The 144179-nt window shown below is 41.6% G+C and overlaps 3 protein-coding genes across 7 annotated transcripts in view; all 3 read right to left on the bottom strand.

The window, feature by feature from the left end:
• Positions 1-52001, bottom strand: part of PCP4 (Purkinje cell protein 4) — a 53339-nt gene extending 1338 nt beyond the window's left edge. The window contains exons 1-3 of one of the 2 annotated variants that reach the window (XM_061359181.1): positions 51776-52001; positions 31804-31855; positions 25057-25279 (exon numbers count right to left, since the gene is read on the bottom strand). In XM_061359181.1, coding sequence (XP_061215165.1) covers positions 25215-25279; positions 31804-31855; positions 51776-51973 — 315 coding nt within the window. In that variant the 5' untranslated portion in view covers positions 51974-52001 and the 3' untranslated portion in view covers positions 25057-25214. Of the gene's footprint in view, positions 1-25056; positions 25280-31803; positions 31856-51775 lie in introns of those variants that run through there. The other variant, XM_061359180.1, reaches the window with a different exon arrangement.
• An 18860-nt stretch (positions 52002-70861) lies between these two features.
• On the bottom strand, positions 70862-115582 carry IGSF5 (immunoglobulin superfamily member 5). Of its 4 annotated transcripts, none has more exons than XM_061359248.1 (9): positions 115455-115582; positions 99749-99927; positions 91711-92031; positions 90095-90403; positions 85708-85839; positions 84783-84807; positions 81850-81962; positions 79772-79848; positions 70862-71417 (listed from the first exon to the last, which is right to left on the bottom strand). In XM_061359248.1, exons 2-9 carry the CDS (start codon positions 99804-99806, stop codon positions 71349-71351), a joined length of 1104 nt encoding a protein of 367 aa, XP_061215232.1. In that variant the 5' UTR covers positions 99807-99927; positions 115455-115582; the 3' UTR covers positions 70862-71348. The 4 variants fall into 4 exon arrangements, with proteins under 4 accessions (XP_061215232.1, XP_061215230.1, XP_061215231.1 ...); XM_061359246.1 differs by lacking the exon at positions 115455-115582 and adding an exon at positions 102680-102961; XM_061359247.1 differs by lacking the exon at positions 115455-115582 and adding an exon at positions 102665-102829.
• A 150-nt stretch (positions 115583-115732) lies between these two features.
• On the bottom strand, positions 115733-127735 carry B3GALT5 (beta-1,3-galactosyltransferase 5). Its single transcript, XM_061359250.1, has 4 exons — positions 127616-127735; positions 119295-119378; positions 118991-119180; positions 115733-117402 (listed from the first exon to the last, which is right to left on the bottom strand). The coding sequence occupies exons 3-4, from the start codon at positions 119081-119083 to the stop codon at positions 116458-116460; spliced, it is 1038 nt and encodes a 345-aa protein (XP_061215234.1). The 5' UTR covers positions 119084-119180; positions 119295-119378; positions 127616-127735; the 3' UTR covers positions 115733-116457.
• Between the last annotated feature and the right edge of the window lie 16444 nt (positions 127736-144179).

The raw sequence follows: 144179 nt of genomic DNA, 5'->3' as shown, positions 1-144179 counted from the left end.
TGTTAATGTAAATCAAGGGAAATGCATTCAATGTATTTTAAAGTGCAAAGAAACTTTGTCCCCACTCACCCTTTCCTTTCCACTAGAAAACACAGATACTATTACATGAGCTTATAATGAATCTTGCAGTATTTATTGCCTTTACTTGTTCTTATTCAGAACTTGATTTTTGTGTCCATTTTCCATGAACAGAATCCATTTTAAACTGGGAAAATATTTAAAGGGAAGGTTTTGGCATATTTCATACTGATTTTATTTTAAATACAATAATGAAATAGATGCAGCTATGTTAACATAAATAAAAAGCTCACTGAATATTTTACTTAGAAGAATATTTAAGAAGAAAGATGAAAATGTAAGAAGAAAGAAAGTCTGGAGGGGAAGAACAGCATGGAAGCTTACTAGAACTTTGATTATGCAGTGTAAAGAAAAGGTAGGTTATCAAAGCAAAGATTTTATGGAAGAAAATGAATTGTACCAACATTACATCACACTTCCACAGCCATTAAGTTCTAGAATCTGCACAGTTTGTGTTAACTATTCAAGCAACACAACCACTTTAAGTACAGTAATAAAATTACTGCTTTATTTTTTATAGGGAAAGGGAGGTGAAGGTTGACAATTACTTCCTTATGCTCACAAGTTGTTGACACAGACAAGCAGAAAACTGAATTTCTGAATTTCTGAAAATCTCCCATTAAAGCCTTTGTTATCTACTGAAACTCTGAGTGGCTTGTTAAAGAAACCGAAATTTCTGTACCAGTTCCTAAATAATAGCTATAACACAAGTCTTTATGAAAATTTTCCTGTGGCCAGATACCATCTTCTCCACATTGCTGTGCACACAGCAAAGAAACTGAGATTTTTTTTCTCTAATCAAATTTCAAAAGGAATTATCATTTTCAAAATCACTTAGTACCATTTGGTTGGTACTTTGTGGGGCTGATTTTGATTTGGTATTTATGGGTTAAAGGGAACAAATAATTCTGTAAAAAAATAATTTTTTTCAGTCAGAAAATTCTATGTAAATATAGACTTTTGATTTGAAATATCTGAAGGAAAAAAAAAAAAATCAACAGCTTGATCAGCCAGCTTTAATAGCAACCACTTTGTGGTATCAGTAATGAGAAAATAAAACCTGTTTCCCTTGTCCATATGTCAGGATCTCTCCTTTATTAATAGGGTCCTATTAATTTATTCTAGAGAAGAGCATCACTTATGGAGAAACACCCTTATTTCTTATGGAGAAATATTTTATTAAAATATCTATATTAATAATAAGCATTTAATCAGCTTTGAAACTGATGAGGCAAATATCTTCTCATTGTTTGATGATTTTCATTTTTGTTGTAACATTCTAAATTTTAGGTTCCTCCCTACCCACTCACTAGACACAGCTGTCAGTCTTAACAGTAGAAAACTGCACATCCATACTAGCTTTTCAGTGTATAAGTTACTGTCCCTTGGAAATGTCAATAAGGAAAACCTGATGAATGAATGAGTAGACACAATTGGTTTCATACCTCCTGAAATCTGGCTTGTACAACTCATTTCCTATTGCAGCCAAGTCTTAGCAATATGTTAACTTGCAGTAGTGACTCAGCAATCTTACGTTAAGATTTTAGAGACTTAAGAAAACACAGTATTTAGCATAATTTTTCTCTAAAATTTCCAGGTCAATTAATCTTTGGTTGATTTGAATAATCATCACTGCCTTAAAATCAATTCTACTACAATAATTTACAGTATCTTAAGATCCGACTTCATTTTCAATGCTTTTTTTTTTTTTAATCAAAACTAAAATTCCTTATGAACTCTTTCTGTATCTCTCTTTTTCCCGTCACTAAGGAGAAATGATAGGATGAGAAGTTTTCAGCCATGACTCAGACTTGTAGATTAAGAAATCAGAAGTGCTCAGATAGGCCATAACATTTACATGGGCAATAAAGAAATTCATTATTGGCTTGTAGATGGTATACAAATATCTATATAATTACATATATATGCATAATGTGCATTATAAAACAATATGTATATCATCTATATATAATGTATATGACATACCTGTGTTTTCTTTCTCTTTTGATATACATGTACGAAATATCCAAATTGGAACATATAGAGAATATATAGAGAGAATATTTATAAATAAATATATAGAAATACACAGACATATTTGCTTAAAGATTTTAAGTAAGTACTGTGTTTAACTGCAAATACTTGGATGGGCTATTTCCTAAATTTTGGGAGTGGATTTTCTAAGAGTTCTCCCCAAAACATTTTCTATTGATGTCATAACACAAATACTTTAAAAGATGGATTGTCAATCTGGAGAAAGAATTAAGTTGTGTGCCTTCTTTGGCTTTGTCTGTGCAAAGGGATAAAGACTTCAGCTTTTACCTTGAGTTGCTTTACTAAAAATAGCCTAATGATCTAAAATAGATTACAGCCTGCTGACTACACTGTTTTGTTTCACTGGTTAGTTAGAATGAAGAGCACAAGTTCCTATCCCCCGTGGAAGGGGTGTTGGAACTAAGTGATCTTTAATGTCCCTTTCAAACCAATCCATTCTATGATTCTATAATTCTATAAACTAAGAATTGACCCAGTTAATTACAGTGAAAACCCAACCAATGTTCAGGACGTGCACAGACTAGATACGATCTCACTACACTGACATTGAAAGTCTTTTGCACCCTTCCTATTTTATATTCACCTGTGCCACACAAGCTTTTACCTGTCAGTAGTCGTTTGTATATCTCAAACATGCAGGCTTCAAGTTTGAATGCTCAAACAATGGAAGTTACACAGAGGACTGAAAGCAAACCCATAGAAATGTCCTTCTTTCATTCACTCTCTCATTTCCAGCTCTCTTTTTGCAAGGGATCACTAGCTTGGAAGCAATCGGAAAACCCAGGAAATTTTCACTCAGCAGGCCAGAGCATAGACAAACACTCACACAGGCCTTACTCTTGGACTTGCTATTTTTCATTCCTACTGATAGAGGCCAACCATTATGTCTGATAATAAGCTACCTTCTTCTAAGCTACCTTTATATAGCAATAAAAGTAGATCTGGATTCTTTCCCCATGCTCAGCCACACACACACGCTTTTGTTGGTATGTGTGCTTTCTAATGTGCAGACTTCTTCCATATGAGTATCTCAGGATCCCTTGAGTACCACAGGCCTGCATGAGGAAACTAGTAGGAAGAAGAATGTTGGCAGTAAACTTCAATTCATAAGCTACTTGTGATATAGAGGATTCAAAAATCAAAAAGGGTTGATAAGCACTGGCCTCTACTCTCCACTTTCTGTGAGGATTTGGTTTCATTAGCACCATAAAATATAAACCCCTTAACCTTTTTCACTACACTTAGCTGTTTCAAGGCTTTCCCTGAAAGATTCCTTCATACTTAATCCAAATTCCCTCTCTTATAAAGTGACTCCCACTCTTCCAAACATGCCATGAGAAGCCAGGGGATTCAACACCTGTCCTTGCTGGGTTCTGACCACCACTAGCAGGAGAGGTGACTAGAACAATTCAACACCAACAGTCATGGGCTGGCCACAAGAAGTCTTAAGACCTGATTAGTTTACAGGCTGACCAGGAGGGTGATGGAGTCTCCCTTTTTGGAGATACTCAGAACCCTCCTGCACACATTCCTGTGTAACCTGCTCTAGGTGGCCCTGCCTTGGCAGGGGGGTTGGACCAGATGATCTCCAGAGGTCCCTTCCAACCCTATAACGATTCTGTCTTTCTGTGTTTTTCAAAATCACGTGTTTAATGTGGACTGACCCTGGTCACGTGTCAATTCAGGCAAATCTGAGTTGTGGTGGAACAAACTCCTTGGACCACAATATCAACTGCTTGATGAGTCCCACCACCATAAGGAGCACCCCATGACCCAGCACCAGTCTTGATGCTACAGACTACTTTGCAGGACTAAAGGCTGAGACAGCTTGCAGGTTGCAGATTTTACTTCAGTATATGCAATAGCCTTCCTAGCAGGAGAGCCTGAACAGCATCTAATTAGCTGTTTTCCACATCTAATATCCTGAAAGCTCATTTCACATCCTTGAAATTGAAAAAGATCTATTTATTCCATTTCCAGAAGAAACGTTAGAATGCTGTCTCCATAACCTGCTACATTGCCTCATAATCCATTGCAAACACTGGATGGATAACTAAGCTGCTTGTAACAAGGAAAACAATCAAATCTTACACACCAATCTACCCAGCAAACTCTCAAGACATGTGGTGCAAATGTAATTATCCACAAATATGCCTTCAGCTATTTCTTTCATTTACTTTTCAACTATAAAGTAAAATGAATTGTGACAGCACTGAAAAAAAGAAAACACTGCTTATTCCAATGGGCCAAAAGCCTCAAGCTTTTTTTGTGACCTTCAAACACAGGCTAAACAGACTAGTCTTTCCTAAACGTGTCCAAGGAAGGGCAAAAGCTGGTGGGATGGACATGGGGGAAAGAGTACTCATGCTTTATCCTCAGAATGTCTCCATCCTCTAGATGATACAGAGACTGCTTGTCACCTTCTGGAAAAACATTCAGCATGAATGGAGCCTCTAACTGGCATTTCACACTTCTTAAGTGCTATCTTCTGTCCCTGCTGACTTGGCCCACATCCAACAGGAATTACAGGACTGTACTGAAGAAGGAATATACTTGTAAAAATACTGCAGTTTTCAGGGGCTAAACTGCAGCATTTGGAAAATGACTAAAGTAAGTTTGAGACAGAATCACAGTGCCCCATAACGTGCTAGAAGCAGTACTTTGCCTCGGGCAGGATCATTACCTCCCACTGTTCAAATGATTATTCAAGCTGTGACAATCTTCATGCTACTCTGATCCTAAGCTATTACACCAGTCTGTCCAATGAGGCAGAACGGTCCCTAATTAAAGAGGACCAAAATGGGCAGGAGTTTCATGGAGGTTGACATTCATGTGGAGCATTATCTTAATCTTTATGTGACAGGAAGAGTCATTTAGTCTGACTAGACTCCACAAAGCAGCCAGCCAGCTAGACAAAACATATGGGTGCTTAGATGTATGGAGGCCAGATTTAACTGCTTACAAGTACCAATTTTGAAAGCCAAGACTTGAAGTGGCCATTCTTCCCCCTCTGTATTTAAGTGAGGGCTGAGCAAGTAAAAGACAGGGTCTCATCTTCCTCTAGGAAAGTCAACTGAGACTTCTGCTGTGCAAGGTGAGAGAAAATAGCACCATAACTGACCTTATGGCTGAAGAAAGGGGGCAGTCTGCTTCTCAATAAAAACTCTTCAGTCACTGCCAAGGCCACATTACTCAGGAGTGTGGCTCTGAGCTTTTCTTTTGGTCACTCTGCTGCTCCCCAGCAGATTCTCACTTCACAAGGCAGCTGAAAAGGTGGCAATACTGGGAGAGTGGGCATTGCCCAAACCCAGGAGAAGAAAAGAAGGTAGTATTGGCATGTAGAAGATAGCCTTAACCTGACCTTGCCTCCTTTTATTTATTTCTTAGACTTTTTCTGCTGAATAAAATCTCAAGTAGAGGCTTCTCTGAGATCATCAACTCAGCAGCTACAGTTTGTTGCTTTCTGTGGTACCAGGACCAAGCACCTCCCAGAGCCCTGAGCATTGCCCTGGTTTTGCAACCTTATTATCTTAGTATATACCAGTTTGCAGCTGTGGTCTGGGGAGACAGGCTGCTGTGAGGACTTTGCTTCTGCACCCTCCAGGGATGGAATGATCCAAAGAGAATTAGTTGTTTGAGGAGCCTGTTATAGCACAGTGGACTGATGAAAACTTCTTGGTACATATCCATGTTGAGGGACAGACCTTTGTGATACTGCTGGTGTGATGCAATATTCCCACTGCCTAGAATGACTTTACTGCATCAGGATATTATTGGCCTTTCTGTTAGTTCTGTCTGTCTCCTGAGTTAGTGTCTAGGCACAAATGTCCTGGACATTGCTTTTCTCATATGAATGTTTCTGATGTCACAACACATAACTCCATGAAATTTTGGTCTAACTTTCCTAGAGTAATTTAAAACCACTGGTTCTTGTGATATTACTGGCTAATCTCAGTTTGATGGCCATCTGCAAAAGACCTGAATTCTTGAGAGTCTTGTAATTACTTGGTTTACCAACATGTTAGCATAATGCTAATGCAGTACCAGGCCTTTGTGGAATTACCTCAGTGTGACAGTCTTATGGCTGCATCATCTCCTCAGACGCAAGAGGCACAATCCCTTCAGTTCTCTTAGCAGTAACCAAGGGACTGTGCAAGACAGAAATACTGTGTTTTAGTCTTTCCTATCCATACCTGCACAACGGGGTATTACTATGTGACTGTTTTATCCAACTGAAATGTTCAGCTACTTTATTTTTAAGAACAGATTATTTCTCTAATTAGTTTATGAACAGCAAAATAGTTTCTCATTCAAAATGCTGCAGGGTGAGATGATACTTATTTTGTAACAAGAACTACATCAGTACATTTGTTCTTGCTTCTTCACTCCATAATGAACTCAAACATTAAAGGGCCACCTTCCAAAGTCAAAGGCTGACTGCTGCGTTTGAGTGTTAGTAGGTAGGCACCCAGCACTGGGGGAGGTTATGGGTTTATACAAGGGTGCTCATTTTCCATGGTCAGTTATTTGAAGGTGGTAGGCACTGGAGAAGCGCTAACATCCACAGAGCAACCATCTCTGAAACTGAAGAGCAAACCCTGGAGCTCAGCAGTCTCCTGTGACTTCAAAAGCACAGTGTGAAGGGAAATAAAGGTTATCATTAGTGATCAGATTAAATGTAACAGCTATTTTTATCTGAACCGCACCAACTGGCTCCTTAATATCACCCAAAGCAAGCCAGAAAAGAATTAGCATCTTTCAATCCAACTGTAAATTGCAATTTGGTATAAAGAAGAAGACTTCATTAGCCAACAAGAATCCTTTCTTCTTCAAATTGACCTTTACCTTTGCAATGCAGTGGTTTTATCTCGAATTTAAAACACTAGTTTTGCTGTAGAAAATAGTGGTTGTTCTTGCATTATTTTAAAAATGTTATTTCAGCCTGAGGCATTTGAAGTGACAGATTAATCATTTTTTTCCTGATTGTAATAATGCTGCAGAGCAGCAATACTATTTCTGATATTAGATATACAAAGTAGCACAAAATAATGTATGGGGCAACATAATGAAACTGAAAGGAACAGTAACAAAATTCACTTTATAAAAATCGTATTTTCAAAGAATTTGAATCTAATTACAAATGGATTGATTTTGTTCAACAATTAATACAGAGACAAATACTGCTTTTTCTTAAAATGCTAATATTATTTAAGCAATCATTCTCCATCTTCAAAATAATTAATATATCACAGACTTCTAAATGGTTCACAAGTGCATAACTGATGCATAGGTAGGTACAGATTTGCTTATTAGGATCTATGAGGTGTTTTGGGCATGAAACTAGGGGCTTCTTTTGATAATTCACATCCCCAAGTGGAGATCAAAGTTTGTGAAAGTTTAACTGGGAACACAAGAAATTCAAACGACCATCTTAGCTTTACCATCTCATCTCATAATAGCTAAAGCTGCATCTGTAGAATGATAGGCTGACTAGCAAATGCAATGGAAGCTTCTGGGAGCTAAAAGAAAACTGTTTGGGATCAAGTGCTGGCACATCAGGTCCCTCCCTCAGTTACTGCAGAACCATACCACACCAGTAGGGCTAACACACAGCCTTAAGTCCTCTGCTCCAAGTCAGAGTGCCATGATCCTCCTCATAAATTCATTCCAAAGTTATGGGAGTCATTCTGAAGCTGCAAGCCTACGAACCCCAATGTCCCAGCCAAGTTTTAAATGAGAATTCTTATGATGTGTTTTTAATTTCCTGTACAATTTCCAGTTCTCACTTCCTCGGTAAATACTGTGCCTTTAAACAGCTTTGCTGTTCCACCGTGGAAAGAACTGCATTTCAGCAGTGCACGAAGCAAGCCGCCCTCTTGACTCGCTAGTCAACTGCTTGATTAATATAGATCAGTTACTTCCCTATTATGGTAGCATTCAGGCGCTCCAAGTCATAGCTGGGAACCCTAATGCGGTTACAAATGCAGAACAATAAACTCTCCCCCTCCACTGCCCCTCAGTACTATGACCTTTGCAAAACTGACTTCAGCAATACAGTTTAAAATAACTACAGAAGAACTTCCTCAAGGCTACCTCCTAGGCTATGGCTACACCAGCACACTACCCAAGGCCACGGTATACCTCAGGCACCATCCACAGCTTCTCTGGAGCATGTAACAGTCAGCACAGCCACTGGCATGGCTGGGACTGCTCCGGCTAGCCCTCTGCCAGATACTGTCTGGCTATTGCGGTTGCATAGCTTGGCCAGGACTCTACCTTGATGAGAAAACCCTAGTTTTTTGTGTGAAAGAGCTTTTAGTCTTATTGATTCAAGCCACTTGTAATAGAGATGTAGCCTCTATCACTTCAAAACTCTTCATAGCCCTAGATTGCTAGGGAACTGACTGAAAATGAGTTGGCATTTGCTCTAATTGTGTGACAACCAACAGTACCTGAGAGCCCTTGTAAGGAAAATGCAAAAGAGACATGCTCATCTTCCATTGTGGTATTGCCTCCCTTTTCTGCTGCATAACAGCCTTGCTTTCCAGGAATGCTCCCCCCACCCCACCCTTTGCAATTTATAAGAGTAGCTAGGGAATAAGCCCAGATAAATGGCAGTGATCACAATATGCCACACAGAAGTAGCAGAAAAGTGGGCTCAAATCCACGCACTGCCAAAGTGAGATGCATTGGAGAAGGTGGCATAGGTTACAGAGGAAAACCTGTCAATCAAAAAAAGGAGAGAAGTCAATCAAAATAATTGTGGTATGGAGTCAGAAGGTGTTTCGTTTCACACACAAAATGAAGAAAATGAAGAGTGAGATACTGCCCTGCTCATCTTCAAAGTGGAAAATAAGTGCAGCTTCTAGACGTCATTGTGTACCAGCAGAGTTCTGTTAGCAACTAATGAGAACGCTATTTTAAGTTTTCACAGTAACTTTAATAAAAACTGCTATATGAGAGCTTGGAAAGCTTCACAGTGAGGAGAGAGTCTCCTCTTGCAAAATCCACCACCAGCTTCTAATTACAAAGTATTTAACCACACTCACAGTAGTGGACAGTATAAGGTACATGCACTGAGCTTTGCCATTCAACATTACGCTCCAAAGCAAAGCACTTGTATTTTCAGTATCTTCTATGCCTTATCCCATGGCATCCAAGAAAGTTCCCTGTAAGAAGCATTCACTGCATAAATGCAAGAAACAAACAGCTTCTTATATTCAAACACTGCAACCTTTATTTGCATGAAAACAAGCACTGTTCTGTGCTGGTAATAGGTTAATTACTTTGGCAGAATACCTCCATGAAAAAGCCAGTGCTTTAATACAGGTATATATCATGTTTTTTTAATATCTTGCAATACATGCCAATTTGGGTGTGCTTGTGGAGACGATTCTCAAAGCCTTACGGACAGAAGCGGAGCTTGTAACGTTAAAAATGCTCAAGGAAGCATCTGGAGTCCTTTGGAGACACAGGGTACCTGATCCAGCCCACAGGCTGAAATGAACAATCGTGTACTAAGAAATTCTTCTGGGAGTGTATTTGGCAAAAGGAAGTTTGCTACCCCTTCACAAAACCAAACAAATCCCATCAACTGAGCTCCAGAGATGTGATGGATATAAAACCTAGGGTTCTAGAGCAGTTCCAAGGTAGTTCAGTCACAGTCTGAGCAGAGACCAGCATAATCTGATGGACATCACATACTGAGACTCAGCCCTGCAGAAGATCTTCCGTGCTCCTGCATCAATTTGCTTTATAACTTGTGCATCAGCATCCACAATTGCAACCAGACGTGGTGCTGGACTGGTGCAGTCTGGCCAGTAGTCTCACTGTATGTTCTTTATAGAGAAATTCTCTCACAAAAGCTACAAAATTTTCATGTCTCTGACTCCGAAAAGCAGATGCAGATTTCCATCATAAAGCAAAGAAATTCTATTGCAGGAGGGTTCTAGGAAATTTCCACTGTTTCATTTTGCTTGGGTTATTATCCGAACATGCTTGGGCTATTATCTTAACAGAATCATTAATTTGAGTTTACCATGCCACATGATACTTTTATTTCCCCTGCAGGCTGGTTTGCCTGACTTTCGTAGGAAGAGAGGAGCACCGCAGGAGAATGTATGTTAGCACTGAAATAGCAGTAAGGGGGGAGACAAATTAAGATCCTGTGGCAATATGGCTCTGAAAGAGGATGAGAAGGAATAACGTGCTTGAGGGTGTTAGTGTATTCCAGGCTCTCTTGCCCAACAGGCATTTGGAAAGCCATCTTACATGTTGTGCAGATGCTCATTAGGCTGAACATCTAAAAACTGGATTCTAGATAAAACAGTAATTCCTGAGACAAATTCATTTAACCTGAGAAACACAGAATCATAGAATCACTTAGGTTGAAAAAGATCTTTGAGATCATCAAGTCCAACAGCAAAAAGAAAACTACTAGCATGTTTTTGCATCAGAGCTCATCAGCAGCTCACTTTAGAAAGAAATCAATGGAGAAAAATAGACACCCTGAGGAGATGCAATTCATCCGACCTACTTTAGGCAGACATTTTAAGATAGCATGAATCTCACCCTAGAATCCCTTTCCTATACAAGCTAGTTCTCTATTAGCTATAAAGGGAGCTCAGGGTGACTACTTCAGCTGTAGATCAGAGAATCAGAGAATCATAGAATGGTTTGTGTTGGAAGGGATCTTAAAGCTCATCTAGTTCCAACCCCCCGCCATGGGCCATGACACCTTCCACTTCCATCCAGCCTGGCCTTGGAAACTTCCATGGATGGGGCAATCACCCTCTATCTGTGCTTGGGATTGCCCTGACCCATGTGCAGGACGTTGCACTTGGCCTTGTTGAACTTCATGAGGTTTGCACTGGCACATCTCTCAAGGCATCTGTCAAAGACTGCCTGTATGGTATCTATTCCTTCCAGCATGTCAACCACACCACAAAGCTTGGTGTCCACAAAATTGCTGAAGATGCATTCTATTCCACTGTCAATGATATTGCTACATATTCAGATGAATAACATTCCCTGAGCCTGAGTGGTGCCTAAAGTACACATTGTAGAATTTCATATGAACACACCTGCTATTTCATGTTAAATTCTTTTTCACCAAATAAATTATTTAGCCCTTATGAAAGGTACTATATTGACATGGTAGCAGCTAGAATACCTTATCAGCTTCAGGAAGGAAGAAAATAAAAGAGACGTACCTTCTTACACTATTCCATCTGTGTGCTTCCATCCCATTGCTAGCAAGGAGAGAACACCGTCAACAGAGGGTCAAAATGAACATTCGCTCCCTCTGCTGAGATTGCCAGTGAAGCTGCCAGTTGTGCAGCTGATCTGGATCCTCTCATGCTCCCTCAGGAGCTGACTGAACAGCCTGCATACATTTCTCTTTTTATAGATATATGGCTTAACAGACAAAAAGTCTGTATCAGCACCTCTTACCATCCTTTCAATTTATTTCAAGGATAGTGAATTTTTGTGCATGTATGTGTGTCTTTATGCTACAGAGAGACTATTTCATGCTCAAAAGCCTACTTTTGATCAGAAATATTTCTTATATTTCCCTAATAAGAGGCTACAGTTAACACCACAGAAACCATTATCAATATATGAACCAGCAGCCAAATGACAGTTGCTGAGAAAACTATAACTGAATTTGTAAACTACTGTAAACACCAAATATCTGCTCTGCTATTTAGCTATAAGGAGGGAGGTGATGGCTGCTGCCATTCTGCTAAAGAGTGGAGATGCTCAAAAGAACCTTGCTGTACCTAGCATGTGTCAAAGGCAGCCATTACTTGATGGTAGAACTGAGACTTCATGAAGGAGAAGAAATAATATGGGTGAGTCAGATGTACTGCCTGTGCTAAACAAGGCAAGTACCTTTTAAAAGGTACTGCTAGCCATGCTTCTCACTGCTGATCCAAAGCAGGAATCATTGACATGAGATTACAGTCTGCACGAATGGCACAGAAAAACATTTTTTCTCCTAGTACAGTTCCCAGCATGAGTCCCCTCTTCTTCCTTCCTGGGTCCTGTGCAGCACTTGTGGGTAAGGAGGAGACATGGCTTCTGCACTGAAATCTTAGTTGATGTGCACTCAATAGAAAATTCTGATTTTGCAGGACAAGTGTACACACGTGTTCTTTAAATGCCAAAGCACACAAGTTACTGCTTCATCATTCGTTAATGGGAGAAATACAACACCCTCCCCCATCCATCCCTGTCTTCTTTTTTTCTTTTCCCTCTCCTACTGTAGAAACTGAAGCTAAGATTAATATGAGTATTGGCTCTGAGACAGCACGTGAATATAGCTTTGCTCTTCCACAAATTCCCTCTCATGGAGTAATAGGAAAGAGCTTATTGGCATATAGGACAATTTATTGTTAGCATAAGAGAGTAAAAAACAGCAATGAATAGATTCTCTTTAAAAGAGTGGGGAATGAATCCAGAAGGGCAAAGTGTCCTTCTCAGCAGTTTGTTCATTACTTATAGACAGTTACTGTAGTGTGAAGCTAAAGCCTGGAATTCTAACAAGTCAATACCAAGGCTCTGTGGGATTTCTTGTCCCTGACTTCAGTGTCTGTATTTATTGAGTGAGGACTGATGGTATAGGTTAATGTAATTTTCCAAGTCTTTTCAAAGTAGCAGAGATTAATGAGCAAGGTCAGGCACCAAAGGCACTAGACAGCACTTCAAATCCTGCTTCTACTGTTTTTTTTCCTTCTCTCCATCTCATAAAAAAATAAAATTCCAAATCTTCTAGGTTCCAGGCACTGACTCAGCAACATCCTCGTTTGAACTTGATGCTATTTCACATAAACGATGGAGATGCTGTTCTCCCATAAGAATGCAGTTATATGTTCTGACAAGCATCTGATTAAAGTGTAGAGATCATTAAGGCTGGGCTGTATTGGGTTTATTCTCAAGTGTGCTGCAAGGAGAAGAAGCATCTACCTTGTTATATGTATTGATTAATCACACCTACACATCCTTTTTTTTTTTGTTTTTCAGATGTTGACAAAACCAAGCATGGTTTTCCAAAAAAGTCCTAGTGAAAGGAGGAAAAAGCAGGCCCATATTCCTAGCTTTTTATCAGGAGGTTATGGAGCAGAGAAGGGAAAATGGTCTCATTACCCTGACAGATGGTGCACTTAACAGACCCACGCAGTAGTACACTGAGGACACAAAGAAAGGTTGCTCATGCTTGAAGTGTGATGCATTTCTGAGCTGCTAATGGAAGTGGTGGCTATGAAGTATTGCACCAGCCCACCACTCAAGCTGCCTTCCAGCCCTCAGAGCTGTAACGAATTACCTTTGCCACCTGGAGCATTCCTGACCTCCTCCTTCTCTGGAAGAGACTGTCCTCTTTTTTCTTACCCTCCATCTGGTCCAGCATCACTTCCTTGGCTTAGTAACCCTACCTAATAGCATTCATGCATGACCACCCCTACTGAAGCATTCTTAGTGCAGCCCCATTTACCCTTGCAATATACATGGCCTCAAGATAGAGGAATAAGAGACCAGGGAAGCAGTGGTGATCCATATACAACATGTTGTCCTGGATGTCTGTAACTGGCTTTGCCTCCCCACAGATCTCTGCCTTGTGGTGGAAAGACTTACAGAGACAGTGAAACAGAGAAATAAAGCTGCGCAGGGATTTTGACAGGTGGTCACTACACATGTTCATTCATTTGTTCACTAGTTTTTTGTTTGTTTGGGGTTTTTAATTAAAAAATTAGGAGTAGGTGTTGATCCTTCATCTCAAGCACAATTGCAAAAAACCCACCACACAGCTTCCAGGCAATGAATCAGGAAATGCTAGCACAGTAAAGCTCAGCAAGATTCCAAAACAAATTCTTTGCTACAGATTGATAGTAAATGTTTTGTACTCTTGCAAATTTACAATATCTCCCTGAAACTCAAAGATGATGTGAGTGGTTTGCTTTTAAATATGAAATGGTTTAAATGCAAAAAAAAGTAAAAACACTTTAAAACAAACAAAACAACAAATACGCTTTATTAATGTGAGGTTGTCTGGAAGAAAAGAAGGGTTTCTATTAATTCTATCTTTGTTTTCACCTCACTAAGTTTTCACCTGGTGCTTTTTAACAATGGCTATTTAAAAACAATTTTATCAGGAAGAGTGGGCATTGATTTAGCTAAGTGCTGCAATTGCAATTAGGGAGTTATTAAGCCCAGTGCCAGATAGTCTAATTGACATGAAAATCCAGCTGAGGCCAGGGAATAAAGATTTCCCTCCTGCTTCAGTTGTACATTTATTTCACACATAAACTATCTTAAAAAAAAATTAAGGTTGCCAAGTCGAGCATGAAAAAGTTAGTACATGATGAACTTACAGTGATACCATCGTGCAATCAATTCAGTTAAGTTTGCATAGACGACTTCAATTCCAGAAAACCCTGTTTCAGATTCTTGACAGTGCAACTTTCATAGTCTTAGGAGCACACTGTGTTTGCTTGATTTAAAGAAAAAAAATTACATTCTGCTGAAACATATGGATACCCACATGGGTCCTCAGCACAACTGTTTGGAACTGTTAGATCTATCACATAGACATCGTATTTTAATGAAGTAACTGATAGTGGTAGTAGGCTGGTGTCCTTTACTTGTATCAGCAGAAAATGGGATGAGTTGCATATTTTGTTGGTGGGTTTCATATGGCTGACAGGAAAGAAACAATGAAACAATGAAAGGTATGGACTTGCAGACTGGGGACCTTGATTGCTTATTGATGCCTTCAAATGTGGTGGCTATTTCTGTTCCACCTCATCTGTATGATCTCTGGGCCAGCACCATCTCTTCCCCAGCCTAGATCCCCATCACAGTTCTCAGTAGACCTTAACAGTTCTATTTCTTTATTTGGCTACTTCTAGTCTTCAAAACTGTACCAGGGCATCCCCTAGCCTCAGAATTCCACCCCAGCACTTTCCCAAACTAGCTGCCTTCTCCAGTTCTCACATCCCAGTTCATACTCCTCCCTCCCAGTCCCAGTTCCCATTCAAATGTATCAAGCCCTCCCTAATACTCTGGCCATCTAGTTTCCTGATGAGACTGACTGAACTGCTTTGTCATTCCATCCTTTGACCTTCCTGCTCCAGTTCCTGTGACCATCTGGCTCTAAGGAAGGAGGCACATTTTCTCCTACAATTGTGATGTTCTAGGAACACAGGAAGGGCACTACCATGCTCTTAGTTTCAGTTCCCATCCAAAAGCATAGGTTATAGAAGCATGTAACAGCAATTAATGAAAACTATAATTTCTTTAAGTCTTGCAAAGACAGTGTTGGTTCAGTTGTTTGAGTGCTTACCATTTGGCTCAGTGATGTTGAGTTTTTATTAAAAAAAATAACTGCCACACTGAACACATGCAAATGTTAAGACTTGTCTTTCCAAACATTTATAACTTGGCCAATTTTGAAGATAGAAAAGTCAAATTCCAGATGGCACATCTTACATTTCTGCTGAAAATGACAAAGGCTCAAAACAGTCAAAACCAAGGCCACCAGAAATTATTTTTAATTGCTAGACATGCTAGCATTTTGTTCAAGCCTCATACTGAAATGACTTTGCTGAACCCTTCCAAAATAATTCTGCTTGAGGCAAGCAATCAACATGACAAATTTGAGCCTAAGCAACTGGATTTTGGCAAGCCTGTGTACAACCTAAAAGGGAGCTTTTACCAGCAGAGTTCAACAGCTCTGTTAATTGGCCTTGCCACCAGTCCAGATAGGAATAAACAAAATAAGTTTATGTAATATAAGTGAAAGAATGTAAACTAAATGAAATAAAAGTTATGGATAGCTGGAAAATCTTTAACAGGGGTCCAAACCAGACTGTGACTATCCTTTTGCTGTTGTTTTGAGATTTGTCAATGATTTCTTGAAGTTTAACTTCAGAAAAAAAAGATAAATAGTTGAGTCATTTATAATGATTACATGGAGGACAAAAATTAACCAAAACTCTCCCTTACACATCCTGTGTTTGAGCATTTCTCTAACACTTAATCCTGCTGATAGTTTAAAACTTCTCTAGGAAACATTTTCCCCTGTGTGAACTTAAGCTCTGACAGGAACTTTTTAAGTTCTGTTTGGATTTACAGACATGTCGGATTGTCAATAAAGCTGATGAGAAACAGCATCTTAGATGACACACATGGTTGACAAACCTCAGATGATTTTTCCAGCCCATGTTTTCTAATTGAGATGGATTAATTTTTACTTCCCCTATTACTAAGGATGAAAAGCCCCATGAGTTTTCAGCATCTTAGAAGGGCTAGAAATTTAATGTTTTTCCTCTGCATCAGGAAACACAAGCTGGGTTAGTGCAATGAAAGATTTAAGTTAGGATTGAAACCCCTAACTGACACCACAAGTGCTGGTATATGCAGAATGGGCAGTATACAGCACCCCTCAGAACTAGTCCCTGCTGCACTAAAATCCACGTCATTTTCTCCACTGCTCAAATCTTAGATCTGAATGTAAACAGAACCAATTAAATATTTTTTCTTCTCTTTTACTTAGGAAATACAATATTTACTCCTTCCTTATGTCCCAAGCTAATAAGGCAGAGGGAACAATTAAGCTTACTTGTTTCCAATCACGCTATTTTAAAGATTGGTTTGTCTGTTTCTTAGATGTGGTGCTCTTCCTCCAGATATTTATTTGTTGCCTACTCATCTGGCCCTTGCTTTGATCTAGTCTGGGAAACAGTAAACCTTTTGTGAAACTGGAGGGAAATGAGAGACTTCAGCTGAGGGTCAACCATGACTACAAATCAGAGCACTCATCAGTAACCTTATTTTGGTGAATGCATATTCTTTACTAAAATCCTAAACTGGAGCTTTCCTGGGAAAATAAGGAGACAAAATCAGGCAGTTAGAGGGAGAAGTAGCACTTGACTTAGCTGTGCTGAAGAGATATGCAACTCTCTGGGGGAGGAGAAAGCATGAGAAGTGAGACAGAAACACAGCATGCAGGAGACAGTAAGAAAGCAAGTCAGAAAAGAAACTGCTTGTGGAAAAATGAAAGGAAAACTTCAGTTTTTATGAAGATTGGAAGAAAGTACGGAATAATAAACCTGACCCATTGTAGCAGCCTGGCCTGCCTGGCAGAGAAGACCAGTAGCTTCAAATCACTGCAGAGCATCCCAATGCATCATGTGTTTCAGCCCACTCTCATGGGCACACTCGCTGCCTGTGAGAGTAAGGGGTCTCACTGGCAGAAAACGGTTTACCTATGCAATGACTTGTTAAAAGCTTCTCAGCCTTGCATAAACCAGCAGAAATCATTGGCAGAATAGCGATGGCAGTTTGTACCGAGCATCTGAGTCTGTTTTCTGATACTTACTTCAATCTGTGCAACCTCTTCTGACTAGCAACAACCAGAACATACTTTTTTTTTACCAAATCAATCAGACTTTCTCCTGAAACAAGCCACTGGGGGGATGGAACATCTTTTTTGGAACTGCCTGAACTGAAAGTCAACATTGCTTTTTGTTTTCTTTTGTGGCATGCTTGGTCAAGCTTATAAAGTGTTTTGTCACATCCAGACAGCATTGCTTACAGCAACAAAAGGTATCCCTGACACTGGAAGAAAAGGCCGGCAGTTCTAAGCTGGATCACTCACTATCTCAGCAATTATACTGAAATGTTAAGCTGTGATGAACAAAAGTAGAAGTTGTACTCAGCCTTTTGCTGCTAGGCACGAAACCTCACAAACACCCAGCAGAATAGAAGCAGCTGCTCCCTATTTTAGCTTAGGTTAATTAGACACTAGTTTCTATTCTGCAAGTTCAATCAAGAGATGTATCCCTAAATATGTTTTGTGGTACTACATAATCCTGGAGAAAACTACTTACAGGCATAGAAAATTATTGTGATACCCTAAGAGTTGCATGAAGCTTGAAACAAGGCTCAGATTTACAGCAGTCATAAAACCTTTCCATGTCAACTTTCAAGGAAATTTGGATTTATTTATACTTTGCAGAAGAAAACAGTAACTTCCTGAGGATCTTTGCATCTCCATAAACAATGGCAGTTGTGGATGTGCTTATATTTAGGTTCATTAAAACCTGAAACTTAGAAGCAAATGGAGTGGGAGTTACAAGCTCCCACAGATAAATGGGGGAGAAACTACAAACAAGCACTAGTATACCTTAATGAAGCTTTCTTCACCGACACTGTGTGTGCTTGTGCAGCATCTTCTACTCAAGAAAAAAGAACTAATAAAAGGAAAAATGTAAGTATTCTAATTCCAAATCATTCTGGACCTCAACCAGTCTGCCACATAATAACAAAAATGCTAATGTTAACAACAGTAATATTCTTATGATGAATAAAGACCAAAAATCTACACTAATTCTGCTGCATCTGAGAACACCCTCTAGAGTGCATTCTTCACAAGGTCTGCCTGTGGCATGGGAGGAATGGAGGTAATGGCTAAAAATTAAAGTTTCTTTTTGATGTTCTTCCATAATGGAATTGCTTTTAGCTGAGAGATCTCCTCCATCTCATGACTCAGTCTTCTGTTTTTTATTTATGTGCTCCCTCATTTAAAAAAACATAAATACTTGAACAACAGTTGGGACACTTTTGTCTGGCATAGGGTCACAGTTTCAGCAAGATCCAACAGTCAGTGCAGACTAAGTCCATCAAACCTCCTGGACGTGGGCAGAACAACTCCAAGTCTTGCACCTAGCACATTAACTGGGCATATTTGTCAATGTGTTAAGCATATACAGGATCCATATATTGTATATGGATCCTTAATATCCAGATTTCTTTCCACTGAAATCTAACAGAGCTATTTCTTTCTCTTGAATTTACAGAGAAAGGAACTTAAACTGAAATCTTAAGTTTGTCTGAGATGAGACAAAGTGGTGCTGGTGGACTGAATGATGAGTCATGACTGAGTAGCAAAGCCTGTGTCTGTAGCCTCTGCTCACAGCATCTATCACGCATTAACAAAAAGGTCCAAAACCTTATATCTTACATTTGTTTCTTACCTTCCTGGCTGAAAGAAACCCAGACTGATTTTTTCCCAGCTTCTCCTAGGTGATACAGTGTGTGTTTGCCTCCCAGAGGCAGACCTCACCAGAGATACAGAGAGTTTAGTTATGAATAGATTGATTGTAAGGGCCACTGAGAAATTTTTGCTAGTGAAAAATACAGCTGTCTGCTTTATGAACAAAATCACTAGATGAGATGATAATACAGCTGTGCTTTGCACTGTCTGCTAGTAATTAGTCTGCTTGCTGCTAGACCAAGAGGTAGCTGCTTCAGGATGCCAAACAGCCTTGAATCCAGCTGCCTCAGCTCTGTCTAGACATCCTTCCCTATGTGGGTTCTGACCCCTGGTTATTTGAGGTAAAAAGAAGGGGAGTATCTGATCCCAATCTGTGCTGATGAACAGCCATTTGTATAAGCCAGGATGAGGGTATATGTACTCCCATCATACCCCAAGATAGGGCCCAAATGTAACTGAGGTCTGGTATTGCATGTACATCAATATTTTTTCTTCAGTCTAAGGCCAGAAGAATAAACATATCTTCAAGCTTTATTAATCTCTTCCCTCCTACCCTTCTGTTTAGCTGTACCACATCTGCCACAAATCAGAGAATCCAGACCAGAATTTTCTCCATAGCTAACTCTTGCTTCCTCTCAGAAACTTGGGTCAGAAGCTCTCCGCAGTGTCTATAGGGACCTCAGCCTCACTTTCACAGAATCACAGAATCCCAAGGGTTGGAAGGGACCTCAAAAGATCATCTAGTCCAACCCCCTTGCAAGAGCAGGGTAACCTAGAGTAAATCACACAGGAACTTGTCCAGGAGGGCCTTGAATATATCCAGTGTAGGAGACTCCACAACCCCCCTGGGCAACCCGTTCCAGTGCTCTGTCACTCTCACAGTAAAGACGTTTTTCCTGTTGTTCACATGGAACCTCCTATGCTCCAGCTTACACCCATTGCCCCTTGTCCTATCACTGGACATCACTGAAAAAAACCTAGCTCCATCATCCTGACACCCACCCATTACATATTTGTAAACACTGATGAGGTCACCCCTCAGTCTCCTCTTCTCCAAGCTAAAGAGACCCAGCTCCCTCAGCCTCTCCTCATAAGGGAGATGTTCCACTCCCTTAATCATCTTTGTGGCTCTGCGCTGGACTCTTTCAAGCAGTTCCCTGTCCTTCTTGAACTGAGGGGCCCAGAACTGGACGCAATATTCCAGATGCGGCCTAACCAAGGCAGAATAGAGGGGGAGGAGAACCTCTCTTGACCTACTAACCACACCCTTTCTAATGCACCCCAGGATGCCATTTGCCTTCTTGGCCACAAGGGCACATTGCTGGCTCATGGTCATCCTCCTATCCACCAGGACCCCCAGGTCCCTTTCCCCTTCACTACTTTCCAGCAGGTCAGTCCCCAGCCTGTACTGGTACATGGGGTTGTTCTTCCCCAGATGCAAGACTCTACACTTGCCCTTGTTGAATTTCATCAAGTTTCTCCCCGCCCAACTCTCCAGCCTGTCCAGGTCTCGCTGAATGGCAGCACAGCCTTCTGGTGTGTCAGCCACTCCTCCCAGTTTAGTGTCATCAGTGAACTTGCTGAGAGTACACTCGGTTCCCTCATCCAGGTCACTGATGAAAATAAACAGCACTGGTCCCAGCACCAACCCCTGAGGCACTCCACTCGTCACAGACCTCCAGCTAGATTCTGCCCCATTGACCACAACTCTCTGCCTTCTTCCGCCCCATTGACCACAACTCTCTGCCTTCTTCCTTTCAACCAGTTCTTGATCCACCTCACTACCTGATCATCAAGCCCACACTTCCTTAGCTTATCCACGAGGATGCTGTGGGAGACAGTATCAAATGCCTTACTGAAATCAAGAAAAACCACATCTACATCTACCGCTCTACCATCATCCATCCACCTAGTTACTTCCTCATAGAAGGCTATAAAGTTGGTCAAACATGACTTCCCCTTGGTAAAACCATGTTGGCTGCTCTTAATGACCCCCTCACCCTTGATGTTCTTAAGGTGCTACCAATTCTAATGTTAATAAAATTATTTTATGAACACTGAAATAGAAAATTATTAGTAAAAAACATTTACATACAACAGTGCAGCATGGTTTGGCTAGAGAAAACAGTACCTATATAAAGCAGGCAGAATGAAGAGAACAAGCCCTCAAAAAAACCTACAAAAGGAAAAGAAATGATGAAAGCTAATCTAAGCTTCAGACGACAGAATGCTCAAATCACAATGCATTGGAAGCTAATGCACCACCACTGTGCAATGAAACTAAAGATATCGAGGTGAGGTACTCTCTCCTACACACTGTGTTTGAAAGAGCGATTGCAACACATTCTCAGAAAATAGCACTTCTGGGGAACCTATGCAAGCAGAAAGGACGCAGAGTGAAAAGGCCATTAGCAATCCAAAGGCCAACTCTTAGCTGTCTACCTTTCAGTATGAGATCAGATTAGAAACTGTGGAGTAAGGATAGTTACTGTTAGATTAGTACACACACAATGAATCCCAGCAATAATGTATTATTTTTCCTGGCTATTAGCCTGGATTTTAATTAGTTTGTGCTAATGAATGAATTTGTACATGTCCATTTTTTGTAGACAGCTCCTAGAGGAGCTAGAAAATTGGTCACTGTGGAGTGCCCATGTTTCACTAAAAACTAACATATAATTAATGCTTTCCCACCCCAAGTCAACAGCAGTCTCAGGGGGTTTTAGGTATAAATTAGAATGAAAGATGAGATACTCAGAATACAGTTAGTGTACTCATTCATCAACCATTATTAAATAATGTTACTGTGAGACCCTAGAGAAGTGCTGAGAGCCAAATTCCAGTCTCTGGGCTACCCACAAAATGCTCAGGAGCTGCCAAAGAACCCTGCCTTTATTTCCACTGTGACTCTTGAAAAGCCTTTTCCATATCCAGTGTTATCCAAGTTTCTTCTTTTCTTGAGAATTCCTCCTTGGAAAATATGTATTTTTCAGTCATTCTTATTTGTAACACACTGTAGGCTGGGGAAAAAACGAACCAAGTGTGCTGGACCAAAGCAAATGCTTTTGTCACATCCGTTATCCTAGCTAATGAAGACTTCAAGCCAGCAACTATTTGGATATTTTCACATTCATATTCCCACAGAGAAGAGCTGACATGAGGTCACCAGTGTCATACCAATCTGAATAAGGATAGAGTTGTTTGAGATTGGATTAAGGAGAAATTAAATGCCCAGGTCTGAAAATGACATTCTGAAAAATCCTGTCGAGCATCTATTTAATTATAGAGATATACAGGCTCTGTATATTTTTGCTATTGCATATATTTTGTTTTCTATTGTATATCTTTTACTTTAGTATTACCTACAAATTCCTCAGCCTTGATAGAAACGAGCAAATCAGAAGTTATTTTATGCCAACATCAGATTAGGGTCTATAAACACCAGGCTCTCCAAAGAGGCTCATTCTGATAAGTCTAATGTCACAAGAGAATACATTTCTGTTGACAAGAAGCAAAGCTTTAGGTGTCTCATGAAGATGTACACCGATACAGTCAGGCAAGAATAATTTTACCGCTAATCTATAGACATGGACAGAGTTTACTATTATTAATCCTAATAGCTCCTGTTCATCATAGGAACTTGAGACACACATGGGCTGAAGTCCCATTTTGAGACACCCTTTTCTTACATTGTACAGCCAACCTAGGCACTTTGCATAAGGTCTTGAAATAAGCTCTCAGCATTGGGACTGAAAGTGCAGTGTTGTGCGGGTTCATGTTGTAGCATTTAATTCCTTTTTGAAGCCTTAACTGGTCACTAGTTTGGGTAAGGATCAAATTATAATCATGTCTGTAACACTCCCGCTGTTCTAAATTCTGGTGCCTGCTTACACAAGGGAGCTTGATAACATCAAATTACAAGCTAATTTTGGAGCATCAAGCTAAGTGCATTAAGACAGCTGTGTGCTAGAAATTAAAATCTTAAAAACTTCAAAAAAAATGATTAATCATTTAACAAATTGCTAACAGACAAGGAACTTTTAAGTGGAAAAGTATTTTCATTTTTTTTTACAAAACCAAGTCTTCTGGAAAAGAAAAATAACAGAAGTCAACTGTGTGAAACAAAGCAGACAGCGTGTACAGTCAAAAAGAAAAGTCATGTTTCCACAGCAGTAAATCCTGGTAACCACTGTTGTGCATTGATTGTGCTCCCCTTTCATTTTTCACTTCTACTAAATTAAAAAACATGCTGCTGAGCTAAATCTACCTCTTGTAGCCTTTTAATCATCTATTGTTAGTGTCCAGAAACATGTAGAGAAAGATCTGCAACTTGTGCAAGTCAGTCCAGCTCCATGGACTTTCAGTGTAACTACACTAGCTTACATATGCCATTGGACCTACTCCTGATACAGACCCAAACCATCCTTGATAACATAGGGACAGATTCATTTGAAAGGTAACATTGGGTTTATTAGCATTATCTAGGGACTGGCTTGACCTGGGTCCTTCATTTGGGTTCCTACCAGCAGCAAAGCAGAACTAAATATTCCTCTTTCCCAGAATATTGATGACATCACATTTTCAAATGAATGCACATCTGTGGAAGTGAGCCAGTGCGTGTGAGCTAAGTGCCATGGAAAGAAGTCTTGTTCTCCCTGGTGTGTAGTTAGGCAGCACACTGATAATTAGACTGATTTCCAAAAAAAAAAAGATGGCACTTGTCAAAGGCATAATTTCAGTTCTGCCTTTCCTCATTAACGCTTGACGGGAGCACTAGCACAGATATGAGTCATCAAAAAGAAAAAAACACCACTATCACCAGAGCTTTATTATTATTTTCTTAATTTACAACTGACTGGGTTGTTTTTTTTCTAATGACCTAGCCTGATCATTACAGACCAGCTTCTCAAAAAGGATTAGGACTCCATATTGGAATTGCATGGCAAGTTTCTGGTAGCTAGGAGCTTACAGAGGTGGCTTCTAGAAGCTTCCCCTGTATCCAATAGAGCCAATCCCAGCTAACTCCAAGACAGACCTGCCACTGGCCAAGGCTAAGCCCAGCAGCAACTGTGGTAGCACCTCTGGGATAACAGACTTTAAGGTGTGTGGGGGGAAGCTCTGAGACAGCAAGTGAATCTGGAGAGGGGAGCAAGAATACTGAGAGGGAAAAATCTGCAGACACCAAGGTCAGTGAAGAAGGAGAAGGTGGTGCTCCAGGTGCCAAAGAAAGACTCCCCTACAGCCTGTGAGGACAACGATGATGAGGCAGACTGTCCGCCTGCAGCCATGGAGGTCCGTGGTGAAGCAGGTGTCACCTGCAGCCCTTGGAGGACCCCACACCAGAGCAGTGGAATGACAAAGGAAGGTTGTGACCCCTTGAGAAGCCTGTGCTGGAGCAGGCTCTGGGCAGGACCTGTGGCCCCACAGAGAGAAGGACCCATGCTGGAGCAGGTTTGCTGCAGGACTCGTGATCCAACTCACATTGGAGCAGTCAGTTTCCAAAGGACTGCACCCCGTGAAAGGGACCCAAAGCTAGAACAGTTTGAGGAAGACTGTCCCCCATGGGAGAGCCCCACACTGGAGCAGCGAAGGCATGAGGAGTCCTCCCCTTGAGGAGGAAAGAGTAGCAGAGACAGTATATGATGAACAGACTACAGCCCTCATTCCCCATCACCCTGTACTCCTGGTGAGAAGGAGGTAGAAAATTCAGGAGTAGAATTAAGCTGGGGAAGAAGGGAGATGGGGTAGGGTGCTTTTAAGATGTGGTTTTATTTCTCATTATCCTACTCTGACTGGTAATAAATTGAACAAGCCACAATCAATGCAAATATATACATGAATATATATTAAATAATATATACATTTATATATATTAAAAAACAAGGACAAAGGAGTAAGTCAAGATCCTTGTGGGTATCCTAAAGAAGCTCGGGTGTCAAGACTTCAGCAATGCTCTTTCTACCTTTAATTTTACAGACTCCATTCTTCCAGGCAATTTCACTCAGCCTCTTTGTTCTCACTGAACCTAGTTTTCCTGACAATACAGTAAGCTTTTGCCAGCAGACAAGTTTCCCAAGTTGCATGCAGGCACTGTGTGCAAAACAAAGACGCATAAATTAATCAAGTTATTCCTGTAGCAACCTGGAAAGAGATGTGCTGGGGAAAAAAATTGTTATTGTGATCTCTATTTTTAAATACTTGGAAGACACTCAGTTACTATGGTGGTGAGGACCATATAAGTACCTACGCAGATTCACTTGTAGCAGGAGTGTTAAGTGTGAAGGCTTCTCCATCTCAAAGATGCCAGCTAGCTCTGGTACCTTTTCCTCCAAGGGAAAAGGGATAAATATATTTTGAAATAATTTCCTATTTAGGTCCTTAAAAAGTGAATTTAAAAAGCTGACATCATTATTCTATGGCTGTGCTGCCCTCGTTTGCTTTTACCCTATGGGACTTCTGCATTTACTTTGCTTTTCTGGTACTTTTTCATCAGATAGGAAACCTCTCTTTTCCTCTCCAGAGCAGTCTCAGGGAGGAAAACAACCCCAAAACAAAATGCAAAACAGCATGTGAGAAAAAGCTGACTAACTGACATTATATCAACATACACAGAGATCCTTCATGAGCATAATGCTATACCCTGTGTCAGTAGATGGACTTATTTGGTAGTGTTGAGAGTATTTATAAATGATACACAAAATGAAAACTTGTGGGGAATTTCAATGACAGGACATTAGCCAGACTACATGAGCACTACTGGCTCTGCTAATTGGTTAAGCTTTTAATGCAACACTGGGTTATGGGGTTTGGTTTTCTTTTTTTAGAAAAGATGATTTTGCCTAAACATCCACAATTCTCATTACCAGATGAAGTGCAGCAGTAATACACAGTATCAAACCAGACTTGTCAGGTAACAAAAATAAGAACAGCATCTGCTCTCTTGCAACTATGACTTCAACTTAGATTAGGTATATTCATTACTTTAAACTCTACCAGAGGATCCTCTCCATGAAACCAGATCGCTACTGCATGTGTACAGACACGTGGGGGAAGGTGAAGTTTTGGTACAGAAGGTGTCTATCACAAGCACGCAAAAAATATTGCTTTAGAAGTTTTTGTTGCTGGATAAACTTCAAAAGTTGTTAATATGAAGATTTTTGTGAGCAATCCTTCATTGTCATCACTGCCCTAAATAAATAAGCACACATTATTCCTCTGGAGAAAACTTATCCTCTGGCCTCAAGAAATGGAAATTCACCTAGGAGAAGAAATGAATTTCATGTATAACTCCCCTCTCTTCCTTTCGGTATCCTTCTCTAGGGAAGATCTGTGAACAATCAGAGAGCCTTGTTATTAAAGGCTAGGTCTGCCTTTTGCTGAGACATGCTTGCAGCCTGAAGAATGAACAGACTCCCTGACAAACAGGCCAATCTGGGGCAAGGAAGGGATACAGTCCAGGAGAGGACCTGAAATATGTTTGGGTTGGTTATGGGTTTATGTGTTACTGTCCTCAAGAAAGTGACTGAAATAAAACTCAGCAGATAAGGTTACTTGTTCTGTTTTTGCCTTATATAGCTATGCCTTAAGATGGCATTTGTCTAGAACTCTTTACTTTGAATTTTTCTCTTATCTCTCATCTGAAACATTCAACTACAGATCATGGAATTGAGCTCACAAAGGATTTTTTTTTACACCTTCTTCTGAGCCTGAGCAATCTATGAGCAAATACAGCTTAGGTAGCTATGCTGTAGGTTCAGACACTTTGTGAAGGTGTTATTTGATGGTTACATCTAGGAACATTGCTGAGACAGACGTCCTATTTTAAGAGATAGGGAACGAGGTGAAGCAAAAATTCTCATCTCACTCTTAATCCTCACTACTACTAGATTCGTTGTTTGAGACAGGACACAATTTGGCTCTGGATACAGACTGGAAGAAGAGGAGAGACACACTGCATTACTGACTTTGAGACTGTATTCTGTGAAACACCACTTTCAAGGGACAAGAGAATTTTAACAAACACCATAATGAAAAGAAACAAGAGGACAAGATAAATTTCCTCCCAACACTCAATCTATTACCAAGGAAAACTCAGTATTAAGTAGTTTCCTACAGTACTCCCCCTTCTAACTTCTGATTTGTGCAGTATGGGTCCAGTATTAGAGAGCAGCAGTCTGAAAAGGTGAGGTTTGTGTTTGCTTTAGGGGTGGTTTTCTGTGTTTGGGATTTTTGTTGTTGGTGGTTTTATATTGATTCAGCAGTTGTTTGCAAGACCTATTTTATCTTTACCACAAAACATTGTTTGTGTGGCAAAAGACAAAACGCATGAGGCATTGCATTGCTACAGCTCAGTCACTGCCCTTTCCTGTAACTAAGGAAAATGACCTCTAGACCTGGGCAGATACAGCAAACCGTGTTCCATGAGATCCTTTGAATATTTATACAAGTTGGCCTCATGTGTTCCCTCCCTTTCCAAAATTTTTTTCCACAAGTTTATTTGTTGGGCTGCTCCCAAACCCAGTATATTTTTACCTAGTCTTTGGAGAATATTAGTGGAAAATTAATTTCAAGTTCTTAAATAGATATTTATATTAGACCATCTTACAATAATGATCCTGGCCTCTTGCCAGGAATTAAAGCTTTATTAAGCTAAGCACTCTACATAAATAACTATTACGATGATCATTCACTGTCAGACCAAGCAAGATTCTTTATTCCTGAGTGCAGTGTGCACAGAGTGAAGAATTTCACAAATTCCTTGAGTAGATGACATGGGTAAATGGACTGTTGATAACACTGCAAGATTCATATCCCTCTACTGGGAAAGCTTACTAGAGAGGTAGCTCTATTCTACCATGCATGATTGTTTTACAGTTCTTTACCATTACAGTCGGTGCTTTCAAAAGCATTCTGATTTAAGTGACTTTAGGTTACTCCATTTTAGGTGTAAAGATAAGATTTAGCTCTACGATTTTTATCCTTATGTAGAGGCATTCCATGCATACTGTACAGAGAGAAGGAAATGCAGAGCACTTACTTATAGTTTTTAGATCACCCCAAAGCAGAAACCACTGACAAGACAAATGCTTATGAATGAGTAGAAACTGAAAATAATTTCACCTCCAGTACCACTGGCCATCTTGCTTTGATTGTGTATGCCTAATCCACCATGATATGTAAATTCATGCAAGCCTATTCATTTTCATTTCACTCATACCCAGGAAGTTATAGAATTCATCACATGAAAGCATGTATTTTGGTATTATAAATATTCATATTGCTAAATGATAAATCTGCTATTACAAGAAAATTATTAACAAATATCAATTAATAATCACATGCCTTACGTACTTTCAGAAGAAAGGGTGAGATCTATTAATAGGAAAAGAGTGATTCTAAATTTAAAGATAGAAATAATTGGTTCTTGTGCAATTATTTCCCTGCCAGTTGTGCTAGTCTATAAAGAGTAGATTGTATGATACCAGCTTGCAAATTACATAGAAAAAAAACCACAGGGTAATGTGAAACAGAATGAGAAGTGACAAGTGTTAACCTACAAAGGAACCTTGTGACACTGCCAAGATAAGAACAGTAAGGTAGGAGCATCCTGATTTCATTTAGGATGCATTTGCAAGCACAATAGACTAGATAAAAAAAATAAAAAAATAAGTAAAAAGGAAATTATAGCTTCTTATCCCACTGGCTCTATTAGAACAAGTCAGATTCATATAGAAGGATGTGCATGGGGATAGTTCTTCTGTCTTCCCGTTGGATTTTCTACATCAGCGAAAAGTATTACACAATAGAGTTCACAAGTTAAGTTTGTTATGGCATACACAAACAAGCATGGCTCAGCTTTCAGGCAGACTGAGTTTCTCCAAGACCCAATGAGGTCATGGCAGCTACAGTTACATGGCTCCTACATACAAGTTGTTTTTATATAGGTGTTTCTGTATGCACAGTATTACTGCTAATGTTCCTTAAAAACTAGTCCTTTCACCCAGGAAAACTAGCTTATGTAATTTAGTCCCAATAATATTTTTGCTGGCATATCATATTTATAATACCGATACAGCTTCAAGAACTACCAGGCTTGCTGCTGCATAAACCCCAAGAACATATGGTGGTATATATTGTTCAAAATATAGTGGAGAGCAATCCTGTCTGCTAATGACCAGTGCTCTGAAAGAGAAGAGGGAGCTTAGTCCCCTACACCTTACCACCTAGCAGTCTGGAAATCTATTCAAGACGGCAGCTGAGGAACGACAACTATTGATGAATGAAGTTCCATGTAGGTACAACAGTCCGTTCATCAACATGACAACCAGTACAGCATGTGTATGAGATTTTCTTCTTCTATGATCACAAGCTCCTACACTGTGGCACATCAGTGTTCCACACTACTGGCTTTTTGAAGCTCATTCTTTTCCACAGCTCATCCCCCTGAGCCAACAAGCAAGGGTGCTGGAATAAGGCAGTAGGCATTGGGACTGAGCCTGAATTTTGTGTGCAATAAAATCCTCCACTAGAAGGGGAAGCCAGCTAAGAGAAACCACTGCTGTGGCAGTAGGCACTAAACACAACTAAGGACATCATGCTACTACCTAATGAAGGTCAAACAAGAACATGCATTCATAAGTGTTTACCAAAACTATCACTACTATAAAAGGAATCTTCAGAGACTGAATTTCCCCAAATGCTTCGCAGTGACAGCAACACCGTATGTGTCTTTAAAGAGAGAGAATGCCGACTGCCATGGTTAGTTCTACTTTCTCTGGTTTTTAACTAGCCTAGAGACAGGCTCAAAATTCATTTTCTAGCAACAACAACAACAAAAAAAAAAAAAAAAACAACAAAAAAAACCCAAAGCTTGACCCATAGCAGCATCTCCACTGTATGAATAAAAAGAGCTCTGAAATTAGTCTTAAGAGCACAGATGCTCAGCTGTTTTTTCAGTAGTTTCTCTTCATCCTTTAATCAAGAACAAGGACAATGACCAGACTACCTTGCCTCTACAAACATTTTCACAGCATGTTTTTTTTTTTAACAAGATGAAAAGGGTTTTCATTTCTTCTTCCTCTCCCCAATTCAACAAGGAGAGTTTCCTTTTGACAGGGAAACAAATACCTAATGAGGCAGCTGACAACAGCCACAAGGAAAATTTAAGGCATGGACATGCTGCAGACTTCTGGCCAAAAAAAAAAGAAAAAAGAAAACAAAACAAAAAAAAAGAAACCCCCCATGTAACAGGATTTATATTGTGTGTGTAGGTTTACAGAACACCCCAGTTTTCAGAGGAATATATCACTCCTGCATGAGTTCTAACTGCACACAGCTAATAAAGAAAAAAAAGACTACACATTTCTGCTTCTTTGATTTAGAATTCAATCTCTGGTTCGAAGTTCTGATTCTGCTTTATTTTCATGAAAGCATAGGGACTGGGGAGATCAGAGGACACTATTCCATTTCCCCTACTGCTCCTCTATTATACATAGGTGACAGGTTTGTTTTTATAATTTCATTATAAAAAATAGTTGGCATCTACTTGTCTAAGATTAACTGCACATCTGCCTGTTCATATTATACCTAAAACTATGCTACACCTAGAATCATATATATTTCTGAATTAATGATGCAGCCCTTTCTCACTCAGAAATCCCGTTGAGGAAAGAAGAAAAAAAATGAAGCATGCTGCAGGATCAGTAAATCTAAGCTAAACTTGACAACAGGACAATTTTATTTGGGAAGAAATTCAAGGCAAATGAGCTCAGTTCATAATGTGCTCAAAGAGTAAAGAGAGAAACATGCTTCCCCTGCTGCCCAAATGGCTGACATAATTTTGCTTGCTTTCCTTTCCTGTTAACTTGAAAATGCAAATGACTTTGCTGTCAGGGTACATTTGTTCCCACTAATTCAAGACACTATAACAAGCCAAAATATTTATTTATTTTTTTTTCCCACTCTAATTTGTGTTTTATCATACTGGGAACAACATCTACAGATTTCATTTACTGTAACATTATGCAAACAGCCCTTATGGGAAAGTCACCTCTCCGTATTAGGAAAAAGTAGGCATAAAGAAGCCTCTTAATGTTTTAAGATATGTTGCCTCAAAGAGCCCCAAAACTCCATTTAGACCAATGTGTAAAGGCCAAAATAACTGCTCAAATCTCCCATCTTGGAAAACCCTTGGCTTTTCAGAGAAGAGACTTACATTCTTCCTGCTTTTCAGTAATTAATTGTAATTAGTTTATTTTTGTTCTCCTTCCACATACATTATAGCAACTGCTAATAATACTTAACCTAGCCTTTTGGTGTTCTTTGTTCCTAACATTATCTTATTCTAGCCTCAATCATATCTGCACTGACTTCTGCAGAGTCCTTTGGTTTACTATAGTATATTCTTGGAATCTCGCCTCTGCTTTAGTAGATGATTTGGACATACAAATATAAAGAAAATAATCCCACTGAAGCCCTTCTAGTTGTTCAAATACATTCAAAAGATAAAAAAAAAAAAAACCCGAAGGCCATTGCTACCTAATGTCATTCAGTAAAAAATACTTTTTGTCAATTTAACTTAACAGTCACCATCAAGAAATACAGTCTACCCTTACCATTCTCAGCAGATGTCTTCTCTTTTCCATTTGTAGCTCCGGTTCCTTGTCTCTGTTGGGGGGGGGGGGGGGGGGGAACAAAACAAACAAGTGATTACTTGGGTGGCATGGTTTAGTGTGAGGTGTCCCTGCCCATGGCAGGGGGGTTGGAACTAGATGATCTTAAGGTCCGTTCCAACCCTAACTATTCTACGATTCTATGATTAGAACAAGCTTGAATGTGCATTTTCCCCCTTGGAGTTATGAGCAGTTACAGCCTGATTTCTTTTCAACACCTTGGACAGCCATGCAATGTTGCTTTGAAACACTACCAGTCGGAATAGGAATGCTTAGTAATACTTAGGTAGAATTGTATAACCATGAGTGCAACTATATATAATTATTACACACCAATGATGGGATGTCCTTAACCAGGTTTCCAGCAGTGCAAAGGTATGAGCTACAGCAGGATATCTCTTCAGGTCCCTGCTATGCCTCCATTTCCATGATTCTCCTGACCTGACTCTGGCCAGAGGACCCATCTTTGTTTTAGCCAAAAGTAGAGGTAGAACTTTGCCATTTTGCTTCACTCTGTCCAAGGAATAGCCTCATGACTTTCCATGAAAAACTGATTTAAGTCACTGTAAGTAACATATGGCTACTCTAGTGCAGTCCAAATAACTATTCACAGCATTAGATTGTATTAGTGTAGTTCAGCTACTAGGTAACTTTCTACTTAGGAGTGGTCACTTTATACAAACTGCGCTGCATCCCTCAGAGAAATCACCTCACTGTTGGAATTAAGGTACTTTAAGTATGGCAAACCACGTTTCTTACTCAAAAAATATTCATATATGTGTATTTTACTGAAAGACTAAAGAATAAATCCTCTAGGATTGTACATGTAAAAAAATAGGATTATTAAATGTTGTGAATAATCCCAGCTGCATTCAGCCAGAGGCAGCACATCCTCATGCATCAGGAAAGTTAAAAGCCACTGCAGCACTGCAAACCACAGTTGAAACCTTCTCTACTGCTGGGATTTCTGTCCATCATCTCTCACAGCAGTGGTATTTTCAGGGTATTTTGTGTATGGAGCTAATAATGATGTAAGTATGAAACCTTCATGTGTACTCTTAGCTCTTATTATAGAACCAGAGGGGAAGAGAAAGCTCTTCAAACCCCTCAGGAGAACACAAAAGAGCCACATTTGGTCTATAGTGCACCCACATGCCAGTGGTGGGTTTTTCATCTTCTCTGTGGAAAACTTCAGCGCATCTCTCTACCAGCTCTGCCCCATCTCTCACTTTGTGCAATGAGACAGAGCATCCCTAGAGAAAACAGCTCTGAGTCTATAACTACAGCTGCAGTCCCCGCATGCAATGGAAACATATTTTGTTTCTCCCTGGAACCTCAAACTTATGACAGAAGAGAAAACTTGGTTGATAACAAAGATAGGGATTCTAAAGGGATAAACGTCTTTTACAAAAGCATAACTTTCCAACAGCCAGAAATCAATAAACCCACCAAACAACCAATTCTGCTGAAGATATTAACCTTTATGCCTTCATTTAAAGTTTGGTTAATATTTCTGTATTTAAATTTCAATCCACATTTGAAAATAATTTTAGGGTTAATTCACTGGGGCCTCCCAAAAAGCCCCAAAATACTGGCATTTTCTTGTCTATAAAAATAGCAAGTATATTGCTTTTTCCTTCTCTGTTTATTTTTAAGTGCTTTTCAAGTTGTCTTATTTCTTGGGTCTTTCAGGCTGTGCTACTTAGCCTTTATGAAAGCTTCTCTTTCCTCCCTAGGCTATACCTGTCAGGTTTGGTCTACTATTGATGAAGAGCTGGAATATGAATCCACACATTTATTTCTTGTCTCATGATCTCCCCTCAGGGAGAGGAGAAAGTTATCAAAGAAAACTAATAGAAAACTTGGCTTTGATCAATGAAGGTTTTTCTATTCATAAGTTCAAGATTTTTTTCTTTAAGTCTGAAATCATTCGAAGTATTCTACAGCCATTCGTTTGGTCTGTGACATACACAGACTGAAGCCTGAAAATCCTCCAAACGAGCTTCTGATAGCCTTTCTTTCAGCTATATACATATTCTGATCTATAAACACAGTACTGTCTTACAAGTGTGTGCTGTGGATTTGAAAGTGAAGATCAGTTTCTCATTAATAACACACTGAAGCTTACAAAAACGCCATACACAATGCGATCATCCGCCTGCAAAGCCTTTAGTCTTTTCTTTCAACATATTCAGTGGAGCTACATTTAAAGCTATTTTTTTAAGGCATTGGTATTATTAGAAGCTGGAACCTCTTGCTTTTTTCACCAAATTTCAAGACGCTACCACAGGCTGCAAAGCAAAGGTTCGCTCTTTAACATCACTGAGAGCACAGAGAACTAAACATGAGGAGGATTTACTAGGAGTATTTTCAAGCAGAAGTGAACAGCCCTCCAAAAACTGGTAAAGTCCCCAAGTTATTGACAATAGTCTAAAATATGAAAGCAGTCTAACTCTGTTTCCTGTAACTTGCAGTTAGCTTCCTTTATTCAAAAGATTGCTTCTAAAATTCCCCAGCATTTTCTAAGGCAAGCACTATGAAAGCACCATTGAATAAAGCTTCCACTAGACATCAAGGAACAAACACCAGAGCAAAAATGAGAATGAGTGCAAAACCATAATGATTATACAATAAAACAGGATAAACAGTTTTGTTGCTATGTTGCATAGGAGCAAACACTGTTTATGACTGCTTGGGGCTATATTTTTACACTCTGTTTTTACAGAACACCAAAGGCACATCATTAAAAGCATCTTCAAAAATCAGTTACTCCCAATTTGTCAGAAGTGGAAGGAAAAAGGACTACTGCTATATGCCCAAAAGCCCAGTAAGAAAATAGGCTTATTTTTTCTGTTAAATTCTCAGTGCTATACACAGCAGCTAGTTAACATGGCATGAAAACTATAACAACTTAGTCCCTAGGTATAAAAATGAAGGTCAAAAGTGAATTTGTAGCTCAGAGGACTTTTCAAGAAGAACGTTAAAAGCGCTGCACCAGCTTTTCTAGTGATGATTCTAGCCCCTCCTTCACCCCCAAGCATGATTTTTGCCTTTAATCTTACATTTTCGTCTTGAAATAGCCTGACCTTTTCAGTTATGCTTCCAATTAGCACCTCAGTGTCCAGGATTGTAGCCACACTGTGATTACAGAATTTTCAGGGGCACAGGGGTTGTTTTGTTCCTCCAGTGAGCCACAGAAAGCCCAAGATCAGGGACATGAAACTGCCAGAAAGTTCTTTGACAAACAGGCCCTTACAGTAATAACATTATTCTGCTGCTTCATCTCAGCGCAGGGCTAACAGTGTACAGCAAGGCTGTATCTCAGTAAAGCAGCAGCTGCAAATTTTCAAAAACATATTGTTTCTACATCAAAGAAAGAAGGAATATCCAAGAGCAGAATTAAAAGAATAGACACAGTGGAAAGCTTCTGTGAAGCGAATGGCAGAAAGAGTCAGTGTAGACTTGACTCAGGATGAAAAAATAATTGACTTGACTCAGGATGGAAAAATAATTTAACTGACACATTTGAAATGTTATTAGGATGTTCTGTACTCACTGACAAGAGGAACAGCAGTGAAGTCTGTACATATCCTAAGCTACTGGATCCATCCCTAGGCTTTGACAAAAGGAAATACACGCTGGTACTATGCAGCACAAAAATGGCTGTGGGTCAGCCAGCTGTGTGCCAAGCAAACCTTTATTCTGCACTACCATCTGCACTCCATATAAAATTTGCTCTGTAAGTGATGTAAATTGACTCAAACTAAACTGCTTCATAAGCACCTTATTTTTTCATAGTCTTTTGCTTTGAAGAGTTCAGCTGCTTTAGCCTTAAAATGAAAAAAGTACCAAGAATTACATTTTACAAATCTATAAGCTTTCTGCAGATAAAAATGTCACTGTAAATATCTGCTTAAGGACTTTCCCATGTTTTCCAAGTAAAGAAACTTCCTAGTCAACAGCAAACCAATCAGCAATTTCTGCTGCTTTTTAGCCCTAAACGCTTCTTGTACAGTTCCTCAGATAAAGACAATTAAGGTTGACTATACCCAGGAACAACAAGAGAAAAATTTCTTACAGGCCAGTCTTTACTTATTACAGTGAGGTTCATTGGACTACAGGCATAGGTATATCCCAAAGCACACTTATCATATAACCATTACTGCCTCAATACTCATTGTATATTTAGTTTCCCCATAGTGGAATTTTGAGGACATTACATTAGCATGCACACTTCCTGCAAGCTAAAGATTAAAAACACAGGAGACTTATGAAAGAAGAGAGACTTACAGGAGTTCTGACACTTACAGGAGCCCCGTATCCTGGGCTACATCAAAAGGAGCGTGACCAGCAGGTTGAAGGAGGTGATCCTGCCCCTCTACTCTGCTCTCGTGAGATCTCACTTGGAGAACTGTGTACAGTTCTATTGTCCTCAACATAAAAAGGACATGGAACTGTTGGAACAAGTCCAGAGGAGTGCCACGAGGATGATCAGGGGACTGGAGCACCTCCCATATGAAGATAGGCTGAGAAAGTTGGGGCTGTTCAGCCTGGAGAAGAGAAGGTTGCATGGAGACCTCATAGCAGCCTTCCAGTACCTGAAGGGGGCCTATAGGGATGCTGGGGATGGACTCTTCATTAAGGACTGTAGTGACAGGACAAGGGGTAATGGGCTAAAAATTAAACAGGGGAAGTTTAGATTGGATATAAGGAAGAAATTCTTTAAGGGTGGTGAGGCACCGGAATGGGTTGCCCAAGGAAGTTGTGAAAGCTTCATCCCTGGCAGTGTTCAAAGCCAGGTTGGACAGAGCCTTGGGTGACATGGTTTAGTGTGAGGTGTCCCTGCCCATGGCAGGGGTTTGGAACTAGATGATCTTGGGGTCCTTTCCAACCCTACCTATTCTGTGATTCTACATACTTCACACAACCTCCTTTCCTGTATACCTCCTGTCTAGGTATATTATATTCAAAGCTCTCGGTTCTAAGAACCCAGATTTTTCCATGCTGTTTTTTTTTTTTTTAATACTAGGTATAAATTTTCTATTAAAAAACAAACAAACAAACAAAAACAACAAAAAAAAAGGCAAACCACAAAAAAGCCTCTAGATATAGCTAACACTTTATAAACAAACAGTGGGCATTGAGGGAAGCATCAGCTATTGCCAGTAGCTCAAGGCATTATTCGTACGTGTCACTTGACATTAATTATGCAATGAGGTGATATCCTGAGCAAACTGAAATCAATCAGATTTTTACAATTGCCTTTCTTTCACACTCTAGCAAAGAACACAAGCTGTATGTCAGAAACTAAATGAAGATCCAAACTATCAGTAGGGGCAAGAACCAGGCAGCAGCGTGACCTGGAATGAATGGATAGTAGAATTCATGATTTCAATCTGACCAATTAGGTTAAACTCTTCTTTACCAGAGATTTCTGCTTCTTTATGTTTGACAACCTCTTGTCAATGTTATGTATTGACTTGAAACAACAGCATTCAGCATTTCACATAGTTAAGTACGGAAAATATTACTCTTAACCACAACACAGTAAATAATTTGGCAATAACACATACAAAATATAATGTTTAAGATAAAGAGCAGAAAAAGTGACGCTGCTGTGACAGAAAGACTTCTGTTTACTGATGCTGCAGGGATACCTGGCCTCTAAAGGAACGGGAATGGAACTTTAGCACCACTATGCTTTTTGGTATTATACAGCAAAAAGCATGAAGATAAACAGCTGAAAAAAAAACCCACAACAAAGTGTACTGCTGAAGAGCCACACACAGATTCTGCTGTTTCACTCCTTCCTTCCTGCTATAAGTAGTCTTATAACTGGTCTAGCAATACAGCCAGAGGGCAAACCCCAAACCAGCTTCTGTGACATCCAGATACATTTATCAACATACATTTCAGTATGAAGGAATACACTCGTGGTTATGGCTAAGCTTACATTTCTGGTAGAAGTAGCTTTCTGGAGAACACCACTTTTCCCTGGCTGCTCTCACCCTAGGATCTCACATTTTTTAGGATGCATCCTCTACTCTCATCTACGTAGCACCTTCTCTGTATGCTGTTTTATACAGACAGTTTTCTGGCTGTCCTGCATTGCCAGGCAGCATGATATTGTCAGAGCAAGAGTGCCAGGATCCACCTTTCAATACTGGCTGTCAAAATGAAACAATCTCTGGCACTTTGACAATGTCTATAATTATCTTCATGGGTCAATCAGTGTTCTACTTCATTAGCTCTTGATTCTACTTAATTTCATTACGGCTCTCCTATAGCTATTTTAATAATTTAAAATTCCACAGGTAGACTGAGAGGAACTGATAGGATTCAGACTGAAGTGGCTAAAAGTTGGCAGTGACCAACACTGCTTTTCTATGGCTTTTGTAGTTGCTGAAGGCATATTAAGTATGCACACACATACACATTATCATCCTAGAAACCACATAATATTTGTCAGAAATTAGAAAGGCTCTGAACAGCTACAGATGATTTTCCTTCTAGACACCGTGGATCAGTGCCTGGCTCTTGCTGTTGCAATGATATGGGCAAAATCCAATACCTTTATAATTTCCTTTCATGTTTCTAATAAAGGATACAAGCTAAACCTCAGCATTCATATCCTTGCATCTTTGACAGTATTTACATCGATGCAAATTAAATCTCAAACACTACTTTCACACATGGAAGGAAAGTACTATATTCAAGGTATAGCTGTCCATACAAGCTGCAGACTGTGTGAAAAGCAGACTATTTATGAGGTTGACTGCTTATGTACTGGTTGCTGCACTCCCCCAGGAAGGAGGGCATGCAGGTTTAGCTACTGTTTACTCAGGGTGAACTCACAACTCCCATAGAACAGTAGAGAAAAGTGTGCTGGTAGAAGGCCATGGCCCTCCTGTCAATCCACTGGACAACCAGGCATAGAAAAAGCAATGGAAATTGAAGGAGTAGCCTTGAATCTGGGCCTTCTCAGAGTAGTTGAAAGACAGCATTGCAGTCCCTGCTTCTAGGTTATTTTGTTTGCAATGTGGTCATTGTCCATGTAAAACACATCTATGTGTCTATAAAAAATGCATACTACACCCAATGGGCAGAATGCCTTAAGAGGACTGATCACAGAATTAGGGTATTTGCCTCAATTCAGGAGATGCGATATGCTCACTTTCACCCAGACAGAGCTTTTGGCTTGAGGAAAGTCCTCAGAATAGGCACTTCTGAGTGTACACAGAGCAAGCTTCAGCACCCAGCACACTTTAAAGTTAAATAAGGAGGCACCTAAAGAAAATGGGCAGAGAATCACTACCTGAGATGCAAGAACCCACTTACAGTGGTGTTTTTATATATTCTAATAGTACAGAAAAGATCTTTCCCAGTGTCCCACTTTCACCAATGATGGGCTGTAATTTATAAATTCCACAGTGAGAACCTGCTGATTTTTGTGCGCAGATCCAATATAATATTCTAAACAGAATATTTACACCAGCACCAAATGTAATCAACATAATTAGCACAAACAGTAGCTTGCTTAATATTTAGGTTATTAGCATATTTTGAATTAAAACATTATTAAGCAGATATTTCTCCAAAGACATTGTAATTACTTTTTTTTTTTCCAAGGCACGGATTAATGGAATCTTTGAAGTTAATTTTGAAAGCAGCTGCAAGAATGTATTTCCCAAATCCTGTTAATTACCATGCCAGCCATGAGAAGTAATCCCTCTTTCCACAGGAAATGGAGGATTTGATCCTGCAAGGCTTATTTACTGGGTAACTCATACATGGACAAGTAGCTGTCTTCAATTCAGCAGAATCACTCTTATGAACAGAGTTGGAACTTCAGTGTGGCGCTCAAATTTCTCTAAACTGCATGTTAGGTTTTGTATAGCAAAGGGCAAAGAGGGTAAAATCAACTACAGAATAAGCTTTCTCACACCACTTGCCAAAAAATTACCTCAGCTCTCCTTTGGAGATGAGCAATATAGTCCATATCTTAATTACACTGAAAATTGACAAAGGGAATTACCAAAGTAACCCAAAAGGAATAATTCAATTACATAAAAATTGATTAAGCTAGATGTCATAAATGAAAAATGACTGAGGTTAAGCTGGTCTCTTCCTTTTTTCTCCTATTATTTCTTATCTGTTGGTAGCATCAGACTTGGCGCTATCATTCCGGAAAGGGCATTTTTAGGCAGGAAATGAGCCCTAAGAACTCCTACTTCCCAGTCTAGCCCAATCCAGCCACACCTTTCCATCCCCAAGGCCTCATTTATTTGGATACAATTGTTTGCAAGGTCATGCAAAAAATATGAGCACTAAAATTATTAAAGTTAAAAATAACCCTTCATCAGAGCTGTGTTGAAAACACTGAAATGATCCAGCTAAAAAGAGATATGTATTTTAAATGTTTCTGTTGATCATTTCAGTAACACAGTTGATGCCTCTGATCCACAGTCATACCAGGACAATGGAACAATCAGCAGACAGTGGGGGGGGAGCTCTGCAATTTTGTTATGGGAACTGAAAATCAGAGCAAGTCAGTGCTTCATACCATGAGGTATCTCTCTGTGTTGTGTGATTGCCTTTAAGCAATCTTTACTCTGCAACAGAGCAAAATGTGAAGCAACACAAGTACATCCATGCAGCCTAAATTATAAGCTATGGCCACCTGTAAAGGCAATAAAGACAGTTAATCACAGAATCGTAGAACAGTTAGGGTTGGAAAGGACCTTAAGATCATCTGGTTCCAACCCCCCTGTCATGGGCAAGGACACCTCACACTAGACCACATCATTCAAAGCTCTGTCCAACCTGGACTTGAACGCTGACAGGGATTTGATTAGGAGCAAACTGGGAAAAGCATCTGAATTCAGACAGTATCTTGGGTATCTTTAATATTAGCATCCCCTGATAGGAAGAGTTCCCTAAGCCAATCAGCGGGTCAGGATCCTTGCCTAGACAGAATATGGCTGATTACAGACAGTGTTTTTGTAAGAAAAAATTACTTTTTATTTCATTCTTCCAAACCCTTCTGAAGTTTAGGGTAATTTAATTTGCTGAGCTATAAACCCAGCTGTAATTGAGTTAGAGGCTGTCTTCAAGGGACAGCTTGGATTATTAATGGCAAAAGTCTGCACTGACAAATTGCTGCATATCTGATCATATTTGCTGTCATTATTAAAGCAGACTGCTTCTTCCCAGACTGCAAAAATTCTGGCACCTTTTTCATTGGTGTTTTTGTTTATTTCCAGTTATACAATTTAAAAAAAATTGTTCTCATTTTCTTCTTATTTCCCTACATACTTCAGCAGATAACAGATGTTATTGCAGTCTGTTAGGCTGCACTGGACAGCTAGGTTTCTAAAAGGTATTAATTATAGCAGTTTCAAGTTGCTATGCAAAGAAACTTTCTGCCTTCACCCTAGGGCAAAGAATCTGATTTTCAAGACAAGAGAAAGACTAAGTGGCAAGGATGTTTATGCATCAGCTACTCTATGCCTCAAACCCCAGGGCAGCCAGTCTAGTCACAGAGAGCAACACTGGGCAGCCCCCAGTCATCTGTGGTTATGACAGGTTCTTTAGGGCTATTCCAGTAGCAGGGGAATCACTGGACTGACTGCATGCTGCAGCTTTGGCAACGCATCCTGCCCAGGGACTGCACAGAGGGATGACTCAAACCTGTTATCTCTGGCTCTGTGCCATAAGGAGATTCATGCAAGGAAAACCCTGAATCGCCTGCTGAAGCTGCCTTGAAATGGGGCCTTGCTTGACAGAGGATTTGTGCTGTATGGTTCAAACCTCTATCAGAAATCACCCCCTGAGACTTTAGGGGAGCTGCTTTCTTTGAAGTGTGATGCAGTTCAGCGCAAAGCTGTCCTGGCACTACAAGTGCAAACCGCAGCCAAGCAATCAGAAACAACCATGCCATACTAAAAAGGAAGATGGACAGGGTGATGCACAAGGTCACCTTGATTGCCAAGAATGAAGGACAGCAATCAAATACACTCACCAGGTCATTAGCTCTGCCAAAGAGCAAGCTCCCCAAAAAATAGAGATTTCTGCAAATCAGAAGCTCCCAAGACCTTGTAGATGCTCAATCAAAATCAATGCCACTATCAGTTTTCACTGTTAACAGTGGCATAAAAGATAAGAAAGCAGTCTTCACTGAGCAGCTGTAGGTAGCACCCAGCGTCCTCAGCCCCAAGACAGACCCACAAGGTTACCTGCCCTAAGACTAAATGCTCTACGGGTCCTGCAGTGCCCTGGCTGTAGAACAAATCCAGGCAAATGTGGTCAGGCAGATTCAGCAAGAGCTCCCCTCCATTGTTTCAAACACTTTCCCTCCACAGATCTGTTTTTCAATTCGAGTTCAGTGAAAACTTGCAAGTTTCTCCACTCCAAGTAGTCATCAGTCAGTTCTTCTGTCTGTATCAGGCTCCACTCTGCTTTATGTGCCTCGCATATGTATTTTATTCACATGAACAGGTCAAGCCATCATGTAATGCCATTTAAGAAAGGCATTAATGTGCTCCTCCAGAAAAGTCATGCGTTCATTTTGTTAATATTCTAACATACCCATCCTGTAACTGGACAGAAAATAGATTCCTTAGAAGTTCCATGCAGAAAGCATAGCCACTTAGATACAGCTGAGTACTGCCTGACACACTGCAGTTAGACAAAAACATAGAATCATAGAATAGTTAGGGTTGGAAAGGACCTTAAGATCATCAAGTTCCAACCCGCCTGCCATGGGCTCTAAAAAGACTTACATGGCATGACCACAAAATATTGCTGAAATTCAGATAATCTGCAACTTTGTTGTTTGGGGTTTTTTGTTGGCTTTTTTTATTTCTTTGTTTGTTTTCTTCTGTGGTTTTGGGGATTTGGGGGGGCTTTTGTTTGTCTTCTGTGGTTGGTTTGTTTGTTTTGTGGTGGGTTTTTCTTGCTCTTTACAAAATTAATGCTAAATCTTTTTTTACCACTGTTTACCTGAAGATCCATCACATTAGTCCAGTTCCAGTACAGAAATGCAGCAAGCTGTTAGTCCAAGCAAAGTACTGCTTTGTAAGAGCCCTGTGAAATAGAGGATCTCCTGTAAGCTAATTTAAGAGGTTCTTTCAGCTTGGCTTAGGTATTAGTTCTGTCCAGTATCTTGCAAAATATGCTGAAGGAAAGAAGTGATAGTTAGCCAAGACTGGCAAATTAAAATTGGCATGAAGCTGGCCTGCCTTAGGCATTTGGCTGTCCTGCTTAAACTGCAACACATGTGTGTTGCTGGCACATGCATTTTAAAGTGTGCCAAGCCATCAATGTGTTTGCTCTCTTTTCCAGTGGCGAGTGTGTATTTGTCGGATCACAGTGGAGTAGGGGTACATATGAGGCAGCTAAGAAGTTGCATGTCTTCTTTTTCCACCATGTCATCTGCAGAAGGCTGCCTGTCTAGGCATCCCCTATTACTTAGTATGCTCTTCGTCCTCCTTCCCTATCAAGTTAATACTTCTAATTTGTAGCAGTTTGTATTCCCTCTTGCTTTACTTCACATTCTACATGTTTGGAATTCAAGGAACCATATTTCAGCATCATTCAGATTTCTTTCTCGAACACCACATACTATCTCTTAATTTCATATAGAAGTCGCTCTTTAGAGTATTTAAATTAGTGTAAAAATTACATGCTTAAGAGTCAGCATCCAGAGTACCCAGTACTGTAAAACAAAAATAATTTAATCCTGGGAATTTGAAAGAAGCATATTTTTTACAAGAGAAAGAGACAGCAAGAATCCCTTTACTGGAAACATTCAAGCTAGAGAATGAAAAGTCCTAAAATTCAAATCTAAGAGAAACTTGTGATTTTTTATGAGAAGTATTCTTCTGCCTCTGTCCCTCTCCCTTGCTGCCCCACCCAACCTTGTCCAACCTTAAAGTTCAACCTTGGACTTTAATATTTTCAAATGTGTTTTCACCTTTAGCTGGGTGTTACACTCTCGTTCATCTCAGGCAGGTTTGCCTCCATCACCAGATTACATTGGACCTATCTGATGAAGTCTGTACTCATGTTGTTTGGTCTCTTTTCAGGGAAGTCCACCTGGTATTTGAAAAGCTCAGCTCTCTTGTGTCCTAGTAGAAGAGAGCACTCTTTCATCTGATCAAACCTAAATTCACCCTACCACTTTTGGAAGGCTTTGCTGAATCACACACAGCTCTTCAGCAGAGGAACAAAGGTACACTATTGTGTGCATAGTGGCACCCATCTGGAATGGATCAGTTGACTAAATCTGGAACAGAAATACCAATTCATTAAAGCCAAACTTTTTGTGTGAAAGTGCTGTGATGCCTATAAAAACATTCTCGTAAATCAGTGATCTTCTTTCTTACTACGAGTGTCACTAGGAAAAGGTCAAACATCACCAAAACCCTCAAGAAATCAAAGATGTCCTCAGATATATTAATTTCTGCCTCATCTGCTTGCTTACATGCACTGATTTAGGAGTTTTCATGACCTTGATACCCTTTCCCATGAAACGTATCTTCTCCAGTAGTCAGAGTGCTGCCAAATACAATTTCAATATCTTCCTATCCCTCTAGTGTCAGATTCATAAAGAACAAAGCATCACCAAGGCAAATGGATAGCCAGGCACCCAGGCTAGTGATATCAGTTGGATAGAAGGCTTATTTTACAGGTCACAGAGGACTCATGGAGATGCAAGTCACCCAGGCATTAGCAATGGGTACTGTCTGCTTTCCATCACTCTGCCCAGCGATTTTGAAGCTGAGCAGGTCCTTAGTTTCCTTGAAAGTTCTCCTCCCCCCCTACAAAACTGATGCTCTTTCTGTGGAAAAACTGCTTCTAATGTGCAATCCTATTAGTTTCTATAGGAAACAATGACTTAACAGGACTGCTCCAGATGTCTCAGTGACTCACTCCAGAAGAGCCTGCTAACTCTTGTCAAGCTTAACAGGCTTTAGTATAACACTGTCCTGCTTCCAGGGATAGCCCTAGCCAGTGCTAGCTTGGACATTTCTGAACTATGCTCCATCATTCCCAGAAAAGGTGCACTTAAAGCCTCTACAAATACATCTAGACCAATCCGTACAGCTAACTAGGATCTTTACAGGTCTCCCCTCTTCTCCTTCATTTTTAGGAGACTTGCATTGTGCTCTGATTCAACATGACCTCCTGAGTTGAAACCATTATAACCTGAACATTTGATTCAGGTTTCTCCCATTCTACTGCCTGGTTCAACTAGATCTATTTTCTAGTCCTGCTAGCACTATCCCGCAGCTGGCTCCACAGCACAGCTAGAATAAAACCTGCCAGCCAAGGAACTGCAGATATGGCTAGGGACCCTGCAGCCACCTTTTTGTCAGGCATTTGGACACTAAGACTCCATGTTAAACACACTAAATATACACTTGCGTACAGTGTAACAGTTAGCTCTCTGTCTCTTCACACATTAGTATATCCAAAGCCCTCATCCTTCTCACCAGATTTTCATCGCTGTTCAAAAACCCTTGAAGTCTGCAAAATCAGACAGAAGGGCACCACCTTTCACAGTTGCAGGGGGTTCTCCCCCCCACCCTTCCCTTTTGTTTCTTACTTCCAGTCTTAACAAGAGATCTCTACCATCAGTCTGTCTACTGTCACAGTACTCACAGTATCAGCTGCATCACTAGTTAAGATCATGCATCATGCACTATATACTAAGGTGATAATGTAAGAACATTTAGTGGCTGTAAAATAATACCTTTCCCTTTATGAGGAAAGGCAGTTCAGCTGTAATATTCAAGGCATGTAGGCAGACAACTTTCGTTTCTTCTCTGACTAAACTTGTGCTTCTTCCAAATTCCATGTTAGTGCATAAAATAGGGCTATATCCCCTTTGTATAAACTGATCAGATAACAGCAAAGATCTGGCGTATGCGACACTTTCCCAGTTTCCCTGTAAGCAGGCTAGTCTGGTCTTGGAGCAGACATGGAGAGTGGAGTTAAATTGTGACCTCAAATCCTGTCATTAATAATAAGCTTCACAATTGCAACTCTTCTGCAATTTGCTTGCTCCAAGTTTATTCTGTCAAGACTGTAATTTATTTTCCTATTAAGAGAAAGGTAGCCTATATAGTCCGTCTCTTCCATCTCCTTCCATAAGAGAAATTAAAACTTACTTTTCTTAATTAAAAGTAGAGGAAGAAGGGGGGAAAGGACTTTTTAGTTATTATTAAATCTAGTTTCTACCCATCTACCATGGGATTTCTTTATTTAGAAACCAAATGTCCAAACAAGTGAAGAAAAAGAAACAGAACACCTCTTAGAGTTAGAATGTATGTTATTCATCTTCATCAGAAGATCCTCTGCCTTGAAGAGAAGAAAGCATTACACAGCTCAGTGAATTTAAGGCTCCTGCAACTGACAGGCTAAAGAAAAGCATAGCTTTCCTCTGATGCATGCAGCCTCCTTCACCAAGAAGTGAGTGTCTCATGATTTATACACACAGCGTCCAGCCCTAGGCACTCTATTACTTTCTATGACAAAGTTACAGTGAAGAGGTAAAATATGTGAAAAACAAGACATTTCACAAGTCATCCCCAGGGAAAAAAAAAAGCAAGGAAGACAATAGCAAATAGTGGCCAGGAAATGAAATATTTTATTCAAATTAATAAAAAACACCCAGCAACATTTGATGACCCATTACAGGCCACTACTGTTCCTGTTGAAGTTAATTGCTACTATACACCAGATTTCATCATTAACATGATCCAGTTACTGTAGAAACTCTTGGAAGATAACTCTCGTAAGCTCACCAATGGGACTAGAAACTAACACACTTTTACAACCTGAAATGATATCCTATTATCAAGTTCAGCAGTAGGAAGGATGGAGGTTTCCCATTTTACAAATGCAGATATTTTGCTTAAGTTACTCTTTTGCAGGGAAGCATGACATCTGAAGCATACAATTAAAACTAACCATCTTTTATTAAAGTGTTGTGGTGTTTGAACCTTCTGGCATCCTAAACATTGCAGGAAAGCCTGTGCACTTCTAAAAGGCACATCTGCCAGTTTCACCAAATGAAAATCTATTTCCCACATCACTTCTAAATGCTGTTTTAGAAGATGCTTGATCCCACTGAAACCACACTGATGATGAAAGGAGTAGGCAAAGTGACCAATTTAAAACTTATCATTCTCCTTTTCTCCTGTTTTGAGCTGCAATTTACCACTCAGCTAATAAATAGATGTGGGCTAAAATTAAAAATTGATGTTCATGTGCCTCATCTGTTCCACCCCCATCCTGTAACAGCTGCAAAATTTCCTCCTCCACCCTGCCATGTTCTTGCTGCACTTTTTAGATCTATACAGTTTTGGACTTACTGTGGGTACAACCTCTGTGAGGCCAATAGTTAACAGCTGGGGACCACAGCAGTACCTGAAAAGTGCATCCAGAAGAGCCCCTCCACCACTCAAGATGACTGTCTGACTCAGACACACCCCCAGAACTGCAAGCACTACACAGGAGAATAGGAGCTCCTCCAAACAAACAAAGCATATGTTTCCCCTACAAACACTAGTTATTTGGTTTAGTGCTACCAGGATCATTGGTGTACAGTCCTCACTTCACTATTTAGATACATCTGGTTCTAAAACCCTAAATACAATTCCAGTGGTATGGCTTCAACTGAGCTCGGGAGAGCAACTCATGAAAGAACACCAGTTTTCCCATCTAACTACCTAAACCAGCTACAGTTTCAGACAGAAGCCTCCACATATGTCTAATGTTTCATGCTCTGACATGTGCCTCTCCTTCTCCAACAGGCTCCTGTTGAGCACACGTGCCCAGATTGATAGAGACATATTCCAGGTCCTTCCTTCAATCTTGAAGAAAAAGGACATGCACTGTTTACTCTGCCAGCTTAGGGGCATGTCCAAATGACCAGGCCAGGTGGCACTACTGGTTTTGAAAACAGCCACAGCAGACTCTGCCTTGATGACTGGTATCTTGCAAGCAAACCTCAAGGACTGGTGAAGCTCAATTTTCAGGAAGATATCTTTGTTATGTTATGTCAACTTCCCAGTGAAGCTTCCATCTTCACTGAGTTGACTAGCTAGGTATCTCCCACTGAAGCTGATCTCAGCCCCAGAACAAAGACTCAGTACTCCAAGCTGCAGTGGAGAGCTGACAGGATGAGCACATGATGTGTGTTCTGTGCACCCCTATTACAGGGCACACGAACAACCTTCATAATCCTTCAGAAGGTGAACACAACACAGCAATTGCAGCAGGATCCAAGAGCCCAGAAACAATGCATGGCAAAGAGAAAGCTTGCTGTAGCTCCAAGAAACAAGACCTGGTGTTCTTTGTATTCAAAGCCTGACCAAAACTCTGCATTTACACAGAGATCAAGTCACCAGCTAAGAGACCTAAGGACACTATGGAATCAAGCCCCTAACAGCTCTCTCCCACCTTATGAATTTCACATGCCTGGTTGCTTGACACCTATTTAAAATGAAAGATGGAATATTCTTGCTACTGTCTGGTACCTAGGCTGATCTTCAAATATACAAAGCTGCTGGCTCAAACTCTGCCTTAAGTGGTGCGCATCAGCACCCTGGCAATCAGCACAGCACTTCACTCACATTGTGTAATGCTCTTCCAACTTCAAACGCAAGCTCTTAAGTCACAGGTGCATCAGGCACATGAGCTGGTGGCTCTCTCAAAATCAGGCACCTGTTAAAGCTCAGCTCCTTCCCTAACAGCAGCAGTACCACTCTGATCCTTAAGACCAAAAGTAAATAAATGCATCCAACAAGGCAACCTATGCTAATGCTATTTTAAGGTCCAACTCCTGACACATGTGCTTCATCCCTGAACCAGGGATGCAACACCATATTGTTTCGTTGCACTCATCCCCAAGTCCAGACCTGATTCCCGATGACAGCCAGAATCATTCAACAGAGTAGGCAAGAGGAGCAGTCAATGTTGTAAAAATGTTTGTGTGCCAAAACATTTCTTGTGAACCTTTGTGCCCTACTGTCACCATGACCCAGCATCATCTGCAACATCCGATAATTAAATGACTGATGACAGGATTCCCTCTGGTGTATCAAGTTTATGCCAGTTGCAGGTCTAGAGGCTCACTAGCTAAATTGACTGTGAGCAGTGATTTGGCATTGGTCTGTGAGACCATTAACCAACACTACTTCCCCCAGTTTATCCTATGTGACCAGAGATCTTCAACGTAAGGGCTGCATCTCATGGGTGCTCACTGTGGCAGTAGCTGATATTTTTCAGTGCGACTCTTTTCTGTAGAGTCATTAAAATAACCAAAACCAACTACAGACCTAAAGAATAGGCTCCTTAGTTGCTTGAGGACAGATTTTTTAAAGCTATTTTGACACCTATAATTTCATTTTGATATACAGTGACTTTATGGAGAAGTTCCCCGTACAGCTAAGACATCTGTCTGTACTGAAACCAAGCTGCGGAAAGTGCTAATGATGTTTCACAATGGTACTAAAGTCTTATACCTCAAGTTCCCTGTGACTAGTTACATGGCCAGACTTTTGCCCAGAGACAGGGCATCTTAAACACATTTTCAGGCAGATATTGCAGAGGAAGAAGTGTAAAGGTTTTCTGTAGAAAATGTCTTTATCCTTCCTGACAAAAAAAATAAGTTAGCTGCTACAACATATAAAAGTATTGCTGTTAGAATAAAGGCTGCTTCTTTTCAGCTTTCTCCATCACCAGACTGGTAATCACTGCCCATAAACAGGAAATAAGTTAATTTTGCTTGGAGCAGCAAACTAAGAATCCATGCAAAGTCTCAGCAAATAACTTGAGGGACATGAAAGCTCTCTTCAGAGATTTCTGCAACAACATTTCAAGCTCCACTCAAATCCTGACAAGCGTTAACATAAAGGAAAAAACGTTCTCACCCTCCCAACACCATCCTATTGGGATAATCTTTTAATGGCTGTAGTTGAGCCTCTTGTCAATCACTCTGCCCTCATATTTTCAAGCAGAATAAAACAAAGAAAAGCAATATTTTTCAGTTACAGCATTCCATGTGAAATACACCAAGATCCCCATCCAAATACTACAAACAGATATTTCAGGAGCTTGCATTCTGCTAATCTTTTTTTCCTGCTTTTTTAACAGTCTTTTACAGTGAGGTGGCTTGGGGTGGTCCACTTGCTTTCATCTACCTTTTGGAAAAAGAACAGTCTTTTGAGCATCACTGACAGGCGAAGTAACAGCAAGGAAGCTTTTCTTCATCTGAGCTGTGAGAGATACACTCTCCGATATCATCAGTTGAATGACAGCAGCACTGAAGACACCGAGAGCAGTGCTAAGTGTCATACATACAGGGCTTAGTGCTATGCCAGAGAAAGAGACATTTTCCAGCTCCGAGGGTTTGCTAGGTATAGTGCTCTGAGGCAAAGGGAAACATATCGCAAATAGAGAACCCCTATGCTGGTATTAGGGATGACCTTGATGTTCATTGAGACTTATAAAATCCAAAAGGCAAGCAACCCAATTCAAACCATTAAAGAGTAATCGGTGAGTAAATCCAATCCAGTACAAGGCTGCAACAAAAAAGTGTTTTGCACAGTTATCCTAAGTACAGCAATATCACCTATTCACTACTCCTCACTAGAAGATTTTTTCCCTGAATGCTATCTTATGAAGTAGAACAGCAGTATTTCATCTCACACAATACTTCAGCTAGCCTAGGGGCCAAGGGGGCAGAGGCTGCAAAAAACAACCCCACAATGCATGAGTTCTATCCAGTCAATATAAATACAGGCAGCAGCCAAGGAGAGGTCATGGACTGCCTGATGCACTACACCTAGACAGCCTCAAGCACCAAAAAACCCACAATGATGATTTCCTCTGCTCTCCCCATCTGGCCTGACCTGCAAGCCAAGATGCAAGCTTGTCCTCATAAATCCCTGTACCAGAGACCATGGTGCTACACTGCTTTTTGTCCAGGCTTACACCCCATCTAAAAATACAGCTGATCTTAACACCTGCACAACAACTAGTCAGAACTTCTTTGGTGTTGCTCTTAATTTTACTCTTGCTGCTAGGAAAGGGATATCCATTTATTAATGAAGCAGCAGGCCTTTTATAGGAAGAAATAGCCTCTGAATAACAGGTGCTGGGTAAGGCACAGTTACAGGCATCTCTACTGATTCTAAATGGAAGAGCTGAACAGAGATTGTGAGATCTACCAGCTGAACCTGCCTGGCAGCTGATTGACTGTGCTGTCAGGTAGTCATCATGCATGACAATACTGTTCACAAGAATTCTGCTGTGCCCCAGATAACTTTTCCACAGGAAAAAAAAAAAGAAAAAAGAAACAACCCACAGAGCACAAGTGAAAGTTCTCAGCTTATTCCTTTATAAGAGTATGAGTGATCCTTACATGGCTAGCACTATTTACATTTTTTCCTTAATTGTAATCCTTCCCAGGACACTATTTATAAAGTTTGCATCAGCATCCAACTACAAACAGGGCATTTTTTTCCATGAGCTCTAGCAGACGACTTTAGCACAACTTACTAAATCCTTCTTCCTGCGCAGGAAAGCATTAAATGCATCTTTAGATTGTTAATTGGCAGGGGGTTTTAATTATTCTGCACCGGTGCATATGGTCCTTCGAAAGGCAAAACACCCCTTGCTTTACGCTCTGAAGGAGCATGCACACCTGTGGAGGGATGTTTATCACAAGGCAGGGTTTAATAGAAGCTACACGTTTCAGACTCCCCACCCAGCCCGGGACCCCTCTGAGGCACAGCAGATGCTGAGGGGCTCCCGGCCAGGGCAGCCGCTCTCCCAAAGGGAAGGTTCCGTTCACTGCCGAGCGCTCCTCACCCGCACCCCCGGTCCCGCCCGCGGGGCTCACCTCGCTCATGTCGCGCAGCAGCGGCGGCGGCGGTGGCAGCAGCACCCGGCTCGCAGCAGCCCAACCGGCAAAGCGCTCCCGCCGCCCCGCACCGAGCGTTAAGAACCGGCGCCCCGCGATCAGCCTGGCCCGCGCCAGCCAATGAGCGACGCGCCCGCGACGCGTCCCCTCGCCACCACCCCGCCCCGGCTCCCCCATCCGAGAGAGCGCCGCGCCCCCTGGCGGCGGCGGCGGCGGCGGCTCCTCAAGGGCGGCAGCGGGTACCCGGGCCCTGGCGCTCCCTACCCTGCACAGCCCGGACCCCGCCACCGCTTTATCCCTCTCGTCCTCGGAACAGAGAGGTTACAGGGAGCAGGACTGGCGCTTTCCCCAGGCGGGAACAAAGAGCGCTCCCCTCGGGAGGTGGAGGGGAGAGCAGCTGTGGATGGGACAGACAGCCCAGGTGCGCGGCAGGGGGGCTCGGCTGCCAGCTTAAGCACCCTTCAAACTGTGTGCTGGAGGGGGCTTGAAAGCGCGACTTAATGCATGTGGAGCATAGAATCACAGGATCATAGATTGGTTTGGCTTGGAAGGAACCTTAAACATCATCTGGTTCCACCCCCTCCTGCCATGGGCAGGAGGGACACCTTCCACTAGACCTGGTTGCTCAAAGTTCCTTGTTGAACTTCATGTGGTGACTGGCCCATCTCTGAAGCCTGTCCACGTCCCTATGGATGGCATCCCTTCCCTCCAGAGTGTTAGGTTAAAATGTCAAAGTTCCACAGCTGTCCTTACCACCTGGGGCTGTTCTGTGTTGCTGAGGGCTCAGCAGGCTGTCACACAAGTCTCACTGCCTCTTCTTCATCCATCTGCTGTAGCAGATATACGGGAAAGAGTCTTTCTTTTTGATCATTTTTCTGAGCGAGTAATTAAAACGGAACTTTGGAAAGTGCACTGTTCTACTCCAGCATCCATCTTCTGATGGAGCACGGTTACTATATTGGGCAATACAAATTCAGATGCTCTGACTCATGTTATCTGCGAAGAAATATAGATTCAATTTGGTCTGGGAATGCATTTAACTTCCTCAAATCTTTCTTGAATCAATAAAAAAGTTAACGCATTATTTTGGAGAGCCCAAGAAGCTTGCCAAACCTTTCCGCTTCCAGAGACTACCTTGCAGCAGCCTCTTCTCTTCATCAAAATCTATATTCAGGGCCAACCTTAGCAGAGACAGTGAAATAAATTTTGTGAGGCTTTTCTGGAAACTGCCTTTCCCCTCTGAGTTGCAGAGGCACAGGCACTGCAGCTTCACCCTCCCCTACCACCTTCCCCTACCACCATGGTTGGGATTGGAAGGGACCTTAAAGATCATCCAGTTCCAACCCCCTGCCATGGGCAGGGACACAGTCCACTTGTCTAGGTTGCTCAAAGCCGCATCCAAACCTGGCCTTGAACACTGCCAGAGATGGGGCCTGCAGATGCCCAGTAACAGAGGAGCACATAGAATCATAGAACAGTTAGGGTTGGAAAGGACCTTAAGATCATCAAGTTCCAACCCCCCTGCCATGGGCAGGGACACTTCACACTAAACCATATCACCCAAGGCCTCCTCCAACCTGGCCTTGAACACTGCCAGGGATGGAGCATTCACAACCTCCCTAGACAACCCATTCCAGTGCCTCACCACCCTAACAGGAAAGAATTTCCTCCTTATATCCAATCTAAACTTCCATGGACCTTTCCCATTGCAGTCACCACCACCTCAGCTTTCAGTCTGCTCCTGCCTGAATGCCTGGGCCATGCTCCTTCCAGCACTCATCACCAGAAGGCCTGGGCTGGGCTCCTCCAGCTGAGGATGAGGAGGCTCCACAGGCAATGGAACCAGGGATATGTGTCCTGGGAAGAATATAGGGATGCTGCCCGGATAGGTAGAGATGGGGTTGGAGAACCTGAGGCACAGCTGGAGCTGGATTTGGCAAGGGATGTGCAGAATAATAAGGAGGGCTTCCACAGGTACATTGGCCAAAAAATTAAGATAAAAGAAAACTTATGCTTCTGGTCAATAAAACAGGAATGCTGGTGACAACCAACATGGAGAAGGCTGAGCTACTCCACATGTTTTTTCATCAGTTTTCAATGGTTTTCTTGCCTCAGTTTTCATCTCTCTTCCCACATTTGTCAAACCCCTGAACCTCAAAGCAGAGACTCGGGGAATGAAATCTCTCCTATTAAGAATAAAGTTCAGGTGAGTGACCACCTGCAGAACCTGAACAGACAAGTTCATGGCGCCTGACATGATGCATCCCAGGGTACTGAGGCAATTGGCAGTCAGGCAAAGTCCCCATCGACTGGAGAATAAGAAACATCACACCCATGTTTCAAAAGGGTAAAAAGGAAGACCCTGGGAACTACAGACCCAGTCTAGTGTCTAGTAAGGTCATGGAACAGATCCTCCTGAAAGATTTGTCAAAAGAGAGGGAAGGTGATTAGAGACAGCCAACATGGGTTTCACCAGGGCAAATCATGCCTGACTAATCTAGTGGCCTTCTACAATGGAGTGGATTCATCAATGGGCAAGGGAAGAGCTATGCATGTCACCTACCTGGACTTATGAAAGACCTTTTATATGGTCCCCCATAATATTACTGCAGTTAAATCAGAGAAATATTGGTTTGGCAGATGGACTGCTGGATAAGGAATTGGCTGGACAGCCACATCGGAAGAGTAATAGTTGATGTCTCGATGTCCAGGTGGAAGCCAGTAACAACTGGTATCCCTTGGGGGTCTGTACTGGGACCAATATTATCTAATATCTTCATTAACAATATAGACAGTGGGATTGAGGGCACCTTCAGGAAGTTTGCGGGTGACACTAAGATGAGTGGTGCAGTTGATTCACTACTTCTCTGAGGAAAAAGGAAGAGCCCTGCCTTTTATCTCTCCTGGGCTCCCAGGTTGGCAAGACCTGACCTGCCTACCTTTGTAAATGCATTCATACCCTTCTACTTGAACTGATTAACATGTTATTGTATCCGCTCAGAAACTTGCTGCCTTGGCTTCTGGGCAAGAATAAAATGCTAAATCATGATTTATCCTTGTTCTGGAGAAATTTGGTGGTTCCTGACAAGGTAAGAGTCAGTGCAGCAGTTCTTCTCAGACACTGATGTGATTACTAGTTTAAGTTAGCCACTGTAACTCTCACGGTCTTGATTTTGAGTAAGGATATCTGGGATCCCAGTCTTACAAGGAAGCAGAAGGGTGGCTGCATTGTGTGAATCCAAGCAGCATTGATCCAGCAGCAAGCAGAGGACTTTCTTTTGCCCTATTAAATACAATGTCATATTTGCAGTTTGTGACATTATATGACTACATTTTGTCTTCTTTAACCCGAGCTAGTGCCACATTTGCAGATACAAATAGTTTCTTTAAAAATGAGTTCACAGCATGAGGTGGTTATAGAAGAATCATTCCACTAAATGCATGGATTGCCTGGTTGTGTGATTAATAGGTATAGGTTAAGTATGAGTCCTGACAGTCACAAATGGGGCCCTCAGCATTTCAGGGGCTCTAGTTGTCACAAATGCTTGAAGTCTGAACATTTTCTTCCCACACCCCACTTTGGGTTTTTCCTGAGACTTCTCCAGGTTACTAGTGATAACAAAAGAGGGGGAAGACCTCCTTTAAAATACCATCTTTGCTCCTCTTTTATCATGCTATTATTCCCAGGACCTCCACCAGCATCTGGCATTTTTAAAACAGATACTCATTATTCCAACTCTTTTGTGAGTGACCCCAGTGGGCAATAAGCATGGTAGGATTTCACTGCATGAGTAGCTTCAGGAGTGTCAATACAGTGTAAGGGTCCAAAGTAACTATGATGGAGTTTAGCCCCTGAAGAAGCTATGTATTATATGACAACATTTTCCAGTGAAAAGTAATTGTGGGTAGAACAAACTAAGATTTTTATTCTGACAGCAGTGCAGTGGTGTGTCAGCTTATGGGTACAAAGCACAATGCTAACACAAATCATCAAAGGGGTATTTCTGACTAAAGGCTCTATAATCATATGGTAAACAATACTGACAGCTGAGAAAATCTTTTCAGTTCGCACTGACACTGATAGGAGTCATATTGGTCTCGCTCTTCCTTATCAAAATAAATGTGTCAAATTCAAGAAGAAACTCACATGGTGATAATTCAGCCTGTGCATGCCACTGTGCACAGAGAATCATGATGGCAGCGGAAGCTCTTTGCACTAGATTCAGCAGGGGAACATACAGTGTTCTTCTTTTCTGACCTGTTTTGAGGAGTTCATAGATTCCAAGACAGGCACACTAGAAAGCAGACTGAGCTGTGTCTGGGGAAGCCCAGAGTCCACTGACATTTAGTCCCATGTCCTCAGTATCAGCCACTGCATGACATCCTTGTGGTCCTAGTTCAGTATCTGTAGGTATGATTTATGTGAGCTGGCATTTTTGAGGAATGAGCTGGCCAGGTTACCTAGTGGGAAAAGAGGAGGCTGGAAATCCCTCCCTTCTCCAGGTCCTATGTTAAATCTGAGTTCATAGCCAGGTTGCCACTCTTCAAATACAGCACCAGGCATGATCTCTTCTTCCGAGCGATAGTGCTCATGGTGATGGCAGTGCCCTCCATGCAATGACTTGCTACTCTGAGGACAACTTGCATATATTGTAGCCTGCAGTAGCAGTATAAGCCACACAAGCTGCCCTCAGATGGGTTCCTGAGTGAGCACCAACTCCTCTCTCCTCAGTGAAAGCCCTTGACCTGCAGAGATATATCTGTTCTTTCCTTCAGAACCAGTCTCATTCACGCCCTCCCAGGTTTGCATATCATACACTGGAGAAAGATTCCATAGCCAACCAAAACAATCTGGATATCAGCTGTGGGCTGAAATGCTATATGTCTCTTCCATTTCTCAGAGTGGACCTACTGAACTTACTATCTCTTGAATGTATACACACGGAGATGCATAGATATGTCCTCATCTTGGGTGCAACCTGAGCTCTGACGTTTTCGTTTATGAGCCAGCTTAACTTCACATATCTTGAGTTCTGTAAATGCAACAGTAACTTGAACTTTTCAGAAAGATCTTATTCATGTTTATTATTGTTACAGTGTGTCATTTACGCTGTCTTATGGCACCAGGTTTTAGTTTTGAGGTATCCCTTCACTGGCAGCCTTTCTGACCTATCCTTTAGCTTAAAGGTGCCCCAAAGCTCAATTTTACTTAAGTGCACAGGTAAGTAGTGACACTTCTAAATAGAGAAAATGTTCTAAGCTAATCTATTTTCAAGAGCTGTTATATGCTGAAAATTGACTATTAAAATACCACCTCCTTATTCATCATGTCTGCACTCAGTATGTGTTCAATCTTGTCTGCTGGCATATGACTGCAATTTTACTGCCTTTTACTCCCACTTAACTGAAAGACTTAGCAGAGAGGAGAGAGCATCTGAGCTAGATACTGAAACAGAAAGGTTCACAGGCTTCCAAAGAGTTTCATCCATCTGAAGGGATTGAAGACAGCTCTGCTCTGCAGGACTAAGCAGTTCATTAATTGAAGAACCATGTGTTGCATATATGTAATGAAAGAGCTATTTGTATGCTCAGTCTTTGTAACTGCCAATGGCACACAAGTGCATGGTCTTGCTTTACTTTAGATCTTGCTATTGCAGGTGTTCATGAAGTGAAGTGTCTTTGTTAAAAGTACGGTTAGCCACAGAATCGCTCCAGAAGACACGGTAATGCAGAATGCAGAGGAAGATGACTGCTTAGGTGGCTATATTTTTCAGTCAAAATTTGACTCTAATCAAATCAAACTCAAAAAGAACAAAATGAAAATAGGGTTGTCTTGAAAGGTGTTCCATATTCCATCAGAGCAGAGCCACCCCCTTTCATCGAATATATTGTAATTTTGACTGTCACTGCAAGAACTGAAGTTTCCCAGCACTCGAGATTGGTTCACTGAAATGAAATGATACTTATGCCTCTTGCTGGCTTTGCACTCTATGAATTTTTAAAGAGAAGGAACAATTTCACATAAGCTTTCTGGAAAAGAAAAAAAAAAAGGAGAAAAAGAAGCCTGCATTGCAGCTGAAATAAACAATGTGGATTTCAAACGGAAAGCTTTCATTTCAGAAAGACCTGTGCCTTTGAATGCTGGAAAATAGAAGGCGGTATGGAACATGACCTAAATTACAGAAAATACGCTGTAATTATAGCCTTTGGTTTGCTCTTTGATAGTAATAGATTTAACAAGCATAGCCCTAGACACTGTATGATGTATGACTGGTCATACGATACATATCAGCCAATTTGCCCAAGTAAAAAAATGTAAAATGCAGAAAAAAGACAGTTTCCACAGGCTGAACTCCCATTAGTATGCCTTTCTACTTTCTAATGAAGAAGCTAATAGCTTTTGGTAGTTAAGGGACAAAATACCTTTGAAGATCTGGGCCTTAGGGCCTTTGTTACAATCTTAACCTTTGTTCCCATGCAAGAGGAATGAGTCAATGATTCCAACAAAATCCTATAGCTGCCAGTGCAGCAAAAATAACCAATATAATTTGGAAAACTGGAGTCTTTTCTCATGAGAGTTACATGACATGACTTCTTGTACAGCGTGAGTCATCTATCCTACAAAAAAAACAACCCACCTAAATATAAGTGTCGATTCTTTGGTCCGGCTGAAGAAGTTTGAAAGATGTGTTCTTAACTCTGGTGCAAAAAAAAAAGAACAACATTCTCAGATTAAACCGACTTCCCTAAACCTTTCAAAGTCTGAAGAGTGTTGTGAGTTTTGACTCTTTGATTGGCTTTGTTTTGCATAAGCCAGAGAATGTGAAAGTGTATAGCATTCAGATGGTAGTTGGCACTTACCCATGGCAGTTAACTTTTCAATTAAAACGTAAAAAGACATAATAATTATCAGCTAACAATTTTCAATCTCTGTGCAGACAAAGGAATTAATGTGATTAAAAAGATCCACAACAATTATAACTTGCAGTATGGAGAGATAAGGGAGTTTAAAGTATACTTCTTCCCTTACTTTACTTCAGCAACTTTGGGGAAATTCAGGTTAAGGGCAAATTCCCTGTGCTCAGCAACTCTTTGGATTAAACAAAGGAAAAATAAAACTTTTCCCCCAAAATTCTTCATGGCATCTTACAGAAATAAAGATTTTTTTTTCCAGGACAAACCAAGAGCATTAGGTACTGCATATGTATGTATGTACGTATGTATGTATGTATGTATGTATGTATGCTGTATATGCCAGGGTGAACTAAGACTTCTAGGAGAGTGTCAGGTGTTCAGGAACCTTTTTCCCCTTTGTGAGCTCCCTAAATCTTATTCAGCTCTGAGCATGGATCTAGAAGGCTCTCAGCTTCAGAACAGCCAAAGTATAGCCCAAAGCTGACATCATAGCCAATGTTATCCTCCATATGAAACATAGGGATCACAGTCTTCTCCCCTACTCCAGCTGTAGAAAGCTGGTTTGACTAAAAATGAAAGGCAGTGCTAGAAAACCCCTTCTACTGTGCACCACTCAGCAGTGCTGCTATGTCTGCTGGAGATGCTGGTTTATTTTTTTCTTGGTCTCCATGTCAGCATGAAGCTGAAATTGAGAAGAGTTTCTGTCCCGTTTGCTTTTCATCTTTAGACAGAGCAGAGGCTTCAAAAGAACCTCTGATCTTGTGTCATACCACTCCCGAATTTTGCCAGACATTTTACAGGAAAAAATAAACAGTCAAGACATTCAAATCCTTTCGTTCCACTTACCCCAGAAACCTTTTTAGTGCTGTATTAATAGCAATTACAGATAATGTATTTCAGTAAAAGAAAGTTAAAGTTATAAGGTCAAGTGATCCACAATTAATGGCTGTCTAAAAGAAGATACAAATGCAAACATACTTCATCTCTGCTCATCCCTCATGCAAATAGATGTTGGGATTCTTCACCTTCTCAGAGGGTAGGAGCTTTCCTCTGTTGTGCAGGGTGGACCAGGTTAGGGTATGGATCAAGACCAAGCAGTTAGCTGGAGAGTCCTAGTATTATGGATACTAGGACTCGCACATGGGAAAGTCAATAAAAATGGGTATTTGTCTCTACCTCTAAATATCTTCTTGAAATTGTATACATGGGTTAATATGTGAAGCTTTGGAGTTCTTACCCCAACTTCTGGGCCCTTTTGACCCTTACATACCTTTTTTTTCTAAATGGATCTGGTTATAATTAACATTACATATAATGTTGGCTGGAGGTAGGAAGCACAATATGGGCTTGATAAACCAAGAGATCCCTTCTAGGCCTATTTCCTACATTTGTTTTATACATAAAATGTGATCTCTTCCACTTATCAAGGTAAGGATATTTACTTAACATTCAGAAATTGAGCTGGTCAAGGAAAATGTAAGATCAGCAGTTTTTAATTTCTGAGATGTAAAGTGCAGCAACAGAGACAGATTGTGCTGCTTCTAGAAATACCCATTTAGTAATGGGTATACCCAAAGACCCAAAACCAAGCACTTTAACAGAGCCTGTTCTGTGCCACTGAGTTAAATCTCTTCTTTTAGCAACAGTTAGTTTGCCAAGAGGAATATGAGACAGGGAAGGGAGACATAAAGTATGCGAGAAAAAACTCCAGTTAATCATATTTAGCATCTAAAGATCTAGAGTGATGAATAGGTATAGCTAATAGGCTGAATCTTTTTTTAATGAAACTATTTGCATTTTTTATCTTAAGAAGTGATAAAATGGAGATGGAAATAAAAGCAACTCCCAGATGACTGATGGGAATAGATAGCCCCTCACTAAAAACACCTCACTTTAAACATAGAGAAGAGCTTCTTTCTGTTTCCTTCATCTTTCTTCTACAATGTTTGTGTTCCCTATGATAATACCTTGTTTAGCTTTTCCTATAGGCTAACAGTGACATTTCAGTTTAATGGCTGATGAGTTTTCATAGGGCCTTGTCTACCTTCTGTCCTTGCTGGAAAGTGCTTTCTCTGACCCAGTATCTTTAATTGAAGTGTGATTAAGGAAAGGTTCTTGTAAAGGTCAACATAGCTCTAAAATAGATTCATGAACAAAAAGGAGACATGGTTCTCTGTCCTGAATCACTGCAGTGCCATTTTATCCAGCACAGAGTTTTCCTTGGTGATATTATCAAAGCACGACCAGAAGGCAAGCTTGGAAGAGTTGGACTCTCAGGGATCTCTCTGCAGTTCATGAAAGGACAAGTTTCCCCTGAGGGAATTTCACAACATAACTGCCCACCCTGATTTGTGTCCTCGCAGAGCATCTCCTTCCCCCTCTCTCTCCTTTAACTTTCTGGTTAGATGAGGGAAAGGGAAGTACCTGAAGCTATTTTTTAGTCATTGTGTATCTACCTCTATGGTCTGGCACAGAAACCCTTCCCCTGAAAGATTAAAATCTTATGTAGCTGGCAAGAGGAGAGGCTGAGAACAAGGCCAAGCCTGAGGATCCCCCAGTTCCAACCTCACAAGCTGTGTGTCTGGCACTGTGCAGCTTCTGCACTATTTTCTTCTTGTCTTCCCTCTTCAAAATGCAAGCTAGGTCACATGTAGCTTGTCTAACACTTCATGCTGCAGAGAAATTAAAAATAGCTGCATCGTGCTACTTAGGACTAGAAAAAAAACAATGTTCAGTTCAATTTAATGCATTCTTGTGTAGCTGGTTTCTCCCTGTGCAGCTGTAGCGCAATGAAGCATAGGCAGGTCTAGCTTTTACCCTGGTACCCTCTGATTTGACCAAAACAAAAGTCTAGTATTTACTCCCTTAAATGATCAGAAAGGAAATCATCAGTCAATTAGAAGCAGTTCAGGAACTACAGTGGATATGGCACTGTTATGGAGCACTGGCTATGGCCCTAATGGACCAACTAGCTCTGATCTCAGCTGAAAAATTTAGTAGTAGTCCTGGACTGTTATTTTTTCAGGCATTTGGGGTATATGAATAACAAGTAGGCCCATTTATATAAATTACTCGAAGTTTCAGAAGCTGACACTTTAATGATGTTATGCAACTGTGAACAGATGTGTTCACCTGATATTGAGGAAGGGTATTAAATAACACCCCTCTCATCCAGGAAAGGACAAAAACTTGCTAGGGCTTCTTTTACAGAGGATGCTGCCATTCTGTTGAGCATTTATTTACCTTGTTTCATGTTTCAAACAGATTCATAGAATTCAGGGATAGCTTAGGTCAAAAAGGATCTCTGGAGGTCAACAGATTCCCCAGCTCACTACAAGGCCAGAATCAGTGAGATCCTTATGTTGCTCCAGGAACAGCTATGAAATACAACCCACATAAGGAAACATAGCGCAACCATATGATATAAATTTCTGGACATCATGTGCAAGGGGTTCTGACCTAGAGCATGGAAAGTTTTTGCTTGTTTGTGTGTATAAAGTTTTGTCAGTAACTCACTGTTGTATTGCCTGGTGGCATGGAATTAGATGTGTGAAAATATTTTCATGCAAATTTCACATGAGTAAAGAGGGCTTCTGCGTGTACAATAAACTCACTGCAGTTCCTATCTCTAGCACATTTTCTTTATTTGCAGGAGTATCTCAGCAGTCCTAATACACACTACCAGGTTTCCTGCTGCCAACTGGTCTCAAGTTGCTCCTTGAGTGGAGAAGCAGCCTATGTACTTACTTGGTTGTGGAGTTACATCAGAACAGAGCGGTGTCAATCTCCCCCTGTATATGCCTCTCAGTGATGTATCTCTAAAGGGCACATTTCTTGGGATCTGAAGTATGCCCAGGTTTTCTGGGAAGCAGAAAACCTTTCAATCCAGGGCCTAAGGGCAAGGGCTCCCTAATGTTGGACATCTCTTACCCTGATGCGGCAGGAAAGGAAAACCCTGCCAGTCCTGCACTAGACTATTTGGATGACTCAGGATCTTTAATGTATTCTGAAGCTTTACCTCCTGATGGGATTTTCTGTTGTTTGCTCTTGAGAGCTCAGTTTGATGAGGCACTGAACAGGGTGAGGACTGAGAAGTAGGTAAAAACATATTGTATACCATATTGTGCACATATCCTTAAGCTCTTTGGTGATACTCAATGACACTTCATTAAGTAGGGTGGTTAATTACATTCTCAGTACTGTCTGTAAACAGTTTGCTATTTATCTGCTTAGACACATTTAAATTCAGTATTAAAAAGCAGTGATAAAATACTGTCACTACCCTACACATGTATCAGCAATACATGGGGTTCAGTGGAAAAGGTAATTATGATCAGTATAAAACTGGTATAATGCACGATTTGACTCTTGAGAGAGTTGTTAGCAGAATAGGCCAGTATTTTGCCTCTGTCACTCCAGAGGATCTTCAACGCAGTGTCTTTAAAAAAAATCATTTTGAATGAATGAGGTTCGGTTTACAACAGCAGAGAAGACATGATAGTCAGCTTCTGTTTCCTACTGCTGAAATGTGCTTTTCCTTCCCTGTCCCTCTTCTGCTTCCTCTGTCACTGCTGCAAAAGAGGGGGAACTATTTTGGACTGAGACCAGAATGTCTGAATGAAACATTGCCAAAATGTTTCTTGCTAGTTTCAATTCAGATCATGTGAAAAGTTGTACAAGCACATAAACATCCCCATTCAAGTCCGTTTCTGTATTAGATGTTTATTCCCTTGTTCCATTACACACATTTCTAAATTAAAGGGGTATATGACCGATGCCTAGAGAACAAAGTAACCATTATGTCCTTCAGAGTTTTTGTGTCATGAATTATCTTGGCCATAAAGTACATTAAAAAATGTACCTGGCTATTGAGAATTGCCACGCTTTGCACACTGAAATGCCAGTTCTAACCCAGGGGAAGGAATCATTAATTGGGTAATGAAATTGAAAGTGTGATAATAGATTTATTACTTAAATTTTTGATTATGCCAATTGACCTTTTAGTTAGATCTTTAAACCTTCATAAAGTCCTCTTGCTCCTTGACAGGAAATACCCAATGACCCTGTGCTAGCAATTATATTCGTTGACAACTATGTTTGCAAAGCAAAAACAGAGCAAATGGAGCAAACTGAGTTCAGTGAACTCTTACCTATGAGGTCTCCAGCATCAACTCAAGCAGCATGAGATGAATCCTCTGCACTCTGCGCCTGAGGTAGGAAAAACAGTATAATTCCAGCATAGCACTTACATGTAAATCATTGCAATTACTGGCTGTTTAGTTGATGTTTTGAATTAACTTGGCCAATGACCCATGAATGTGTCTGAAGGCAGCACTTCCCTGGAAGCCAGACACAGAAAATGAGAGATGGTGTGCATTGGCACTCCCTTGCCACTGTGAGCTTTCATCATTAAGCAGCTACAAAGGGCACAAAGGGCACAGGTATCTGCTAGGCAAATCTTACACAGCAGCAAATTTAACAAATACAATTAAATGGCTGACTTCAGTAATAACATTGGTAATCATAGCTCATGGCTCTTCTTACAGTTTCCATTTCAGAGCACCATTAATGACTACATAATCATCTAATATTAATGTTATCTACCTCTGCCCTATCAAAAGGGATTAGAAGGGTGGGTGACTGAGCTCCCAGGCCAGGAGCTCAGGGTGCAAGAGCAGAGGTTGTGGATGAGGCTTCTCGCCGCTCTTTCTTACAGCTTAGCTCTTTTCACGTAAGTGTAATTGAAGCTTGAAGAGGAGGATTATAGAGAAAGATGGCTATGGAGGCTGTTGGCATACTTGGGGCCCTGACAAGTTTCTTATGAATGCTATCAAAACTACATATGAAAGCTAAGTCATTTCATTAGGTCTCCCAAGACCTGAGCTATTACGTTTCAGCTCAGAGCAGTGGAAATATATATGTGCTATAGCCTCCTTCTTCTTTATCTTGTACTTTCTAGCCCTTGCATCTCCCGATGTTCCATCCTCTTTAGTACATGCACCTTGTAAACACATTTAATACACACGGCTAATCTTTACATGTTGGAAAAAGATGTAAAATACGGAAGCCTTGGAAGGAGTATGTTTATTTGTAACTCCAGACAGTCCTACTGAGTAAGAAAGGTCTTTTAATTTTAAAATAGACTTACCCTGCTGAAATCAGCAAAGACTTCACGAACAAAAGGAACAGAGTCTTGACTTGTGATTTAATACAAAGTTATAAAATTTCCTCAAATTTGGTTGCACAATACAATATAGAATGTCACAATTCTTTTCAGAATCTTAAGATGAAAGGTAATTAGTAATTAGGTCTTATGTTCATACTGCTGATATTTCAGTACATTATGCCCAGGTTATGTTTCTTCATCAAAAGACTATGACACCCTGCTGCAGGACCACAAAGCCACAGTAAAACCTTGTTTCATGCTTTAAAGCATTGCACAATTCAGCTATAGTAGACTATGACAGAATCCATGATGTAACCATCATATATAATTTAAGGGGGGAAAAGGTTAATTTTGTTTTAACCTGTGTTGCAGTTACAGCTGTTCTTCAAAGCATATTGTTCTATTCCACTTAGGGAGCATCACACTGCCCCACCATGGCTGTGTGGACTCTGGTGATCAGCAGTCCCATCCTTGTCACTCTGTGTTTGTCCCCTGCTCTGCCAAGGGATGAAAGGAGTAGAGGAAAGTAACTGTTCCTCTGCTGGCTCAGATGCTTCCCTAGAGAATTTTGATAGCTCAGCATAGACACTGCATCTCTTTGTCCTCTTCAAGTTGTTCATTTCACAAATGGAAACTTGAGGAGCAGTGATCAAATTTGAAGCCATTTTTGAGTTCAGGCTGAGGTACCACCTCCTCATAGGCAGCATCAAAGGGCTTGGCTGATGATGCAGGTATTAATGAGGATATCTTCAGAGGTCAGGCAGCAGACTTGCAAATTTCCAAGGCACATATCTCCACAAAAATAGCTCCTAAATTTGCTTGTTTTAACAAAACAGTGTCTATTTTTCATGATTCAAGTGTACCTGACTGCTCTATAACAAAAAATAATGCAATTCAGAGTACGAGGCTAATACGCAAGCAGGAATTGATGCCTTAACACTCTTTTGATGTGGACCAGGAGTCATCATGAAGATTATTGGTTTATGCATAGGTGCTGCAACATGCAAGAGAAGCACTGAGACAGACCTAAAGTGCATAACGCTAATTTTAACAAATTTTATGGCTCTGTAGTAAAACTAGGTAAATGTATCACCTCATCAAGGGGGATTTGTTGTCTGTCCTGTGGAAGGACAGCAGGGTAACGTTTAAATTAAACTGTGTCTCTGATGGGTGGTATGGAACAGTCCCAGCATCTGGCAGCTCACAGCACCTTATGCTGGGAATTAAAAATACAGTCTGCCACCATCTCTGAAAGACTATGGGGCAGGAGATCTGAACCGTAAGCCTCCCTTTGTTCTTTCATAGTATGTCTGAAGGGGTGGTGGCAATGCTGCAGGAAAGTGGCCTGGGGTGCACGAACACATGGTCAAGTAAGCAGAGCTGAGACCACAAACTGAAAAGTCATTTGGACTAAGGGGATCAATAGTACAGATGAGCTGATCCAAGGTCAGAGCAGTCCCTGGGCTTTTTGTGATGGGAAGCTAATGACCTGAAGGCAGAGCTGAGATGGATCTGGTTGGCTTCTCTAATACAAACATCTCAGTATTGTTTTCCCTGGATTTTGGCATTCTTTCTACATAACAAAAACAAACAGAATGTTTCACTGGAACATGATTTTTTAAAAAAGCACTTAGTAGAAGCTTCATTTGAGGGAGTGATCATACCACAGTAGAAAATAAACAATATAAATAACATCTGTGTGACGTGAGTTCTGCTATGAGAGCTAATGTGAATGGCACTTGAAGATCCAAGACATTAATTCTCTAAGCTGAAAAGGAATAGACTATTGCAACATTCCTCTGTGCCAGCAAATATCCATATTCATTTAAATAACTATCCATGCTTATCTAGCATAAATAATCCATGATTTCTAGGATAATGTAAAGGCGTTCTTACCAACTTGCATCTCCTAAAGAACAGAGAGCTGGGTGAAGAATGGGTAAGAGAAAACTGAATTCCCCAGGGAAAAAGGGCAGGAACCTCATTCAGCACAACAGACTGCAGCAACACAGAGTGCTCCTCTCAAATGCCACCTTCACAACAGCATGGCTAACTCTTCTACTGGCTGAGGAGGTTTGGTGCAGACACATTAGTATGGAGCTCACTTGGTTTCTCTTTCTTTCTCCAATTTCTCCCAACAACAGGGTTAGTTGAGGTTTGTATAGTGCTCCTGAAGTTCCAATGGATGGGTTGATGGAAATACACAGCCATCAGTGGGTGTACATAGGCCAGAGAAAGTTTGCAGGTAGAGGCAGTGTGTTTTATTGGATCAGCTGGTATTGCTGGAAATTACGTAAACCTTCAGGTATGCAAGCCCTTATTCAGGTCTGAAATAGAAACAGCAATTTTCAGAGCTAAATACAAGCTGAGAACAAATGCTCAGATCTTAATTATGTATGTATCAATTAGGCCTTTGTTTAAAGAAAAGATATTTGGTAGATGTGGAAAGATGGTAAAGAGGGAGGAAAGTGAGAGACTTGAAAGTTAAAGTTAAATGAAGCTGCTTGTCACCCAGAGGGAAGAAGAGACAGGTAGTTTATAGGTTGGAGAACAAGAGTCGATTATGGTGAGTAGGAGGAGAGTCTAATCATAAAAGTCACATTTACCAAGAGCGTGCTCCTCCACAGCAAGTGGCTTTATGAATTTCAATTTGCAACCTCATCTTTAGAAGGAGGTTTGGAGCAGTGTTCTTTTGGTAGCTAGGGGTGTTTTTTTTATTATAGCTTGACCACTTGGGACCATTCCTATCTACACTGATTGATTGCTTAATTTTACTTACCCAGTCACCATGAGGCCACCGGATTAATTTTATTGTATCTCTAGGAATGTGGCTGTGGAATTTAGAGAAATTCAGGAAGGGAGAGCAGGGGGTGGGCCCCAACTTAGATGAGTAAGATCTATTTGGGTGGAGAGGGAAGGGTAATGAGTTATCTGCAACACTTCGAGGGGTCCATCCTCTGGTTTTATGGGAGCTTCTGGTGGGGAAGCTTGTAGGAAGCTGTGTCCTTCCTGCCTCATGCAGGATCCTTTTGAGGAAAAAGATAGTGAGGCCAGTAACCAAACAGTTCAGATCTCTGTCGCTGGGAGACTGAAATACTCAGGAATGGTGTATTGTAGGTTAGCAGCACCACATATTACATATTCTACCAAATAAGTACTGAAAACAGCAGCTCTGCTCAATCAGATCTGTAAGAAACCAAATGTTTAGTCAATATTGTGAGTACTCTTTGGTGAGAGTTCATCTGTTGATTCTGCTCAGCCCACACAAACCTGAGGTGCTTTTTTATTGTAAAAAGGAAACCTCCACATGAAGACAGTGTTATTTTTAAGTGGCTTTGTACTAAAAGTAGCCTGAATTTTCTATGAAATATTAAACTGGTGAGACAACTTTAGGAAACCTTACTGTAGAATGAAATACTGCTTACCTCTAATGCATTTACTTCCACATATACATGTACGGAATCCAAATCAGAACATTTTGTAAGGAAGCGTGGAAGGGTTTTGTACTACCCAACTGTGCACAGTCTGTGAGCAGTAAAAAACTAGATACTTCTAGATTACTAAAATGTCTCTCAAGTCATAATTATAAATCAATATGCATGTGTACAAAAGATTGGTGTCTCCATAAAGTGCCTGAAATTCAATATTCTTAGTCTACTGTGCCTTCTGAAAGTGCCTGCATATTTTATATTCCCCATGTGCTAAAAGTTGTCTCTGTATTTTATGTACTGTTATTTGTGAAACATTATTTGCAGACATAAGTAACAGCTAGTACTGGTGATGATACACAGGCTGTATAACATGCCTGAAGAAAACAAATCAAGAAGCATACAAATGCCCACAAGTATAAATTTCAAGGACACCATAAGAATTTTAACCTCATGCTAATGCTGTTAAGAGTATACCATAGCTGTGTGGGATGCATTCTTGCAGCTGGCAGGAAGAAAAATAGCTCCAGACTCTGGTAAATGTGTGCGTTTCCATGGTTGTGGTACCTACCTGTGCAAAAAGCCTTTGTTCCAGGCAGTGGGATGTGCAGCCAGGGCACATTCCTATTGCTGCTGTGTGTTGTCCGCTGACAACCATCTACTGGCAAGTGGCTCCTGGGTAAGCATGGCATGCTGGAGCACTTTCCAGCTCACAGGTGAGATGCACAGCTGGAGGGTGACCTGGCTGCATGCTCCTGATATCCGACTGACAGCTTGGAGCTGTTAGCAGGGAAGAGGTTCCCACAGAGTTGTCAGAGAGGGGGCCTCATACCAGTGCTCATTCATTAACCAGCAGCACCAGGAGGTGCTTTTTGCCAGCCACAGCCTGAAAGGTTATTTGGGAAGCACTTCCAGTGTCCTCTGAGGAGCCTCAAGCACCAGGTAGCACAGTGTGGAAATCTCAGTAGGGACTCCCCAGCATGGAAGGCACCATATTGCTGAAACAAGAGTCTGCCTCTTAGCTCAGAGCACGTGTCCTCTTGCCCACAGCCTCAACACAACAATGTTTTTGATTGATGTGGAAGGATACAGATTCATTGGAGAAAAGATTTTTTTCAGTTCTAGTTTGACTGCTTTAATGATACCAAATAATATCAAAGCTAAGCTTGAAAACAAGGGCTTTGAGATCAACAGCACAGCACATGTAGTTCAATTCCTTTTCAAAATATATTCTAGTGAACCAACATTTTCTGCTGGGGAGCTATACTGCCTCCATGCACTTTTCATTTTTGCAGGGTTATTTTCTGACAACAAGCAGGCTTTCTCACTATGCTCATGCACAGAAAGCCAAAGGTCTATGGTTTTTATGCCCGAGTCACTGCCTGGTGTTACCCTGGATCTATCTCTCTCATGCAATGGACATTCCTCTAATAAAGTGGATTTTTGTTTGTGTTTAGTCTGCATTAAGCTACAGTAGTAACAAGGAGATATCAGCAATAGCAATACTTGTATCAGAATGAGGTAGGTGTTTCTCTCAATGCGTGGTTATTTCAAGGAAAACCCACAGATAATTCACAATGTGAATTGCTTATATTTTCTCTGTGTAACATAGTTACTTACATATAGTGCTGGTGGTATAATGGCATTCAATAGGAATGCATTTCAAAGCTCCTCCTTAACCAAAAAAGACAGAAAGAGTGTACATAGTCAGAATCTGTAACAGCTTTGTATACAATTGCAAATGGGAGACTGTGAATGGGTCTCAGCACTTGCTCTGACAGACTGGCTGAAAATGCAACTAGCAGTGCAAATCTGTTACAGTTTAATGAGATGCCAAACGCTAAACATGCAAAACAACCTCTTCTTCCTGAGATTAGGTTTCAGTTTTTTCCTTTTTCCTGCACAGATTATCACTGCAAGTGATTCTATGTACTAGCTTCTTCTAGCACTCAAAGAGCACCTGCACTGGTTCATACAAAAGATTAACATGCAGAACACTGAATAATTCAGAATGCTTTGAGTGGGTAGAAAGCTGAGCACACTGAAAAGAGCTTAATTTTCTGGAAGAAGTTTGCCTTTTTGTAAAAAACCCATAAGCCTGAACTTTTTTATGATGAAATACACGATTTCAGACCAAACATTTTTAGATTGGGAAGGAACATACAGGGTCCATGTGCCAGATCTGCTCTACTGAGAAGGTTGCCCAGCTAAAGTGCATTTCCCATGGTCTCTATCAGCTCTGTCCCTGATGAAACAATGAGGTCCAGCAATCACCAAGCCACTTGGCTGCCAAGCTCAGCCCACAAGTGGAACAGAGAGATAAAACATTCAAGCAACAAATATTAAAAGTCAGGATTTTCAAATCCACATTTTTCAGCTTAAGACATTGCATCTCAATCAAAACAGGATTTTTTTTTTACACATAGGTAATTGTTTTTTATTTAAAAATAGAATATTCAATTTAAGACAAATGCCTTTAACAAAATAACATATTGAAATGAAAAAAATTAATTTCTGATCCAAAGATATTTTTGTTAGGAATTTGCAGCAGCTCTCATGAAACTTCCCTTGATTTTATTACAGAACTGAAATTGAAAAATATTGTTGATCTATAAGCTCAAGATGATCAGCTTAACATAAAGTACATTAAAAAAGCAGTACGTACTGTAGTGATCAGTATTATTATTAACCAGTTCTGAACTAAGAAATGTCTTGCAGTTACAGTCCTTGATCTTGCTGTGGATAACCAAACATTTCTGTTTGATAGGAGTTTTGCTGATTTCCTTGGGACCCAAAGCACAGATTCTTGTTCTTGTACAGTCTCATCATTATCTGAAGTTAAGGCTGTCATTTATGTCCATTATTTTGCTGAGATATCATATGCTACATTATAAAGGTTGCAATTTTATTTCATTATGTGAGGAAAAAATAGAAAAATAACTTATAGCTTAAACTGAAAGTAGCATTAACCTTTCTTTGTTGCAGGAAGCCATTCAAATGTGCAAAATAAAAGTGATGGAGAAGTTCCCTGGAGAGGTACATCCTAAACAAGTGTCATGTTTCTAATTTTCTTTGGGCTGATCAGATAATCAACACGTCTTTGGGATCCCACCTATGGGAGAGTAAAAGCAGTTATAGAAGTTGAAGAAATCCTAGAAAAGCAGTCCCACAAAGGTCCTCAGGAGATCACCTGCCAAACCCTCACCCCAAAACATTATATCAAAATGAAATCTATCAGCATCAGCTCACTCAAAATCTAAATACAAAGGAAAGGATGAACAGCAGAACAAAAGATTCACATGCAACACACAGCTGGGAGTTCTGGGAATTCATTAGCTGGTCTTTTGCTGAAAACTTCTCATGGACTTTGCAGTCTGCATTCTTTTAAGCAAGACATGATGGACATTTCTCCTCTGGTTCTCTTAAAGAAACTACCCATTAAGCTGTAACAGAAACTTAACATTTGACATGGCTTTCCAAATACATTCGAAATTGCAACAATAAGCACACCAGTATTTCATGTATCTGAAAGACCTCTGTCAGCATCCCAGGGTTTTTTCAAGGCAAGCTTTTTTTAAAGTTTCCATGACTGGCACGATTCCACTTCAATTTGTTTTCAAATTGACCCCAGTGGGATCAGTGCAGGGCAAATGCTTAGCAGCTTTGAAATCACTATCCTCATTTGCAACTAGTGCAGTGGATTTCCAGTCCTAATTGTTTATGTGCTTTTATGAAATATCATTGCAAGGGAAAAGACAAAGAAAATTTCATTCTCAAATTCACCCAAGAAAAGTACATTTTGGATATTTAAACGCAGTAGTGGGACTTCACATAGATAATTACAAAGTAGCCCTAAGGGATGCAAATTTCTTCCAAAGTTCTAAAGTCTCTTCACATAGCTTCCTAAATGAACCATTACAGCCAAAGGGTTTGCTGTGGCCAGCCCCAGTGTTGGTTTTATCTACCTCCAAGTAGATGTTATCATCTGCTGGCTAATGTTCCTTGCAACTTCCCCACTTGGTCTCAAGACCTTGGAAGTGAACAGAAATTTCAGATCTTCCCAGTGGAATTTTTTATCAAGCCCAATTGGGTTCCTAACTATTGACCAGTCTTCCTGTGTTTTGTTTCTGGAGCATTAATCATGTACAGTCTGTATTGCCTTGGTCTTCTTCCAGCATTCAACATCTTAAATAATGCATTTGGTACCTATACATTATTGAATGAGCCATAGAGGAAAATGTTAGATAACAAATGTGCACAACATGTCTCTCGTATTTAATGAGTTCCAGCACCTCAAGGAAAAGCATGGGATAAATATAACTATCCTAGAAACATTCCATAAGACAGCTGCCTTCTGTTTTAAATACAACTCTCCCCCTCCCCCATCTCTTCTTATTGCTAGAACATACTGCTGTTTTCTAAATTTACCCTTCTTTACTGTTTATTTCTGCAGAGAGGCTCTGGGAAGTAACAGGATTGCCTGTTTGTGCTCAAGAGACCTTTTCCAGGATCTCTCTGCTGCACTTAATTTCTTGCAGTTCATCCCAAAGACCTTATTGGTGCTCAACAGAGACATCTTTCATTCATTTCCAGTACACACCAGAAGTTTCCTCTGCTCTGAGTTACCCTGGAGATTAATATGTGATAAGATTTGCTCCATTACGGCAGAACAGTTATTTGGAATTTCATGACCTTTCAATTACAGGTCTGTTATGACAGGCTTTCTCACTAGGACAAAGTTTTGAGAAGCTCTCTACTCCTGCTCCCCCCCAAAATACCCAACTTACAAGTAGAATGGAAGGAAAAAAACAATCTGAACAATGCTGAAGGCAAGCACTATGTTCGTGGAAAACAAGTGTTCTCAGATACTGTGGACTGCCCTTTCAGCATAAAGTATACTGAACTAGCTAGCGTACTGAGTAACCAGAAAGTTTCAGAGGGGGTCCAAGAGCACCTCACTGAACTCTGTTTCAGAAACTTCCTGAAATAGTTCATTATTTGAACCTCATGTTTAGCAAAATACTGGAGTGGGAATATTTCCCAGAACTTTTTGCATGAAAATACTGCATTGCATCCAGATTTGCTAAAGAACAAAGATATTAATCAGGAGGTATCAAAAGAGGCAGAGGCTAGGGCCATTAGTAGGCAGTACAGGATAAACTTTTGGTTTGCATGTGATTTTGAACAGGAGGGAGTCAGGGGACTTGCACCAGCTGGATCTAGGCTGCCCTGAGAGCACTGGGGAAAATGTAACCCAAGCATGCCTCTTTTGCTTGAAAAATCTCATTTGCAAGTGTAAGCCACCCAGCCCCTGCCTTGCCTTGTCATTTCTCCTCACCACAGAAGCAGGAACCAAACAGCAGGTTTGCTCCTGGGCTAGGGACTGTGCCCACGATGGTTTGCCTTTGCCCTGCTGTTATTTGCTCTAGATCAAAAACAATAGGTTACTTTTATTTTCACTGTGCTCTGATATCGATTAATGAATAATTTCATGAATTTCAGTCAACTCATGCTGTGTACTGACCCATTTTCAGTGGAGCTTTCTTTGAAATAGTATAGCCTCACTGAGGTTTAAGTTCACTGGATATAACTTCACTGAAATGGAGGCTACTGGCGGCTGCTTAGTGACCTGAAGCTCATTTTCTGGTGCTGTAGAAGTTCTCATACAACACATTATAAATACAAAATGCAGAGGAGTAGGACCACAAGAACCATTTCATATTTAGAACCAATGCCACAACTGCTAGAGCCTCTGCTTGGTTTGGATTTCAAAATTGTTTCTTCATATTAATTCAGTGCTCTATTAGTCTTGTCAGTCCCAGTCTGAGAAAAAATGGTTTCATTAATCATTACATCCTACACATTGAACAGAAAAAAATAACAGCTCTAGCAGTTAGCTGCACAGCCCAGCATTACAGGAGTGAGCTCCTAAGGTCTTCTACCAGTAAGGATGCAGTACCATCAGCATTTCTTTTACATGGCTTTAAGTCTCTTTGTACTGTCAGCCTGGCATCTAGTTAACCATGGCTATTTGGCAGTCACAGGTTTCAAAGCCTGCTTGTTGACTTACCATCACTTTTCATAGTGATTACTATAAAAGGACTATTATAATGGGAAAAGCTTTGCACAGTTTGTTGATTTGGTTGGTTAAACAGCTGCCCAAATCTTTCCACCTCTTCCAGCTTTCAGCCAGACAAACAGACAGCTAGCAATATATGGACAAATCAGAAGGTAAAATGAGCGTGTGTATCAGCTGATTTCAGAGTTGAATCCTTCGGTGATGTTTTGAATACACTTCAGTCTTCAGTCAATGAAAGAAGGACTTCAGCTATTACAAGTATGTTGTAGTCATTTCTGCAACCCATATGATATCAGTGATATGAATGATGAACAAGAATCTGGCACTATGAAACAGGGCTCTGATCTTTACATTAATTTGACAGATGGCAGCTCCTCAGATGCTGACGCTGTGTGAATGTGTGATAAACTGAAGGATTTGCCTGCTATTAGCCAGCCAAAAAAAAAAAAACCCCAAAAAAAAAAGAAACAACAAACCTCCAAGCCTAAGTACATTAAAACAAATTGCTGAAATTGATGAGGTAGGAGTACTTCCAAAAATGTCTGCGTGCATCACACATTTGCCTAACTGTTAGAACAAAAATCAGGGAGGTACAGCTTCCTGTTTCTGAAGGTTATTTTTCCTCCTGCTCTCAGCTTTTAATTCTCATTCCAAATTCCTGTAAATGAATACAGGAAAACACCCACCCAAAAGTCCTGGACACCCTCAAAATAATTTGGATATACTATCACTTCAAATAGCAAACCAGTTCCATCCTGACAACGTTTCGTAAACTCGCCACATTTCCCTGTCCAACAATAAGACATACAGCCTGGAAATTCCTTCTCAGTTCTTCATGAGTTAATTACACCCACATAGCTTCACTCCTCCCCTTCTTTCAGACACTTGAGAAGATTACACTATAAACTGCACCTTTCTTTTCTAGATCATCAATATTTATTACTCTCTTAATCAAGATATGCTGACCAATGAATACCATAACATGACATACTCTATAGTACATTTCACCAGTAGAGGTAAAATTATTTGCCATCATTGGTTTATATTTCTATTTATTGACCTTTTAATTCAATTTTGATTGCTTAATTTTTCTTTTCAAACAATCCTCAGTCAGAGCAGTTATAGTCAGTGCAATAAATGGAGTTGCAATTCATCATTCATTTCCTGCCCAGTATAAAACCACAACCACCACTAAATAATATTTCCAGTTTATAGAGTGTCATTTGGAGTATTTAAGAAGAAAAATAGATCCTTCCCCATTAACAGAGCCATGACTCACTCTGGACTGGAGAGGAGGAGTGCAGCTGTGGTGGCAAGTGCAAGCCTTCTGTAGCTCTGCTGAAGTCAGCTGAATTTCACCAGGGATGAATGCGGCCCGCTATAAGGGAGCACTCACTGCCTTTTATGAAATGATTTTCTGATCTATCAGAGAGACATTTATGACATATTAAATGGAATAATTATGAAGCTTGTACAGAAGACTGTCTAGTCCTTACAGCTCTTTTTGTACCAGTGGGACTTGAAAAAATGCTGTTCCTTGGAGATGTCACTCAGAACCCAGCAGAACTGACCCTATGGCCCTTGTTCAGGCTAAACTGTCTGTGGGATTGCCCCAAAACTTGCTAGAGACAAGGTAAGGGATCCCCACCATTGCGCTTGGGTTGTGGAAGTAGCCCTGTGCACTGGGTCAGGGCATGAAAAATGGGCTCTTGGATGAGACCTTGGTCCCTAATACCTGCTTGGCCTGCAGCTTAGCCCTGGGAGTAGTAGCAAGGATCACTCCTCCCATCGCTGACAGTAACAAAATATGCAATTAAACAGAAGCCTGTAATTCTACTTTCCATTTGACCTTTTCTTGGCTAATGTAATCAGAATGAAGACCTTCCAGCACCCCTGACTGATGCTTCTGGCCTCCTCTTCTAGTGGCTGGTAATTTTTTCCTCAGCTCAATAATTTAGTTCGATATTCATCATTTTTTAAATGTGTCACATGCCTCTTTTTTTCTCCCTTCTTCTTCACTCAGCTATTACTTTTCCCTAAGATTACTTGCCAAATCTTTTGTTCACGTTTTGAATTGATCAGTGCAATTGCTGGGCAACATTTATCTTCCATGAACATTTTGTATTAGTTTCTGATTCAAAGAGTTTAAACAGCCAGTAGCTGACCTAAGCAATTTTCTATTGTCACCTTTTACAGTGACACCCACCAGGTTTTTCAGCTCTGTACCTGGTTATGTCCAGGTACAGGAAACAAACACTGTGACACCAAGTCTCCATTAATCTCTGAAATCATTTGAAAATATAACTTTTGACATACAGAACAGAAAGGATAAAATTTGAAGGTGATGCCTTCAGAGACTCAGGAAGAATGCCTAATGCCTCTGACCTGTGCTGGAATTTTCCACCCAGTTTTCTCTTGGGGGTGGGAGAAATGGGCTGTGCAGCAGGCATGATCACCTTTATTCAGTCAAAATCTAACTTGATTCACTGTGATAGCTGTGCTTTTCATCTCATCTCCAGTTCTATGAGCTTCTTTTAATTTTAGAACTGTCCATTCAGACTTTCCCACATAAACCTATGACTCTTTCCATCAGTAGATGGGTTTCTTGTTCCTTCCCCCATGTTCCTGAGGGAGGACTTGGATTCTTCACTCCTTCTTCTTGACTTCCATAGAAGCACTGCAAAGAAATTTACTAATTTTTTGTGATTATCCAGGGAGAGAGAGGTAATTTGCTGGAGTCTACCCCTTTATGACCTCCTTCACTATGGAAAAAAATAAAATTCTCTCTAACTTCTCCTTCTGTTTTTTACCCGCTATTTTCCATTAAACAGTCCAGAAAAGTAAATACGGAAAACCTTTGGGAACATTTCCAGTCTCCACACAAGGAAAGTCACCTGAGAAACACAACTGTTTGTATTTAGAAAATGCAGTGGCAGGAAGGCAGGTGGTTTCTGAAGAAATTGTTTGATTCAGCATTAATCAGCAAACAGTTAAATGGCTTGCCATTCGATTTCTCCTACCTGACAAGAAATATTTTATAGCAAAAGGGCACCATAATATTTAGTATGCAGTATATTGGCAAAAGTGGTGATTAAACTTTATTAGAATGCATCCAGTAACACTTTTTGTCAGAAAACCTTTATTATTATTAACAAGGAAGATTATGAAAGTTTGTCTGGGAAATGTTTTACTATGTTTGTATGCAATGCTATAAATATAAATTATGGACTGCAAATTCACAATTTAATGTAATTCATCAAATTTTATCAGCTTCTGCATATGCAAGATAGGGCCATCACAATATTCTGCAAAGTCCTGTTCAAACTGAGAAATGGGTTGCCTTCACAAGCCATTTGTACATTGCTAAATATTCCTCCAACATATAGAAAACAGTTATAAATAATGTTCACCTTCAAAAAATGCATATGCAGTTAGTGATGCAGCCAGCAGCCACCACAACAGACTTTCTTATACCAAGTATTATCATAGACTCATAGCATGGTTTTGTTTGGAAGGGATCTTAAAGATCATCTAGTTCCAACCCTCTTGCCACAGGCAGGGACACCTTCCATGAGACCAGGATGCTCAAAGCCCCATCCAGCCTGGCCTTGAACACTGCCAGAGACAACTGGTTTAACAGAAACAGTTCAACTTTATGCTTTGTGCCTGTGGTGGATTTCTATGTTTTTCCCTAGCCACTGAGTTGCAAGAGACCTTCTAGGCCACCTAAACTAGTATTCGACATAGAGTGCTGCACCTACATTCACGTTTCAGCTTGAATCAGGAGCATCAATTCAATGCTTGTGAACACAGTCTCCTGTTGGTCCTGACTCACAACACTACAATTCTCCCTATGAAGCTGTCTGAGAGCACTCAATTTGGCTACCTTTCAGATGACACCAGATAGCTTAATTCACAGCCAGTGCACATCAACCACCAATGAGCACCCAGTCACTGGGAAACAGGTAAGGCTAACTGAAGTTATTGCTTCCCCCTGAAACATGTATAGGGTGGATACAGAATCCTCAGCAAAAGCTCTTTCGTTTCTCAGAGCAGACCATAATGTGCCATATGCCTTGCGCATGTAAACATAGCCAGTGCCTTATAGTCCTGTTCATAAGCACATCAAACACTGTCTCAAACTATTGCTCAACCTTACAGATCCACACTGAATCTGTTCTGTACATGCTTTTCAGCTTTGCTTTAATAGTATTTTTTGACAGGTAATTAGTGTCAAATATAATAACCACCAGCCACAAATACATCAGTATCATTGCTATTATTGTTACTCCTACTATTTTGATTATTGTTTTAATCATTGACTGAGTACTTCCTAAATTTCATTGTGTGCCAAAAGAACTAGACACGCTCTGCTACGATTTATATGCCATGTCATCCCAAGACAGATTTATGGATTGCACATGTTGAAACAGCTCTTCAAATACAAATGAGTTATCACTGTGTTGAGGAGTGAACTCAGTACCACATCATTGCCACTTTCCAAGAAAAATTGGCAAAAACCACCATGAAGGTGCTACAAGTATTTTACAAATATATGGCATAAATTAAGATCTATATTGCTGTTATGCTAGAAGCTAAGTGAGCCCAGCACCATCCTTCAGAACAGAGGTAGCTGAGACGAGAACAAGCAGAGGAGTAAGCACTGAGCTCTACTTCTTTACCTGTTAGCCATGCGGAAAGGGAGCAAAGCTCTAGGATGGACTAAGTATTAGCTGCACGTTCTCCTTTCCATCATTTACTTCTGAGATACCAAAGGTTTCTAAGGTCAGTGTAAAGTTCCTGAGTGAATCAACTTCTGCAATGTGGAAGTGTAATCAGAAAATGCAATCAAGAAATGATCCAGAGAAAATCCATATTTATTTACTGTATCTGCACTGGATTTTGTTTGCAAAGGAACCTCAAACCTCACCTTCGACAGTGCCTCCATCCTATACCCACATTTCCTCCATTCTGGCAACTGGGGAGAACAACAAAAACACTGTAGACCTCCACTTTGGCAAAGGCATTTATATAAAAGCTGTCTAGAATTGTTACCTGCTCAGAGCAAAGCAAACCTCCACATTATAATGGTTTAATGCATAGTATACACAAGATGTGAATTCTCAAAAACCAAGCCAGAGTTACTCTGAATGTCAAGGCTGTTTCTCCCTCACCTCCCATCTTTCCCAAAATTCAATCTAAATCTGAGACTAATACCCAGGCCACTTACAAATTGAACATTCAGGAATGCTGAACAGACATTCCATTTATCCAATTGTATCTTCAACTGACTTATAAATGTCTTCCTTCACCCAAAATCTGTTTGGATATAGTATAATACACAGTTTGAAAAAGAAAAAAGTTTAAGTGATCAGCATTATAATTACCTTTCGTGAAGAACTTATGTGTAAATCTGCAGCAGGGAGAGTGAAATTTGAAGATACTGGGGGAAGAGAGGCAATTCCTGTAACAAGGATATATACAAGATTATCATTATTTGGTGTCCACCATGGCATGAAACACAAGCCATTCACAAATACAGATAGATATAATTAAATATTTTGAGCCAAATTCTAACTAACTTGTTGGGCTAACATAGGAATTTTTTTGTAGTGGTGGAGAGCTTGCGGGGGAGACTTCTGTGAGGAGACACCAGAAGCTGCCCCCATGTCTGACAGAGCAAGTTCCAGCTGGCTCCAAGATGGTCCTGCTGCTGGCCAAAGATGAGCCCATCATCAACACTGGTGACACCTCTGTGATAACGTATTGAAGAACAGGTGAAAAAAACACTGTACAACAGGAGGTGTGAAAGAATAGTGAGAAAATGTGAGAGAAACAGCCCTGCAGACATCTAAGTCAGTGAAGAGGACGTGTTCCTGGTACCAAAGCAAAGATTCTCCTGCACCCTGTGGAGAAGACCACGGTGAGGCAGGCTGTCACCCTGCAGACCATAGAGGTCCATGATGGAGCACATAACCACCTGCAGTCTGTGGTGGACCCCATGCCAGAGCAGGGGGGCCTGCCCTGGGCGAAGCTAAAGCATGTGAAGAGACCACGCTGGACCAGGCTCCTGGCAGGAGCTGTGGTCTGTGAAGACAAGCAGGAACACATTTTCTGTCTGGAACTATGACCCTATGGGGGACCCATGTTCAAGCACTCCATTCCTGAAGGACTGTATCACGGAAAGGACCCATGCTGGAGAAGTTCTTGAAGAACTGCAGCCTGTGGAGTAAGGATCTACACTGGACAAGTTTGTGAAGGACTTCAATCTGTGGGAAGAGCTCATGCTGGAGCATGGAAGGAGTGTGAGGAGGAACAAGTGGCAGAGATGGTGTGTTTTGGACTGACCACAGCCCCCAGTCCACGTCCTACTGCGCTGCTTGTGAGGATGAGGTAAATGAGGTAGGATGGAAGTTGAGCCTTGGAAGAAGTGGGAGTGGGAGAGGTGTTTTTAGGTTTGTTTTCTTTCCCACTGTCCTACTTTATTATGAATTGGCAATAAATTGAATTAACCTTCCTGGAGTCTGCTTTGCCTGTGACAGCAATTGGCAAGTTGTCTCCCCGTCCTTATCTTGACTTTTCTATCCTGTTTTATTCCCCTGTCCTGCTGGGAAGGGGGACTGATAGAGCAACTTGTTGAGCACTTGGTGGCCAGCCAAGGTCAACCTAGCACACTAATGACTATGAAAGGAGCCCATCTAGGACCCAGTGGAATCAGTCTGTCCAGGTTTATTTAGTTTTCCTTTAATATTTTTTATAACTGTTACATTTTACAATACTATATGCTCCTGAAATCTTTCCACTGTACTTAATTCTTCACAATTTATTTGCCAGAGAGAAAAGGATGTATGCTTGGATTATAGACTCTGCACAATAATTTTATGTCATTAAGTGTTTGATTAAACGTTTTGATAATAGTGTGGTTATAAAGGCAAGTGGTGGGTAACAATTTCGTGGAGATTTACATTTGCTTTTGAAGACTCTTTGTACTTAAGGACTAGAATTTATAATGCCTTAGTCATTTATCAGTAAAATCATAGTTCACTAACTGCCTTTTTTCAGTTCCTTCTTGGGGGGGGCTGGGGGGGAGGGTGGTTATTTTCTTTGTGTTCTTTTTTTTGTTTTGCGGTGGTGGGTTTTTGTTTTTACAGACCAACTATAAAATACTGCCTAAATTTACCACCGTATGGGAATCCAGTACTCCTACCTCTGGCCCCAGAAGGTATTTTGAAGAATAAAGACATTAAAAAAACAAACCCAGAACTAAAACTAAACTCAACTGCAATGAACTTTCATATTTTCTCAATAATTTTGAAGAGCCATACTCTAGAAAATCTGAAACGTTCAGATCAAGCACAAGTCCTTCACAAAGTATTATGGAATCTTGTAATTGCTTGACATGTTGACCAAAATGCCTATACTGAGAAGCAGTTTGACAATATGTGGTTCACCAGCTTATATTCACCTGAGCTTTGTTCTGCGTTCCACAGTTCTTCTGGAATATATCCCTGATTTTCACTACCATGCCTTTGCCTGTTTTGCAAATCACCATCTTTGTTCTTCTCATATGAAACTTTTCTAGAAACAAAAAGGCCTGTGATTAGAACTTCACTATGACACGAGAAGTATTGGGTAGTAGGTTACAGAGAAAAATGTATGTGCTTTACTTCAGGAAAAATAGGTGCAAAGTATATTTGGGCCTTCCAAGTAATTAGCTAGTACAAATCTTGTCCCATATAAGTATTACCTTATTGTGAAATTCCATTTAGAAAGTTCCATCATTATCAGAAAGCAGGAAAATAAAGTGAGCAATCTTCAAAGACTGAAGACTCTGTTCCAAATCATAGGTTTTGTAGAAAATTAATTCTGATTTCTAATTCTAAATTACAGGATACTCAGTGGCTCCATAATGGAACACCAGCTAGGTCACCTATGACAGCTCATCATTTTTGTGATTTGAGTCCCCCTCAATTTCCAAAACAAAGCATGTTATCTCACATCACTGCAGTTAGCTCCCAAGTGATTCATCTGTACACTCCAAAGTTAATTTTCATCTGCATAGCTGCACAGTGTCTTTTTACTCAAAACTTTCATGCTAGAAGAGATGTACTATTCATCTATTCTGACCACAGACTTCTCTTCAGGATAGTCCCAGGTCCATCTCTGCTTCAGTTTCTGGTGTGGCAAGCACAAAATGACACATGATTCTGACAACCCAGGGATTTGTAGGGGAAGTGGAAAATATTCTTGGTTAGCAATATTTGTGAAAGCTGCTGCATTTGCTTTCTTATGTTTAATAGGAATTTTCAGGCCCACAGACTTTTCAGATAAGCATTACTGATGCACATATGGATCTGATAAGCCAGGTCCATCAGTGGCTTTTTTAGGAGATAAACGTGTTAAATACCACTAAGAAACCTGTCATGGTTGCTAGAAGACAACAACAGTTGTTTAGGAATATCATCTCCGCATGCTACATGATACTGTACTGTCTATTTGATCCTTAGATCTCAACAAACTCAGTGTAGTAACCAAATTGAAAACAGCTACAAAAAAAAAGGGTGGGAGTTACAGAAAGATAGGCAGCCAAGTCAAAATTAAATGTTGGAAGTAAAACAATGTTCTTTAGTCTCACCACTTCTTCATTACTACTACACAGCTTCCAAAATGGGGATAATCATCATTCGACTGCAGGTAAGTTCTCCCCAAGAAAAAAAATAACCAGCAACGCCTAACCTACAAAATCTGTAAGTTATTGAAAATAATTGCTGTAGTTTCAGTGTCATTATTTACACATGGTAAAACTTTGCAGAACTATCAATACTGAGTTTCTAAGTCCGAGCTGAGCCATAGAGCCTGGACTCACCCCAGTGCTTTTGTATTTGGTTGAGCATTTGCTTAACTTTCAAAGTGTAAGCAACACTTATGAAGTCAGTACCACAACTCGTGGTTAAAATTAGTGGGAAAATAGGAACTTTTCTTTTTAGGTTGTCTGAAAGAAAGCACTGTGCACACACACATCAGTGAGGGAGGGTTCTGGGAAGGGCAAAGACCCAGTCATACTAGTCCCCACTGTGGGGCAGATACTTCCCTGCATATTCAATTGATTTTTGCATTAGCAGGGTTAACATGTCTGCTTTTGGCAGAACCAAGTCAGAATCCCAGCATAAAGGCTTTGTAGGACTTTATTCATAGCAAAACTGTTATGCCAGTTGTGGCCTACCATTCCCTGCTGGTTTAGACCTGACCTATTCATATAACTGCACTTAGTAAAATGGTCAGTTTAGCATTACAAACTAAGAAAGCATATGGAAGTTTACCAGTATGGCATGGCATGATTAGCATGATTTCCTCAGGAGAAAATAGTGTTTCCCTTATCTCCTTACTTTGTTTTGTATCAATAAAGTGCTCTATAAATGGAAATCTGTCAACAGACCTTCATAAAATTTCCCTGCAAAAGGCTGTTAATGAAGCTAGGAATTCCTGCAGTACAAGGCAACATGGTGCAAGGTTTTGTAAATTCATTAAGAGACGGAGTTAAAGCCCCACAAGCGTAAGTAGAATATGAATTTACAATTGTCCCTAGAAGCTTAGAAAAAATAATTTCAAATAACCCTACTGACATTGCTGTCACAGCCACACTGGCGCCAATAAATAGGATCTTAATGCTGATAACCATCAGCACATGATTTCTAAGGTTTTCCAACTCAACGCAATAATGTACCAGCAGCGTGTGTGATAACCGCTTGATTAAGCGTTGACTCTCACCACTGGGGCAGCTTTGTTTAATGTTTATCATTCTAACGCTAACAGAAAGAACAGGGGGAAGGTCTAATTTGCCTGCCGGTTTGCAGCCTGGAAGGTGGGGGATTCCCCCCCTCTTCGCCGCGGCCGCCCAGCAGAGCTGCCGGGCCCGCAGTGACCTCCTGTGGCGGCGCCGGCAATTGCCCGGCTCGCTGCTGCCAGCAGCACGGAGCAGGCAGGACGCGCTCCCCGCCCTCCGCCGGGCACCTGGGGACATAGCCGATCTTTAAGAATTTGCTTTATCCATCAACACCGGTAGGAGTGTGTTTTGTTTGTTATTTCTGTGCTTGCTGAATCAAAGGGGTAGCGTTTGTTTCCAGGATTTTGATTCTTTTCACCCAGAGTTTGCAACCTGCTGCGAGCTGTGGCCCTCGATTTTCTCTCCTAAAGGCAGTTCTTTTCCCTGCATGCTTGTCCCCCACTTTTTCCCCTTCTGTGCATATAGGAATGGGCAAGGTCATTCAGTAGGACAGCACCTGAGCATCCAGGGAGTACTGGACAGTGGAGCATGGAAACCGGTACGTCTCTCACAATCCTGTGGCAGCCTGAAAGAGTTCAGTTAAAGGAAAAATTCTCCTGCGTCATCCAGCTTACCTGATTTCATTTTGATATGTAGAACCTAAGAAAAGAAAAGAAAAAAGTGTTTAAAATTCAGGAAGCTAAATTGTGACCTACTGCAGAGCTCCTCTTAGAGCATGCATTGTGTTCCAGCTACCACAGCAGCATCTCTCCCCTCTTTACAAAATTGTGCAACGTCCCTGTAGAACAGCTTATGCAGAAATCAGAAATTAGGCACACAGCGCTGAAGGTCTGCATCAACAAAGAACTTCAGCAGAGGAATTAAACGTCATTGAAAGTTAAAGTACTCCTGAAAAACACATCCCGCTTCTAGTTAATATGAATGGCTGACACTGATTACTTTGGAGCTTTGGAGAGTTGGGCTTGTTCAGCCTTGAGAAGGCTCCAGGTAGATCTTTTAGCAGCCTAACCTTGTAGGCCCCCTACCTAAAGGGAGGCTTACAAGAAAGCTGGAGAGGGATTTTTACAAGGGCATGAAGTGACAGGACGAGGTGGAATGGCTTTAGACTGAAAGAGGGTATATTTAGATTAGATATTAGGAAGAAATTCTTCATTGTGAGGGTGGTGAGGCACTGGAGCAGTTTGCCCAGAGACGTTGTGGCTGCCCAGTCCCTGGAAATGTTGAAGGCCAGGTTGGATGGGACTTTGAGCAACCTGGTCTAGTGAGAGGTGTCCCTGCCCATGGCAAGGGGCTGAAACTGGATGGGCTTTAAGGTCCCTTCCAACCCAAACCATTCTACAATTCTATGATGATTCTATGAAAGTAAGGAGCATCTTAACCAGATCGTGGTTAAGAGTAGGATCTGTCTGTTCACACTTCTGCTTACAGGTCTTTGTACAGCACCACAGCTGACACAAGTAGGAGATCTATATATAACTGAAGGTACTTTTTAATGTATAGACCAACTGTGAAGATGTATATAATGTATAGACCACTTACCTTTCTTCTTTATGCAGCAGCAGCGTACAACCACCACGATAATAATGATCAGAAGAACAATACCAAGAAATGAAAGCACAACTGCAAGTACAATAACCCATGTGCTTCTGTTGTCTTCACTGTAATAATTTTCTGTTAAATTAAATGGAGAAACATTAACTCTCACAGCCTCAGAATAGCCTTTTCAGCATGTTTATCTTTTCTGTGATCAGCTATTAACTGCTTGTTGATTATTTAACAAGGAGTGTGTGTTCCCCAAATGATGACCTCTGTATTTATGGATGGTGCCCAAGAATTTAAAACGTTTCTAAATGCAAATTCTTTATTACAATCGCAGCTTTTCTCACTGTTACTTTTTTTTCTGAAAAACACAGGGTTGCAATCTTCCAACCTAGACTTTGTTTTGTAGATATGCTGGGCCTCCCAGCATCCTTTGGAGGCATTTGGGGTTGGGCAGAGGGGTTAAGGTTCCATTTAGACATCTATACTGCAGATACTAAGTGTCTTACCTAGCTACTCTTGGCAGTGGAAAGAAAATGGGTACTTTGGGTTACTATTAATTTGGTCAACTGTATATATGCCCCTTTCAGTAAGATGAACAGCTCTGAAGTGTCTATTTCTCCCCACGTACCGCAGCAATAGTCTTAGGTAACTAGTACAGATGGAGATTTCTAGCCTGTAGATACAGTTTATACAGTTTTCTGAAGAATTCCATCTTGGGATTGTCACATCATCCTGCCCTTCTGTTTTGACCAAGTATTTCAGAAGCACCCCTAATTTGGCTACCTTTTGAAAAGCAGCCCCTTTTGACAGTTGTTTAGAAACAAGTTTCCAATCAAAATTACAGGTGTGAGACACATCCAAACTTGACAAAGCCCATTCTCTCACACTGGGTTTATGTTTGTTACTTCCTCATTAAAGGTCCCAGTTAATGACTGCATAGCCATATTTAGCTGACAGCCTCTGGAAAAAATACTGCAGCTATCTAGGTCATGAATGACTACACAGTGTTGGGTCTATTCCCTTGCAAAATTTCCCTTGCAAAGTAGTTATTCTGTAGGCTGCTATCAATTGTGATGACAATTGAAGATAAACTCATTCATAATATTTTTATCTAGAAATACTGAAACAAATATGTATATTTTATCATATTTTGTTCCATAAAGCATGCCGCTGGGATTTCAAGCTGCCTTAAATATGAAAGACAGCTACTTTGCTATTGGAGAAAGCTTAATCTTTGTGTGAAGGGAAGAGCTAAACACACCTGCACTGGCCCATACCTGCAGGCTGGCTGCCACACCAAAGTATTTTGCCCCCTGACAGGTTCAGGTTACATGTCACAAGAGGATCTACTGAGCTGAAGCAAGGATAGCATACAACACAAACACTCTCAGCACTTCAGCACTGTAGTTTTTCCCCAGTTTCAGAGGATCCAGAAAGAAACTGGACCTGGGACCAACAGGCATGAGCAGGAGCTGCCAGCTCAACACACAAGTAGGGTTGCAAGAGAGGGGCAATAAAGAATGAGGGCATTAAACCCTTTTTATCCCCACTAGAAAATCCATAGCAAATTACGTGAGGTTCTTAGTGTGGACAAAGCCACTTCCTTATTCTATAGGGCCCATCCTCTGCTGCTGCCAGACCTCTGGACCCTCCCAAAGCTGCCCAAAAATTTACTCAGGCTAAGTATCTTCAGAAAAGAGGATTTTCACTGGCACATGCTGGTGACCAAAGAGAAAAGAGAAACTGGAAAAGGCTGCACATTATTTCTTGGACACTTTGGAGCTTTCTGGCTACCTTAAAAAGCAAAAGAAGATCAGGTTCATGGCATATTCCCTATCTCCTATGGGTCAAAGTCCACATGAAGTCAACAGTGAAGCCAAAGAGCTTGGGCCCACCTAAGGGACTCTGCCATGGACCCCATTTCCCAATAACAGCTCTGTGAATGCATCTGCTGGGGCAATTCCATAAAAGTTCCCAAATTTGGGGGCCAGCTGAACACCACTGTGACTATGGTGACTCTGGAGGAGGAGTGACTGACATAAAAATGCATGATCTTGCATGGAATGGTCAAAAGGGCTGAGGCTAAGACTGGTCTAGAGGTGCAGGAAGGGAGGACATTCATTGACCAGGAGATGGCTGGCTCAGGAGGGTTGACTTTTGGTTGCAATGGTCTGTGAATGGATGGGTATTTCTTGTGAGGACCATGGAGGGATTTGATTCCTCAAGCTTTTAAGTGAAGGCTGAAACTGATATTACGGTGGTTTTGGGAAGGATTCCTTAGATGTTTGAAGCTACTCATATTCTCTCCTGACAACAGCTGACTAAGGCTGAGTCTGTATATGAAGTCAGACAAGCTCTGAGATTTCAAGTGTGATATATACATTATATAGCTTCCTCTGTCATAAATGCCATGACTTCATATTCTCATACCCTGGCAAATTTTGAGTGTCTGCTGCTGCACAATGATTTTTCCAAAGAGAAATGAAAGAGGGTCATATACAATCCCTAATTATACACTAATTGTGCTTCATGACGTCTGTTTTTCTCCTCTTCTGATTTACAGTGAGTAGCTATGGAAACTGAGGGTGGATACCTCACTATTTCGCAGTGAGTAGGCAGGGGAATTTATTAATTTCCTCAGGATAATTCTATTTTGCTTAGTCAGTAATTGGCATCAATGTGACTACAAAAAAGTCATATTAAGAATGTTGAAAAGACCTTTTCAATTGCGCTGAAAAGCAAGTACTTTTGAAAAAGGCTTGTTAATAATGACTAATACTTAAAATAAAAGACACAGTTACTCAACCTCCTCACTTGTTTATATGTCAAAACTTCTATGCCAAACCCCTCATCAATCCACTATAAGAATGTCTTTGTATGTGCCATGTTCACCCATTATAGAAGAATCAGTTCATCAAGAGAAGATGTCAGCATGATTATAAGTTCACGATGCCCACAGCATCATAAAAAGAAAGCTGGATTGGAGTACCTACTCTGAACAGAAGAAAGCTGAAGATTCACAGACCCATTGCAAAAAAAAAAATCCCTATAATCTATGCATTTCCTGTTCTACAGGATAAGACTAATAAAAGTGTGAACTACGTCACCATAGGAGACAGTGTGCCTGTACCCAGTAGCCTCAGCTCTCTGCCATGTAATTAGTGCTTCAATTTTAGTTTGCCTTGAGAGTCCTCCACCTGACAGTTGAGATATTTGGCTAGTCACAACAGAGAAAAGCTCATAAGGATGGTTTGGTATTGTCTTCCTCATCCACATTGAGCACTGCTAACCCACGAAGCCTTGCACTTCTCGTGTTATGGTTTGGCAAAGAAAAACATTTTTCATTGGATTCTGTTAGATTGTGAGGTAGATTTGTAGTGATAGTCCCACTTGCCTTGTTCCACACTGGCTGCACAGGTAAGATAAAATCACCCTTTTCCTGATGAACCTCCAAGCACTGTCAGTGTTTTAGATTAAAGAATTTTATTTTCTTAGAATGTCAGTGAGGTCAAAGATCAGCAGCATTACAGAAAATGCTGACAACCTTAGTGAAAATATTTAGGGTTATCAAAGGTCTTGCTAACTGTTGAGATATTTAACCAACATACATGCTTGGATTATAGCATCCTTGAATTTTCTTAAATAAAAGGCAATTAAAAGTAACCAAGTACACCATCCAAAGAATTCCACACATGTTACTGCAGGAAATTTTTTACCTTCCTCTAAGATGTGAAAGACACTATGTCAGGAAAAGGAAAGCAGGCCCAATAGCTTTTTGATCTAAGCAGACTTTGGGATAAGGCCCAAATATATGCAGCTTCTTCTGATTCTTGTTCTTTAAGAGGTGAACACACCACATACAAAGACTTTCCTATAGTAGCTTGGTGATAGCTATACTGCATAGAAGTTCCTACATATAAATGTTACCATCTGCAATTAGGTGTTAGGCTCAGTGCAGCCCTGAGAACAGTATCACCATACTACAACAGCTCCATCACATCCAGTCATTGCTCATATGGAAAACTTTCTATTTGCACCTGAAGTGTTCTGGGTTGTGTGCAGACACTGGGAGTAAAATTCAGGGGGTTTTGCAAAGTCAGTGGTAAAACTGGTATTGAATATCATGAAAAAGAATTTTGCCTGAGAGTCTGGCTTTGTGTAAATGAGGTCTAACAAATTATGTTAATATATAGCAGACATGGCCTAATCAAGAATATTTAAGATCCAATTCTATTACTTTTGCACATCTCGTATTTAATTTGCAAATAAAAGTGTTCAAAATAAAACAAAGCAAAACAAAACAAAAAGTGCAGTTCTGAATATAGGATAGGCAGTACAGTACAGGCACTACTGTATAGGCAAAGTACAACAAACGTTCACTTACCTAAAGTAGAATTGGCAAAAATAAGAGTTACAGATGCATTCTGAGGGTTAGGGAGTGCTTCTATGTCAGCTAAACAAGTCAAAATCTCAGTGTCCGTCGGTGTCAAAGTTAGGGTGCTCAGGGCATTGTGGAGGCCATTAGATCCTTGACTTTGCTGGGTAGCATACCTTGACTTATCAATGAAGGAGCCATTTGTCATCCAGGTAATGTCTGGAGCTGGAGCCCATCCTATGGCTTCACAAACAATTTCAACTGTTTTGTTCTCTTTTACTGTTAAGGTGCTATTTTTGATGAATAAAGTTCCATTAACTGTAGGAGGGAAAAGATGGTTTTTTTCCTTCAGAATATTTAGCTTCTTTGCTTTCCTGCTGATAGCTTTAAATCTTATCTTGATACCCAGAAATATCTATGCCTTCAGATATGAAGTCAAAACCAAACATTATTAACACAGATATACCATATGCATGATATAGACATGCAGATAAAACTGCAACTTCACGGACACATTGTCCAGCGTAAAAGCACAAGGCTCAGTTTTCAGTACCTTTCCAATAAAAGGCAGGAAATTATACTTTTTAGCCATCCTGATATATTTCCAGCTGAAGGACAACATAATGAAATAACAGTGTTTCTCTCTAAGTTTTAAGTATGCTCAGTTTTTATCAGGGAAGGTTTATGAGTAGATGACAAGATGTTGCCATTGCATGAAGTACTTCTTTGACAAATGGACAGTGTCTGGTGGTTAGAGCTTGCTTTACTGGCTGCGCTGTGTCACTAGTGATGCTCCAGAGGACGAAGGGTCTTGTATGCAGGAGCTTGATACATAGGAACTTCTTATTCCTTGGAAATGGTAGCTCGCAGCAGCAATCATATGAAAAATATTACTTTGTGTCTCAAGGGTTGTACTTCTAAACACCGCTAAATCAAACTCGGGTAAGCTGGATACAGACTGAATCCCGAGTCAGAAAGCAGAAGGCAGATCTGCCCTAAAGACAGCAGATGGTTCATGCACAAAGATTACAGGGGTAATACATACCATAGAATCATAGAATGGTTAGGGTTGGAAACGACCTTAAGATCAGCTAGTTACAGCAACCCTGCCAAAAGCAGGGACACTTCACACTAGACCATGTCATTCAAGGCTCTGTCCAGCCTGGCCTTGATACTGTTTCTAGACAAAAAGATAATTTTTGACTGACTGCCTTCAGAGACTTTAATGCAGTCCAATAAAAAAGTAAGAGATGCAGCAGAAAAAATAAGAGAAGTTATGACCTGTGTTAATGGCACTCTGAATGTGAGTCTGAAACCAGCTTTGGGAGTAAAATTAAGACAAGGAGAGCAGGAGGTAAAGGATGGTAATGAGAATATATACACCTTCACAGAGATAATTCGAGCAATTCATCAGAGGATTCCTTTAAGTGCAGTATAATCATAGAATCATAGAATAGTTAGGGTTGGAAAGCACCTTAAGATCTTCTAGTTCCAACCCCCCTGCATGGGCAGGGACACCTCACACTAATAGAATCACAGAATAGTTAGGGTTGGAAAGGACATAAAGATCATCTAGTTCCAAATCCCCTGCCATAAAATAGCTTTCTATTGGTGGCTATACGCACCTTGAACAGAAAGAAATGCAAAGCCATTCTCACTATTTTGCTGGATGCTGCATTCAATTTTGCCAGAGTCACTCAGCTGGGTTTTGTGGATGATCAGCTCCGAGGTAAACCCATTGCTACTGGTATAATTTTGAGAGGTGAAGCGGTCCGATGTTTCAACAGCTCCTTGAGGATTGATGACAGTGAGGACAGGGTTTCCGTTGGACAGCCAAATGAGAATTACCCATCCTTCCGATACTGTGCAATTAAACCGGGCTTCCAAACCAGCAAGGACTGTTGCATTACTAGGGCCACGTATAATAGAGTAGCAAAAGCCAAGACCTGATACGAAGAAAAAGACATAGTCTGTAAATACATATACAACACCACAGCCACAGGACTTTGACTTAATTTTTACTGCCAGCAATTTAAGGTCAAAAAGCCAGGCATCCTGGTTCAAATAGTATTATTCACAAGGAGCACTGGGGTAGTAAGCACTTAGTCATGTTTCTGTCATGAAAGGCTGTTGATTCAGCTGAGCTGGCACTTCACCTCTGACAGTTGTCAGTACCTGGTGCTTTCAGGAAAAGATTTTTATTTCATTTTCTATAATGCTTGACAGTAAGTAGTTAAAGACATGCACAGTGAACTGAAATTGCAACTGAATAATATTAATCCCACAGCAATAAGCAGTCATCAAATGGTATGTTGTTATAATGGATCCCCAAGCCAGTCATTACAAACCTAAGTTCATATTTATATGGTTAAAAAAATCTTAACCAGTTGAGATGTATCTTTCAGCTCCAGCTTAGATTAAATGGTTTTCTTTAAAGACGCATTTGTTTTTTTGTCTCTCCTCTTCCAACTCCAATATCACCTCTCTTCAGTGATTCACTAAAAATCTGACATCATTTTGATGAAAAAAAAAATTCCATTTTTAAGTAGGACAATACATGACTTCTCTAGACTTCAATAAAGTCTAATATTCAATAAAAAGAAATGAAGGAGTATGTAACTAGTCCCTTATCCATACCTCAGATTGCTGCTGATATTTTGCAGCCCCAGCATATATCCTTCTATGCTCTTTCCCCTATTCATCAGCCTCTTCCTTATTTCTCATGCATGCACCACATACATACTTACCCACGTGTTCAGGCTGCTAACTAGAGCTGCTGCAATTCATGGGTTTTCTTCCTTAAAAGGTAGCATGCATTTTTGCTGCCATTTCTTAGAACTTAAAGCTCCCTTCTAATGAAGGCATTTTGTTTTCACTTTCTCCTCAACAGATCCAGGGCCTCCCATTATTCTCAGAGGAATGGTGGTGCAGCTGTTGCCCAGGCAGATGGCAGATCTCCTGTGCGTGGGAAGGAAGAAGCACCCACTTCTACCAAGCCAAAAGTAAAGGAAGAGCAAGGCTGAGACCCTCTTTTTCAAAGCAGCAGCCGTGACTTCAGTCCCTGAATTAGCCAGGGTAAATTGTGCCATTTTGAAGGCAGGCAAACTTTAGAGGTCAGAGAGAGAACACTGTATACCCTAGTCTTCATGAGGGACAAACCTTCGCACTCTAAGAACGTTCCAGATTATTTGATTGGTGTCTTAGGGAACAGGACTTGAAAGTGCAGCTCACCAGGGTCTTTCCTGTACTGGGAGCCCAAAATGGTATGCTCTCATACCCAGTCCCTTTACTAAGTCACTGCCACCACCAGCCCTGTTGGCTGCAGGTGGAGCGAAGGAGGAAGGAGAGTGCTGCCATTGCAGACCTTGCTGTCGCTGAGGTTTATCTCAGGGGACTGTCTGTGCTCCTCGTGCATCCCACAGGGCACAGTTTTAACTCATCTCCCACAGATACTATTGTCTCTTCACCTGCCTCTAAGCTCACGTCTGCTCCCTTTTGTCCTAGTGCTTACCTGCACCTCTCTGTGACAGAGCTTCTCTTTGTTGGGGACATTGAAAGTTTTCAGTGGCAAGGGACCTCAGGAAATCCCTAGCCCAATCCTCTGCTCCAAGCAGAGACCTCACAGTTAGGACATTGACACAGGACCTTGTCCTGTCAAATTCTGTGTATCTCCAAAAACAGAGTTTTCACAAGCTCCCTGTAAATCAAGCAGTCCTGCCAGTGAGATCTACCTCACCGATGAGATTTTCATCACTTACTGTGAAACACTCATGCTGAGGAAGCACCAGGACTGCCAGTGCTACATCTAAAGATTCAGCCTGTAGCTGCATAATTACAGCAATTAGATACTACTGTCCATAGCAGTTTAATTAAAACCCCGTGATTGCAAATTTGGCCTGAGAATCAGTGTTCAACTATTTTCCAGGAGAAAGAAAGTCTGTAATGGCCATTACTCCTTTGCTAAGAACATCCACGACAATAAAGTGAATTTTAAAGGTTTCATTCAATTCAGGGTTTGTACATCTTAGGTGCTTTATTCATTGATGGATTCATTATGAATTATTGAAAATTTCATTTTTCATTCAGTCAGTAGCTGACATGAGTAAAGGAGAATATGTTGTAATTTTTCACACAAAAGAGATGCTTGATAGTTGTATAAATGGAACTCAGTTACAACATTGCAACCAGAGCTTCGGTGAATGCACTCGGGACATAGGATCTGTAATCTCATTGCTGCAATGTCAACATAATTTTCTAATTCCCAGATCACATTTAATCCTAGGCACTGTATATCTGACCAGGTTTGTGCCAAGAATTGTTCTTTAATATAAACAGCTCCCCTCTTTCCTCCCACCTGCTGCATGTATTTACAGACAAAAGCCTTTTTATTCTTTGTTTTGCAGGATTATGCAAACCTAGCTTTCCCTGGTTCTTCGTGTGATTGACTCTGAGTTCTCTTATGTTTACAAAAGCCTTTACAAAAATTTTCCACCTTCCTGTGTTATGCTACCTCTGCCATGCACCTTATTCTCCAAAGTATATCTCTGTGTGAGCAATAAACATTAAATGAAAAGCAAACTTCACTTTCCCTGATAGCTAATAAAGCCAGATAAGATACAACAAAACATATTTCTGTTCAACTTAAATGTCTCATTTTTTCCAGTGGCATTTATTCAAAGCTCCCTTCAGACTTGTAGAGGTGAACTGAAATGCTTTAACACATGAAACACCCTGAGGATGAACTCATCAACCAAATCTATGTGCATACTTTAATATGTTGCTTTACATACAGCTTATAAAATGCCTGAAAGCCATTTTGTCTCTTTTCTATTTGTCTCCTTCTGAATGTTAGGGATTGGCCACATGTCTGTGGATGGCATCATTTACAGGACTACAGGCTTTCTAATGAGCATGCACTGATGAAGTGCATTCCAGTGAGACCATTTGTCACGTGATATGGCCCTCTTTCTGATACTCAACATCCAGTTGTCATGATTTCTATCATAACTTACATTACCAGGGTTGAAACGCTGTCCTAAGCCCAAATGTGTCATTTAATTACCTATCTTTTCCTGACTTGTATTGTAGCCAGCCTTTACAATACTACTTCCTGTGCACCTCTGGTGCCTACAACATATTTATATGCTGATTTTTTTTTTTATTTTAACACTTTCTTTGAAGTCTTCCTGACTGGTTGAAGTGGACATAAACAGCTACCATGATGATACACATAGCATGAACAAACTTTCTCAGAGTTAATACCAAAATGCATTTAGCTGCTCATGAAACAGGAGCTCAATACTTATCCACACTTCTCCTCTTAATGCAAACTCATCTCAGTGCATTTGTGACTTATTTCCATCCCTGTGCAAATACTTTACTTTTTTAAGGAGTATAATGAATAAATGATGTGACTTTCAGTACACTGCTAGCTGTTAATTTGCTATGAGATCATGTCTGTGGGTTCCATTATAGTCTTAAAATTTATCCCTAAACATGAATAATCAGTGATCATCAGTTCTAAAATTACATGGCTAATATTGCTTTTGTTTTGTTCAGACAGTCAAGACAGTCTGAAGGTAGGCAGATAGGCAGGTAGGTATGAGTCATTCCTTCATTTATCTAATATAATACCTGATCTAGTTGGAAGATGTCCCTGCTTATTGCAGGAGGGGTGGACTAGATGACCTTTGAAGGTCCCTTCCAACCCAAACTATTCTATGATTCTATAATTCTGGTTTTTTATCTGTCCATAGGTATAGTAGGATTTATAACTTCTTCCACCAACCATCTCTGCTGGAGCAATAGATGGTCTTTCACCAACTTCTGTGAGCTAGGGAACAGGTCCATAAGCCCTGTGGGGGGATCGTATAGGTGGCAGGACTGAGGAGCAAGACATAGCTCAACGCTGCCTCCGTTTAGGTCTTCATAATGCCCCAGCACAAGCAAAAAATAACTTCATGAGCCTTCTCCACCTGCTGCCAAAACATTTCTCGTGGTTTTAACTTTGCCTCTTTATCTTTTTGCTTTTGCTTTTTTAGCCTGCAATAGCACGTGTAGTCCTGAACCAACAGTGTGTTCCATTGTCTAACATTGTCATGTACAAACACTGATATGGTAACTTGTGTAAGGTCAAAGAGAACATTCATGACAGACATCGGATCTAAACACAGTTACCAGCGCCTTGAGCCAGCGCTGTAAGTCCTTTTGATGGATCTTGCTATTTGCACTAAAGAGAAAATTTTAGAGCTAGCTTCATCTACGTATTGCTTAAAAAATATTTTGCAGATGGTTGCTTTTAGACAAATGAAGACCTCAGACTAGACTGTCATTGTACTTTACAGGAATTATGTGTTCAGCTCTTAGCAGCTGGTTTAGCATCTGCTCTCCTTCCCCAGAAATCCCACCTAAGCAAGTATCATCTTTACAATAGGGAAATGTTAGGCTGTCTTTGTGACACTGCGTTACTCTCTGCTTTTTGAAGAAGAAAGCTGAGTTAGGACACCTGCTTTGAGGCACATCACTAAATGTTTACGAAGTAGTCACCATTGGTGAAAGTTTGCTTAAACTGGTAAGTTTTTATGGTAACCCAGTTGCCCAGTCCTTCTCAACAGCATGCAGAGTATACACCAACTCCTTATGAACTCTGTCACACAAATTCACTGTGGGTTTTGACAAAACAAAAATGCATCTCGTTCTCTGGATGATGCCTGCACCGAGGGAACTTCATTTGCCAAAAAACTGCCCTTGCCCTTCACCACCAATGTTTTTTCTTCCATGCTTCAAACAACTCTAAAGGACCACTTCCTCATGCTGAAGGTTTCAGCAACATGGACACTGAGATGTGGCTACCTTCATTTCATTCCTTCCTTTCCACTGCTGAATCTGTCTTTTTTCTATGTGACCTATCTAGATGCAGCACAGTAAAGGACAGGATGGGCTTATTCTTTTGCAGCAATGACTCCTTTTTTTCCTCAGCCACATTATGATATTTCAAAATAATCTCCCCCTCTACAGCTATACTGCTCTTCCATAAACACTGCCTTTTATCCTTCAGTTTTTGCACCTAGACTCTTTCTTCCTCCCTTCCTACTCTGCTATTTCTGTTTGAATTTCTACAGTTTTTTTCTTCCCAGTCTGTTTTAAATGCTTTTTTCTTTTCATTCCTTCTTTAATCTCTTGCTCACCCACCTTGACTTCCTCCTTCCTTGCCTCGTTGCTGGCCCACCGCTGCAGCAACAGCTCTGCAATAAATTGTTTTGGATTTGGTAAGATTTTTCTTCAGCACATCTAAACCCTAAACTTCAGCACATCCCAAGTTTATTTCAAAAAACAACATCCCTGCAGCTGAGCTTTCTGAAAATCAGATTAGGTTAGAGCTTGTCAAAGCTTGCAGAGAAGGACTAGCTTGTTTACTAGCTTATGTTAACAAGACTTTTTAAATGCTTATAGGATGTTTCTGCCTAGTGATACCTGTCTACTGGTACTCAGCAACATGTATTTCCACTTGCTGTACACAGACCTCTCCAAGTGTGTCTCCTCATCCCTTCTCTTACTGACAGCTGCCTCTTGGCTCTGTTGCTGGACTACTCCTCTCCTTCTGTCTCTTGTCTCCAGTGGTGAGAGTCCCCAGACTGAGAGCACCACAGCACCACCACCAATATGCTGGCAGCAGGCTGGGACCCTGCACTGCATGTCAGGCTCATGGTTGGCAACGCTTTTGCTGCCAAATGGCACGCAATGCCACCCAAGAGGATGCTCAAACCAGTTATGCCATGCTGTCATCTTGGCAGCCTAGCCACACTGCCCAGCCTTCTGAATCCTGGCATCCTAACAGCAGCAATACTTCTTTCAAGAGCAACACTTGTCTCTCCGCAATATGCTTTTCCTCTCTGCTTTGGGGTGTGCTCCCATGGCTGTACTGTGGGCAATGCCTGCCACCCCAATATGTCTTTCAGGTGGGGCAATAAAACATCCATGGCATGTGTGCCTGACTAAGAGCATTAGTGAAGGCTGGCAGAAGTCCTCGAAAACTTGTAGTACTCTGCTCTGTATGCTTAGGAAGACAGTGCAAGAAACAGAATAAAAACTGCGGCTTCCTTGTTATAACTTCTCAGTGTCCAAGAATATGAGATCTAGGGACTTCCTGAGCCAATGATTGCATCTGCACCTACATACCCTCCATGATATTTGTTTCTATATTTTTTTCAGCCTATTTAAAGTTTGGTAGCCCCCATATCCAGTGACTACAAGCTTTACTATTTACATGGTGTGAGGAAAAGTGCATTCTTTGTTTTGCCTTAAATCTTCTTTCTGGTAATTTTACTGGTTGCCATTGTTTCTTTTTGTCATGAGAAATTGTGAATAACCATTTCACATTTCACTTCCATATAATTAATAATCTTATTAAATTTTAACTATTTCTTCTTTTTCATAAGCAGAATATGATATCCTAATGAAGGCCTCCTTATACCTTTGATCACCTCTGTCACATTCCATACATTTCTCATACCTAATATGCCCTTTCTGAAATGGAATGGCTAACAAAACATCTGTCAAAAACTTGTATCTTTTAAAGGCTAACAGGACATCCAGTTTTGTTAGCCTTTGAAAAAGATTTCTGTGGATTTATATAATACCAAGTTTCATTGTATTTCCCTTACTGACAAAACTACATGGTGAAATTTTCTTGCTTTTTTTAGAAATATACTCTCTTTCCAAGGTTCCTATCTTTTCCCCCCACTAGGCATCTTAAGTGATGCTTTGCATTCAATGTTTTCTGCTCCTTATTACTTATTCACTCGGCATCATGACATTTTCTGGCAAATCTTCCTAGTCTCTTTTTGGATTTGGCTGCCCCTAAGTAATTCTGCACCACCTGCAAAGTCTGCCACTTCACATTCACTCCTCTTCACTAGGTTATTCAAGATCCTACTGAATACCACACATCCCTGTGTAACTCCTCTGGGAAAACCACTCTGCTCAGAAGAGTCAACGTTTATTCCTGCACTGTGTTTCCTTTCATCAATTATTAAGCTATGGCAATACCTTCCCTCTCAACCCATTGCAGATTGCTCCTTTCAGAGCCTGTTAAAACCCCAGCTAGACAATATTAAAAAGAAAAATCAGCCTTGTCTCCGTTACCCAACTAGTCACTTTATATTCACATTTTCTTTAGAGCTCTTCCACAAAGATATCTTTTATCTGAATTTATTTTGAAATTCAATCATATAAAATGTAAACTGAAGGCAAACTAGCAAAATTATAACTTGCACATATTTCTGGAAGCAAAATAAGGTGCCAATATTGACTTCTCTACAGGTGCCCCTCAAAAGCAGTCCTAAACAGACAGGTGGAAGATGAATGCAAGGAGAAGGAGAAATAAGTGGAACATCCCAGCCCACTGAATGTGAGAGAGGGCAGCTTCCCCATCTCCTCCCTACCCCATATGCTCCTCATTCCTGCACAGTGAAGCCCATCCTAAGACATTACATCATTCAGGCTTGAAGTTTAAATTAATCATTTCAAGCAGTCTAAATAATCCCCCTCTGGGGTCAACTACTCAATCTGATATCATCAGTAACTCCTGTTTGCACCCTTTTTAAATTAGTTCATACATTTTGTCCATGGTGGCTCATTTCTTGGGTTATGAATGTGTCCTACCTGGTAGTGAGGCAGTTAAGATGAGAGGAAGTAAAATGAATTTCTGGAACCTTTCCATTGGAGCATTCTCTTCTGGTGCTTAAGGCAGAAAGCCACCAGCAGTCACCGAGTACTTGAGAAGCAGCTTGGTAATGAGCTGCTGCTTTTGTGTCCTGTGATAAAATGTGACTTTATATGACCTGTATTACCAACAAGTAGAGAAGATTAAATGAGAGAGGGTTTGGAAGAAGAGCAGTATCTTTTCTCAAAACAACTGTTTAAAAAGAAGTAGAGGAGCTTCTTTCAGCAGAGAAACCTCCCCCTACAGATCTTGCATCTCTCATGCCCTCAGTCCCTCCTGGCTATTACAACACTACTGCTTCAGGATTGACTGTATCATGGGAGATCCATCTGCATCATTAAAGTTAATCATGAGCAGCTGGCAAAAATAATTGTCTAAGCTGCCCGCAATTTCGTGGGCGCACCATCTGTGCCGCTGGTGGCATCCTGGCAGACTCATGAATCCTGTGCTCTGTCACTGTCATGCAGGGCAACTGTGTAGGGTGCCAGCCACTCCCCTGGGGTCAGAGGGGCACAGACTCTGTTCAGAAGGGCTATTCCCACTCCATGGGAAACTGATGCGTCCTGTGCTAGGTAGCCTTAGGGGAAGGAAAAGAGAATATACCCCAATGAGCCGCTACACCCAGTTTTACTTGGGGTTTTTCTGTGTGCTTTACTCCAGAACTAGGATTGCTATTCATACATTTCCAGGGAGACCCTGGTACCATCATTGCTGTGGCAGTCCCTTCATGCTTTCAACATGCAAGGGGACACTCAGCTGGGGGAAACAGCTCCTGCCATCCTGGTCTCTCCATCCCACCTGCTTGGGGCAAGGATGAGAAACACCAAATCTCCTCCCAGCTCCCCAGACTGAGTACTCAGAAAGGCTGCTAGTGCAAAGATCTCCATAATTATTTCTCTGAACACAAGAGTGCCTCTTACACCCCAAACCAAAGCACTACCAGACCTTCACTGTGGTCAGAGATAAGATACAGAGCCTGGGTAGGAACCATCACCTTGCTTCTGCATTTTCTGCTTTTTCAGTGTTTGTGATTCACTTGTGTGATATTATTCTCCTCTCCCTCCAAATGTGTGGGAGAGAGTCTGACTGCGCTGCTTGGTTTACAAACTTCTCAGCTGGGAAGTTGAAGATTGTCTTTGTGAAAGGAACACAGGCCAGAAGATGTGATTTTGTGTCCAGCCCAAATTTCTTGTCAGGAAAGTGGTTTTTGATTTCAGAGGTGTTCTTTGTGGCAGTGCTGTGCAATGCATAAATATGAGTGTCATCAGAGAGACACCCTGAGTTTCCTGTAACAAGCATACTTTTTTAAATGCCCTTTTGCTAAAACCAAAAGCACACCAAGGCACACAACACAAAAGCTCTGGCCCAGCTGTTTTGCTGCCCTTAAACAAGGAGTTAATTTCACAGTTTTGTGTGAAAACCCTGCATTATTTCCCAGCAGAGCTTCTGTGAAAGCAGTGCTGGTAGGATGGCACACGAGTGTATGGCAGGCCTCTCACAGGGTGCCTATGTGGAAGGAATGCCCCGCTCCCAGACCTTCCCTGCCTGCTGCTCACTGCAACCAACAAAACCCACTTTTGATGTTTTTTCAAACATGTTCAGCTGCAGCATCAAGCTATACAAGAGCTCTGTTCGCTGCTCAGCGCTTTAAGCAGGGGGTCTTGCTGTGTTTAGTGCAGCAGTTGCCACCTGACTGGCTCGGCTGGCAGCTTCCTCTATGATTTTCTGTTTTGCAAGCTTTCAGTTTACCTTTCGAGCTTAAGGGACAGCCCTGTCACCTCCCTAACACTTTAAGCTGATCCCATGGGCTGATTTCTTCACTTTAGTGTGGGGAGGGGGGCTAGTTTGTAGGCTGGTTTGGGTTTGCCCTGTGCATTTTGAAAGGTTTTGATTTGTTCTTACTTCTGTTTCATGTGCATAGGAGTCCCCAGCAGGCAGCCAGGACAGGAGGATCACCATGCACAGCTCAGAGAGATTTCTCATTGTTCTATCACTGTGATTGCTCTCAGCACATACACAGTCAGTAGATTCTTTTAAGAGTTAGTATTATCTGTCATATGAAATGAGACAGCTAAAGCACCAGAAAACAAATCTAAAAGGCAAGCCCATGTACTTTTCCAGGAATATGTGTTCCCAGGCAGTGTCTACAGGCCTGGAGAGAACCCCATCAAGCAGAGCAGCAGTCTACATACCTCCACTTACGAATCTGGCTGAAACAACACTAGCTGAAGTGAGCGAAGTTTTATGGTGAAAGGCATATGTCTCCCTTTATGGAGAAGGGAACTTGCTAGGATCTTATACTCAAATTCATGCCAAAATCAGTAAACAGCTTGTGGTAAAGTAAAATGAGAGGGAAAGGATTTATAACACCTTGTTTTACTTTGTTTCAAAATGGACTTTTAAAAGACCCAGAAATACTACCCATTCCACAGACTAAATAGGATATTTTGGACAGTGATGAAATAAATACCTTGGCCTGAGCTGCTTTTCACCTTCTCCGCAGGTGCCCATGGTGACGCATTGCCAGCACTGCCAGGCACGGCTTTTAGCCTACTCCCTCCCGCATTCATGTCAGAGGCAAGGGGATAATACTGATAATATCACCCTAAAGGAGCAGCAGCTGGATCCAGCCCAGCACAGACTGGGGATCGAATGCTTTGCGTGACACAAAGCAATGTGGGGAACGCCTGCCCTGAAGGCTGGGGAGCACAGCAAGAGATGAGGGTCACAAAATACCTCAGTTCACTCTCAGGGCAGGGCTCCGTGCTGAGGCAGAAGCAGAGGAGAGGGTTAAATTATCTCTCAGCTGACAGCTCCTTGTGCTGGGAAGCAAATAAAAGCTCTAGAAGGTTTACCTGGATCAGGGTTACCTGGATCACTTCCCTGAGCGCCGAGAGGGTGCCTCCCACAGCTTCCCCTTTGACGACGGCCGGCTCTCACCCTCCTCCCTGGGGACGCAGGAGGAGGCTGGTGCTGTTCCAAGCGACGAGACCGGGGCCAGCCCTCCCCTCCTGGCCCCACGGAAGCCTCCCTGGGGCGGCGTGCAGCTGCCCAAGGCTCCGCAGGGTGGGAGCACCGGCCTCTGCCGCCTCTCAGCTGCGGGGCCACAGGGCACACGCCTGCCCTGACATTGTCCCCGTGGCGCCGTGAGGGAAGGATTGCCTCTCCCCTTCTTCCCGCCCAAATACTCCTGGCGCGGTGTTAATATTTAACCAGTCCTGCAGGAGGGAGGCAGGCGCAGCCGGTGACACACACAGAGGAGCAAACTTCATGGTGTCCCAACCCTAAAAGCTGGATGGGCTCTGCCGCTTCACGGCTTGGCAGAAGACGGCCACGCCACCTTGTCAGGATGTGACACTGGGCACAATGGGAGGCGTGGGGTTTATTTTATCCCGGTTGGTAACTGCACAGGTGAGCTTGTTGGTGCCTGGTGCCGAGCTCAACCCACTGTCATAGCACCGCAGGCAACGTGGCAGAGAGCAGAACTGCCCACTGGTGGGCCCTGTGCCAGCCATGACCTCACCAATGGGGCTGTCACCCATAGCCAGGGGTGGAGGGGTCCAATGACAGCCCCCAACAGGGCTAGGAACTGAGACAGAGTCAGGAACCACCCAGGGGTCCAGTCGGGAGCTGAAGGAGATGGGTCGAGAACAGGGCTGGCGACAAGGCCATGAAGTGGTGCCAAGGCACAGGGGTGGGGCAGGGATAAAGCAGGCTGTGGCATTGCTAGGGCAGGAACTGATAGCTTCAGGGAGCTCATACAGGGCCCTGGACCATGGGCACACAGAGGAGCCCCAAGGAGATGCCAAGATGCAGTCAGGGCCCCTGGTGCCCTCAAGGCTTCGAGGAAATGTGTTCTTGCTGTTGTGAAATGCAGCTCTATAGTTGCAGCCAGTGAGCAAACTGAATTGCTTTTCTACCTTTTAATGGAAAACACTGTCTCCAACTGATTTTTTTCTTTGTTTTGTTTTGTTTTGTATTTTCATATTCCTTGCCTCCTTTCAGTTTATATTTTGAGGAATTTTTTATGTTACATCAAGAAAATTTTCACTAAAATACTTCATTTAATTCTGTAATACTTTTTGTTTGTTTGCTCATTTAAATCACACCTTTTCCTGACACTTTGACAGCTGTCTGTTCACCAAAGCTGCCATGCTGCCTCATGAGAGATGCTTCTTCAATGGCTGCAGCCTTCACCTTCCTCTGAGAGCTGAAGTGCATCCTTCACATTATGCTGTTGTTGGTCAGTGCATTGAACTGATGTGACACACTGGGAGATTTTTATGATTAGTCCATCTGCTGGGAAGCTTAAATTGTAAAGAACAGACATACAACTTTCCTCAACTATATTTCATACTAAGCACACTGACAGTTCTAGCAAGTAGAAATTAATGCCGCAGCGACTTGAAATTTCCTTCAGCAAAGGAAAATAAAACATCAGGAAATTTCCATCAATTTCCAAAATTAAATTTCAAAAACTTTACATTATTAGAAAAAAATATCGCCCCTACTTGTTAAAAAGGAAAAACTATAAAACCTGCAGAAGTTTTTTTGGCCAGCTATAATTATTTCTTTTTGCTTCCTTCATTTTATAAACACTTTTTTTTTTTTTTAAGTGTAAAACCTGACACTTTTTTTCACCAACACCCCTACTTTCATAGCAGTATACTTGAAATACTCTGTATAGCTATGTACAAATAAAGAAGAAAAGGAATAACATCTAATAAGCAGATTCCCTCTCTGGTTCCCAATTAGGAAAAGTGCAGAAGGTTAAAATGGATTGACTGGATTTTCAGCTTGAATTAATAAAGGTAACTCTTCACAAAAATGCTTTGGAAAGGATAATAGCTGCTTTTAAAACTTTTACAAAACCACCATTTGTCTGTACTGAGAAGAAATTGGCTCTGTCGTTTTTGTAATTGCTCTTCAGATAAATTTAAGTGCTATTAAATCACCCTTTAACCTTTTCTTTGCAAGAGTGTTGAGATGCTGATCCCTCAGCATCTCCTCACCAGTGCTGTGCTTTAGACCATTGTCCATTTGATGTCCTGACAGTGGACCCTCTCTGGCTTCTCTTTGTCCTGCTTGAACTGAGGGGCAGAAAACCACACACCGATTTCCAGATGTGTCTAGTAGAGAATAATAGTCTCTCTGAATTTGCCAATAATGCTTCACTGAATGTTTCCTAGTATATGATTTGCCATATTTGCAATGAGAAGGCATTGCTGGCTTGTATCCACCCTGGCGTTCATTTCAGACAGGTCTCCTTATCAAGATTTCTACCCCCTGTCACTTCAGTGGTACCACTTCAGCCTGTACCTCAAGGTTCTTGCACCTGATGTGCAGAACTTTGTGATGCCTCATGCTGGATTTCATATGTTTCTGTTTGCCCGGTCCTCAAACTTATCAAGTTCCCTTTGGATGTCATGTTGCTACATCTGTGCTATTGTTGTATAAAACAAGCTAACCACAGCTTGTGATCAGGTGTCACTTTATCACATTGCAGTCTGTCATGGTCTATAGATCAGCCATATCCTTTAACATGTGCGCACATAAAGATGCCTACACCACTCTGCTGGCACCCATCACAGGCATTTCATTCCCATCCCCTCAGCACAGAGAGGACAGGTTGAAGCCCAGGTGGAAACTGGATGTGTCATGGGCTACAGCATCCACCATGTTTACGTCCTGCTCTGGATTTGACCCCAGTGGGATTCATCAGGAAAGCATCTTTCACCTGCACCCAAACGCTCGCTGGCTTGGCTTCATCATCTGAAATCCGCCTGGGTGAATCTGGTGCACAGTGACTGGATTCAAATGTCCTTTGTTCTCCCCGGGCCTGCTTAGGCAATTGACACATTTACTATTTTATTAAGTATTTATTACCACCCTTGTTAGTTCCTTCCTTACTTTGACTTTCTTAATGAACCATGATATTGTGATTAATACAACCTTTGTCATCGTTTAAGATGTGTGTGGGTTAAGATGTTACACAGCATGTATATTTGAATCCCCAAACAGTATTTGAAACCCCAATTTGAACAGTATTTGAATCCCCAACAGTATTTGAATCCCCAAACTCTAAGAACAATGTGCATCTACAAGGCTGCCCATGCTCATTACTGTTCAAAAGATCAGGTCCTAAGTTTGTTAGTCTGATGCAAATGGAAAATCGTTTTGTGAATCATCTGCCTGCATAGCAGGCAGATTCCTACCTCCCACTCCAGTTTTCCTAGACATTTCTTTCCAGTTCTTCCTTTTTCTTCTGCCTGTGAGTAGGAGGATTTTTGCTCCCCCCCCTTCCCTTTCTTTTCTTAACCCTTCCAAACTTCTTTTGCACACCATATAATGTCCTATGTATGGTGTGCAGATTGTGTAAACTGCTGGAGCAGCCCTCATAATTTTTTATCCTAGGGTGTGTTACTCTGAAACATATGTCTATACAGCTTGCTGTGCAAACCCACGCAAGAAGCTCCAAATGAAATGGACTTTTTGAGAGTTGCTTAGTGAAGCCTTCTGTCATTGTCATTGTGGCTGTAAGACTATTTTTTTTCCCCTCACAGGAGAAATGTCATGATGGAAAATTAAGAGCATTTAGACACTTTCATTTGTAAATTACTCCTAATGGGCAAGAACACAGCAGGGGGAGATCACCAGTCCCTACACTTCTATGCTGTACATTAGCTTGTTTAGCTGGGTCAAGGCAATATGGTAAGATGAGTGTTCAAATAGCAGGGAAGAGTCACTTACATTGAAGCCGATTTAAGGTCAGTGCTAGAAACAGGAATAAAATTCTTCATTTCTTCATGAAAACTGGCTTGAAAAGGAGCTTGAACACCACAGAGATTTTACAAAATGTCTCCCAACTAAAAAATGAATGTTCTTTTCTCTAGCAAAAGAAGAGGAGAATTGAAATATCTAGAAAAGTATAAGGTAGGAGGCAAGCTGACCTAGCGATTGAATTATCCATCTCTATCTTGATGACTACAGGATGTTTCTTTGTCGTAATCAATGACACCAAAGAGATGCTAAGCTATAACTTTTCCCAAACTGCCTCTTTTTTTTCCTTCTTTCTATGCTCTTAATCTTTTCCTCTTTACCAAATCATTTGGTGCTCTGAAATGCATCCTTATCATTCAAAACAGATGTTATTAGCATTAGCTATAAAAGTCTGAGACACATAGACTCCTCCTCTCACAAGTTTTAATTTTTTAAAGTCTTTTAATTAATCTGTTAATATATTGAAGACTCAGCACAGTTTTAAGCTTTGATACACATTTTTCCTTAGTTAGAGCCTTAGAGGAAAAGCTCCAGAAATAATGGGGCCACGCCACTTCCTCTATGTATGACCCATATGAATGTTAAGGTACACTTTTCCCCCACATTGTTTCTGCTTTGTGGGGTATGAGAGCTCTGGAAACCCTTTTCTGCTTTCAACATCAAGTGCCTCAACAGCTCAGTACAAGCTGGATCCTTGCCATCTACTGCATATAAATTTATGTGAAAAATCAGGACACTTCAAATGTCCCGTCCCTCTATTGCACAATGTTGTAACATTTGTCTCCATTTTCAATGAAACCTTAGTTTGCAAAAGATTGTTGTACAAACAAGAATTACTGGACAGACATACTGACTATCTGAAAGACACTGACTGTTTCTTGTGACATCCCCATTGAATAGTTGATGTGATACAAAGTGGGACTGTGGGGGCCCTTCCAGAGAAGCTACAATACTTATGAATACCAGTAATTATGCACAGGATGCCTTCTTCATCTATTGCTAGCCAGTTAAAGCTCAGAAATCTATCTTAAGCTATTTATCAAGGATTTTTTTTTTTTTCTGTAGTCATTAAAGTTATAAAAGTCCTACCAAATGATGCTTCATCTATTCTGATACAGGCGTCTAAGGCAAGTAAGATATATCACCCTTTGGTGAGGTCTGCCTCATTTTGGCTACTCAGTAGGCTGAAAGACTGGGTCTGACCAGGTATGCTAGTTTAGGCTGTAAAAGTTAGCTGAGACCAATCCCACCAACAGAAGGTACTTCCCCTTGATCTGAGAAATCCTGGTTTACTTCTTTCTTAGGAAGGCAGGTCTTTGCCTTGACCTACAGATGCATGGAGTGATGCTACTGTGGATCCAGGCCTGGGTAAATCCTCAGAAAACTCATAACACCAATATAATTAATCTGATGTTTTATTTTTTTTTTTTTCTGCTAATTATTATAAAACCATAATAATACTGTGAAAATTGCTGTGGGACTTCTATGAGGAAAGCTTTGGATATAATCTTCTTCCAAACTTTCATACACAGGAGACCACGGGATTAAATACTTTATTTACATGAATATCCCTGCAGTTTTTATTTGGCCTTAATAAATCTGCACAACTGGATTGTAGTTCTCAAGTATTTTTCTGCCAGCACTCCTTCTGAACTGCATTCCACGTTTTCTGTTTGCCAGGTGGGTTCCTCCTCTCCAGCACTGAAATTGGTGATGAGCTGTAGCTCGTAAAATGAAAGTGCCATAACTCAGGCAACAGAGATGAAAACGTTCATCATGGAGTCCAAGCTAAGTAAGCAGTTTATCACTGAATGAAAGAAGATGCAGCTTTGATGCTGTTAGGAGGAGTGTTAATCTGAGAAGGAAATTTTTAGTGCTCTCTAATACATCAGTTCCCCTGGCAACATTTACTTTAGCTTTAGAAATTGTCTCTAGTCCAAAAAGCTTAATTGCTCTGGTTATCATTCAGTTTATTCTAAGGAACTTTTCAATATATGACAGTGTGCCAAGAAAATATAAACGTCGCTCTCTACACTCATTTTAATCACTATTACAGTTTTCATTACTGCTTAAGGTCATGATTTTAGACCCCCTCCTGAGCTTTATATGCAGAGCCAGATTCTTCAAGGAGTTCAGGCAAAGTGCAAATCTATCATAGCTCCTTCAAAACTCATGTGCTCAACACCTATCAGCCAAGTGCATGGGAAGCCACATGTCAGATGAACAGTGCACAACCCTTGTCAGTGATAGGTATACATAAAGCACTATACCCAGGGCTCCAAATACCCACAGGACTTCCCTGGTAAAGCCAGGAAAACTACCTTGAGACTATGAAATTATACCCCTTTTCTTTCTTTCCTGATGATTTTGAAGGTTGCCAGTTAAGAGAAACATTAATACTCACACCCCTAAAAATAGGATATTAATGAATATTCCCTAGGTGACCTGCAGGCATGATCCAAAGTGACACTGCAACAATGAGGGAGCACATTATCACTGTAAAAGGAGGAATTATGTTGGAAGACCTGTGTCTTTTTTGCATTTTCATGAAATACATCCTATGACTGACATCTTGCTGCTCCCTTTGGGCGTTCAGTTAAGATCACTAAATTGAAATGGCAGGATTTTTTCTTACAAATAAATGTCTTCTATGCACTGTATCTGTGATACGGAGTCTGTGACTGAAAGCTGCCCTTTTGCAGCAAGAGAACACAAGTCTCTGGCAGAGATGATTTCAGATATTCAATTTCTGTTTATGTGGCAGAGTAATGGAAGTGCTCTTGATCAGTGCTTTATTTTGGCTTCCTCTTATAGAGGAACAGTGAACTTTATATTTGGCTATTTATTTCCTTTGCAACACTTCTATTGAAAATGAGATTCCCTAAAAGCTTAGGGAGCTTGTGAGTACTGAAAGACCTCAAGATGTAGTAAAGACCAATATGTTTATACGGTAAAGTTTCCAGTCTGCTCTTCTCCCCTATCCTATGCAGCACTTTCCTCAGCAAAACTGGAGAAGATACTAGCACTTGGTTATAGCAGCAAGCCTCCTGCCACTTGAGTTGCACCTGCAAGGCATGCAGGGTTTGGCCCCAGCATAAGGGGATGGGGTCATTAAAATAGTCTGCAGCAGTGGGGCAGTACTGAGGTGCATCACACACCCTCACCCCCAGTGCTGATATCTCCCCACCAGCAACAAGTGCTGCTACCCTGCTGCCTTCTCACCCCTGGCAGGAGCAAGCTGCATTACTCACATGTGCCATGGCTTACAGCTCAACTCACTTGTCTTTTTAATTCCCTCATTGAACCTTTACTAGCAGAAGCACATGTAAAAGCTGCAGGCCCCTTTATGTACTGGAGTCAAACATTTACTTACAACTGCAATAACAATTAAATTAAACATGAAGGGAATAGAGTTGCTTGGAAGATCTACAAGATGGAGGTGAAAATCACACCACATAACTAATTTATGACATTCTGCACCCACAGCTGTATACGTACAGTTTGTAAGTGTAAGGGCAGCTGTGATTTCTAAGTGCTTCTGGAAATAGAAGACCAGGAAACACAGGATTACACAGGCCTCTATCCCTGCACCCAAACTCATAAATAAAATGAGGTCACGTTAGGTTAGTAGCTGGATGCAAGGGATGTTGTGTATATGATTCAGTTGGAGAGATTCTGAGAAGGAACTTAGATTTCAAACTTAAACAGGGGAGATTAGGTTAGTTATAAGGAAGAAATTCTTTACTGTGAGGGTGGTGAGGCGCAGGAACAGATTGCCCAGAGAAGTTGTGAATGCTCCATCCCTGGCAATGTTCAAGGCCAGGCTGGACAGGGCTTTGAGTCTTCTAGCGTGAGGTATCCCTGCCCGTGGCAAGGGGAGCTGGAACTAGGTGATCGTAAGGTCTCTTCCAACCCAAACCATTCTACAATTCCATGATTTTTTATATCCCACCCCCCCCCCCCCAATTTTGCATTTTTGTATTTGTGAAATTTAAGGCAAGGACAAGGTTATTTCTCAACTGAAATTATCTGATTACGTTTTTCAGTGAAAACATACTTGAGCGAACTTTTTGGAAGGATAGCCTTAAACCACTGCGTTACTAGGCTTTGATAAAAATCTCTATCTGCTCAGCCAGAGCATGTGCAAATTCAAGTCTGTTTTTTCAGGAATAAGCTAATGAATTTAACTCCAGCTGCAACCAAACAACATATCAGAAAGATAAGGGAGGGAAAACAGTAAAACAAAGATAAACGTAGTAAGGAGGACCTTTCCTAGTTACAGTTTTTAATACATAACTGCTTGCATTTGGCAAACAATCTGATAGCTTTCAGTTATTTGACATTTCCCTTTTAAGTGTGCTTCCAGATCCCAAGGTCATTTAACCACGGTCAAATGGTGCTGCCTGTGGTGACACGGACAAAACCATTTCAGGTTGCAGCTTAATCTTCTGAAAGGTATCAGCTGTGGTTAAAGTTGTCGTCTATCAAGTCCCTTGCTATGGTTTTAACAATCTTTCACTTGACACTCTTGTCATTTGGAAAAAAAAAGTTCTGAATTCAAAACACAGCTTGTTTATAAGGTTTTTTTTAAGATGCCTTTGACTTGAAGGTCTACCAAGTGTAGATTGTGTCAAGTGGCAAATGTGGAAGGATTGTATGGTAAATACTTGGGAAAACAATCCCATTCTTGATTTATGGGAATTATGTATTTGCCTTAGGAAGAGAAACCAACTAGTCATTTTTGGATGTACAAACTAAGGCATTTTAGAAAAGGCAAGAAAATCTAACAGATTCAGGTTCAACAAGGTTTAGTTCTGGGTCCTGCTTTTGGGTCACAACAGCCCCAGGTAACGCTACAGGCTTGGGGAAGAGTGGCTGGAAAGCTGCCTGAGGGAAAAGGACCTGAGTGTTGGTTGACAGCTGGCTGAATATGAGCCAGCAGCATGCCCAGGTGGCCAAGAATGCCCATAGCAACCTGGCTTGTATCAGAAACAGTTTGGCCAGCAGGGGCAAGGAAATGATTGCCCCCTGTACTCAGCACTGGTGAGGCCACACCTTGAATACTGTGTTCAGTTCTGGGACCCTCACTCCAAGAAAGAGGTGGAAGTGGTGGAGCGTGTCCAAAGAAGTACAATGAAGCTGGTGAAAGGTCTAGAGCACAGATCTTCTGAGTAGTAACTGAGGGAACTGGGCTTGTTTAGTCTGGAGAAAAGGAGGCTCGGGGGGACCTTATCATCCTCTACAACTGCCTGAAAGGAAGTTTTAGTGAGGTGGGTGTCAGTCTCTTCTTCCAAGTAACAGGTGATAGGATGAGAGGAAATGGCCTCAAGTTGTGTAAGGGGAAGTCTAGATTGGATATTAGGAAAAAATTATTCATTGAAAGGTTTGTCAAGCATTGGAACAGGCTGCCCAGCTTAGTGGTAGGGTCACCATCTCTGGAGGTATTTAAAGGATGTGGTGCTTAGGGACATGGTTTAGTGGTGGACTTGGCAGTGTTGGGTTAATGCTTGGACTCAATGATCTTATGATTCTATGATTCTACTAATTTTAACTGGAAAAATAGCAAGCCTCCTAACTTGACTACATCCCAAGATTTTAATACCTTCTCAACCAACAAGAAGTGAACATACAAAACTATGGTAACAAAATACTTTACTAAAATATCATGCATTTAATAGTTATCTCAACAGTCTCATGTTCTATGCAAATAATGCAAATACTGTCACGCATTTTATATTGACATTATATAGTAACCCTCACAAATCCAAGAATAGCAGAATCCCTGTCAGATCCATAACAAACAGTTAGCCCTTTTGTTCCATTCAGCTTTTACGTAAAGCAAATGTTTCGTTGCAAAAATGTACTCTGTATTCCCAAAAGTGGTGAGAAGAGTTACACCTTCTAAGTACTATTAAATCAGATAATCTGTGTGACCAGATCCTTCAGGGACATTTTTTTAAATCCTAACCTAAAAAAAGAATACGTTGAGGAGTTAAGAGCTGTGGAAAATGCATTCATTTTTCTGTACTCAAAACTGATCTTGTGTTGAAAAAGCTGAGCATGCTGAAATGCACAATTCTAACCAACTCTAAGACACTACCAGCTCTTCTGCTTTTTACACTCTTTCCTGCTAAATGAGAAGCAAGGGAGTAACTTTTCAGAGTAACTTTTCAAATCTATTCACAAAAACTGGTTTAATGATCATCTGACCCAGAAAGCATAAAAATGTTAGGATCGTGCACCACTTTTACACATGAATTGTCCCCAGATTGCTGAAATTCTTTAGTTAGTTAATACAAAATTTTAACAAGAAGTATACATATACAGCAGCATCGTGTTTACAGTTCTAGTTGTATTTACGATCTTTTTGTAATGTTTTTCATAGGAAAACATAATTTCTTTTTTTCTTTTTTTGCAAAAGACCACTACTACTGTTTTGATTGTGTTAAAAGCCATGATCTGAGGCCTAAGCTGCAAAACCTAATTTCATTCAGCTGATACATATGGTTAGCACAGTGGTTTTCTTTAAATGAACGAATTTGCCTCACATGCAATCATCCATTTTTCTTAAATGACCTTTTCCAGCAGGATAACCTTATATTTTAAAGAATGAATTATTCGTTTACTGTATTCTTATTCAAAACTTCCTACTGATTTGAGAGAATTATTAAATCATCTTCTAATTTACGCAAACACATGTGGAGGAAAATACTGTGCAACAACTTAAAGCATTAGCTTGGGAAGCTACTTTGCAAAAAGGAGAGGAATGGGCTATCTGAATCAGTAACATTTCAACCTGTACTCATTTGCTCCTCATCAGAGATTTAGCAGCAACAAGCCAAATGCTTCAGGTAGGCAGGCCATTAGGTGCTTAACAACATATATTCAGTTGGGAGAAAATATTTCAAACACAGTAATAAAGAGAGGCATCATTCATGGGTCACTTAAAATTGCAAACAGACTCCCTGGAAACAATATCCAGAATGGTATGTTTTATTAAAACATGCCTGAAGACCTTATTCCCAATGGCATGGTAGCTACAAATTTAGCCCCCAAAATAGCAGTAGCAAATGTGATTAACAGAGTATATCACCATCTTCCTACTTGGTAGCTATATTCAAGTAATTAGGAACACTCTGAACTAAAATAAAAGCCACAATCAAGAAATATAGCAAAATTGACCATGAAGGGTAACTTTTTTTTATGACAATTCAAAACCACAAACTGCCAGGCAAGACATATTTTAATGTCACTCGCTAGCAGCCATCATTCGGGGAAACAACCCAATATACTGTCTCCTAATGGGAGACTTCACCATTTGGCCATCAAGTCATCCTGACAGAAGATCAGCAGCTGCATTGATCCAGAAGCCAGGTACCACCATACTTCTTGTATCTCAAAACCCAGAGGAGATTAACAAGTCAACACATCTGTATGTAAATAAATAGCTGTTCTGCTGAGATACAGGTTTCCTGGGACTGCACGGTTGGACTGGTCCTGCCAGCTGGGATTAGGCTGGCAGCAGGCACAGAGGTGGAAGTGAGACCCACAAAGGATTGCAGGATTATTTCTCTGAGAACAAGAGTCCAGAATGAACATAAGGCTGCATTATGCTGTCCCGTCTCACAGACCCTCTACCCTATGAGAGAGGGAGCTAGGAGAAGCCAGGAAGCATACCTTTATGCTCAACATTTTTCCATAAATCAAACCAATAGCCAGCTTGCACCTTGGGTACAATAGCAATGAATGGCAAAAAGACATTTCTGCAGGTTACATGGAAAGAATTGTGATTAAAGTACCGTTGCTAGGCTTTACCAGTCTGACCCACTGCACCCACTAAGGGCAGCAGCAAAAGTAGACGTGCTACAGCAGGGCTTTGAGACAACGGCAGATACATCTGCAAAGTTGGGGTGGGAGGTGGAGAGATGCTGTTCAACCCAAAAGCTGGGCTGCTCACCCTCTGGCAAAGCTGTGCATTGAGGAAAGGTAAACACCTGCCTGAGCACCTGGATAGCCATATCCCTGCAAACACCATCTATGCAGCTATTTTCTGAATAGGAAACTTAAGATTATTCTTCAACAGAACAAATAAATATTCTTTCTTTCATCATCAGTTGTCAAAAATAAGTGCATGAGCTGATGTTACTCCACATCAGAAGAAAGTAATATATTTTACCATTATTAAACACTTTTCAGGATGTGGCATATTCCTGCTGAAAATACCTATCCTGCACTTCAAACACAGGCAAGTAAAAAGAGACACTTCAACAGTCCTCACAAACTTAATAAAAAGAAACAATAAAAAATTAAGAACCCCAAAGTAATAAAATATCTTTCCCTGTCTTTCCTCCATGTTTTTTACCATATTCAGTATATGTCCCCATCCCCAAAGCTCTGCTTCTCTGCTACCCCAGGGCAGCATCTGGCCCTCATTCCCCACACTGGGACTGACCTGGACCCCCACCTGACCAGGGCCCAGTCATCACAAGCTTGACCTCAGACCTACCTCACCGTCATGATACTGCCTTAAGATCAGGACGCTTGGTTGGACCTGGCCACCATTTGTGGGTCTGCCCTGCTAGCTCACATGGGTGTGTGGGGCTGAGCCCTGACAGCTGTTGGATCCCCTCAGCTCCCAGCTGACATTTCCCTAGGGAGCAGCTCCACGTTTACTGCTCTCTGGAAAACATTTCACACATAGTGTAGACATTTGATAACTCTTTGCTGGTAAAACTGACTTTTTCCTTGCATGAAAGTAAATCAAACAGGAGTATTGCATCAGGCATGATTTGATGAACTCCTTTTCCTTCCCCATAGCTCAAATGTATTTTTCACAGCATCTACTGTAAAGATTCAATTCCCTACCTCTGAAATCTCCAAACATCCTAGTGATTTCATGAGTCTTTGCTTGGTAATGCAATATGCAATAAGGCTCCCAGCCTGAATGACTACTCAGGCACATTTTTCCATTAGGTCTTGTTTAAAAGAGAAAAATTCTCCTGTCTTCTCCCTTGCACATTCAGTTCCTCATGGGGAAAAATGTCTAAATCAGATGCACTGCTTAGCTCACTGTGAGCTACTCCAATTTAGCCTTGGCAAACCATTTAGAGTAGCTTTCAAACAATCAGAGTGAGACACAAATGTAAAAGATGTCTCCAGTGCCTATTTTAATAGAAAGACCAGGACACTCTCCACTGAGCATGGATCCAGCTCTACAACATATAATTTCAGCAGGAGGTATGTACAGGGAAACAGATGCAGATGCCTTACACATTCACTGGGTGACCTGCAGTACCTAAGGCTGTCCTGTGTGGCAAATTGTTCCATTTGTGCAAAAAAAAATGGTAGAGTGAAGAATGGATCTGTGCCACTACACAGTCCTGCCCACTCGGAGCTGGCTGCAAAGGCAGGGCTGCAGTTCCCTATGCCAGGAGGGGAACATCCTGACAGCTACAAACACCTTTTCTTAAATGCCTGCACAGCTAGGTGCAAATGCAGGAACCTGTCAAGGGGGGCCAGGAGAGAATGCAGATTTTCTTCTCTGAACAGAAGTACTTTGACTTTCATTTTGGTGCTGCAGAATTGTCCCCAGCCCTGTAGCAGCAGCATTTGGAGGCCAGATTTGCAGGCCTGCACCTTTCAGAAAGTAACAGTAACTTCTGTAGAGAAGGGATGCAAAGAGGTGAGTGTGAATGGGAGATGAGAGTTTTGAATGTTGTTGGGCAGAAATGGAGATTAAAATAACCATTTAAAAACTCTGTAACATGATGGATCTAGAGTTAATTGGGAGTTGTGCTGGACTCGAGAGAAGCCCTGTTAAAGTGGAGCATTTCAGTTTCCTAGTTGAGCAGGGAAGATGCTAGAGCACTCATCCATGGGTTTCTGTCACTAAGCGATTCCAGTAGCTCAACTGCTCAGATGGTTCTACTTCATGGCACATCACAATTTTCTTAAAGCGAGAAACAGAGAACATAATCCTCTCTGGGAAAAACGTCTGCTCTGAATGAAGCTCCTCCAGGTGAATTTTTAGTTTGGCAAGGCACAGTCCTATGAAGACATCCTCCAGTTTAATGAACGAAATGCTCTCTGAAACATTATAGATCTGACTAGCAACATCAGTGGATAAAACATAGCCAGTCCCAGAACAAAACGGCGGGTAGGTCTTTCTCGGATACTCCTCTTTACTCACATACCACTTACTCCTTCTTCTCCGTATGGGGAACTCATGCAGTTTTAAAAAGCCTGTGAAGAACCTAGTGGTCCTCTTTTTCCTTAGAAGAAGCTCAGTGAGGTAAAAAACATTGACAAACACATCTGTGTCAGTTTTCATCACAAAGCTGGACTGGTTACAAAATCTGTGAATCCATTCAATTCCCATCATGGTCTTCAAAGTCAAATTGTAATATGTGTCTGTAAAATTCTTTTGAATAATGTCTTTGTACTTTTGGCTTTCAGCAGTGATATCAGCCTGCTGCCTCATATTCACAGTGCTTCCCAGGAGGAAATATGTCACCAGGCGCTTGCCAGCCACTGTTCTCTCCTTCCCCCAGGTTTGCCGGATGGCCATCCTGGCATCAATGTGGTGGTACGAGGATGTCACAAGCAGGACGAGGAAAGGTGGGTTCTTCTGGCAATCTGCATCTGGGAGCTGCAAGAAGTTGCCTTCGATTCTCCTGAAAGTCTCTATGGGGAATATGTAATCTTGGCTGTTTTCACAGAATATACAGAATTCAGTCAAATCGTAAAAAAACCAGAGGCCAGCACAGCTGAGCCCTATAAGGCAAACAATCAGCCTGAATTTTCTGAAATACATCTGAAAGAAACAAGGAAAAGCACATTTAAAAAGAAAGAAAGAAAAAGAAAGAAAAAGAAAGAAAAAAGAAAGGAAAAAGAAAGAAAAAAGAAAGAAAAAAGAAAGAAAAAGAAAGAAAAAGAAAAAGAAAGAAAAAGAAAGGAAAAGAAAGAAAAAAGAAAGAAAAAAGAAAGAAAAAAGAAAGAAAAAGAAAAAGAAAGAAAAAGAAAAAGAAAGAAAAAAGAAAAAAGAAAAAAAAAAAGAAAAAGAAAAAGAAAAAGAAAAAGAAAAGAAAAAGAAAAAGAAAAAGAAAAGAAAAAAGAAAAAGAAAAAGAAAAAGAAAAAGAAAAAGAAAAAGAAAAAGAAAAAGAAAAAGAAAAAGAAAAAGAAAAAGAAAAAGAAAAAGAAAAAGAAAGAAAAAGAAAGAAAAAGAAAGGAAAAGAAAGAAAAAGAAAGAAAAAGAAAGGAAAAGAAAGGAAAAGAAAGGAAAAGAAAGAAAGAAAGAAAAGAAAGAAAGAAAGGAAAAGAAAGAAAGAAAGAAAAGAAAGAAAGAAAAGAAAGAAAGAAAGAAAGGAAAAGAAAGAAAGAAAAGAAAGGAAAAGAAAGAAAGAAAGAAAAGAAAGAAAGAAAGAAAGAAAGAAAAGAAAGAAAGAAAGGAAAAGAAAAGAAAGAAAGAAAAGAAAGAAAGAAAGGAAAAGAAAGAAAGAAAGAAAGAAAAGAAAGGAAAAGAAAGGAAAAGAAAGAAAGGAAGGAAAAGAAAGAAAGAAAGAAAGAAAGAAAGAGAGAAAGAGAGAAAGAGAGAAAGAAAGAAAGAAAGAAAGAGAGAAAGAGAGAAAGAGAGAAAGAGAGAGAGAAAGAGAGAAAGAGAGAAAGAGAGAAAGAGAGAAAGAGAGAAAGAGAGAAAGAGAGAAAGAGAGGAAGGAAGGAAGGAAGGAAGGAAAGAAGGAAGGAAGGAAGGAAGGAAGGAAGGAAGGAAGGAAGGAAGGAAGGAAGGAAGGAAGGAAGGAAGGAAGGAAGGAAGGAAGGAAGGAAGGAAGGAAGGAAGAAAGGAAGGAAGGAAGGAAGGAAGAAAGAAAGAAAGAAAGAAAGAAAGAAAGAAAGAAAGAAAGAAAGAAAGAAAGAAAGAAAGAAAGAAAGAAAGAAAGAAAGAAAGAAAGAAAGAAAGAAAGAAAGAAAGAAAGAAAGAAAGAAAGAAAGAAAGAAAGAAAGTACCTAGTTCTTTTCAGTGCTGCCTACCAAACTGTCTGCACAGGGATTCGAAGCCAGGTCGTATCTAATTTAAATCTTACCTATTTCAGGGCATTCACCCACATGCATTTCTCTTAGTATCATTCCCACAAGATGTTCTGCCAGAGATGAAATTCGCACTCTTGCTTACTTGAATCTGCCCCCCAAGCCAGCATACCCTCAGGAATCCACAAAACCATGGCCACTGACACCAGATTAGCCTGGCTGACACTTCAGACCTCCTCCCCGTTTTCAACATCTTACAAACCATGACTTAGATCCACCAGGGCTCTCACAAGCCGGAGGGTGGAGAAGCAGCAGATACATGCCCATGCCAGACTGGAGAGAATAACAGCAATTGCATGAGGGTTTTTTTAAATACCATGTTTCTCCATGTGTTTGAAAAGTGCTTGTGTCCCAGATCAATCAAGTGCTGTCCAACTGGCAGACCCAGCCAGGTTCCTCCCATCTTCATCTTCTTCACATCCAGTGGGGCTCTTGCACTGACCCAGAAACTGCTCCTGATCTTTTTGCTGGAGGAGCCATGAGTCACATATTTGAAGTTAGGTCAGCTGCTCAGAAAAAAAACACAGCAGTGGGTCAGATTATTTGGATGCTTCACCTTTTGCAGAGCTTAGGTGACACACGTGGTGGTGCTGAGTTGAGAAGGGGTTGTCCGTACTCACCTCTCCTTTCTGCATGAAAGGGATTCAAACAGTAACAATGATGTGCATTCATTCATCCTTGTAACAGATTAAAGTGCTGTGGATCTGGTTACAAATAAATTTTGAGAGAGAAAAATTATCAAAGCAAATCCAAAAAGAGACAAAAAAAAACATACACATCTCCATAAATTAACCTGGTGAGAAAAATATAATGCTTCAGTTACCCATTCCATTAACCCACATGCCCATCAACTACTATTTTAGAGCACTAGGGTGGGGGAATTTTACCAGGGGAAAAAGCATTCATTCCTGCTTCTCCCCTTCTTTATGAAGAACTGAATCTGGCTTCCTATCTAAAAATAGAGAAAACCAACTTTACAATCCCCAGATCTGTAGATTTCATGGAAAATCTGTGCCTTCTGACTGTAATGTTCTGCCTAGACTCCCTAAAACCATGTTAGAGCCCTCTTTTTGCTTGAATTCCCCTTTCCAAGCAATGAAAAGCTTTAGAATTGAAGGCTTAACCTGCATTGCAGGTTCCTGGAACCAAATTCAGCTCATTTTACCCATAAGAATAGTCCCATTAACTTTAGCTGGTGTTCTCAAATGCCTGAAACAGAATTGGAGTCCTGACTTGCTGAAATTCCTCCCAATTAAATGCATTTTTGCAGTGATTAATGAATTCTGAAAATATTTCTAAAGTTCACATTTCTTCTTTAAATTAACCGTATCTTTAAATACAGTATTCCTCAGATCTGTTTTTTATTGAATGTATACCTCATAGTAGTCTTGTGGTTAACTTTAAAATTGCTTTAATTAAATACATAAGTAAAGTTGTGTGATAATATACATATGCATACATATATATATACACACACACACAAAAAAAAAGGATTATACAAAATCTGCTGTGCATCTGTTCATCTTCAGTGGCCTGGGAGGAAGCACATGAATACCCTGAAAATAGCGTTTTCAGGAACGGATGATGTTCTGGAGTTGACAACAGAGCTGCAGAAGAGGTTCACTCCTGTCGCCAGCTCTCACAAGACTGTTTGAGGGTCTGACCTTTCTCTGTCACATGAGTTCCAGTATTATGGGGTGCTGGTTTTGCATGGGGTAGAGTTAATGCATTTCACAGTAGCTGATGCCGGGATGTGTTTTGGGTTTGTGCTGGAAACAGTAGTGATAATTCAGGGATGTTTTAGCTATAGCTGAGCAGTTGCTTACACATAGACCTTTTCTTCTTCACCCCACCAGCAAGGGCTGAGGGTGCACAAGGAGCTGGGAGGGGATACAGTTGGGACAGCTGACCCCAACTAACCCAAGGAGGGATATCCCATGTTATATGGGGTCATGCTCAGCCTGTGAAGCAGGGGGAAGAATAATGAATGGAGGGATGTTAAGAGTTTGCCTTCCCAAGTAACTGTTATGTGTAATGGAGCCCTGTTTTCCTGGAAATGGCTGAACACCTGCCTGGCCATGGAACGTGGTGAATGAATTCCTTGTTTTGTTTTGCTTGCATGTGCAGCTTTTGCTTTACCTATTAAACTGTCTTTATCTCAACCCACGAGCGTTCTCACTTCTACCCTCCAGATTCTCTCTCTGTTCTCTCAGTGGGGGGTGAGTGAGAGGCTGTGTGAGGCTTAGCTGCCAGCTGGGGTTAAACCAGGACATATGTACAAGCAAAAGTCCTTCAATACTGAACTAAGAAAGTAAATGAGAGCAATTTTCTGTTAAAAACCATTAAAACTTTTTCAGAAATACATAACATACTAATTTTACCAGATTTCAGTAGAATCATACTAATGAGACTTGACCACAGTTACTTCTTACTTGTTTCCAGGTTTGGGCACTGGTAACAGATCTAAGAAAAATTTAAAAGGTCCCTGTTCTGGACAGCTGGAAGAGCAGCCTCCCAGTGTGTGTTCAAGCACGTATTTACCATACTGCCTATCCACAGCCAGACTGTCTTCCTTTTTCAGTCCATGTATGCAGCAGCAAACCTTATATAGGTACATAATCACACACACACAGTGCAAATGTTTGTAAATTTATGTAAATTGTAAAACACATTTTCTAGATTTTGCAAATCACACATATGTACATGCATCATTTCACAGCAGGTCCCTGCCTACCATCAGTGGGTAGGCAGTGGCCTTGGTAAGAAATGCACACTCCTCAGAGTGCAGTCTCCTGTGGCCGTGTGAAAGCTGGAAAATACTAGCTTATGTCATCAGTTTAATCACCAGAGGCAAATTTGGGCTTACCTGGAACTGGTAGGAATGGTGTACTTTTTTTCTCAGATGAAACATTTGCAATTACCCACAGAGGTATTTGCAAAGGGGATTGGGAGAGAGGGCTTGTGAGGACCCAGATCGTACCATAGCACCTTGGGCCTCCCCAGTTTGATGTCTCAGCTCTCTCTGCCTCTGCAGCCACATGTAGGAGGGAGCCATCCGAATAAGTAAAGCACTAATTAAAACATGTCTGAATTAAAACATCAGTTACTGCACCTCACTCGGGACTCTCCCAGCTGCAGCTCCTCACCATGATCCCCAGCCCTGCAGAGACATGCAAGCCCTGGACCACGTGCAATGGAGAAGTCTCTTACTCCTTGTCCATAAAGACTGTGCCCCATCTGCTGTTGCAATACTGTTTCTTCCCTATTTCACTCTTGGAACAGTTTTCCTCAATATAGAATCGTAGAACCATAAAATGGTTTGTGTTGGAAAGGGCCTTAAAGATCATCTAGTTCCAACCCCCCTGCCATGGGCAGGGACACCTCATACTAGACCATGTCACCCAAGGCTCTGTCCAACCTGGCCTTGAACACTGCCAGGGATGGAGCATTCACAACTTTCTTGGGCAAGCAATTCCAGTGCCTCACCACCCTTACAGTAAAGAACTTCTTCCTTATATCTAATCTAAACTTCCCCTGTTTAAGTTTAAATCCATTGCCCCTTGTCCTGTCACTGCAGTGTCTGATGAAGAGTACCAGTTCCCCAAGCTCCCCTCTCCAGGCAAACCCAGAAAATGCATGGCTGAACACAGGTGTCTCTCCTAATGGGCCTGTCTTTAATGTCTCTTCCTTGGAGCTTAAGAAGTGAAGAGCTGCCCCAGATGTCCCTGTGGCCAGCAGGAGCCTGTGGTGTGACTGGTGCAGGTCTGTTGCATGGGTACAGCCTTGGTGTCCTAAGGACCCATCCTTAGCAGTATATTACAGAGCTGGCATTTACTGAAATAGCACAAAGAAAAAGGTGACAGAGAGACAACCAGCTTCCTCTCACTTAGTTCATTTTTCTTTTAAAATCATCAATTTCATTCTTGATTTCAGGTGAATAGGGAAAACTGTGAAAGTTAAAAATATTTTACATTAACATGGGCAGGTTGGATACAGGAACTAATTTAGTTGCCGTATTCAGGGAATTAAATTATTGCCTCCTTACCCTTGGGATACTGAGCACCTTTCCTATCCCTCATCCTACCTGAGAACAGCAGGTTCAGATTCCTGGGTGAAGCAAATAATCTGTCTCCCCCACTGCTCCGGAGATCTGCTGTATGGGAAGAATGTATGGAAAACAATGGCATCTTTTAAGTTGCAACAGGACAACATGGCTAGGACTGCATTTAGCAAAACCATCACCATCCAGCCTAAAGTAACTTTCTCTACAACAGAGATACAGGCATAGATTAGATGTGAAAAGGCCTATGGTTTCTAAATTACTTGTCACTATATCTTTCCTCATTTGCCTCCATCTGGGAAACAATACAGTCTGTGATTCAAGATTTCCAGCCTGCATGCACATATCTCCATGGAACAGTTCTGGAGACATCAATATTAAGGGAACAATAAGTATACAGGAGGTGGTCCAGAAAGAAAAGGAGACTTAACTAGCAACCAATCTCTTTTCTAGAGGTCATTTTGAACAGCATCCAGGGGTTTTGCATCAAAACAAATCTTTCTGGGCTTACAGAGAATCCTTTTGCATGATGTTATACTTGATTTTTCTCTCTGACCTGAGTCAGAAACTACAGTTTGCAATTATCTCGAAACTTTTTCCATCTCCTATTATTTCAACTGGGAAATATTTCAGGTAGGGTATTGCCAAAAAGTTACCTTCTTTGTGTCCTAGAGAGCAGTTTGTTTAAACTGGCTGGCACGGTGTTTCATGGCTCTCTGCAGATCCAAAAGGGGTTTGCATGAAATCCTGGGACTCGAGCAATGTGGGCTACAGGTGCCGGCAAGCCCAATGCTTCTCTTTCATAGGCCTGAAATGAACACATGAAGAGAACAAGAAGGGAGTTGAGGTCTGTGATTCAAATCAGTCACACTGCAGCCCTCTACTTTTCAAGTTCCTATTTCCACCACAGGCATGAACTTCCCCCCACATCCTGCCACAGTAAGCAGATTGGCTCCGGGGTCTCTCTGCTCACACCACTGACCCCTGTGTAACTCCTTGTTGCACAGTGACAGGGCCATGCTACCTCCTGTGATGAAGCCTATTTATTTCATCAAAATTAATCTGGCACCTCCTTTAAGCCTGTTAATGAGTATAATTATCTAAAATGCACCAAGAGATCAAGACTATATGCCGTATAGGTCAGGAAAAGCAATCTGGCCTGAGGCGGAGAGAGGTAAGTAGGTCTAGAGTCCCCCTGAGAATCATCAGATTCAAGATATCAATTTAAAGAAATAAAGTTTTCTTAATTTTTCTGGGACAAAGCCACAGTCATGCCACTGAGTCCAGTGGATGGTCAGCCTTGGCTTTGCATTGAGGTTGCACACATCAGCCAGGGAACAACCTGAACCACAAGTGACCAAAGTGCTTTTGACCACCCTGCTCTGTAAACAGAGATAAAACAGCTGCCACTTGGCAGACCCAAAAACAGAGGCACCATTTAAGTGTGTAAACAGGAGTTACAACCTCAAATACTGCACAGTTAAAGTTGGCAGCAATATTCCCATTTTCCTTGCCCAATAATCGAAAGTAACATGCCCTAGTAAAGCACTAGTAATACCTGCTAACTTTTGATTTCCTCAGAATAAAGCCTCTAGATTGCTTTCTCAGAAGCTCAGCAGGAAACAGAGAGATTAAACATGTGCAGATAACAAGAACATGTCAAGTACAGCAGGAAGCAATCAGTTTTTCCTAAATGCAAGCATTTCAGAGGAGCAGGGGCCAGCTTGGAGCCCAGAAACTTTCTGCTGTTCCCCCACTCCTGAAGCAGGACAATGCCCAGCACCTACCAGACCTTGTCAGGAACAGCAGAGCCCACTGAGTCCCATGCAGGACTACCAAAGACAGTGATGGTGAACTACTCAATATGAAGGGTTGCACAGGGACAGCCTTACCCTGCCTCATCCCCAGGAGCACTGCCTGGCTCACTCTGCCTTGTATACTCTGTGGGAGAGCCCCACGGAGCCTCCTGAATCCGTGGTGCTGCTTCCAGCTGAAAGAACTGCACATGAACAACCACTGGGGTGATGAGGCTAAATGCCCCATCCTGGCACTTTCAAATGCCACTTTTCACTTTGTATGGCAATGTGGATTAACAATGTCTTGCCCAAACCAAACGTCAAGACTAGCAGGCAAGAAAGATGGAAATTGGAAAAGGATATGGGACAAGGGTAAATATTTTTCTGCTGTCCTTACTGTCAGACCATAGAAAATCTTTTTTCCTCTGCTACCTTTCATCAGCCTCTGCTACCTCTCATCAGCCTCTGTTACCTCTTATCAGCCTCTGCTATCAGAATTGTCTCTTCTTATCAGTCCATCAGCAAGTCAAAGCAAGACATTTTCCTCTGCTTCACACATACCAGTTTCTATCATATAAACACTGAGTTGCTAGGCACTTTATTTACAGCAAAACCTTCTCCCTTTTCTTCTTCCTTTTTTTTCCCTTTTTTTATTTTTGGGGTTTTTTTTTCATCCACCCAACCATGACCGCTTGCTCATGACGTTTGCTTGGAAAAGCCAAACAGTAACCTTAGACCACAATACAGTTTTGCTCTCAAAACCAGCAGAAAGTTCGGCAGGAGGTGAAGCTGCTCCCATAATGTCACAGAAGTACTGCACCCGAAGAGTCAAAAAGAAATGTACTTCCAGGGACTTTAGCCAAGCCAAGAAAACTTACTTCCACCTTAAAATACCAGTTTGCTTTTCCAAGCTGCCTGTGAAATTCCCTGGATGAACCCTGGCCCTAAAAAGCCCACCAGAATGTCAGCTTGGATATTTAGTTAGACTAAACCCCTTTTTCAGGAAGGAGAAAGTTGTTGCAGTGAGGGTGCAATATGGGCTGTCAGGCACTTTGTTGTTAAGCTCGAACTACCATCACAGACAAACTGAACAGGACAGAGGACAGCCCCTGGTGCACAGGTTTTTTTGTCCTTTGTAGGAGCATATTCGGTCAGTTTTGACTTAACCCATTTCCACTTTCCAATCACAGCTAGCAGACCACCAGCAAAGAGACATCTGCCTCTGGGGCCCTCCCTCCTTCTCCTCTCAAAAAGGACCATTTATTGCCTTGGTACTCACATTTTCCAGTTATTCAGCCTAAAAGTCTTCTCCTTCTATCTTTGTCTTCCCTTCACCCACTGTGTACAAGCATCCCTTTCCAGGTTTCTCGTCAATGCCAACAGTCTCCCATCTTCTAATGCTCCCTCTATTCCAACAATACCCCCATTTCCCATTTATCACTGATGCTAATGGACATACTTAACTTTTCAAAAATTGCCTTGTGGATCAGCAATTTGACTACAATTACTATGTTCCTTGCTATATTCAAAACTCCAGATCTCATTAACAATAAGCAACTCTTCACAATGGGATGAATCATAGCAACCTTACCTTGTATAAACCCATGTGGTTCGTTGTGCTGAATAGGAACAAAATTCAACTCACAGCCACCCTCTTATCTTCATAAACAAATAAAGTGATGAGAAAATTTCTTCTTTAAGCTCTTGCTGTCAATGCTAGGACTCCAAAAGCCCAGATCTCTGAGCTATGGAAAAATCACTCTTAGAAATTGTATGTATGTGTCTGTGTCCACCAAAACAAATTATTTGCCCCTGCCCATGGCAGGGGGTTGGAACTGGTTGACCTTTAAGGTCCCTTCTAACCTAAACCATTCTGTGATTCTATGATTCTATGTTTCTATGGTTCTCATTTACAAACAGTGCTGCACATTGGGATTTTCAACTGGATTAATAAAAAAAAAGAAAAATAAACCCGAAAATGGTGTTTCAGATGGGATGAGGCTCTTGCTCTTCTCCCTCAGAAGCAATCTCAAAATACATGAAGAAAGAAGTAAAAGAGCGCTGCAGAGAAGATATGGCTATGCAGATTGCACAAAAAATGTTGAGAACAGGAAAAGTCACCAATAAAGACATTCCAATGTCACTCTTAAATCTTTAATAAACAGTTGAACTAAGTATTTGCATGTACATGTTTATTCAAGAAGCAGTCTAGTAGTTTTGGAGGATAATGTTCCTGGGCACCATGTAGTTTCTACCCAGGGCAGAGAAAGCCCAACGACAGCCACCCAGGCTCCCCTCACCACCCAGCCCTGTGCCAGTGCTAACTGGGGGGACAGCGTCCAACTTCTCTCTTGATTAGCAGGGGTAAGGAAGAAAGAAGGGGAACAGAAATCCCACCGTGGGGACCTCATGCTGGCAAATCCTTCGTAAATAACTGCTTGGCTTTAAAAGTGCTGGTTATACACAGTATTGGAGGATCAGACCCAACAGCTGCTTTTTTTATTACTTACCTGCACCTCGTGGATCTTCTCTTTAAGAGTTTTATCCAAGGTCTCAGCAAATGCACAGGACAGTGAGGAAAAACCTGTATTTGTCCTAATTGATCCTGTTCTTTATCTCTGAACCTGTCCCAGCTTACAGGCTGCCAAAATATTTCCCCATATTAAAACACAAACTAAATCCTCTGGCAAACAAGATTAGTTATTACTACCTTCTTACTATCAAAACAGTCCACTCCTCATGACAATTAGCATGATGTGCACCCCATCACCCATTTTACCAGAGGATGGGCACTGCAGTCAGGATCCCTCAGCTGAACCCCATGTGCCATGGGGCCGCATGCTGCTCAGCTCAGGGAACTCACTTCCCTGGATAAGGGAGGTCCCGACTTCAACCCTGGTCTTTGACACAGTGTCCGCACCTGCTGGCCCCTTCATATCCGACTCCTCTAACCCAGCCGCGGCCGCCAGCCGGTTTCAGAAAGGCAGTGTTGTGGGTGCAGGGACACGTCCCTCGGCGAACGGACTCCCCTGCCCACAGCCATGCCTGCAGCTGGAGTTAGGGAAAGAAGCGGGCACCTCCTCACCTCAGGCGCTGCAGTGCATCCTCAGCGGCTCTGGCTGTGCTGCGCGGGAGCTGCACCGGGTGGGCTGCTCTTCCTACTGCGGGGCACCGGCTACTGTTTGTGAAGTCTCCTCTGATCGCCCCACAGCCCAGACATCCCGAGTGTGGCGGTGCATGATCGCCTGTGTCCCCGGAGCGAGAAGCGAGGGAAGGCAGTGATGCAGCAGCGGTAACCCGAACTCCCCGCCTGTCTCTTCCTTATCTCCCTCCTCCCTCCCGCTCTTCCTCCTTCTGCTTGCCTCCCTCCCTCTCTCCCGTAGGTAACAGACCAACCGTACTGCTGCAGCTCCATCGGCAGAGAAGGGAAGGTTAGGAGCTATCTGCAAATGTATTTATTTTGGGTATTTTGGATGGGAGGCGCAGGAGTGGTGCTCACGGAGCTGGAAATCGTGTCAGAGCAGAGCCACCCCTTCTCAGGGCTGGGAAAGTTCAGTTCTGCACTCCCAATTACGAGTGACACTGCCTTGATTTGCACAGTGGGAGAGAAATCTCCCTCTGTTAAAAAGGCTGCATTGAGGCACCCTGGGAGTCACAGGATTTTCCTTGATGAGGAATGACAACCTGGTAAAAAGGGCAAAGCGGAGCAAACACCATCCTCTGTGTCCCCCCATCCATCCTCAGTCTCTTCTTTCTGCTCCATCGCTTCGTTGTCCCTCTCCTCGTATCCCCTTTTGCTTGAACACTGACACTTTGCTGTTTGGGCACCAGCCTGCGTTCAGGACAACCCGCAAGACTTTGCTCTAGGTCTGTTTGAGCCCAGGTAAGATGTTTGATCCCTTTCCAGGGCCACTTCCAATACTTCTTGGTGCAAGTGGAGAAGTGCAGCATTTTTACCTTTGTATATATGCCAGCCATCCCCTGGGGATAGCAATCAATGACAGTTTCACATGACAACAATTACTGAAGCAAATGGCTTCAGGGAAATGCATTTCTCTCCTAAGGGCTTCAAGCTCAAGCAAAAAAGAACACTTCTGAATCAATGTTATGGATAAGGCAGCTCACTTAATAGCAAAATACCCATTAAATATTCACGGAGTTTTAATTTCTAGCAAGAAGAATTTGCTTTGATTTGTGATTGTCATTTTTGAAACAGGTTGTTCTAGTGCAGCATAAAAAACAGGAGCTGAATCAATCACTATGGGCTGCTGGCAGCTCACTTTCTCCTCCCCCTCCACACAAAGGCTAGAGATGGATAGGTGTAGTTAAGGAGACATACAAAATGCTGTTTGCTTGTTCGACTTTGCAGGAGAAATACAAGTAAGGTTCAGATCCACTTCCAGATTTGCTGCAGAAGACTGCTCCAAAAAGCTGCTGCACATCCCATCACTCACCCACTGCCCTCTGGGCATTCCTAGCCAAGGAGCATACTGAAATGGGATTGCTAAGGCAATCATATGAAATATATTCCCTTCAGCCATGGCAGCGAGAGGTTACTGCTCCCAGCTTGCTCTGTGGGTTTCAGCAGTTTGCTTCTTCCAAGCTCTTAGCCTGCCCAGCTATTATTGAAGCCAGGGAGACCTGGGAGTATTCAGTACACTGAAATGCACATACTGTGCTCAGAGATTACACAGGCTAATGTCTGGGAGGGGCACAAGAGGAAGAAAATTAGACTCTGGAATATCTAGCCTTTGTCCTGAAAAACACCCCAACCAACTAACCAACAAAAAAATCCCAAGTAAAATCTACTTCTTGATACCTCTGATTCAGGATTGTGCTTGCAGTGTAAGCCCACCCCTACACCAGCAAAACATTTAAGCAGAGTCATGTAAACATATGCCTATATTTCCCTTGCAGTAAATTTAAGTCAACATATTTCTACATGAAGTCAGGCCTCAAAGAGTGAGTCAGGGCCTAAATCAGTGTTGTAATTGAACTAAAATAATCTAAGCCTTCTCTAAATGCACATAGCTTTAACCTGTCACATCAAATGAAAATTATATACTTAAACTGTAATCTTCCTGTTCCCTTAGTCATCAGAAGAGGCTAGATAAATTAATGGATGCTGCTCAGCTGGCTGTGGAGGAGGTGGGGCTCACAAAGCAGGATATTCAGCTTCAACCAAGGGGTATTTCTGCCTTCTGAACCAGAATCACCCTGAAATTCAGCATCACCCATCCACATCGCTCCTTTCTCCTTCAAGCAGGAAACTGGCAGCTCAAAACACTGATTGAGTTGGTGGCTCTGTACTGTCATTTCCCCTGACAAATAACATCAGTTGGACGTGGCCTCGCTAAGTGACAGTTAATATTTCCACATGAGAGCTTGTTCAAGCATAAGGCAGGCAGAGATGAGATCAGACTTCAAACACCCATCAAAAGATGCCATTGTTTGGTTTGGGTTTGGGTTTAGGTTTGCTCTGTTTTGTTTTGTAGCAATATGAAAATGTGAATAGGAGCTCTGTCCTTGGGCTTTTGTGAATGTTTGTGCTGATAAGACAGCTGTGGGGGGAGGCAGAGAAGCACTTGCGACTGAGGAGGGTAAGTGATTCTCAAGCTGTATGCTTAAGTGTGCACATAGGATGTTTAAACAGGTTCTTTACCTGACTGCATTGGAAGTTTCAAGACTATTCATTTTAATGCAAATTAAACCCAATTTTCATATACAAGTTTTCAAGATTTTTCTGCAGTGAATCTACACTGATTTATTTCAGTCAGGAGAAGGACTTTTGTTGAAATAACAGTATCACCCTTGCAGTAAGCACAGTTTATGGTATAAAGACAGTAATAGCCACTCAGGTTAATATGAGGAAAACTGTCATCAATAAAACCTACTTGTATAGCAGAAAAATGGTTTCTACCCTCAGATTTAAAGTATTATAATTCTGATGATGCAAAAACATATCTTTGGTAGACAGTGCAAGCTCTGTTGGTAAAGTAGGCACACCAGAAACCTTGCTATGCATGAAGCTTTATCTACATAACAGCATCCCTGCTAGGGAGAAAATGGGAATAGTGATCACTGAACTATATCAAAATATGCCCCAGAGAAGGGCAACAAAGCTGGTTAAGGACCTAGAGCCCAAGTCTTATGAGGAAAGGCTGAGGGAAGTGGAGTTATTTATTCTGGAGAAGAGAAGGCTCAGGGGGGACCTTATCGCTCTCTACAACAGCTTGAAAGGAGGATGGAGAGGGGAGGTGGCTGGTCTCTTTTCTCAAGTAACAAGTGATAGGACAAGAGGTAACAGCCTCAAGCTGTACCAGGGGAGGTTTAGGTTGGATATTAGGAGCAATTTCTTCACTGAGAGGGTGTTCAGGCATTGGAACAGGCTGCCCAGGGAAGTGGTGGAATCACCATCCCTGTAGATGAGGCCCTTAGTGACATGGTTTGGTGGTGATCTTGGCAGTCTTGGGTAAAGGTTGGACTTGATGATCTTAAAGGTCTTTTCCAACCTAGCTGATTCTATGATTTTACGTGAAGTTCTACAATAACCTGTGCAAACAAGGCTTTAAAACCTCTTAGCATCAGCAGCTAACAGGCGGCCAGTGCTGTGTGCTGCTCCTCACAGCTGACTCCTGTACTCGTCAGAACTCTCAGGGCAGCATCTTGCCCTATTTTAATGGAGCACAGAAGGGCTTCTCCTGCTGACTTTCACACACCCTGTGTCCTGTGTTTCCTCCTCAGCCTACCTTACCCTACCCTACCTTACCCTACCTTGCCCTACCCTACCCTACCCATTTCTCTGTTGTTCTTACATGAATCAGCCATATGTAGGTAAACTTATTAACACTTCTTTTAATCTAGATATACTTTTTTAACCATGGTCTAAAGAGCAAAGGAAGATGAATTTGCCTGTCTTTGTACCCTGCTTCCATTCGCACAGCATGCTGAAGGGTGCCACTGCTCTGGGGTACAGTCATGCGTGGGGCCACATGCAGAGGGTTGGGACAAGGACAGGGATGGGGTTAGCGAAGGAGGAGACTGTTCCCTCCCTTGGGAGGGTTGGGTTTAGTGGCTGCATCACCAGCACACCACTGAAACCAAAACGTATTTTACTGTACTTAAAACCGCATTTTAAAGGAAGTTTATGGAAAGCAATGCTCCCACTGGAAAAACACAAGCATGCTGGTAATGTGACTGTAAGTGTTACACTCACTCAGTTGCTTCATATTCTTCTTCACAGCAGATTGCACCTGGTTGGTGAACCTCAGTCGTAGCTCACTACCTCCCAGCAAGAAGCCATTTATGAAAATGCTGGAGACCAAAAGGTCATGAAAAAAGCCTCTTTAACAAGAAGTTTCCCATAAGAATTTCACGTGGAGAGAAAAATCTTAAGCTGCCCATAGCTGTTCACACCCTAACTTTGCATACCTGAATAAAGCCAATCAGTAAAAGGACATAGAAGTCAGTTAATGGAACCACTTAAATACACCCGTCTGGCTTGAAAAGCTTCCTTAATTGATCTTCACAAAGGATATGGTGTTCTTTATATCAGTTTTGTTTATGCATGCCTAATACCAGCTTCTACCCTTCACTGGTAGGAAACCATGGTAGTAATAAAATTTTATTCAAAGGTGTCAAAGTGTTCTGATTTTCTTTAAGGTACATTGCTAATGATTTTTTGCTAGCTAAGCCAAACTCTTATAGTTTCTGTATACATACAATTGTAGTATAGTAGGTATATAGTATGTATGCCTACTATTTTTGTTTGGGGCTATGAATAGGCCTTGCAAACTGTGAAGAACTACCGTGAGCCCAGTACTGTCTCCACCTCCTGCTGAAGCTGAGAATATATTCGTTAACAAATCACAGCAGCACTAAGTCAGCGCAAGACCTGAGACATATGCACCATGACTTTCCATTTCATCCTGTATAAAACCTTCAAGCTATCCTCAGCCTTTTCTAATCCCAGTCATTATTATTTCTAATGCTAATTACAAGTGGAGCCTGAAGCATTCCATCTGCTGAGAAAAGCCAATGCTTCACCTTACAGTGCAGTCTCCTGAGGATGGGAGCAGAACCGTGCTCATAGCAACAGGCTCCTGGTTTGCTTCTTCCTTGGAAAGTTGATGCTGTGGGCTGGGTGGATGCTGGCTGTGTGTGGTGGAAGGCAGAGCTGGTATGAACCCACAGCCCTAGTTGTAGCTGGCATTTGTGGGAAGCAATGTAGCCATGACTGGGCTAGGGGTACACCCTGTGTTTCACTGGGGGCACACAGTCCCACAGCCAGCAGGGCAGACCAGCTCTGGTCATTGTCCATCTCCTGGCCAGCACGCGCCCGCAGGCATCACCCCACAGCTCTCACCTGCAGTCGGTGAGGTTTGGCTGAATGACAGACTATCTTTCAGAAAGGAACTCCAGCTTGACTTAGGGCCTGTGAGCAACACAAAACTCTTACTTTGAGAGATAAGCTGCCCAAAGTGCTAACCATCCAAATTGTAAGGGTGTTTTGCCTTAGTTCTTGCTATGCTTGTGTTGGCTGGGGCTTGCATCCTGCCCAGTGGAGTTGCCTTGTCACTCCATCAGCAGACACAGACTGCCATTGAGCTGTCTTGAATTTTGAATAAGGTGCCCCAAATTTCTCCAAAGTCATCTTAAATTGTGAGCAGGTGAAGACAAGGACCTCATGCCTTCCGCACTGGCATAGCAGACGAGCCTGATGCTGACCACAGTGGGGGGGGGGGGTTGGGCACATGAAGTTTCCTTGCTGCTGCCACAAGGACTTGTTAGCTGAAACATCCATTAACACCGGGCTGCATTTCTCTCCTGGGCTCCTTCAAACTCACCCATGAGGAAGATGAAGCTGTCTCACTGCTGCAAGAGCGAGGTGACCCCTGACTCCACCTGACTCTCAGCCCTCCCTGTCCTCTGAATGTAGGAGCAGCACTGCAGGTTTTGGCCACTGGTCATCCTCATCCTCACCGGTCTCATGGCTGGCTGGGACTCTAAGGTTTGTCCTACAAAGGTGACCTGCATACCACAGTCTGCTCGCTCCTTAGTTGCCCTCTTGCTAGGCTGAATGACCTGAGCTGATTACATCCCCATTTGCCAGGTTATTTTTCAGGGTCTGGGTCCCATCAACTCTTCCTATCACTTCCACAACCCTCTTCAAGCATGACACCAGCATTCAACAGAGTATCCTGGACAAAAGCATAACCCTGGTGCTCCCAATTGCCACTGGACCTTCACACATCCCTCCTGGTACACCATCTGGAGGTTGGGCTTCGAGCCATTGAGGCTTTAACTAAGATGATGGCTTATTTAAATAAATAGAGCAGGTTATGGAACACAGGAGCCATCAGGAAGGTACAGCACAGCCTCTGTCTCACTGCCTGTGGCATTTTGCATCTCTCCTAGAAGGAGCCTACAGCACATCTGCATGGGGAAGAGGCTGGGAGGGGAGTGATGGACACAACTGGGAGTCACCATGTCTGCTGCAGGGACCAGTGACCCCCTGAGATGCCCTGAAATGTCCTTTCTCACAGCAGGCACTGAGCACAGCCTTTTTATAATGATGATAATCAAATCACATGCTTCAGGGCTTCAGTCAGCAGGAATAAGGAAAACAGAGGTTTTGGTCCCTGCCCAGTGCACAATTAACTGGAAGTATGTGGAAGCTTTTCATTTGTTTGTGTCTCTTTGTCTTGCCCCCCATTTTGAAGAAAGAAAAAGAAAAAAGAGAAAAAGAAAAAGGAAAAGGAAAAGGAAAAGGAAAAGGAAAAGAAAAAGAAAAAGAAAAAGAAAAAGAAAAAGAAAAAGAAAAAGAAAAAGAAAAAGAAAAAGAAAAAGAAAAAGAAAAAGAAAAAGAAAAAGAAAAAGAAAAAGAAAAAGAAAAAGAAAAAGAAAAAGAAAAAGAAAAAAAGGAAAAGCATTTGCAATTGTATGCAGGGCCCTGGGCCACAATGGCTGTAAAGCATGTGCCCTGCTCATATGCCTTCATTTCACTTCAAGAAGGGTTTTCTGCTCCCCAGCTCAACAGCCTGACCTGGGAGAAGGGAAGGGATGGGGTAGACACAGAGGGTTTGCTTTCATCCTGCGCCAGGGTTTATGGCTCAGCCACTGGTTCTGGACACACTCTTTTGAAGAAACACTACTATTTCTTAGAGAAAAAAACAGTTCCCAAAACACTTCTAGCACATTTACAGAAAGCTTGCAGAATGCTTTCCCCCAGAGCATCAGCAAAGGAGAGATCTGGAGCCACTTACTCAAATTCTCCAGAGAGCATTCAGCCCAGGGTCACCTCCACAAGGCCGGTGAGGACCAGGGTAAGGGATGGCGATGCAGCGTCCTGCGTGGCAGCATGTGCCTGCAGCAGGGCTTCACCCTGCCTCAGTGGGACCCAGGCTGGCAGATGCACCCTCAGGAGCAATGGGAGGTCCATCTTGCAAACACAGCCCTCAGTGGCAGCCTGGGAGGCAAGATAAGCCTTATCTTGTGGGTAATTGCCCGGGCAGCCCAGCACACCTCCTGCAGAGTCCTGTGTGGAGCCAGCAAAGTCATATAACATTGTTAGACAAATCTAAAGTTCACTGATAAACCTGGTGTGTTGTTAAACACTCACCTTGATGGGTAAAGTGCACTTCAGCAGATAGCTTTGGCTCAAGTCTGAGGCTGCTCACTGCAGTTATGATGGATGGCTTGATTTCACCAGCCTACATGACACCACATCTGCGAGCAGGATTGCACCAGTGCAACGGAAATGAAAACCAAGCAGAGCCGCATTGCTACAAGTGTATTGTGGCTGATATAGGCTGTGGCAGTAGCTCTTAGCCCTGGTTTTTAAGAAGCATTTTTGGCACTACAACACCAGCAGGAACAGCTCCTACACTGTTTTCTTCTTGAGCAGAAGTGTTCCAAATCCAGCTGAACACAACAAGCGCGTCTGCTGTCAGGAACAGCGCGGGTATAAAATGGGATGCAGAGGAAATCTGATGTGATATTACCTACAAATAGATTGAAAATTCAAAAAAGTTCTCCTGAAAGCTCAGCAGAAATAGAGAGGTGAAACCGTTTTTACATCCTTCCTCTTTGAAACATTTCCACTCGGTTTCAAGACGAATTCCAGGAAGTGAAACATTTTTCACTAAAGAAAGGCCAATCAAAACCCTTGAACTTCTGTGTAACACATTGCCATGTCAGCATCTGAAACAACAACTTTACTTATTCATTTTTCTTCCCAGGGAAACCTTGTTTATCAGTACAGTCCCCCACCCCCCTGCCTGCAACCCTGCTCTACTACATGACTTTCTGTTACCTAAAAGTATTATTTGCAGTGATTTAGTAAACTGAGCAAAACCACTGACCCCACCGATATTTGACAATGCCTTTTATATATTTATACTGTTAAAAATGTACAGGGGTTTTTTCCCTGTCGGGTTTTGGGGTGGGTTTGTTGTGTTTTTTTTTCCAGGTGAATGACAGTGAATATTGGTAACCAGGAGTCCACCTTCTCCATGATTTTCTGGCTACCTAATTCACACGTGACATCTCCTATATGGACAGCTTCCAACTTTTCTTCCTTGTTGCTTCAGGGCTTGTCCCGCACGTGAGACAGGGCATTCATGGGTAAGGACCCTGCCTCTAGAGCGGGGTTTGCAGCTCCCTGCTCCCACTGCGGGGAGGCAGACCCTTGGGACCACCTTGCATCCTCCTGAATCCCCTGAAGCCAGCGGGTGCCCCCCGTCTGACTGGCTGAGGTGGGACCTCCCTTGTTCGTGTATGCCAGGCTGGCACTCACAGTCTCACCTTTGATAAGGGCCTCCCTGAGTGTATTTAAGAGTCACTAAAAATATAAGTAGCTGCTGGGACAGGGAGAAGACCCTGCTCAAAATCCAGCTGAAAAAGACCTCATCTTTGTCCTCTGTCCTCTCAGCAGAAGCAGCTTGGCTCTGCCCGGTGGCAGCCAGGTCTCTCCGCAGCCAGGACTGACTTGTGTGTCATGTCCTGACGCACTTTCTTAGATGTCTAAGGAGATTTTTTAGTGACCAAACATTTCAAAAATAGGCAGCTCAGCAGCTGTAAATAGGTACATATGCACTTTTCTGCTATATTCTGAATGCTGACCCATATCCTCTGCAATGTACTCAATACACAGCACATTAATATGAAGTGACTTTTTAGGACCATCTGTCCCTTTCCACCCCACTCTGCAAGGCAGTCGTTTCACTGTCCATGCTTACCCTATTCAAAACACAGCCATCCATCTTGCTTTCTTATTTCCCTTGGATTCCACCAAGGCAGCAAACTTTCATAGCATTACAGTCAGCCACAAAATCAAGACAGACAGAACAAGGTCCCAGGGCAGCCCCCGTGAGTTACAGGATCAGGGAACAGCAACAGGCTCCAGACCAACACCTTCAGAGATAATCTATCTCTAATAATGGTACCGTGACAAACATAGATCAGCAGCGTTATTATCCAGGCTGAAACAACAACAAACCGAGTAATGCACCAGTGCTGGGTTGAAATTTGCATTCAGGAGCACAAAGACGTTCAAGGGGGAGGCAGGCGGGCACCAAGCAAGGCAGGGCAGGGCAGGGCAGCTCTCATGGTTCACAGCAGCCAATAGGCTCAGGGAATCCCAAATTCCCTGTCAGACAGTCCTCTTCCACTGCTGAGCTGCAGAAGTGCCATGGGGCCACATTTGGCAGCTCGTACTCCCAGCCCTGCTCCCACTGCTATCTTGGCTGCACAGGTGGCCCAAAATACCCCACAGGACAAAACCCACCCCACAATACATTTAGGGTTAGAAGTCCCCAAGTAATTTCTCCCAAGTCACAACTGATAAGACAAGAGGAAAGGGCCTCAAGCTGCACCAGGGAAGGTTTAGATCAGATATTAGGATCAATTTCTTCACTGAGAGCACACTCAGGCATTGGAACAGGCTGCCCAGGGCAGTGGTGGAATCACCATCCCTGGAAGTGTTCACAAACTGTGCAGATGAGGCCCAGTGACATGGTTTAGTGGTGGACCTGGCATTCCTGGGGTAACAGCTAGACTTGATGATCTTGAAGGTCTTTTCCAACCTAGATGGTTCTATTACTCCTTTTTCAAGCAGAGGGTGTCTCCGGGTTCCTGCTCGCAAAGGAAAGAGAGGAAACTGTCCCATTCAACAAAATGTCAGGCAAAATTTGAGGAAGTCACCGAGCTTTGCTTTTGGGGAATGTTTGGGTTTTTTAATCAAACTCCTTTAGAGGAAATGACTCATACAAAACAATTCATCCAACTTGTGGAGCAGAATTGCTGGAGTCCTTATTTTTGCTCAATAGGCAGCTGGTGGTTTCTAACCTGCAAGCGAGCCATGTCACCAAGAGACAAAAGCCTCCCCCTGCTCCTCTGGGTATGCCATTTACAGGTAATTTCTTCTGCCAGGCTCTTGCTCTCCAGTGCCCTGCCATCTTCCATCCCAACCAAACCAGCACACCAGTGGGGTGCAGTGTTTTATGTCAATGAGTACGTCTTATTGAACGTTTCTCTTTACTGGTCTTGGTGAGTTTAGGGACAGTGTACTGGGTGACACACAGTTTGAGAGTGATTTTCTGTTATCTCAGTTTGGGGCATTAGCAACCGTACCCCCTCAGTGTCAGCAGCTGATGGATGAGGCCTTGGAGGGAGCAATCCTGCCCTGCCACCTTCAAGTATTATGGGAAAGCAAGCAGTCACAACGCCCTGGCCTCACCCTCCAAAAGCTGTTGGCTCAGCAAAGGCTTACCCAAAGATAAGAGATAAGTGAAGCGATCTGTCTGGTAAGTCATGCCCTCATGCCATGTTGCACCAGTATTCCCAAAGCTGTTTCCTTCAATGCTTACATCTGTTAACAGCCTCTAATTTCAACAGGTGACAAACAAGCTTCCTCCTCACTACACCTCATGACCTCTTGATGAATAAAATATACAAAACCAAGTATCAAACCTTGGTTTATTTTACTGTTGACTTCTTGCTAGTGAGCAGGAGATGCCTTTACGCTCACAGAGGTACTTGCTGCTATTTCAGCACAAGAGGTTGAGAAAGCCATTGGTGTCATATCTAATTTGGAAGTGAAAAATACAGCCTGACAGGACACCCTGTAGAAGTCTCTGACCTTCACCTGTGGCATGTTGATAAGCCTCGCTGCCAGCTTTTGGGACCTGTATGCAGCACAGGGGTAACTGTTGGGTGGGCCTGTCTGTAACCCAAAGAGGCTTCGTCACCTCCCAGGGGATTATCTCAGCACACTTCTGAGACCTGCCCGCTGACGCAGATGGGAATCAGATGTCCGCCAGGCTCTCATGATGTTTGAATAGTAGTGGCCAAGACTTCAACACGCGCCCTTAAGACACCGTGCACCAAAACACCCGTGTTTGTAGCATTAGTCACTTGAGGGATGTTGATGCTGGCCTGAGGAATAGTTAACAGTCAGGCAAAGATCACTACAGATTAAAATGTACTGTGAAGAACAGGAATGCACAATACTTTGCTGAAGATATATAGCAGTGGCTGAATTCACTCTCTTCAGCTATCTGTAGTATACTACAGGCATCCCTAGATAGCAGGTTTCCACCAGTGAAGGCCCAGTTGCTAACAGCAGCCAGTTTCTCAAAGAGAAGTTCCCAACTTCCTTGTGAAGTTCTGCAAAGTCTCAGCCGTGTCACTACAGGGAAAAGCCTCACAGCAGTGTGAAGGGGACCTGACACTCTGTCTGCTTCTTCTCTTCAGGTGAGAGACATTCCCAGATCCTGGAAATATTCCTGCTGTCATCCTGTTTCTCAGTGTGCTCAGCAGCCTGTCCTGCACATTCAGTATGTGCTGTCATACAGTCATGGTCTCTCCTTGCTTTATTTTTCATGCACTTCCTCATGGCACATAGCATAAAATGTGCAGTGTGCATCTGCTGAAGAGACATTATTTCCCCTTCCTCTGGAGTAACTTCCTTCTCCAGCTTTGTGTTTTCTCTGTTCCTGAGTACAAAACAACTTTCAATTCTGGGGGAATTTTGGGGAATTACAAGTTTGGAAATTTTGCTGGACTACACCAACCAAGGTCCTGTCACTTCATAAATTGGACAGTGCAAGGCCTTGATACCTGGAATATTTCCACGATATCTCAGTGTGAATGTGTCCTTTTGACCAGGGGTTCAAACATTACACAGTACCTGCCCCAAAGGAGGTGCCACTGCAGTGCTTTGCAATGTTACTCGGTATTCCCTTCACTTCTGAAAATAGCTCCTTAGCACATCTACTCATCACATGTCTCTTTGCTACCAGTGCATCACGTTACAGCTCCTTGGGGCTTGGAGGCAAACCTGTGCACACAAGCCTTTCTCCCCCTGTGCCCCTTGTCTTACATTCCCAGGAGGATAGGCTCCAGCAGAAATCCTCATTAGCCCCCAAAGCACACGATGCTGTTACTCCATACACCAAATTTTACCTCACTTCTGTGTTTTGACTCTTTCACTTTTTTTCTGGGACACCATCCCATTCTCCTCCACATTGGAAATGTGCCCCAGCTGTTTACCAGTGCAGAACTTCATCAGCACATGCATCCTGTACTGGGGCCACTGGTTAAATATGGTCCCCAGGACCCATCCTTGGAGGTCTTCACCACCTTGGGCACATCCCTGCCAGCACTGTGTCTCCTTCCTTACTGCCTTCTCCTCTCCAGTGCTGGGCATCAGGTGGAGGTGTCCTCACCACCTCCAGAGACAGCGAGGCAATACCTCACCCACCACCACAGTCGGCATGGCTGGTGTCTCCCAGTCCAGATTTCTGTCACCAGAGCCCATTCCTCTATCTCCTGCATTGTCTGCAATGGGCTACACCAGCAGCTGCGCTGAAACCAGCCAAAGGCTGGCCAGAAACCCAATGTAATTTTCTATTATTGCCTGTAGCTTTCATCAGAATCTGATTAGGAGCACATGGATGCCAGTATCAGATCCATTTAAGCTGGATGTAGCCAATATTAACGCAGTAAATCACATCATTAAAATCCAGCAATGCTATAATCCTTATGGAAAAGTACAGGAGCACACGGAAAGCCAAAACTTCTCTAACACACTATACTCCATCACTGACTACTGAGAAATGCTCATGTGCAGTCGCCAGAAGATGCTTCCTGGCCCAAAGGGGATTTTTGCCCCCATTTTCTTTCTCACTTTTCTTGCTTTTCCTTTCCTTCACTCAAGCCTGGGTAAGGAGCCATTGAGTTAGTGCCAGGATTTCTCACCTGATATGCTGCTGCTGAGTCGGCTGGAAGGGGAAGGGAAGGGAAGGGGAGGGGAAAGAAGGGGAAGGGAATATAGGCTGAGCAGCAAGAAAGAAGGCAGATCATGTGCTTTGTGCTGCCTGGCAAGCCCTGGGGCTGTTAACTTTATCAGGCTAATGTGATCTTGAAGGCTAAGGCTGGCAATAGCAGGGCTCACCATTGCTCAGCATGCTGTTCTGGCTGCGCAACAAGAGAGCTCCACTTAACCCTCTGTTACTGAGCATCTGCAGACCCCATCTCTGACAGTGTTCAAGGCCAGGTTGGATGGGGCTTTGAGCAACATTGTGGAAGGTGACCCTGCCTATTGCAGGGGGGGTAGAACTGGATGATCTTAATGACCTTTCCAACCCAAACCATTCTGTGATTCTATGCGGTGCTCTGACAATGGGCCCACCCTTCCAAGCAAGGTTTCTCTCTGCCCACTCAGGTGCTAAGTTAATTACAAGAAAACAAACAAAAAAACAAAACAGTTTTTCTAGGTTCTTGCATTATTTTCTGCTTCTGTAGACATGGTGCTTAGGGACACGGTTTAGTGATGGAGTTGGCAGTGTTAGGTTTATGGTTGGACTTGATGATCTTAAGGGTCTTTTCCAACTTGAAGAGATTCAAAATATTCATTGATATAAAGTCATTACCACATGCAAACCCATGGTTGGTATGTTCTGAAGGAGGGGAAGGCACAGCAGGTAGCCCACAACTAATCTGGACTCTAGGTGCCCTTGGTCTGTGGTATTAAGCACATCATCCAGCCTCTGCACCTTACATCCCCATGCAAAACATGGAGACAGTAACACACTGACAATGAGTCTCAGCTGAGAATTGTTGTTTCCTCTGTTCACTTTATGCATGGCAGTGACTTTGCAACTGGAGGAGCAGAAAGCATCTTTAAGCATATTTGTCATCAAACCTCAAACTTCCAATCTGCCTCCTAACGAAATTACCGTCTTGAATTTTCAGCTTCCCAGATCTTTCATCAAGCGTATTTCCAGCCTTCTGAAGCTGTCAGAGGACACTGGTAAATAGTCTTGTCTCCTTTAACACTGATATTCTTGCAGTTAAAAGAAGAGTATTAGCAAGGTTTATTATTTGAAAGGCAGGTGAACAGATGTGGTGGCTGGAAAGGTGGCCAGGAACATGGACTGGAGGCTAGTGCTTTACTGCCAAAACTACAGAACAGTTTCACTTCTCTCAATTAATTTCTCTTAGAGCTTTCTTAGGAGAAACACTCTTATACACATTTTTTTAGCTCAGAAGTGCTCTCATGTATGAGACAGCAAGGCCCAAGTCGTCTTCTTGGACCTGTTATTCAAACCCCTGAATTAGCAGCAACTGAATGAATCTCTAGTATTTATTTTCCTAGACAACAAAGCATTGCCTAGCCTTATCTACTTAGTTCCTTCTTTTACACGTCAGCAGTCTGTTCAGCTTGGCAATCAATCACTTTAAAAGTGCAAACATTCACCATCCTATGACTTACATGGATCTGTAGGAAGCATAGTTTGAAGCTTTTCTAATTTTAGCTTGTGTCAGTATAGTGGAAGTTTCTAGCATCAATCACCCAAGGAAAATACTTCACATACCAGAGTGTCACAGAAAGCAACATGCTGGTTTGTGTTTAATGGGGGTGCAACAGAATGATTTTGCATCCACAGCTTCCTGAAGCTATGTAACACCATGTACCAGGCACACCATGTTTAACAACCTGCAGATACTCTGTCCCACTAAAATATAAATGATATAAAAATGCAGACAGTATGTTTTCAAACAAATTTAAGTCAATAGCTCGCATATCTGTGTTACTGATTTTCATTCAGCTGTAATCCGAAAAGACTTTGCCTAGTTGCACTAAATTACTGCAGAAAGTATTAAGCTTATGTAAGCAGAATTAGCATTATGGTTAAAACCACCAAGCAGCCATCAGCTTTCCGTTTATCTTTTGCACACTCACATCCTCCCTTTGGTCTGGCAGAGATGATGATCGGCACATGCTAAAAGAGCATTATCCCAAGGAACGCATCGAAAAGCAGCGTTGTGAGGACAACCATCCACCATTCCGTTTTTCACTACACACTGAGTGCAACACAGTCACCAGCTGAAGACCAGGGGAGTGTGTCACTCCAGTACAGGAGGCTTAGCATTCCTCACATTCCCTGGCAGGCTTTCCAGATTATACCTCTTGAAAAGATGGTTGCCATATTTCTGCCTTAATGAATAATAACTGAATACACAAGGTGAGGTGGTTTTGTTTCAAATCCAAAGCCCGTGGCCCTGCCTGAGGTAATGAGTACACTCAGGCTCTTTGTTCATCAGCAGGGGGAAAAGTATAGACTGTGGGTCATCAGCCATTTGAAGCTCTGGCAGCCCAGGAATAAGTCAAGGTTACCATAAACATGCCAACTGTTGCACAACACATACTCACTGCCCTGGATTTACCACATTTCCAGAGTAATTAACAGTTCTGTTCTCATTTTGGTTACCATACTCCCAAGTCCAGCCTTTTGCTCAGAACTACTGCAGCAGTGATGGCACCCCAGTTCAGCTGCTGGCAAGATGGGGAATATTTTCCCCGGGAAATCACCTGCAGGGACATAAGAAATGGTCAGATCATTGGCTCACCTAACCTGGCACTCAGGCTCAAAGTGGAAGTGGGCAATGACCTTCAGGGACACCAAGTTCTCTCTATTCAATTTTTCTGTTCCCAGTCAAATTTTCTGCACCCACAGTTCATTGGATTAGGGATATTGGTAGATACATCCAGGCCCGTAGTACCCACTTACAAGCCTTCCATTCCTGACATTGCCTCATACCTTCTTGGCCCTGTTAACATCAGTCTCCATAACATCCTGTGACAAAAAATTTGAGAGGTTCCCAACTTACCATATAAAGCAAGTACTCTCTTTTACCTCTGTTAATCTGCTCTACTCATTTCATTGTGTATACTAACTGTGTACACTAATTTTCATTATACTATTGCAGCATTTTTTGATCTCTGCATTCATCCTATTCACTGCCTTTGTAACTTTGTAAATGCCTTTGCTTCCTCTCCAAATTTCAGTCTCATGGAGCAGCTGCTTCATCCTCTCTGACTGTTGTTTTCTCTGTACCTATCCTTATGCCACTAAGTCTTCCCTAAGATGCAAAGACCGGACTACACGAAGTGCTCAAGATGTCACCTCAGCAAGACTTTACTTGGCAGCAAAGTCCTGATGGTGCCCAGCATTTATTTTCCTGGGTCTGCATGTGAGCTGTGAGTGAGGACTCCAAGGTTCTTCTCCTACCTGGACCTGCCAGCTCTGAACTCAGCATCACCTACAAGTGTAAGAACAGTGCAGATAGCCCTCCTTCCCCAT

The sequence above is a fragment of the Neopsephotus bourkii genome, unplaced genomic scaffold, assembly GCF_033783945.1.
Source record: "Neopsephotus bourkii isolate Nb327-2 ecotype Australia unplaced genomic scaffold, CSIRO-AGI_Nbou_v1 NB_962, whole genome shotgun sequence".
Classification (NCBI taxonomy): Eukaryota; Metazoa; Chordata; class Aves; order Psittaciformes; family Psittacidae; genus Neopsephotus; species Neopsephotus bourkii.
Note: the sequence above shows the minus strand (reverse complement) of the source record. Positions and strands in the feature narration are given on the sequence as shown.

What these genes read in the sequence shown, in the direction of transcription:
- IGSF5 (XM_061359248.1), bottom strand. Translation starts at nt 99,806, where the DNA reads ATGGAAAGGTTCCAGAAATTCATTTTACTTCCTCTCATCTTAACTGCC. An exon ending in CTGCTGCATAAAGAAGAAAG is followed by an intron (nt 84,808 to 85,707) that starts GTAAGTGGTCTA and finishes TTCTTTTCTTAG; the next exon opens with GTTCTACATATCAAAATGAA. An exon ending in ACATATCAAAATGAAATCAG is followed by an intron (nt 81,963 to 84,782) that starts GTAAGCTGGATG and finishes TTTTGTTTCTAG; the next exon opens with AAAAGTTTCATATGAGAAGA.
- B3GALT5 (XM_061359250.1), bottom strand. Translation starts at nt 119,083, where the DNA reads ATGAAGATGGGAGGAACCTGGCTGGGTCTGCCAGTTGGACAGCACTTG. An exon ending in CAAACACATGGAGAAACATG is followed by an intron (nt 117,403 to 118,990) that starts GTATTTAAAAAA and finishes TGTTTCTTTCAG; the next exon opens with ATGTATTTCAGAAAATTCAG.